A 144,179-nucleotide genomic window follows, 5' to 3' on the forward strand; every position below is an offset into this window, starting at 1 on the left:
CTGTGTCTTGCCGTCACTTCCCACCAGACGCACTTGTGCTGAAACCTATCTCGGCTGAGGGGAGCATGAGCTCCTAGGGAAGGTCCTGAGACAAATTATCCATGGGGGCAAAGCAGGATGATTGGCCAGAGGGAAGATAAAGACCTGGGAGACTGCCCCCTTATAAGTGATTTAAACTTCCTGAAGGTGCAACTCGTGCTGAGTTTGCCCATTTGTCTTTCTGCATTTACTCTGCTTTTCTAATAAATGCTTTACTTTCCTCTACACTTCCTGCCCATCTTTCTTTTCAAGACAGATAAGGATTGGCGGTTAGACTCTAGCTGCTGGCTCCCCGCAGTCTAGTGGTTAGGATTTCTGGTTTTCACCCTGGTGACCAGGGTTTGATTCCCAGTCAGGGAACTGACATCTCAATTCTAGCTGCTGCTCACTGCAAGCTATCACTCACTACTGCATGAGTCCAAAATCATAACTACAAACCTAAGAGGCATCCCATAAGATCCAGAAAGCTTATTCCCCAAAATACTTTAAGAATGCAAAGACCTTCGCAGCATAGTGCCAGCACTAGTTAAGCAAGAAGGCTGAGAGGACAAAGACCCCTTGTGGACTGGGACCCGTGTGACAAACTCCCCTGACAGCTGGCATGGTCAAACAAAGAATGCTCAGGTGCCGGTCACACATCCAGATTATTACCTGTACTCTTGGCCAGTTGCCTGTTCTCAGTTCCATGCGCTTGCCCGGTGACTCAGTGGTAAATAATCTGCCTACAATGTGGGAGTTGCAGGAGACATTGGTCAGAAAGATCCCGCGGAGGAGGTCACAGCAACCCAATCCAGTATTCTTGCCTGGAGAATTCCATGGACACAGGAGCCTGACAGGCTACAGTCCATGGGGTCAAGTCCACGGGGTCATAAAGAATTGGACATGACTGAGCATGCACATACACCTATAGACTGATTGTCTAGTAATACCGTCTCTTTGTGCTCTTTGCAGTCTCAATGAGAACCCACAATGATAGCTAAAACATAAAATTTAAACACTTTGTGGAAAAGTGAGACAAACCTTTCAGAAAATTATATATAAAAAATAACAGCAATAGCAGCAATATAGCACACCCTCTATGTAGAAAGGACCATGTTAGGTAGCCTGTATGTACCTTGTATGAATCTCAGTGCAGCTGTATCAGATGTAACACATATCCTTGGAGGGCTGCTGTGAAGTGCAGCCCAGGTCTTCAAGGCACCTAGAACCTATAGATTCTCCATCACTCCCAGTTTAGGAAAAACCCCTTCTCAAATCATAGCCACTTTAGTGATTTAGGCTCTAGGAAAGATGTCAGAATGTGAATAATTACTCAGGATTATGAATGTTGAGGCTGAAACAGTTGGCTAGTGACTTGAGTGGTGCTTTAAGGGAAGCAGATAAATAAAGGAAAAAAACAATTTAGTGATTTAAAAATTCTGTTGCCTCACTCTTGAAAAGAGCTGTGTGTATCCTCTCTGATTTTTTCTCATCTTTCTGGCCATTGGTCTGTTTTCTCTGTGAGTTGATCTAACCCATAAATGCATTGGGTCAATCGTTTGTGAGAATGTCACTACTTTTCACTGACACCAAGTTCAGCAGGCTTACCTTTATAGTCTAATGAGTTCTGTTTCCTAAAGAGTGCCTCTGAAATCCAGATCTCTTCGCTTTATGGATATCTTCCAGGAGATGGTATTTCTTGTCAACCATCTGGTGAGATGCCAAGTCATACCAGGCAGAACTGGTGTCATGAGTCATTTGTTGACCCGGCTAAGTAGAATATACACCACCAGAGGACATATATGCTCAGTGGCATGATATCAATCCCGAGTGGGTGGAAATTGGTCACTGGGGACAAAAAACATCTTGTTTTTCAATGTATAAAATATACATATGTATATGGTCAGTTCAGTTCAGTTCAGTTGCTCAGTCGTGTTCAACTCTTTGCGACCCCACGAATTGCAGCACGCCAGGCCTCCCTGTCCATCACCAACTCCCAGAGTTCACTCAAACTCACGTCCATTGAGTCCATGATGCCATCCAGCCATCTCATCCTCGGTCGTCCCCTTCTCTTCCTGCCCCTAATCCCTCTCAGCATCAGAGTCTTTTCCAATGAGTCAGCTCTTTGCATGAGGTGGCCAAAGTACTGGAGTTTCAGCTTTAGCATCATTCCTTCCAAAGAACACCCAGGGTTGATCTCCTTCAGAAGGGACTGGTTGGATCTCCTTGCAGTCCAAAGGACTCTCAAGAGTCTTCTCCAACACCACAGTTCAAAAGCATCAATTCTTCGGCACTCAGCCTTCTTCACAGTCCAACTCTCACATCCATACATGACCGCAGGAAAAACCATAGCCGTGACTAGACGGACCTTAGTCGGCAAAGTAATGTCTCTGCTTTTGAATATACTATCTAGGTTGGTCATAACTTTTCTTCCAAGGAGGAAGCGTCTTTTAATTTCATGGCTGCAATCACCATCTGCAGTGATTTTGGAGCCCCAAAAAATAAAGTCTGACACTGTTTCTACTGTTTCCCCATCTATTTCCCATGAAGTCATGGGACTGGATGCCATGATCTTCGTTTTCTGAATGTTGAGGTTTAAGCCAACTTTTTCACTCTTCTCTTTCACTTTCATCAAGAGGCTTTTTAGCTCCTCTTCACTTTCTGCCATAAGGGTGGTGTCATCTGCATATCTGAGGTTATTGATATTTCTCCTGGCAATCTTGATTCCAGCTTGTGTTTCTTCCAGTCCAGCGTTTCTCATGATGTACTCTGCATAGGAGTTAAATAAGCAGGGTGACAGTATACAGCCTTGACATACTCCTTTTCCTATTTGGAACCAGTCTGTTGTTCCATGTCCAGTTCTAACTGTTGCTTCCTGACCTGCATACAGATTTCTCAAGAGGCAGGTTAGGTGGTCTGGTATTCCCATCTCTTTCAGAATTTTCCACAGTTTATTATGATCCACTCAGTCAAAGGCTTTGGCATAGTCAATAAAGCAGAAATAGATATTTTTCTGGAACTCACTTGCTTTTTCCATGATCCAGAGGATGTTGGCAATTTTATCTCTGGTTCCTCTGTCTTTTCTAAAACCAGCTTGAACATCAGGGAGTTCATGGTTCACGTATTGCTGAAGCCTGGCTTGGAGAATTTTGAGCATTACTTTACTAGCATGTGAGATGAGTGCAATTGTGTGGTAGTTTGAGCATTCTTTGGCATTGCCTTTCTTTGGAATTGGAATGAAAACTGACCTTTTCCAGTCCTGTGGCCACTGCTGTGTTTTCCAAATTTGCTGGCATATTGAGTGCAGCACTCTCATGGCATCATCTTTCAGGATTTGAAGCAGCTCCACTGGAATTCCATCACCTCCACTATTGTTCTTAGTGATGCTTTCAAGGCCCACTTGACTTCACTTTCCATGATGTCTAGCTCTAGATTAGTGATCACATCATCATGATTATCTGGGTCGTGAAGATCTTTTTTGTACAGTTCTTCTGTGTATTCTTGCCACCTCTTCTTAATATCTTCTGCTTCTCTTAGGTCCATACCATTTCTATCCTTTATCAAGCCCATCTTTGCATGAAATGTTCCCTTGGTATCTCTAATTTTTTTGAAGGTATCTCTAGCCTTTCCCATTCTGTTGTTTTCCTCTATTTCTTTGCATTGATTGCTGAGGAAGGCTTTCTGATCTCTTCTTGCTATTCTTTGGAACTCTGCATTCAGCTGCCTATATCTTTCCTTTTCTCCTTTGCTTTTTGCCTCTCTTCTTTTCACAGCTATTTGTAAGGCCTTCCAGACAGCCATTTTGCTTTTTTGCATTTCTTTTCCATGGGGATGATCTTGATCCCTGTCTCCTGTACAATGTCACGAACCTCATTCCATAGTTCATCAGGCACTCTATCTATCAGATCTAGTCTCTTAAATCTATTTCTCACTTCCACTGTATAATCATAAGGGATTTAACTTAGGTCATACCTGAATGGTCTAGCGGTTTTCCCTACTTTCTTCAATTTAAGTCTGAATTTGGTAATAAGGATTTCATGATCTGAGCCACAGTCAGCTCCTGGTCTTGTTTTTGTTGACTGTATAGAGCTTTTCCATCTTTGGCTGCAAAGAATATAATCAATCTGATTTTGGTGTTGACCATCTGGGGATGTCCATGTGTAGAGTCTTCTCTTGTGTTGTTGGAAGAGGGTGTGTGCTATGACCAGTGCATTTTCTTGGCAAAACTCTATTAGTCTTTGCCCTGCTTCATTCTGCATTCCTAGGCCAAATTTGCCTGTTACTCCAGGTGTTTCTTGAATTCCTACTTTTGCATTCCAGTCCCCTATAATGAAAAGGACATCTTTTTTGTGTTAGTTCTAAAAGGTCTTGTAGGTCTTCATAAAACCGTTCAACTTCAGCTTCTTCAGCCTTACTGGTTGGGGCATAGACTTGGATAACTGTGGACTGCAAAGTCCATCCTAAAGGAAATCAGTGCTGAATATTCATTGGAAGGACTGATGGTGAAGCTGAAACTCCAATACTTTGGCCACGTGATGTGAAGAGCTGACTCATTGGAAATGCCCCTGATGCTGGGAAAGATTGAAGGTGGGAGGAGAAGAGGATGACAGAGGATGAAATGGTTGGATGGTATCACTGACTCAATGGACATGAGTTTGAGTAAACTCCAGGAGTTGGTAATGGAAAAGGAGGTTCATGTGCTGTGGTTCATGGAGTTGCAGAGTCAGACACGACTGAGAGACTGAACTGAACTGAGGTGATTTTATGTTGGAAAGCACAGAAAATAAACTATGTATCATACATACATATGTGTCCATCATCACATATCTACCTCGGGATGAACACATAGGACCTCTGCTTCCTGCTGCACTTTTGTCTTAGATTATAGCTATTTGCTGGAGGAAGGAAAGGGACAGGGAAAGAAACCACTGTCCTCTTTACCTGCCCTATTTCTTGCGTCTACTTCTCTGGGTGTATCCAGGGCAATCGGCGTCACCCCCTACACATACCATGTTCTTCACCAGTGTTCTGTCCTTTCCCCCTGGGGAGGAATGTCGTGGGCTCAGGAACCCACTGACACAGTTTGGGGCTGAGAACTAGTTTGAAAGGCAGTGGGTTTTCTAACCAGTTACTCTGACACTCTCTGCCTTATGAACAGTCAAGTCATAGTTCCACGTGAGGTTGAGTTCCAATTGATTCTGGAAATTGAGAGAAGACTCTGTGAGCCATCTACACCATCAATATGAGCTCTTCACTGCCTTGTTTACGTTTCCTTGCTGGATGTAGATGCACTTGTAATTGAACACTATTATTTAGATTCACTTTTCTAAAAAGTGGAAAAAGTTAGCTGGTCTAACCCAAACATGGCACGACGAACAAAGAGACAGTGGTAAAAGAAGAAGGCAAGGAATGAGGATTTATGGAGGTCTTTTCATGGAAAAGTGGGTGTTTAACAGAGTATGTCATTTATTCTTTATAAAACATCAATACTATTCCCATTTTACATATAAAGAAAATGAAGCAAGGAAAAGTTAACTTGTCTAAGTCCACACAACTGAGTAGGGTGACTCTAAACATTATGCTTTTGAGAGATGCTCTGGGCCAATTCCTGGGAGTCTTGGCAGCAAAGGCAGCTTAGCAACAGGACAATGCCAGGCCCAGGCAGGAAGAAGTGTGCAGAAAGGAGTCTCCAGAGAGCAAAGCAGAGATTCCACTGCCCCGGGATCAAGGTTCACCTGTAACATGCCCGGGACTGTTTGCGGGCTTCTCGCCTCTCCGATGGCAAAGGGGACAACCTGAATTTAACTGAAAAAACTGAGGGTATATAGGGGACTGCCCTGGTGGTCCAGTGGCCAAAACTCTGTGTTCCCAATCCAGGGGGCCCAAGTTTGATCTCTGGTCAGGGAACTAGGTCCTACATGTCCCAGTGAAGATCAAAGGTCCTGAGTGCTGCAACTGAGCCACGGCACAGTCAAATATATATATTTAAATTGAGGTGTTATTATTTCATTGTTATAGTGTTGGCAGTAGCAAGTTACCCATAAGGAGATTTCTTGTATATTTGTTGAGATTTCTTGTATATTTTGGGAGCATTTCTCTGCCTTGGTCCCTTGCTGATGACCAGGCTTTTATTTGCCTCTGTATCCTCAGGGATGACAACTAGCTGAAGGTGTTTGAATCAGGAATGTACCTTGAAATGTCCTGGAGTATGTCAAGAAGGAAACAGTGTAATAAAGCTTTGGATACTTTTGGAAGTTTTGTGCAGCTCTTAGTGCAAGTCATCCCTTGTGAGGACCTCTGACCTTGGCCACTTTCTGCGTTTTCATGGATATGTGCTTTTTCACATGAAGCATTGCCAAAGACTCCTTGATTGTCTCTCATTCAGTGTGTCCTCTGGAAGCCATGTCTCTGTTGGTTCTCTCTGCTTTCAGCCTGTGCCTCGATCATAATCTTATGTGTGTATGTGCTGTGTCCAGCTCTCTGTACTCCACGGTCTGTTTGTCTGTGGAATTTTCCAGCAAGAATACTGGAGTGGGTTGCCATTTCCTCCTCCAGGGGATCTTCCAGACCCAGGGATCAAATTTGAGTCTCTTGCATCTCCTGCATTGGCAGACAGATTCTTTACCACTGTGCCACCAGGGAAGCTCAATCTTACTGTAGCTCCTTCTAAATACCGCAGAAGATTAGTCAGGGTATGTAGCTGATCTCCGTTTCATTACCAGTCTCTTTTAAATGTCTTACATAAGAGTACAGTAAAACAAGGAAGGCGTCAAATTACTGAGTCTTCTGTATCTGGCATTAAGCTAAAAAATTTCCCCTATAATTTGAAGTAATTCTTACAACAACTCTTGAGATAGATAATATTATTGTTCCAATTTTATAGAAGAAGTTAAATCTTAAAGAGACTGAAGTGGTTGCACAAGGTCATAAAATGATGGAGCCAAGATTCTAAAGCAGATCAACTTGACCTCAGACTCTCAGTTAATGACACTGGCAGCAACATTCTCTGGCTGCCCAAGGGGTACAGATTACCCGTCTGTGACATTTGATGAGCAAAGATCCAGAGACCATTAAAATTGGGGTGCGAGTTTCTGTTTTTAGCAACCTTTTAGTGAGGACATTCTTTCAGTTCCTTTGTACCTTGGGTCATTTTAACCATACATCTTACCTCCTACATTTCTTGACTTCTCAAAAGTCTTCCAAGAACTGGATTACTTCTTGCTGTGGTTGAGACCAGTTTGTGCTTTCAGAGAAGTTTAGGAGCATATCCTTTATGTAATGATTGCTCCCATGAAGGAAATTTACTACTCAAATCTTCAGACACTCTTCTCCAGCTCGATTCCCTCACACATGTTTATTGAGCACCTACTAACTTCCAGGTCAGTTTGGGCACCAGGAAGACAATCATGGACACACTGTCCCTGCCCATGCTGGGCAATGTTCTGCTGGTGGAGAAATAAATGCTCCCATATTTTCTAAAAATCCCATTGTTCTTGATTTATAGCCAAACAGTCAGGTTCCTCTTATAATCCTCTAGTTAAATTCAATATCAGAAAAGATTACCCTACAATTCTTCTGTGTTATCTTCCTCTTCATGAATCCTAGAGCCATGTCTGGCTGCAAACTTACAATGAATGATGTCCTTTGAGACCAAGGGGAAAACAATGAATATTAATGAGTGCCTGTAATATGCATTGTATTTATTAAACATCATCTCATTTAATCATCACAAAAGCATAAGGAAGCACAAGTTATCATCCTCACTTTCTTTTTTTTAAATTTTACTTTACAATACTGTATTGGTTTTGCCATACATCAACATGTATCCACCATGGGTGTACATGAGTTCCCAATCTTGAACCCCCCTCCCTCCTCCCTCCCCATACCATCTCTCTGGGTCATCCTCACTTTCAAATGAAATGCCTGAGGGAATTCCCTGGTGGCATAGTGGTTAGAAATCTTCCCTTATACTGCTGGGTGCTGGGTTTTATCCCTAAGTGGGAAATTAGGATTCCCCTAGTCACATGGCATGACCAAAAAACAAAAAACAAAACAAAACAGGAAGTCCCAGAGGTTAGATCACAGAGCTTGAGAAAGTCAGAGTTTGAAAGTAGATACAAGATACAGTGTAGAGGACCCCCTTTGCTTCCCATTTAAGAAGGAAATCATTCACCTGGAGCCATAGCCTCAGGGAATTCTTAGGGAGCAGCCAGCATCTCCCTAGGCCTTGAAGGTGGATCAGAGCGGTGACTGAATCATAGCACACAATTTTGTGCTGTCAACTTAAAAAGTAGTCACAACCTAAGAGTTGAGAGTTACGTTTCATTTGGCGGGAATTTTTAAGAGTTCAAGCCTGGGAGACAGCATCTCAGGTGATCCTGATAGAACTGGCCCAAGGAGGTAAGGGAAGGAGCCAGATTACATAGAAGATTTGCAACAAAGGACAGGTAGTCTGAGCATCAGAAGATCATTGCTAATTAAAGAAAATCAGATATACCAAGCTATGGAACTCAGTGCTTGTCTGTGTGTGGAAAGATGCAAGAGTCTGTGTTCACTAAAATCATTCCTCTCATAGGTGTCTCATCTTTCTGAGCCAGGATCCTGTGTTTTTCACATCCTGAGCCCCTTGGGGCTCCCTGTAGGGAATGGCTGCAGTCTGATGGCTGCTAGATCATAGCTATTCTTCCTCTTCCTGAGTGACCTTAGAGCTCACTAGCTCACAAAGTAGGGCTGCAACCACTGATGACTGTGACACCCTTGTCTACTGATAAGGCAGGAAATATTCCATTCCTCAGTGCACTCTCCACTCCCCCCAGACTCTTCATATAGAATCAGGAGGCAACCCTATTACTTGCACTTCTACCTTTGGAATTTATCCCTTGAGTCATAAATGCTTTCAGTCTTCAAACATTTCCTATTGACTGAGAGGCAGATTCTGTGTTAACGGGACAATTAAGTCATGGAAGGAGGAGGCTGAGTTGATGGGGAGATAGAGAGATTCCAGAGGCAAACTTTTGCTACCTCCCAAAGTTGAAGTGTTGATCTTCATGCTAGCAACATGAAGGATGTGAGGAAATTTGCCCCTGGCATCTCTCTCCTCAGTTATGGAGCTGGGATTAGGAGCCTGAAGATCTCAAGTTATAGAAGCAGGATCTAAATCTGTACGATACAGAGAACAAACATCAAAACATCATGATGTTATAAACTTTTTCTTTCTAAATGTGGAATCTCTATACCAGGTCTCTAGGGAGCTAGATTCAGCTTACAGAGTATTCTATTCTAGCAAAAGAATTTTATTTATCTAACTTCTTAAATTTAGTTTTTTTTAAAAAGATTATTTCACCTCTAAAGAATATGAGGAAAGTACTATAGTGAAAGTTCAGAACTCCCTAAAAATGCATTTTTAAGTTATTTTAATATTTTAGATGCTTATTATTTCTCATATAATGGCTTATTTTATAAGCTGGATGGAAGTTGGAGCTTATTTATTTTGAAGAAATGTACTCTGAATTGTCTGAGTGAGGGATGACTCCAATGTCAATCCACCCATTGATGGGTTAGATATTAATTGACCCATTGTTGGTCCTAGAATAAGGTCATATTTATTTTTGAGGTAAATCAAAGGATGATATCAACTGTGAGTCACACAAAGAATTTCGTATTCACAGGGCATGGCTTAAGGGCTATATAAAGAGACACATTTAAGGAACTTGTACTGGAAAGGAACAGGGTAAATCGGGTTAAGCTGTTCAGAAGAAGTATACAATGAAGTTTCTTTTGTTGATACTAGCTCTGCAGGTCACTGCTTCTGGAACTGCTCCACTGACTAACTATCCAAGCCCTGAAGAAAATGACGTGGCATTTGCTCAAGTAAGAATTGGCACTATAGAATTTATCTAGCCTGATTTTTGTCTTTAAGATTTATTTCACTGACCTGTTTTATTCTGAAAGTACTAGTTGAAAACTGTTTTAGGGAGCTATTGGACTTTAGCATTGTTTTGTTGTTGTCTTATTTGTATTTACTGCTGAAGAGGAAGAAAAAAGTGTCTGGGAAGAAAAAACTTTCCTCTACTTTTCTAGATTCTTCTGGCTGGTATAAAAATTAAATTGATATGAGACAAATTAACAAGAGAAAATCAAACAAAAGTTTCATAACATCCATATTGTGAGAGATTCAGGAAAACTGAGTAACTCTCCAAAATGGCCAAAACCCTTGCCTTAAAAAGGCATCAGTGTGCAGCTGAGTTATAAATATAGAGCTCCAACAGAAACCTTTCCACATAAAATGATGTATCAATACATGTATTTTTTTCCCAGAGATATTTGGCAAACTTTTATGGCCTCGAGATGGAAACAACTCCAATGACAAAAATGAAAGTCAACAGGAACATCATGGAGAATAAAATTCAGGAAATGCAGAAGTTCTTTGGGCTAAAAGTGACTGGGCAACTGGACACATCTACTCTGGACATGATGCACAGACCTCGATGTGGAGTGCCAGATGTTGAAAATTATCAACTATTTCCAGGGCGGCCGGTCTGGAAGAAACGTCTTGTCACCTACAGGTAACATTATAGCCAAGTATTTTTCTACTTTCCCCTAGGTCTGTGTTCTAGAAACTTGAGCCACTTAGAGACAGCTCTAAGTCTGGAAGTAGATGGGAAGCATCCCTCAATTATTAACACTATTCCTGTGTTGAAATAGTGTTTCTAAAAGGCAAAACCATTCCCTCAATAAAATTGTTGGGCTTACAAGTCCAGAACAGAGTAGGAAAGCCATAAATAAAAGAAGAATGAAGTTGGATCTAAAAAGAAGCAAGAGAAAGCTTTATAGACTATTTAGATGGATAAATGAAAAAGTCTGGGAGCAGGGGTAAAAGGCATAAGCCTCTACAAATGTAAATCTTTCATAATGGTGGCCTGTAAATCATAAATGAGTAGAAATCAAGTTAGATTCTGTTTAAGGAGTAAGGTGCCAAGGATAAATATTTCTGTAGATGAAGTGGGTTTTTCACATCTGGACTACCGATTTTTGTAATGATTCATTCCTGAATGATGCTAGCAGAAATGAAGTATTGCAATAAAACAAAATTAACACATGGTTTCTATGTATTTTCCTCTTTTGTTCTGCTGGTAAAGAATCAACAATTACACCCCGGACTTGAAGCCTGAGGATGTTGATGATGCCTTCCAGAAAGCTTTTCAAGTATGGAGTGATGTGACCCCCCTGAAATTCAGACAGATTCATGAAAACGAGGCTGACATCATGATACAATTTGCATTTCGAGGTAGAGAAATTGGACTTACATCATCTGTCTCATTTGGCGTGACCCAGGTGGCACAGTAGTAAAGAATATTCTTGCCAATGCAGGAGATGTGAGAAATGCAAGTTCAATCCCTGGGTCAGGAAGATCACCTGGAGTAGGAAATGGCAGCCCTCTCCAGTCTTCTTGCCTGGAAAACTCCATAGACAGAGGAGCCTGGCAGGCTACAGTCCATGGGGCCACAAAGAGTCAGACATGACTGAGCATACACTCACACACACACACAACATGTGTAGATAGACTAATTTTCTTTTTCTTTTTTTTTTTTTTAAACAAGAACATAGAGACGCCTATCCTTTTGATGGCCCATGGGGAATCCTAGCCCATGCTTTTGCACCTGGAGCTGGTCTTGGAGGAGATGCACATTTTGATGAGGCTGAAACCTGGACTAAAGGACGCAAAGGTAGGCTCCCCAAACCCCCAAAGAGTTAGAAAATCCTAACAAATTCTAAGTTATATCCTGTTTTTCAAAGGCCACATTCTGAGAAAGGATTATAAGGACAGGAAAACTTTTTCTGATTAAAATTTTGACACTGAATAAAATTGTAACACTGTTTCTACTTCACTTCTATAAATGGAGTATATTGAACTAGATTATTTTAAAGTTCATTTCCAAGAATCTACAAAGATAAACTAGTTTATTAGTATACAGTCAGGAACCTTAAGAACCATAGTATGGAAAGAAAAAAGCCATTATTTCGGGGATCAGTTTTTGGCAGTGCAATCCATAAACTTGGAAAAATACAGATACTAATGCTGTGTATCCCAACAGTCTTAGAACAGGGTGATCACGTGCATGATTCATTATATGCTGACAATTTCCTAAATTCGTAGTGGCATAGAAAGATGAAATTATGTTATAGAGGATTTAGAGATCTCTATAAAGAAACACAAGGTTATGTGGCCAGGTAGTCTCCTGTGGTTCTGGGTTAAAAATTCCAAAATGCCCCATTGATCATTTAATACCTTGTGTGTACTTACAGAGGGGATAAAACTCATCGTCCATCCCGGACACTGGCGGGGGAGGGTAACGAGCATCCCCTGTTATTTGGAGAAGTCACTATCCACTGGGAAATCCAAGGCGTCACATCAGAAGCCTTCCTAATATTCCTATTGGAGATTCTAGACTCTATGACTGACTATATGTGGAAAGGAAGGAAAGAGGCTATATGTGGAAAGGAAGGAAAGAGAAATTCATCAAGAGTATGCTCTACTCAGCACCATCATCTCCACCCCCAGCTGATATTGCTTGCATTGATGGCAATGTTTTTATAGACCAGAAAGGCTATTGGTTTTAGCTTACACATGGCCTAAGGCTTATGAAACCTTTGATTGAGAAGACAACTTTTTTTTAATTGTCAAAAGACAAATGATTAGGTTCTGGCTGAGCCTCAGATCTTCAGTAGACATGTTAAATTTGTGCAGATTTTATCCAAAGGTATTTGGGGTTTGTAATCTTTTCATCTGACAGGAGAAACATGCTGATTAGCCTGAAGAATTTTTAAAATTCTAAAGAAACTTAAGAAAGTAAATTAAATGAACAATTCCCACAGTCTTTACTGAGTTTCTATTAGGGTGTTAGGTGATGGGGGTGCTTAGATTCAGAAATGAAAAGGGCACAGTCTTGCCATTGAGAAATACACAATCTAAAAGGAAACAGAACATAAACAAAAATCCATTATTTTGAGATGAGAACCAATAGTGATCTTTTGTACAAAGTAGTACAGGAATTGAGAATAAAATAAATTCAGGTTTAGACCAAATTGTAAAAGGTTTTGTTTACTCTTCCCAGTCTTATGCAGAGTGGAGAGAATTAGTCTTTGTGTCTTCTTTTTCATTGTTTGGTAGAAGTGAAAGCATCTCTGCATTAGTTACTGGACCCATGTGTTACAGGGAGTGCTTAGAGGATCCGTATTCCTTGAGATCCCTCAGAGAGGTGTGAACTCTTTGCTCATCTTGGGTTCTAGAGAGTATTTCAAGATCAGGCTCTGTAGCAAAATGGTGTGTGACTCTAGGAAGTCAGTTCTGAGCTTCCTTTTGCCATAGAGAAAGAAAGAACAAAATGAAGGCATTAGACTATAACGAAGATTTAAAAAAATCAGGAATTTTCAAATCTTCTGAGAATTAGGAAATCTGAGAGAAAGGGCACACCCTTGTCTCTTACTTACAAAGGTACAGCCTCTGGGACATACAGCAAAAAAAAAAAAAAAAAAAAAACAGTTATAACTATAATGTGGTAGTGTAAATATGTCTAAAATGTAAATATAGTCTCTTTGATTTCATTGGGAATCATGTTTAGGAAAAGGGTGATCCAAGAAATTTTTAGAGCCAAGAACTTTGGATGTGAATCTTGGCTCAGGCACTTAATTTGTCATTTAATCTTGCTGATACTGTATCCTCATCTGAAAATAGAGAACAAAATGATTTCCTTTTGGTTGTATAAGGATTAGACATAACGTGGCGCTTTTCCCAGTGACTCACAAAACCGTACCTAAATATGGACTTAAGATTTGAGTTTCGTAAAGGAAGGTTACCAAAGACTTTTCTATATCCAGTGAAGCCTGATTAGGGGAAAAGCAGAACAAGGTCATGTGAGTTGAGAATTATTTAGGAGCAATGAACACAGCTGTGAGATATTCCGGAAGTTTTGACAATGGAACATATTTCATTTTTCTGAGAGTGCAGTGGCCCTTAACCAGAGGCAAACACTACCATGTGTAAAGTACATAGTTAGTGGGAACCTGCTGTATGGAACAGGCAGCTCAGCTTGGTGCTCTATCGTGACCGAGATGGCTGTGATGAGGGGGTGGGAAGGAGGTCCCAGAGGGAGGGGACATATGTATGCATATAGCTGGTTCACTTCGTTGTACTGTGGAAACTAACACAATATTTTAAAGCAACTATTTCCCTGGTGGCTCAGACAGTAAAGAGTCCGCCTGCAGTGCAGGAGACCTGGGTTCAATCCCTGGGTGGGGAAGATCCCCTGGAGGAGGAAATGGCAACCCTCTCCAGTACTCTGGCCTGGAGAATCCCATGGATGGAGGAGCCTGGCAGGCTACAGTCCATGGGGTCGCAAAGAGTCGGACATGACTGAGCAATTTCACTTTCACTTTATATCCCAATAAAAAGAAAAGAAAAAAAATATGTGGAAACATTTTTTTGGTTGTCAGAACTAGAGGGGAGTGGTGCTACTTGAATTGAATGGTAAAATGAGAGCCTTATAAAGATCTGTAATGCACAGGACAGCCCTGCCAACAAAGAGAGCTCTGTCTTGTAATATCGACAGCACCAAGGCAGAAAAAGCTTGCTCATGAAGGAGGAGGTATTTCTAAGTTTCCCTTTTCACAGTGTCAGATGTTGTGTCATTGTTCTATAGATGCCAATAGATTTCACTGGTTCTCTCTTAGGCCCAAACTTGTTCCTAGTTGCTGTTCATGAGATTGGCCATTCCTTGGGTCTTGGCCATTCCAGCGATACGAGTGCCATAATGTTTCCCAGCTACAGAAATATTGACTACAAGATATTTCACCTCTCTGCTGATGACATACACGGCATTCAGTCTCTCTATGGTGAGTTGAATTTCTTCACCATTTTGCCAAATAAAGATACTCATGAATAATTTCATACTATCTGCATTTGTATAAACATTAAGATTTATCTTCTCTTTGAACCCCATGAAAATTCTGTGAGGTATAGGCAACAGAGATATTATCTTCATTTTATGTATGAGTACCAGGGGACCTAGTGTGTTAATGCCTGAGCCAGAGGCAAAACCTGAGTCTTCTGGTCTGATATCTGTTCTTCCTATCCAGCATACCATTGTCTTTTGAAGAAGGCACATGGAGAAATAATCTAACCAGAACAGGAGAACAGAGTGATCAGATTTTTATTCTCCACAATGTTGCAACCACATGGAAGGGGAAAAATATTTGTTGTAGGAAATGTATGTTATAGAAATATAACATAAATTGCTTTTTAAGTATTTTTCATCAAGAACATTGAATGTTTTAAAGAGTGTTTCTTCATCTTAGAAACTAAAAGACATTTTTTTTTTTTTCTAACGCTTCTTGAAATGTACTTTCAGGACGTCCAGAAAAACACCAAGTTCCATCAAATCCTAGCAGTACAAACCCAGCTGCTTGTGACCCCAATATGAGTTTTGATGCTGTTACTACAGTGGGAGATAAAATTTTTTTCTTTAAAGACAGGTAAGATCATTTTCATATCTAACAAATATTAAAGGCTGATCCCTTAGATATTTGTGTGTGTGAGAGAGAATGGTGAAAAAATGATTTTAAACATGAAGTAGATAAACTCTGTGAGTTGGAACTTGGACTTGATTCTGAAGGCAATGGAGAGATCTTGAGGATCTTGAAGCAGGAGAGCAGTGTGATTATATTTGTTTTAACTAGAAAATTGAGCTGTAAAAAAAAAAAATGGATCTGAGGCAAGAATCTGGGTTGGGGACAGATAAGACAGGTAGCAAGGATGTCAGACTATTTTAATCATACTGATAGATTTAAATTAAGATGGGCAAATCTGAACTTAAAGCTGTGACAGAGTACCAGACTCAATTTTTGATTATAAAAAAGAGAATTCCAGGATGACGTATGGTTTTTGTCTTAGAACATATATTCAACCAGATATTGGATGGGTGGGGCAGTGGAGAAAATTAGTATTTGATAGATAGAACAAATATTCCCCATTATTGAGATTATGGAACTGAGAAGCTTGAGGTTGAGTTGACTTCCTTTAGGTTACAGAACTGGCACCTGGCTTGTGAGCTCAGACTAGAACCTAGATACCTTGGTTCCAAGCTCCATATATTTCCATATGCCAGTCTGCCTGTTAAGATCATTGCTAGTATCGGAGGTTATTAAAATCCTCTGCATGTGATTCTCCTACACAAATGCCCATAGAATAGAATGTGAAGCTACTGGAAAGAAACACGAAGTTCTCTCACAGGTCCTTCCCTCTTCATGGTTCTTCAGTCTACAGAGATTTTTTTAATGTGTTAAATGTTTCTTGTCAGGTTCTTCTGGTGGAAGGTTGCTGAGAGTCCAAAAAGCAGCATTAGTTTAATTTCTTCTTTAGGTCCAAACCTACCATCCCACATTCAAGCTGCTTATGAAATTGCAGACAGAAGTCACGTTTTTCTTTTTAAAGGTAATTCCAATATTTTGCTATTGAGTCTACTTCTAAGGAAGAGAACAAATTAAGGAAATAGTACTACATTTAAAGAACTTTATAAAAGGCACTACAGATTTTTATTAATGGGGGCCCTGAAATATAGCCCCAAATAGGGTAAATATACTTAGGTAATATGTAAAGCTTCTTGCAAAATTTTATAAAATATAAGATGATAATACTTTGGAAAAAAATACAGAGCTATAGAAGGTAAACCATGTTTAAGAATAGGAGTAATATATTTTGAATCTATGAAATAAGAATGATGACTTGTGCTGAGTCAGTATTTCTATTACTCTTTCTGTATGAGTCCAATGTACCCATTCTCTTTGTCTTTACAGATGACAAGTACTGGTTAATGAACAATTTGAAACCACAGTTAAACTGTCCCAAGAGCATACATTCTTTGGGCTTCCCCTCCTCAGTGGAAAAAATTGATGCAGCTGTTTTTAACCCACTTTTCTATAAGACCTACTTCTTTGTAGGTAACAAGTTTTGGAGGTGAGCTTTAATGGTTGATGATTTGACCCCTAAGATTTGTGAAACAGTCAATGAATGGGATTTTTCAGAAGACACCTTTTCTATCTAAATTTTAAAAAGCTCTTGATTTTCCTGGAAGAGGGATCAAGATAATATAGCACTGAAACAGTTGTTTTCAACCTAATTCTTTTCTCTGTACTGTTGGTTTATGATAGGAGATGAAAATACCTGTTTTAAAAGGAGCACTTTAAATAAAATGTCATGTTACTAATCACAGTGGAAATGAAAAAGAGTGGTGTAGATGTATGAGACCTAGTGTTTGCAGTTAGTTTGTAGGGCATATGCATTTTCAGATTCCTTTCTGGGACTGTTGGACCCCAAGGAGACAGAATGAGGGAACCATGCTGTGAGTGACAGCAGGTTGTTCCAGGTCTTCACTAACTGGAAGTTAGAGAGTCAGGCTCTAGCATGGGTGGAAGCATTCTGGCAGAGTGGGGAGAGTGCTTGATTGGAAGTCAAGAAGCCTAGGGTTTGAGTCCTAATCTGTGAAGGATTTAGGCCCTTGGTTTTCCTATGGGTACAGTTTAAACTCTTTCAGAAGAGAATAAGGCAGATTTTGTGATTCATAACCATGAAATATCAAGCTTAATGTCATGAAATCCATATTTTCATGTAGTTTCTGCTGGTTATTTCTTTGCTCAGGTATGACGAGAGGAGACAATTCATGGACCCTGGTTATCCCAAGTTGATTACTACATACTTCCCAGGAATTGGCCCGAAAATTGATGCAGTCTTCTATTACAACAGTAAGTGGGTTGGGAAACCATGAAAAGAGTGGAAATCCTTTATTAAAATACTGGATTATAGCATCTTCAAGATCAGAGAAAAGGGCTCCAAACTGGAAGAGAAAGAACTCTGCAGTTCTCCAAAGGGCCACAGAGAGAAAATCTGCAATTTTTTTGGCTAAGAATAGGTGGGCTAGAAGAAAGAGTGAGGTGGCATCAATGATAGTTTTATACTAGGGTGGTCTGTCAGACAGGGAGCAGATAATTCTTGCCACTTTTATATGTCTGAGTCTCTGGGATTTCCATCACGTCAAGCTGCACAGTATACGTAAGCGAGTGGATAGCAGTCAAGGCAAGCAGGAATCTTTTATACATTTTTATGTCCTGAGTTCTTTAACTTCCTTTCAGTCCCTTCCACCCTTCATGGGTTTTCATGGACTGAGTCTCAGGGTGGGATGAAAGAAGCTTGAATTTATTTGAATTTGTGTTTATGAATGTCTTCCAGCAAGGTCAGGCTAAGCAAGATATCTTTGGGTCAAGATATTTTGGGTTGTATTTCTATCCCCATGTTTTATTTACTTTCCCCATCAACACTTCTATGTACCCTACCTGAGTTCACTCTCCTCTCTTCCACTCTGAATTCTCCACCTGGAGCGTGAATTTTCAAAAACATTTGCATTTTTAAGAGTCAGTCTTAAAAGACCAAACAACCTTCTCATTAAAGATAATGAAGATATTTATGGTGAAAAGACTAGTAATAGGTAGATATCTGGGGGCAGGATATCTAACTAAGAAATCCAACTTTATAATCTTGAATCTGACCTTATTTAATCTAGGTTATCTTTTTTTATTAAAGAATGCAATCAGAAAATTAAAACATTTCTTTTTTTTTTTTTCATTTTTAGGGCACTACTATTTCTTCCAAGGATCTAAACTACGTAAATATCATGTCCTAGCCCAACGTGTCATTGAAAGTCTGAAAAGCAGTGCTGTGCTAGGTTGTTAGTAGTGATATAATTATTCGTGTTTGCCAGTTCACTTCAGTTTAAAAAGTATTTATTACATACTTGCTATGTGCCCAGTACCATGATATGGAGATATGTTATCATAAGGTAAAATCTATGGGCCATAGATAAATGACTATATAAGTAAGTGATTATATAATATATATAAGATTTTTTGATTTTGAAAATGCTCATTGTCAGAGATGCCTTCAAAGGCCAAAAGAATATCTTGGTTCCTAATATCCTTGAACTGACCAATTTTAATTATTTCTTTGGCTTAACTAAGTCAAGAAATGATTAGTCTCTGTAACCACTGTATGTTTCAGCAAGGGTATTATTTTAATTATTTGGGGCTAAAGGCAGAAGGAGAAGAGGGCAACAGAGGATGAGATAGTTGGATGGCCTCAGTGATTCAATAGACACGTATTGGGCAAACTCTGGGTGATGGTGAATGACAGGGAAGCCTGGTGTGCTGCAGTCCATGGTGTTGCAAAGAGTTGGATACAGCTTGGTGACTGAACAGCAACCACAAAAGCAGACTATACTTAGAACTTTTTAAATGACAATTCATGAAAGTAATATATAAATAAATCATATAATTATGGTGATAATATAATTTTGTTCCATTGTCTGTGTTGATTTTTCTGTTATCTTTTATAATATATGTATTACTCAAATAAAAACTTGAAAGAAAGTATTTGGTTTTTAAAAATTTTTTTCTTGAAAAACAGGATATGTGTTTTGAAAATAATTTTGGACCTACTATTAAATAATAGTTGGACTTCCCTAGTGGCTCAGACAGTAAAACCTCTGCCTACAATGTGGGAGACCTGGGTTCGATCCCTGGATCGGGAAGATCCCCTGGAGAAGGAAATGGCAACCCACTCCAGTACTCTTGCCTGAAGAATCCCATGGACAAAGGAGCTGGTGGGCTACAGTCCACAGGGTGGCAAAGAGTCGGACACGACTGAGCAATTTCACTTTCGCTTTCTTTCTTTTCACTTTCACTATTGAATAAAAAAGGCAACCAGAAACGGGAAAAAGTTATATTCGTTTTGGTCACTTGCCTAAAGCCATCTGAATCCTTGGTCTCAAATCTAGACAGCATTCTCCAGACCACAAACAACGCCAAGGAGCACCTGCAGTGCAAGCCTGGAGAGAAAAAGGAATGAAATGGGAACTTCCCACTTCAGTAAACTTTTCATCACAGTCATGTTGGGTTTCTCTTAACACACATTCTCTCTCTCTCTCTCTCTCTCTCTCTCTCTCTGGATTGCATATTTATTAAAATTCTCACTAACAACTTTTGGGTTTGTGGAATGCTCGTAGTTTTCTATGTATTTTCACACCATTGCTCATTGATATACTCAAGATCTAAGAAATGATCAAGCCTATTACAACTCAGGAGGTCTTACAAATAGCTGAGAAAAGAAGAGAAGCTAAAGGCAAAGGAGAAAAGGAGAGATATACCTATTTGAAAGCAGAGTTCCAAAGAATAGCAAGGAGAGATAAGAAAGCCTTCTTTCAATGCAAAGAAATAGAGGAAAACAATAGAATGGGAAAGACTAGAGATTTCTTCAAGAAAATTAGAGATACCAAGGGAACATTTCATGCAAAGATGGGCTCAATAAAGGACAGAAATGGTATGGATCTAACAGAAGCAGAAGATATTAAGAAGAGGTGGCAAGAATACACAGAACTATACAAAAAGGATTATCATGACCCAGAGAACCATGATGGTGTGATCACTCATCTAGAGCCAGATACCTTGGAGTGTGAAGTCTGGTGGGCCTTAGGAAGCATCACTATGAACAAAGCTAGAGGAGGTAATGGAATTCTAGCTGAGCTATTTCAAATCCTAAAAATATGATGCTGTGAAAGTGCTGCACTCAATACACCAGCCCATTTGGAAAAGTCAGCAGTGGCCATAGGACTGGAAAGTATCTTTTTTCATTCCAGTCCCAAAGAAGGGAAAGGCCAAAGAATGTTCAAACCACTGCAAAATGGTACTTATTTCACACCCTAGCAAAGTAATGCCCCAAATTCTCCAAGCTAGGCTTCAACAGAATGTGAATCGTGAACTTCCAAATATTCAAGCTGGATTTAGAAAAGGCAGAGGAATCAGAGATCAAATTGCCAACATCCACTGGATCATCAAAAAACAAGAGAGTTCCAGAAAAACATCTACTTCTGCTTTATTGAGTATGCCAAAGCCTTTGACTGTGTGGATCACAACAAACTGTGGAAAATTCTTAAGGAGATGGGAATACCAGACCACCATACCTGCCTCCTGAGAAATCTGTATTTAGGTCAAGAAGCAACAGGTAGAACTGGACATGCAATAACAGACTGATTACAAGTTGGGAAAGAAAGGACAAGGCTGTATATTGTCACCCTGATTATTTAATTCTATGCAGAATACATCATGCAAAATTCCCGGCTGGATGAAGCACAAGTTGGAATCAAGATTGCCGGGAGAAATATCAGTAACCTCAGATATGCAGATTACACCACCCTTATGGAAGAAAGAGAATTAAAGAGCCTCTTGATGAAAGTGAAAAAGGAGAGTGGAAAAGTTGGCTTAAAACTTAACATTCAGAAAACTAAGATCATGGCATCTGGTCCCATTATTTCATGGGAAATAGATGGGGAAACAGTGGAAACAGTGAAAGACTTTTATTTGGGGGGGGGGGGGGGGGCCTCCAAAATCACTGCAGATGGTGACTGCAGCCATGCAGTTAAAAGACGCTTGCTCCTTGGAAGGAAAGTTATAACCAACCTAGCCAGCACATTAAAAAGCAAAGACATTACTTTGCCAACAAAGGTCCGCCTGGTTAAAGCTATGGTTTTTCTCAGTAGTCATGTATGAATATGAGAGTTGGATTATAAAGAAAGCTGATTCTTTTGAACTGTGGTGTTGGAGAAGACTCTTGAGAGTCCCTTGGACTGCAAGGAGATCCAACCAGTCTATCCTAAAGGAGATCAGTCCTGAGTGTTCATTGGAAGGACTGATGCTAAAGCTGAAACTTCAATTCTTTGGCCACCTGATGAGAAGAACTGACTCATTGGGAAATACCCTGATGCTGGGAAAATTTGAAGGCAGGAAGAGAAGGGGACAACAGAGGATGAGATGGATGGATGGCATCACTGACTTGATGGACATGAGTTTGAGTAAACTCCAGGAGCTGGTGAAGGACAGGGAAGACTGGCATGTTATTGTCCATGGGGTTGGAAAGAGTTGGACACGACTGAGCAACTGAACTGAACTGAATCTTTATACCCACATTACAAGCTAGGTACCAGTACCTTGATCTCACAGATGAAAAAATGAAGTTCAGAAAAGTTAAAACGTTTGTTCAAATTCACATTAGGTAGCAGAAATGTTGCAACTGTGTTCAATCAAACCTATAAAACAAATAGAGACAAGAGTTTGTCGTGCCTTCAAATTAAATTCAATCTCTGCATTTCATTTGTTTTTAACATCATCTTAGCCTGGACTTAACCCTTTCCAAAATTTTTCTTTCTCAAATGTTCATATTCTTGAAAAGTGAAACCTGGATATGTCTCTTGTCCCAGCATATGTCTGGTGGTCTTCAATTTGGAGGTGCCTTTCATGAATTTCTGACCTTCTGACTGCCCTCTCCTCTTTCTAAGTCCAGGCTTTCCTGTCAATTATCTTCCACTTCTGCTGCCCACTTAGGACAAATGTCTGCAAGCAGTGAATATATTTTGCTGAGATTCCAAAATCCTAAGTCTTCTTACTCACCAAAGGTGGTCAATATTCCAATTCCAGAAAATTACCATTGAAAATCTTGCTAGCCATGAATTCGTAAGTGCTCATCAAAAAAACCATCTCTAAAGTTCTGAGCATAAACACACAATTCAGTACCTTTGTGGCTCAAAACATATTTCACAATCTTTCCTTTCTTTGAAATAATACTTTATGCATTTATAAAATGGGAACATTTTGTTCCAGGTCATGAATTTAGAGAAAAAGTGGAAAAACTTCTCAAACCTCAAACTTCATTTATATTCACATCTCCCTCAAGATATTTTCTTGTCAACTTGACTGTTCCAAAAAATAACAGAACCTGGGAGTAAGATTTTTGTTGCTATTAATAATTTCTTAACTATTTTATCTTGCCCCTAATTATTGAGCCAACTAGTATCAGATCATGCTCCTTCTTAGTTGAAAGATTATCAGTCAATAGAATCAAAGTGGCAAAGCAGAAAGAGCTTAAGTTTGGGTGAAACAATTCTCAGAATTGCAATATGCACTTACTGGCTCTGTGACACCAACTTGTTTACTTTCTCTCTGCCCTTTTTTCTTCATTCTTAAAATAGAAATAAAAATGTCTATTCTACCCCTCCCTACCAGTGAGCTGACACCAGCCCAGAGGGCCCGCAGACCCAGCCTGTGCAGCTAGCCCCGAAGAGACATGACCCCACCTTCCAGCAGGCCCACACTCACTGAACGAGACAAGACCTAGCAGCCATCTGTGCCAGCCCTGCCTTCCAGTGTGCCCGCAGTAGCTGGCCAAACCACAAGAGAAAGGGGTACTTCTATAGCTCGTAGCTTTGGTATCCAGAGTGGAGCATGTTGTTGAGCCTTATGATGCCACTTTTCCAAGATCTGGAAATGCAACTGACATACTTAATACAAACACAACACAAAAAATTAGGCAAAATGAGAGGGCAGAGGAAAATCTTCCAATCAAAGGAACAAGATCATATCTTTTTTTTAAAACAGAAGACTGTATTACACACTCCAAGAAAAGTAAAAGGCTTTAATTACCTAAAAGCATATAAAATAATGAAAGTTCAGAATCTTTATTTCTTTCTTCTAATGGTATAATTTTAATGGAGAGTAAGCGGGTACCCTACCACTAGCTCTGTAGGTTTATGTGAGTTAGCCATGCTTTGGTACATAGCCAACTCTACTTTAGCTATTACCACAATACAGTTTCATTCTGTCCTTCTTACATAATGTGACCTATCCAAAAATGTGTCAACATTTACAAATCATGACTCATAAGAAGATGACTTGTCTTAACCATGGCAAAGCATTGCCCAGGATCATTACATGGCTTTGTCAGGGCAATGAGTGTTACTGGTTACAGATAGCTGACCTAAGCCCTGGAATATAACACTTATAAATTCCAGAATTTAAGTAAATAATATATGGATAACTAAAGAAGTAATTCAGCCGAGTGTAAATACTCCAAACTTCTTCTTTTACAGAGGTGCCTACGGCACAGAGCAGAGACAACTTTTTCAGTGAGAGACTGAACAGAGAGACAGACAGACAATGATTAAACTATACACGAAAACAGAACTTTGACCCATTATCTGTAGCAGTCTGCCCAGGAAACCAATCCCTTTATGTGCAATAAACAAACGAGGAAAGCAGCTTGTAAATGCAGGAAGCTAGACTGATATCTCCAGTGACGATCTAGGAGGCTAAAAGGTAGCTTTTGTGACAATCCAAAATGTCCAACATTTGCCAAGAAACTGACAGGCTCTCTCATTTTTGTCTTATTTCCAACTTGGATCAATCAGAAAAATTCAAATACGTACCTCCTAACCAATAGCACAGCATGCCCACTTCTAGTTAGCCCAGCTACAGTGTCCCCATATCAACAGTTTCCAATCAGGATACATGTGAAAACTTCCTTTCTCCCACCATAATGTTTTCCATGTGTCTGTCTGCTTTGAGTTTGTCTGCCAAAACATGAATTTCAGTGGCTGACTTTCCTCTATAGCAAGCGCTGAATAAATAGACAATGCTTGGTCTCATTTAATCCTTGCTTTTTTCCATACTAGGCACAGACCTGTCAAGTCAAAAAGAAAGGAACTATGAATCAATCTTAACTGTGAAAAGTGACAGTGATAGTCATTCAATTCTGTCCGACTCTTTGCAACCCCATGGACTGTAGCCTGCCAGACTCCTCCATCCATGGAATTCTCCAAGCAAGAGTACTGGAGTGAGTTGCCATTTTCCTTTCCAGGGGAATCTCCTCAATCCAGGGATCAAACCTGAGTCTCCCGCATTGCAGGCAGATTCTTTAGCATCTGAGCCACCAGGGAAGCCCTTAACTATAGACTAGTTAGTCTCAGTTCTTCCCATTTTACAAGATTAATGGCATGCCATACCTTCTTCAATAATGGGACATTCTTCAAGAGATGGGGATACTGGACCACCTTACCTGCCTCCTGAGAATTCTATATGCAGGTCAAGACACAACAGTTAGAACTGGACATGGAACAATGGACTGGTTCCAAATTGGGAAAGAAAGGAATATGTCAAGGCTGTATATTGTCACCCTGCTTATTTAACTTATAGGCAGAGTACATTATGCAAAATGCTGGGCTGGATGAAGCACAAGCTGGAATCAAGATTGCCAGGAGAAATATCAATGATCTCAGATACACAGATGACACCACCCTTATGGCAGAAAGTGAAGAACTAAAGAGCCTCTTAATGAAAGTGAAAAAGGAGAGTGAAAAAGTTGGCTTAAAACTCAACATTCAAAAAACAAAGATCGTGACATCTGGTCCCATCACTTCATGGCAAATAGATGGGGAAACAATAGAAACAGTTAGAGATTTTATTTTCTTGGGCTCCAAAATCACTGCAGATGATGACTGCAGCCTTGAAATTAAAAGACACTTGCTCCTTGGAAGAAAAGTTATGACCAAACTGGACAGTATATTAAAAAGCAGAAACATTACTTTGCCAACAAAGGTCCATCTAATCAAAGCTATGGTTCTTCCAGTAGTCATGTATGGATGTGAGAGCTGGACTATAAAGAAAGCTGAGCACCAAAGAAACGGTGCTTTTGAACTGTGGTGTTGGAGAAGACTCCTGAGTGTCCTTTGGACTGCAAGGAGATCCAACGAGTCCATCCTAAAGGAAATCAGTCCTGAATGTTCACTGGAAGGACTGATTCTGAAACTGAAACTCCAATACTTTGGCCACCTGATGCGAAGAACTGACTCATTTGAAAAGACCCTGATGCTGGGAAAGATTGAAGGTGGGAAGAGAAAGGGACGACAGAGGATGAGATGGTTGGATGGCATCAACGACTTGATGGAAGTAAGTTTGAGTAAACTCTGGGAGTTGGTGATGGACAGGGAGGCCTAGAGTGCTGCAGTCCATGGGGTCGCAAAGGGTCGAACACGATAGAGTGACTGAATGGAACTGATGCCTTCTTATTATTATTTTTATCCTTCCTGTCCCTTTTCTATCTGTATCATCTCTTTCCTTATATGGGACTTATATCTGCAGTCCTCTGGTTCTCCTTATGGCTCACTTAGATTGTAATAGCCCCCATAAGCCAGTCAGCTTTACCTTCTTCTCCTGCTAGTCCAGCTCGTCACTACTACCAGATAAATCTAGAAGCAGTGTTCTCATTTATCTGGCAGAAACATTACATTGGAAAATTTTCAGTCTAAGAAGACAAGTGGCCTCAGTCAAAATACCACCAAGTTGCTTTGTGGATCTCAACAAACTAAGATCTTCCTTGATAGCTCAGTTGGTACAGAATCTGCCTGCAATGCAGGAGACCCATATTCGATCCCTGGGTGGGAAGATCCCCTGGAGGAGGGAAAGGCTACCCACTCCAGTATTCTGGCCTGGAGAATTCCATGGATGGAGGAGCCTGGCAGGGGGCTCTCAAAGATTTAGACATGACTCAACAACTATCACTTCACTTCACTTCATAATTGCTTTACAATGTTGTGTTACTTTCTGCTGTACAGTGAAGTGAATCAACTACATATTTACGTACATTCCCTCCCTCTGAGACCTCCCAACTACCACCCTATCACATCACAGAGTACTGGGCTGAGCTTCCTGTGTTTTACAGCAGGTTCCCACTAGCTGTCTATTTCACACATGGTAGTGTATATACGTCAATCCTAATCTCCCAGGTTGCCCCACACTCCCCAGGCCCCCACTCCCACACGTCCATTTTCTATGTCTATGTCTCTATTCCTGCCCTGGACATAGGTTCATCTGAGCCATCTTTCTAGACTTCATATATATACATTAATATGTAATATTTACTTTTCTCTTTCTGACTTACATCACTCTGTATGACAGACTAGGTCCATCGATATCTCTACAAATGACTCAACTTCATTGCTCTTTAAGGCTAAGTAATATTCCATTGTATGTGCGTGCCACATCTTTATCTGTTCATCTGTCATTGGACAATTAGATTGTTCCCATGTCATGGCTACTGTGAACAGTGCTGCAATGAGCACGTACTATGTATGGCACATAAAATGAAAGGGGAAAAGTTATAACATTGAAAACAAAATTGCTTTAAAACATACTTTTCCACTATTTATAGGGTCAGAGAAGCTATATTAGAAAAAAGATTTGGAGGCTTATCTATGCTTATCTTATAAAACTTCAGGAACTTGCAGTCATTTTAAAGAACTGGAAAGATATTTCTTCTCCTCAAATGTCTGATCAGGGACCAGAACATTTATTTTTCAATGAACTAGAAAACACTGAAACCACATCTCTATTGGAGGCATGTTGATTTTGGATGAGAGACAAGAAATTGTGACCTTAGATTTTCATACCCATCCAAGATACCTCCCATAGGACAAGTTACCAAAAGAGATGCTCAAACTTGCTGGAATTATTAAATTTCTCCTGAACCACCTTGGAAAATTACATAAAGACATACAATTGCCAATTGACCCCAAACGGACAATTTCAGAATGCATAGGTCCAGCTTTAAAACATTTAACAGAGTTCTTGTTTCTCAGTTTGTTTTCAGTTTTCTAGTTGAAAGGTGACTTGTCAGGTAGATTTGGCAGTATGGGGTTATGCTTGGACCATGCACCTTTTCACACCTATCAACCTTCTGCTTCTACTCTAATCATCATAGGAGAAAAAGTGCTTCACAAGCAATATTTTGTATCCTATAATCAGATTAAATACACGTCCTATTGGAGTACCCCCCCCAAATTGTGTGTGTGTGTGTGTGTGTGTGTGTGTACACAGTCAAATTATTACACCAAGCATATTACAAAATGCTGTCCTTCCTTCTCTAAAATCAAGTTGCCTGGAGCCACATAAAAGTCATTGTCATTGCCAAGGAATTTGAATCATGGATTTCAACACATTTACTACTCTTGTTGAGTGATCTGAGTCATTAGGCTTTTATAAATGAAAAAGATAGTCACCCCACTTGCAGATATTATCTGTTCCCAACTTCCTTTTTTCCTCTAGTTCACCTTTCAACCAATATGTTTGAATGATTCTATGGAAATTAGACATGAAAAATAATATATATGATCTGATTTCAACTATGGAAAATGTACATTTTAAAAAACCTGAAAGCAACATGTTTTATTTTTACATGGTGAAGAAGAAATGCTTCGCCTTACTAGTACTTCCTTTTGGCTGATGACATTCAAATTCATAGAAAAAATAGATAAAATTTTATAAATTGTCCATGAATGAGCATGATATAAAATGGAATACACAACTATCAAAAATCAGAAGAAAGTACTGCAAAGTGCTAATCGTATTTTTTCTCCTAGTAGCTTGACCATAAATAATTTAATTTCCTCTACATTATTATGAATTTTAAATTTTCTATAGTAAAAATACAAAATTTTATTGAAATATAAAAAATTTAATTGAAAATATTTTGTAGAACATGGATTTCCATTAATAACAAAATCAAGTAAATACCTGAAATAAACTAAATAAAACAAACATCTTAGTCACTAATGGCATTCCACAAAGAAGCTCCAACCTATCTTCCCACAACTTTATTTTTCATTTTTCACTACTCATGTTCATACACTTTTTACTTCAATAAAAAGTCAAACCTTTGCCATTTTTTCATAGAGACACTAAACTTTCTTGAGTTTGTACGGTTGTTTATCCTGTTCCTGGATGTTCCTCTATATCCAAACTATTTCAGTCTTCACTTATTTGTGACTTTATCCTAGGCTTTCTCTCAAGAAAATATCTTTCCTTCTTCACAATTCCCATACAATTTCTTTACTTCTTATAAAATTAGTTGTGCAGCAATCATCTCCTCTAGTAAATTATACTGTTTATTTCCTTCTTTCATCCTTCCCAGCTACTTTGGTCACTTTTTTCTATATTTCTCCTTTAAATGTTATCTTCAAATTTGCAATCTTAATTTGTTTATTCTGAAACATTTAAAACTGTGGCACTTGAGAAACAAGTGAATAGCTAGAAGAATGACTATATAAGTTGGAGGTAGCAAGGATCATGTGCTATCCTGTCTAATTAGTCATGGAGAAGCATGATAAATAGGAAGGCAAAAGTGGAAAGTTATCAGATAGAGTCCTACCCGGACTAACCGCCTGCTTTTAAATCAATTTTGCATCAGATTTAGGTATTTCAGATCAAAATCTCAAAAAGTGAATTTCCCTTTCAATTTTATTCTAGAGTATATTTCTTCTGTTTTTACAGAATTTAACAGTATAGACTGTGGCTATATATATTCAGCTTCGCATTCACTTAGCTCTTATCACATTTGATTTTAAATACATTTTTCTTAAAACTGCATTTAAAAGTTCTACAGAATTCTGACTTTTTACCAGGTCAACTTACTTCTTCTCTCAATCCCACAAATGTAAACTGTCTAGTAAATTCCAGTCATTTTTTCCAGAATTTAAAAAAAAAAATGCCCCAGTTTTCTTCTTACCAAGACAGGAAGCATTTCCTGGAGATTAATCACTCTTTTGACTTGCAAAATTGGAAACGTTGGGAGAAATTAGTAAAGTAGGTTGTATCATCTTACTTTGGATTCAGAATTTTTGGAAATGGTCCTGTTGCCATTTGAAAGAAAGCAATCATGAGTCAAGCTGCGTGTGATCTAAACAAACAGTCACCTTATAAAAATCGGACTGTAGACCGTGGACATAGTAGAAGATAGACATAGAGCAAGCCATTAAGACCACATCAAGCTGAGAAAAGTCAGTGGAAATGAGAAACCTTCCAATTCTGCTGTCGCTATGTGTGGCCGTGTGCTCAGCCTATCCACTGGACAGGGCTGCAAGGGACAAGGAAGACAGCATGGAGTTTGTTCAGGTAATTAAGGGGGGGTGGTCCTCACATCCCTGATGGCCCGGTGGGGAAACTAGCTCTGCTTTCTGTTTATAAAGCTTGCACAGAATTGTTGGAACTGACAATGTATGAAGTGCAAACGCAGAGTTATACAGTGTTGCACATGGAAAGGGTCTCAGTATCACTCATCTGGGCTTCTCCTTTTATACTGGAAGGAACAAAAGCCAGAGATATTAGGTACTAAGATCAAAACCACCTTAGTAGCAGCAGTGTTTAAGATACGTGAATAACAAGCAGAGAGTGTATGAAATGTGTCTTATCTTGAAACTTCTGTAGGTATTTTAATCCAATATAATGTTAGCTGGATATTTTTATTGCTGCTGTCATGTTTAGACACAGAGATTTTTCTAAGTTTTTTTCTTAAGCCAACTCCTTATGAGCAGTATAAAGTGGAAAATTGAATAAATGTAGCTGAAATAGACAAATACACACAAGGAAGTTCGATTGTTTAGTTTATCTCCTTTAAGTTCCCTAGGTACTTACCTTGATTTTTCAGCTCATGGCGATTTTCATTCCTCTGGTAGTAAAATAAGCTGCAGAGATTATTCTGTTACAAAGATAAAGCAAAAGTGAAGAAGAGTCTGTAACTGAAGAATTAAACATGACATTGACTTTTATTTCAGTAGGCTAGAAGACTATTTCAAATAGATTAAGTGAGCAACTGCACAAATTTACTGTAAACCACTAAAAATCATAAGATGACCTGAAACTATACTTATTTTCCATTAGCAATATCTAGAAAACTACTACAACCTTGCAAAGGATACGAAACAGTTTGTTAGAAGAAAGGACAGTAGTCCGGTAGTCAAAAAGATTCAAGAGATGCAGAAGTTTCTGGGGTTGGAGGTGACAGGAAAGTTGGACTCTGACACTCTGGAGGTGATACGCAAGCCCCGATGTGGGATTCCTGATGTCGGTTCCTTCAGAACCTTTCCTGGTATGCCCAAGTGGAGGAAAACTCACCTTACCTACAGGTAATGGGTCCAAAGAGATTTTGACATGCTATTGAGATTTTATAAATTACTATCACAGGAGAAAATAGTACCTTTATTATTACTTTTTTTCATACAGAATTGTGAATTACACAAAGGATTTACCCAGAGATGCTGTTGATTCTGCCATTGAAAAAGCTCTGATGGTCTGGGAGGAGGTGACTCCACTTACATTCTCCAGGATCTATGAAGGAGAAGCTGACATAATGATCATATTTGCAGTTAGAGGTAAAAAAAAAAAAAAAAGAAAAAAAGACCAAGGGTGGGGGGAAACCCACACAAAATTTTATGTAATGTTGTTTCATTAGAAAAGATTCCAAAAAGATCTAAATTATTGATCATCCAATATATATATTTTTTTCTTCTCTTAGAACATGGGGACTTTTTGCCTTTTGATGGACCTGGAAAAGTTTTGGCTCACGCCTATCCACCTGGATCAGGGTTTTATGGAGATGCTCACTTTGATGATGATGAACAATGGACAAAGGATACATCAGGTCAGTGACACATCCCTCAGAATGATTTTGGTGTTGATTTTTATTTTAACTTGGAGAAGTCTAAATAACTAAGAATATTGGAGAAATGGAGTGTAACAGATTTCCCAGTGGGACAAGAATCAGCAGAGGCAGACTGGAGATGGGAATAATTGGATATGGCTGGATACTTTGTCTCAAAGACTGATTCCAAGAATGAGCCTTGAAAAACACTTGACTTTCCATTAAGTGTAATCAGTCAGTTGATCAATTAACAACAACAACAACAACAAAGGTGGAGAGGGGGCAAGAAAGGTACTGCGTGCTTCCAGGAAATAAGCGACTATAATAGCTGATCAAATGAACATAATGCACAGCTGACCTGTATAATGTACGTGTATTTAAGGAAAAAGTGACTGTTATCTATGATTTCTTAAATAGGAATCAATTTATTCCTTGTTGCTGCCCATGAATTTGGCCATTCCCTGGGTCTCCAACACTCAACCGAACGTGAAGCTTTGATGTACCCAGTCTACGACCCTCTCACAGACCTCACTCGGTTCCGCCTTTCTCAGGATGATATCAACGGCATTCAGTTCCTGTACGGTGAGTGATGCTGGAAAAATTAGACGTGGGAGCTTTGCAACGATGGTCTTTAGGAAAGCTTCCAAATGCGGCATAAAACATTTATAATTTTACTCGAGGCACTTTGAGAACGTGTGGGAAGCATATACAGTGACAGAAGCATCATTTCCTGCTGATGTTTGCATCCTCACCTCTGTCCCCTTTAGGGTCTCCCCTAGTTTCCCCTAATGACCCCGTGGTGCCCACGGAATCTGTGCCTCCCGAACCCGGGACCCCAGCTGCGTGTGATCCTGCCTTGTCCTTCGATGCAGTCAGCACACTGAGGGGAGAAATCCTGTTTTTTAAAGGCAGGTCAGTCCAGAAAACTTTATATTCCTATCTATTCTTTTGATGTATCAACACAATGCTTAGAGAGGAAAACAAATAGGAACTTGATAGAGATTTTTAAGTATTTAAAACAAAACAATTTTGCTCTGAGACTTGAAATTATTCTGACGCTCCACTTTCCATATTTTCCTAAAACTGTCAAGTTCATTTTCAAAGACTTAAGATGATTTTATTTTTATCCTGTAACTATCACTCCCAAATATTATTGAGTCATGGTTACTTTTGAAAAGTCACAAGTAAAACTTTAGAATCTGAATTTTATCTTTACTTCCTTTAAAAAAGATACCAGGAGACTATTACATTTAATCAATTAATTTACTCACTGCTGGATAAATATGCACATGATAAAACCACACAAGTGGAAAGAAAGTTAAAAGAAGTCATCATCACATCACTGATTCAGTTTCTCAGTTCTCCCTATCTCCATCCATAGTGATGAATGCTTTAATATCCTTCCAGAATTATTCTGTGACTGTATAAAAATATACTTACATGTACATATACACATCTGTCTTTCTTTTTGAAAATATAAATGATGGTGTAATATATATACTGTTTTGCATGAATCGTGGGTGTTTAAAACTTACAGTCAGTTGATTAATTTGCATTATAGGATAACTTCCCTTTCACAGAGATATTATTCTGGAATCCTATGCCAACAGGTCCAGTGCAGTCTTCTGGGGGGGGGGGGGGGAGGAAAGATTTTTCCTTAATGGCAACATACCTGATTTCTGTCTGTCATTGATCCTAGAGGATGTGGGAATGGCGGAAAATGGGTGAGGAAGGAGAGTGAGGAAAATATGCTAAAAGGTGGAAGACTTTTTTCAATTTTCATTTCTTTTTGCATGTATTTCAGACATTTTTGGCGGAAATCTTTCAGGACACTCGAACCTGAATTTCATTTGATCTCTTCATTCTGGCCATCTCTTCCTTCAGGCATAGATGCCGCGTATGAAGTTACTAGCAAAGACACGGTTTTCATTTTTAAAGGTAATTATTATGTAATAATTTCTTCAATTTGCTGAAATAAAGCCTCTCACCAAAAAATTGATTAAGACTTTAATATTTTTCCACAACAAATTTTGCCTGGTTTATTGCTTAAATGTAACAAAGCTATAATGGAGACTGGCATTATTTTATTTATATTTTATAGATGATGAACACAAGAATAGAAATAGCCCAGTTGTAAATTCCCTTATTTGGAATTTACAGCTGTGTTCATTCCATCTGTGTTCATTCATTCAACCTACAAGTTTTTGTTTAATGTCTATTTGGGGCTGCTAAATCTAAAATTCTGGCTTCTTTTTTTACTATGAAAATCAAAGGTGCTAAGAAGTATTTCCAAAACCAAAGACTCAGTTGTTTTAGATACAGTGTGATTGTGGTTTTTTCTCATAAATACAGGAAATCAGTTCTGGGCCATCAGAGGCAATGAGATGCAAGCAGGTTACCCAAGAGGCATCCATACCCTGGGCCTTCCTTCAACAGTAAGGAAAATAGATGCAGCCTTTTCTGACAAGGAAAAGAAGAAAACGTACTTCTTTGCAGAGGACAAATACTGGAGGTAATATTTATTTGTAATAACTTTATATGATCCTAGTTAGGGAAATTATCTTCTTCCTCTAAGGAAGTTGCCTATCTTCCTCTTAGACCTTCGTCCCCCACAGGAAGAACGGTGGGGCTCTAGACAGCTGTGGGGGAGTCCTTGTGTCTGTGCTCAGTCCCCCAACCATGCTCAACCCTTTGCGACCCCATGGACTGTAACCCGCCAGGCCCCTCTGTCCATGATTTCCCAGGCAGGAATACTGGAGTGGGTTGCCATTTCCTCCTCCAAGGGATCTTCCTGACCCAGGGATCGAATATGTGTCTCGTATGTTGGCAGGAGGATTCTTCACTGCTGAGCCATCTGGGAAGCCCCAGTGGCAACATATATGAACCAAATATGATAGAAAACTTGAAATTTGTATTTAAAATGAATGATTGGATCCACTCTGTGTTCATATCTTTGTGATAGAAGGATGATTAAGATTCTTTCTCTCCAGACCTAAGAAATATGGTAGCAAACAGCATCTGCTAGATCAAGATGTTGCCTCTCTTTCTGGTAGAGATACAATTTTTAGAGCCTAGTTTGCAGTACCATTAAAATCACGCATTTCTGTAGCATTAAACATGCCTGACATTTATTTGCAAATCTTGGAAAATTAATTAGAATTCCACATTTTTTGCCGATTTTGATAACACGGCCTCTGTGCAATGCTGAGCTTTGTTTCTCTTACTTGGTGCAGATTTGATGAGAAGAGACAATCCATGGAGCCAGGTTTTCCCAAGCAAATAGTGGAAGATTTTCCAGGGGTTGAACCAGAGGTGGATGCTGTTTTTGAAGTATTTGGTAAGAGGGCACTCCTTTTGTTGGCAGTGGGGCACTTGAAACATTCTATAGTACCAGAAGAAAGAGGAAAGCTGAAGAATTTGATAACAGTTTTCTTTAACCAGTTCCTCCTCCCAACCCTAAATTTCAGCTTACAAATTTCCTATCAATTGTATGACTACTTCATATAATAAGCTGTATAAAAAACCCCTCAAGTGGTGTGGCCAAGTTCAACACTGGCCAGCTGTCTTCTCCATCCCACCGCTAATTCCCATGGAGAATTTCTCTGTCTTTCCTGAGTAGTCAGTCAGCTGCCAATATTTAACTTTCCATGAGCCCAAAGTTAAAAAAAAAAAAAGGATTTTCTCCCCCACTTAGTTATAGGTGGGTGGAGGAATAGATGATCTTTATTGAAAGGTAACCTGAGCACCAGGATGGCAGAGTCAAAAAGGACCATCTGGTTCTGAAAGAGTCCCTGAGATTCTCTGAGGCCAAAGAATCAGGCTTCTTTGTCAGCAACGGGGAGGAGGAGTATTCAGAAGGAAAAGTGTAAAGATACAGTTTCTGAAGATGCAGAGAATTTTATCTGATTTCAAGCGGAATAACCTAATAACCCAGAGCCTGGTTCTGCTGTCAGACAGAGCTGGAGTGGGGTGCTGTTCACATCTTTTCCTTGTTAAGTGACCTTGGGCAGGCATTTAAATTTGTCTGAATCTCAACTTCCTCATCTGTAAAATGGAGTTAGATATATGTGCCTCATAGGACTTTTACTGAAAGAAATGAAAATAAAAGTCATGCAAAATGCTTACCATAGTTCCTGGCACATAGTAAATCTCTACAAACACTTTCTACTTTTAAGTATTTGTTATTCTGAGTTCTCTGTGTTGCCAAATTTATTTACTTGAAGAAAAACATCTCATTATTTCCCTTGTCTGCATTTGCAGGGTTTTACTATTTCTTCAATGGATCTTCGCAGTTTGAATTTGACCCAAATGCAAAGAAAGTGACACATGTGTTGAAGAGTAACAGCTGGTTGAATTGTTAGGAGAGATATTTAGAAGGCATAACATGGGCATTTTAAGTTAAGCTGATAACTCTTCACCTAAGTCTCCATGAACTGAAATGGTTCGTGTTCTCCTGGGTGTGCAGTGACGGAGACCGAGAGTGTGAGCTGTGTGTCTTGCCCACTAGCCTTACATATCACAGAGCATTCAAATGGGCTGTGCATTTGTACTCTGGTCACGTGCATTAGCCTCCCATGGGAACAGGGTTAGCACTCGTGGAACAAGCAAGTGACTGTATATAGACTATTTACTTATTATTTAATAAAGAGAATCTGTCAGTTACTTTATCGTGTTGTTTGTTTCAATGAATGCACTTTCCTCACAATCTTGGGTGTGTTGTGGACCAATCAGTCAACAATGGAGGTACAGGATCAGGGTCTCCATGGCTGGGACCTCAAAATGGGCTCAATCAGAACTGGAAACAATCTGCTATTTCCCCTCCCCAGGTGCCCTACCAAAGGGATGCTATTTCTGCCAACCAGGCATCATATGTGTTCCTGACACACCTAAGGAGAAAGATCAACGGAGTTGTCACCATACAGGGCAGGCTCTGCAAAAAGTTGTGAAGCAGAATCCTATAATTAAAACAAATCACCTGGTTCACACACCTCATTTTTTTCTGGTGGGAAAATAAACCTGTTCTTTATCTTCTCCTTTTACTTATATATTCCATAAATGGAGTTCCTTTCCCTGCCCAAGTAAATAACTGTGCTCAGATTGCCTCTATTCACAGATGAAAATGCCCTCCTTTACTCATTTTGTATCTGTCCATGCCCATGTAAGCCCCCATGGGCAAATGCTTGTCCTAAAACAGGTTTGCCACTCCTAAGTAATACGTGTAGCACAGTATTGGCTACACAGTAAGAGCTCATTCATGCTATAACTTATTAACTTAATGAATAATTTATTAGTAGTATTCCATGTTTCAGGTATTGTGCTAGGTTGTGCGGAGAAGGCAATGGCACCTCACTCCAGTACTTTTGCCTGGCAAATCCCATGGACGGAGGAGCCTGGTGGGCTGCAGTCCATGGGGTCGTTACGAGTTGGACACGACTGAGCGACTTCACTTTCATTTTTCCTTTCATGCATTGGAGAAGGAAATGGCAACCCACTCCAGTGTTCTTGCCTGGAGAATCCCAGGGACAGGGGAGCCTGGTGGGGTGCCGTCTATGGGGTCGCACAGAGTCGGACACGACTGAAGCGACTTAGCAGCAGCAGCAGCAGCAGCTAGGCTGTGGGCATGGGAGCCTGAGGAAATGGACACTGTTCCTGCCTCACTGATATTATAATCCAGCAAGAAAGACTATATGCAAAGAGTGACAAACACGGATACGCAACTGTAATTTTAGTAAGAGTTATAAATGAAAAATTAGCCTTCTTTGACAGAATAACAGGAGGAACTCCTTTGAGCTGGGTGGTTTTAGAAGTTTTGGAAGAATGGCATTGGAGAAGGTTTTGAAGGAAGACAATGAAAGCTAGCTGAGAAGATGGTTTGGACTAAAGTGGTCACAGGGGCAAATCAGACGGGCATATATATATGATTGGCAACAGAACTCTATGATGGCTTAGATATGGAGTTTATTTAACAGACGTAAGTGGCCAGAATAACTCCTGGGTAGCTTTGTTGAGCTTACCGGAAAGAGGCAGTTTTGTGAGGAAAGGGCAATAGGAAGAATTGATCAGTTTTGCTAATTTTTGAAATGTCTGAGAGATTCACAAGTGATAACATGAAATAAATCAGCTTAGAACTCAGAAAAGAAGATACAGTGATTATGTTTGGTGATAAATGTTAACTAAACTTACTGTGGTAAACATTTTGCATTGTAGTCACATACCAAATCATTATGTTGTACACCTAAAACTAATACAATGCTGTATGTCAATTATACCTAAATTTTCTTTTTAAAAAAGAGAAGATATAAATATGTGGGATTTTTCAGCATTTGACTAGTCTTATAGTGCAAGAGATATCAAATGAAAGATTTTTATGATGTAATCTTAATAAATGACAATATTTTGCCAAGAATTGAACATGTCTTTATTTTAAAAATTAACTAAATTTATTTGGTTTATTTTTTGATAGATATTATGCATCCACAGCATGAATTTGAAAGGTAAAAAACATGCAATGAAAAATTAATTTTCCTCGCACATTTATCATCACTATCTAGTTCCTTTTTTCAGAAGTAACAAACTAGAATTTTAGGAATCCTTTCAGAACTATTTTATACATATACAAGCAATAATATTATCTTTATAAGTTAAAGTGTGTGCGTGTGTTAGCCGCCCAGTTGTATCCGACTCTTTGCTAACCCATGGACCATAGTCTGCCAGGCTCCTCTGCCCATGGGCTTCTCCAGGCAAGAATACCGTATTGGGGAACAATTCCCTTCTCCAGGGGATCATCCCAACCTAGGTCTCCTGTATTGCAGGCAGATTCTTTACCATTTGAGCCACCAGAGAAACCCTAAGTTAAAATGGTAGCATATAAACTCACACTGCTCTGCCATTTGCTGTTTTCACTTACTATAGCCTGGCAACCATTCCACATCAGTATATGCAGAATTTGCTTCACTTTTTCATAACTACATTCTGTGAGAGAAATATGTGATTTATTTATTCAGTTTCCTATTGGTCATTAAATTAGTGATTAAATAAATGTATGCATCAAAGAAATAAAATTTAAATATAAAATAAAAAAAATAAAAATATATTTTAAGTAAATAAAACCATTACATTAAATAACAATTCAGTAATGTGTAATTTGTGGTTTTCATGAGTATCCAAATGGCTCACATGGTGGAGAACCTAAACAATAGTTTCCCTACCCCTCCATCTCTGCTTAGACTTTGAAGGTTAAGCTTTTCATCAGATATGCAAGTGTATTCAAGGATATTCATTGTAGCATTGGGAAAAAATAGTAAATAAATCAAATAAAATTGTGGGCATCAATATACTGTTTTCAGTATTCAGTGTATCCATAGGTGATTTTAAATATTTTACTATTATTCCTATTATTTGATTGGCATGCAAAAAAAAAAAAAAAAGCTGCTCTCAGACATTAACTAGTCCAACCGAAAGTCTGACATATATTATTTGTCCTGTTTTAATGCAGAAACAAATACTTTACATACATCACCTCACTTAACTCTTATTTGGGAGGTAGAGATTATTACATCAGTTTTACAAATCTAAAGATTGCTGCTCAGAGACGATAGGCCATATCCTCAAGGTCATGCTGAGAATAAATGGCTGAACTAGAGATGTAACCCATCTTGGCTGACACCAGACTCACATATGATCCACTCTGCTGCTTCCTATTCTTTGTATTGACATGAACTGACTATGCTGCTGCTGCTGCTAAGTCGCGTCAGTCATGTCGGACTCTGTGCGACCCCATAGACAGCAGCCCACCAGATTCCCCCATCCCTGGGACTCTCCAGGCAAGAACACTGGAGTGGGTTGCCATTTCCTTCTCCAATGCATGAAAGTGAAAAGTCAAAGTGAAGTCGCTCAGTCGTGTCCGACTCTTAGCGACCCCATGGACTGTAGCCTACCAGGCTCCTCCATCCATGGGGTTCTCCAGGCAAGAGTACTGGAGTGGGGTGCCATTGCCTACATGTGATGAAAAACAAAAGAGATGAAGCAAAGGAAAGACTGACAGAGGTAATAAGTCAAGAGCTGGAAAAGAGATAAAGAAAGGAACTGGCTCTTTATAACTAGCTGAATCAAAAGGGGAGGTTGGAGTGATCTAGGCATGGATGTGTAATACAGACTTTCAAAAGTCAAAGGTTTGTAACTCAAGTAATTTCTACAAGTGCTGCTTCATATACTTTTCCATTTAAATACAGAGTATTAACTCAGGTAATAGAATATTTTACGTGCATCTAAGTGTACAGGAATACGGCTTTTTAAAATAAATAGTTCATTCATAATTCAAGAATATTTAATGACTTGTCAATTAGGATTTTGCTGGATAGTAAAAAGGGACAGTGGGAATCTCACTCATCCATACACACATGTCACTAATTAGATGATGAGGCATTTGGCTACCTTAAGAGAGTCATAGATTAATCTTAATTATAGATTAGTGGTTTTAAAAAATCACTGCAAAATCTGATACTAAAGGAAAGGACATGGGTGATTCATAAAAGAGCATTGTAGAGGACTCTCACACTCCTGGGACAAGCCGTGTGACACATGAGACCACAGATACATTTTCAAAGGCATGAAAATATTTTATATAGATCTGTTACAGAACATCAAATTAATTTCCCTGACACATTCTGAAAATGACAATTTAATTTTTAAATGTTTCTGCACATTAATTATTAACATAATTGTTTTGAATTTCATTTTCCATGAAGTCCTAACATGTTACCATTTGACTCTGTAGCAAATGAAAACGTCTTTTTCTCAATGCTTTCAGTCCATGTCAGTTTTGTGATTAATCAGATTCAAATTACATCCTCATGAGCAAGTAAAAACTTGGGAGGAGAGTCAGAACCGCAAGACTACAGTTGGCAGAAATCTAGGTCAAAATTCTGCGAAGAAAGGAGAGAAGTGCTTCCAAAACTTTCGGAGGTCACAATTTGGGGATGATACCGCTGATATGGAAATAAACATAAAGGGCAGACAGGATAGGAGACATTCATTTCTTCTTTTTCTTATTCATTCCTTCTTTGGGCAATAGTTACTAAATGCTCACCGTATACTAAGCACAGTGTTAAAAGCTTGGATACATTTGAATAAATCAGTGAACAAAAGAAGTGAAGATTTTGTCTTCTTAAAACTTACATTCATGAGAGAGGTGGACAAGAAACTACAATTAAGAACTATAAATACACTACATCATATGTTGGAAGGAGATACAGGCCCGAGTCCCCCATGCTCAGTGTTCAAGGAACAGCAAGGGGGCTGCTGACGGCAGTGAAGTTGGAGGGGGTGTGAGTCCTAGAAGAGAAAGGCAGAGAGATGTGGGCTGAGGCAGGAGCAAGTCCTGTGGGGTCAGATGGGTCAGTTTAAAACTTTGGTTTTTGGGTGAAATGGAAGAACCATAGGAGAGAATAGGTCAGAAGAGTCTCTGGATACTCTGTTAGATTATTAATAGATCAAACGGGAAAATAGTTAGAAGCATAGAGACCTGTTAGGAGGCAATTGTACTATTTTAATCAAGCGAGGATGGTGATTCCAACCAGGTGGGAACCGTAGTAGTGGGTAGAAGTTATTTGAGATGTATTTGCAAATAGAATCAACAGGATTTAGGATGTGAACATGTGAGGCTGTAAAGTGTAGGAAAAAGAGAAGAGTTTGGAGGACCTTGAGTCTTTTAGGACAAAGCTGTTGAGCGGCCCTCAGTTGAGGCGTGAGCAGGCTGTGGTGGAAAGACCATAAGTTTAGTTTAGGGCTTGTTGTGTATTTGTGATGTTTATCTTACATTCATACAGTGATGCTGGATTTATGAGTCTGGAGTTTAAGGAAAAGCTATGGATTGGAAATGCAAATTTGGGAGTCATCAGCACATAGATGGTTTCATTTTTTTATTAAAATTTCTCTGTTTTACTTATTTTTAAATTAAAGTTTTTAATTAAAAAAATCAATTAATGTTTTTGCAGTGCTGGGTCTTTGGTGCTGCACATGGGCTTTCTCTAGTTGAGGCGGGTGAGGGCTATTCCCCAGTTGTGGTGTGTGGCCTTCTCTTTGTGGAGGCACCTCTTGTGATGGTGCGTGGACTCTCAAGTGTGTGGGCTTCAGTGGTTGTAGCACAGGGGCTTAGATGCCCTGCAGCTCATGGAATCTTCCCAGGCCAGTGATTGAGCTTGTATCTTTGCACTGGCAGGCAGATTCTTAACCACTGGACCGCCAGGGAAGTCCCACATAGATGGTTTTAAAGTCCTGTAATTGGTTGAGCTTAACAGTGGAGTAAGAATATAGAAGAGAAGTGGCCTCAAAAAAAAAAAAAAAAAAAAAAAGAAAGAAAGAAAGAAAAAAAATCCCTGGGGCATCCCAATATTGAGCTAAAGAACACATGAACAATAAATTTATATTCCACCACTCTTCGATGGTACTGACTTGAAGCATCAGAGTCATTTATGAAACAAAGCAGGGTAGCAAGTTTATCATAATCTACCATTACATATTGCCTCTTTTTTGCTACTTGTGAGAGTCCAGGTGTGAATTGTTATTTTTATATAAGCTTGTCTGACAGAGAGAGGAGGGTAGGATATGCTGTTGGCATGGACAGTTTGGGGCAAGAATGTGTGAATCCTCCTGGGTGATCCAAGGATGAGCAGATGATGAGTGAGGAGGGGTGTTTCAGCAGGTCAAGGAAGGAAATCAGGGAGGAGCGAGTGGAGAGGGCAAAGGATTAAGGTGATGAAATATGGAATCACACAAGGAAAGGAATATAGATTGGTCACGTAGGAAGTGGATAGCAAACAAGGAGGCATCTGGAGAGAATTTTCATCCAGAGCCCCAGGGCTGAGCCCAGGGAACCTGTAGGAGAGCCTTCATTCTTCCTAGTCTAGGGACCAAGGAAGGGCCAGTTAGTCTACCTGAGAAGCAAAACCAAGCTTCCCCTTCAAGCAGGAAATGGGTGCTGCTGTGGTCTGACTTATCTCTATCCCATTCATGCCCTGATGAATTCATTCCTTAAACAGACTGCGTGTCTGAGATTGCCAGGCCCTGTGCCAGGAATGAAGATACACTGAGATAAGATTCCTGTTCATATTCTAGTGGAAGAGACAGAATGGGCAACCAGGAAACAGATTGGAATATTAGCACTGCTCAGGCCAAGCCCAAAGAGCTGGGGACACACACAGCAACTAACCCAGTTTGGGGACATCAGGGAAGAATTTCAGAGGAGACGCATTTAAGCTGAAACCCACAGGGCAAACACTTAGTGAATGAAGGGAAGGAAGGAGGATATCCCCACCAGACAGAAGGCATAACATGTGTCAAGATCTGAAGGGGAGGGATCTTGGCTCTTTTTCTCCTTCAACCCCTTAGCATAGTATCAAAGTACTTCATAATTTCAGCCCTGTTTGCGTCTTTATGACAGCTCCCATTATGGCCCACCCTAATGCTACACTCCAGCCACTGAACTACTTGAGGTTTCCTCTCCATGCCAAACTCTCTGTCCCCTCCCGTCTTTAACTTCAGCTCTTATGTTTGCTTTACCCACTGTCTGGCATATTGTGGATATCTTCCCAGTTCATTTCCTTTCTCTGGACATATCCTCCTAAGGTCCCAGTAGGTGTGGTTGGGCTAAACAGCCATGCTTGTACCTGCAGTCTCACAGTCATGCAAAAATCTGATTGGATTACAGAAGGAATAAGAGCCAATGAGGTGCTCTCTCCCAGAGTTAGAAATGACCCATAATACACAGTCAGATCATACTGCGGACAGAATCTATAAGATCACCTAGGGTTGGAACCCGAATCAGGACCATGGTGTGTCAAAGTCCTGCACAGAATTTTCTCATGGGGGAGCATCCTCCTTGAAGCAAAACTGATCTACAGAAAGAGAAAAGAACAGCAAACCTGCAGGCTAAAGCTGAGAACACAAGGGAGAGAGAGACTGAGAGAGGGAGATGGAGACAGAGCCTGTAACTGTCCCATTTCTCAGGAAGGCTGTCCTGAGATTGGACTCCATGAGATTCTTCCATTTCCTTATTATAAATCGACTGTAATCATCCTCCAATGAAATGATTCCTGGCTTAGACATAAGTTGGGAGTGGATTGGCGAGCCACAGGCTTTCAAAGCATATGTGAGATTTGCTGTGGGGTCCCAGCAGGGCAGAGGAAAATGCCATGTCGAGGCACAACCAGCAGTTTATGAAAAGCGAACAAAGGGCAGCCGGTTCATCTGCTATCTGTGTTGAATTGTCTCCTGAAAACTCAAGCCAGGGCCTCCCTGACAGCAAAGTTTTAGGGGCTTGGGTTGAAAAGTAAGGTGTCTGAAGCTGTCGGTTAATCCTTGTCATCTAAATTCTACAAGGAGAGGGATATATTACAGTCTAGGTTTCCTTACTGAAAATAAAATTTTAAAAAAAGTAAATAGCTGTTGCCAGAAGCCCTTATAGTCTGAATTCATATTCAGATTATGAAAATGTGTCTGGAAATTAATCATCCACTTGGCTGAACTGTATCCATTCCTTGCTCTGCCCTACTGAGTGCTAACAGTAATGGCAGGGTTCTGAGTGATGGGAAGTGGGATAGAGACTGTTGAGAAATCCGGTGGAGGAGCTGGAGGGATGCAACTCCCTGCCCAACACATCCCTTCAAACCACTTCTTGCTATTGGCTTCTATATGATTCCTTTGAGTCTTTAAAATTCACGTCATTTGAATTCAGTTTCTTTCTTTCTTTCTTTCTTTTTTTTGAAAACTGGGATAAACATATTTGAATTTAGACCTAAAAAATAACAATACAAGAAGGAATAACATGCCCAGCACTATGAAACCTCCATCTGTACTCCAGACCCATCTGACTTGCCTTAGGAGTCAAACTGGGATTGTGTGTTTGTGTGTGTGTATGTGTGTTTTAAGAAGAACCAAGGTTAAGACATACTAAGAATGTTTTACACAAAGTTTACATTGAATGGTTCTGACTAAATTCACTCTTTCACTCAGCAACCATGTTCACAAGTATCCATCCCAATAGGTGGAAGCTTGGGGTATTCCAAAACAGAGTTTGATCCAAAATCTAATCATATTTAATTCTGGAGAACACTATGTGAAAAACATTTTTCAAATTACATTTTGCAGACTATCTAGACAAAGAATGAGTCTCTTAGATGTAGTTTATATCACATTAGAAATGTCATGAGTAATGATAAACAGAGGATTGAGGGTTTTTAAACCCTACATTTCACAACAATAAAAATATATCTACTTAAAGAAACTAAAGACCTATATATAGAAAACTATAAAACACCGGTGAAAGAAATCAAAAGAGGACACTAATAGATGGAGAAATATACCATGTTCATGGATTGGAAGAATCAATATAGTGAAAATGAGTATACTACCCAAAGCAATCTACAGATTCAATGCAATCCCTATCAAGCTACCAGTGGTATTTTTCACAGAGCTAGAACAAATAATTTCACAATTTGTATGGAAATACAAAAAACCTCGAATAGCCAAAGCAACCTTGAGAAGGAAGAATGGAACTGGAGGAATCAACCTGCCTGACTTCAGGCTCTACTACAAAGCCACAGTCAAGACAGTATGGTACTGGTACAAAGACAGAAATATAGATCAATGGAACAAAATAGAAAGCCTAGAGATAAATCCACACACCTATGGACACCTTATCTCCAACAAAGGAGGCAAGAATATACAATGGATTAAAGACAATCTCTTTAACAAGTGGTGCTGGGAAAACTGGTCAACCACTTGTAAAACAATGAAACTAGAACACTTTCTAACACCATTCACAAAAATAAACTCAAAATGGATTACAGATCTAAATGTAAGACCAGAAACTATAAAACTCATAGAGGATAACATAGGCAAAATACTCTCTGACATAAATCACAGCAGGATCCTCTATGATCCACCTCCCAGAATACTGGAAATAAAAGCAAAAATAAACAAATTGGATCTAATTAAAATTAAAAGCTTCTGCACAACAAAGGAAACTATAAGCAAGGTGAAAAGACAGCCTTCGGAATGGGAGAAAATAATAGCAAATGAAGCAACTGACAAACAACTAATCTCAAAAATATACAAGCAACTTATGCAGCTCAATTCCAGAAAAATAAACTACCCAATCAAAAAATGGGCCAAAGAACTAAACAGACATTTCTCCAAAGAAGACATACGGATGGCTAACAAACACACGAAAAGATGCTCAACATCTCTCATTATCGGAGAAATGCAAATCAAGACAACAATGAGGTACCATTTCACACCAGTCAGAATGGCTGCCATCCAAAATTCTACAAGCAATAAATGCTGGAGAGGATGTGGAGAAAAGGGAACCCTCCTACACTGTTGGTGGGAATGCAAACTAGTACAGCCACTATGGAGAACAGTGTGGAGATTCTTTAAAAAACTGGAAATAGAACTGCCTTATGACCCAGCAATCCCACTGCTGGGCATACACACCGAGGAAACCAGAATTGAAAAAGACACGTGTACCCCAATGTTCATCGCAGCACTGTTTATAATAGCCAGGACATGGAAGCAACCTAGATGTCCATCAGTTTCTTTTTTTAAATATAAATTTATTTATTTTAATTGGAGGTTAATTACTTTACAATATTGTATTGGTTTTGCCATACATCAACATGTATCCGCCACAGGTATGATTCCCGAGGAAAACACACATAACGTTCTCTCAGCTGAGTTGCTCTTGAAAAGCAATTCTTACTTCTGGATGTGAAGAGCCAGCAGGAGCCTGTCAGGTCAAGTGTGAAAAGGAAGGGATCTGGATCAGAACCATGTGGAAGGGTGATGATATGAGGGGACATGTCATAGCTGGGGACTAAAGAGAAGAATTTTTTTTTCTGAACTAAATTATAGAGAGATGAGTATTAAGTACTCAACAGCTGAGCCACCAGGGAAGCCCAATTATATAATTAAGAACATTAAATTTTTTAAAAAATCCACTACATGTTATTTAATAAATGTGACAACCGAGGAAGTGCTCTCCAAAGTATATGAATTAACTCAGTCAGTGAATAATTCAGCAATGAATCTATTTCAGAAATAGTCAGCATGGTGGATTCATGTCAATGTATGGCAAAACCAATACAGTATTGTAAAGTAAAATAAAGTAAAAATAAAAATTAAAAAAAAAGAAATAGGCTATAAACAATAAATTAAACTACTAATTTACTCAGCTAATGAGCATTACTTCTTGCACACAAAGAAAATTTCTTAAGCATATCTGAATTTGATTAAAAGTTCTTCAGAAAAAAGCAAAGAATGTTGTTACTGTTTAGTTGCTAAGTCGTGTCTGAGTCTTTGCAACCCCATGGACTGTAGCATGCCTGGCCCCTCTCTCCTCCACTGTTTCCTGGAGTTTGCTTAAATTCATGTCCATTGAGTCAGTGATGCTATTCAACCATGCCATCCTCGCTTCCCTCTTTTCCTTTTACCCTCAATCCTTTCCAGTATCAAGGTCTCTTCCAGTGAGTTGTCTCTTCTTATCAGGTGGCCAAAGTATTCCAACTGTGGTGCTGGAGATGACTTTTGAGAGTCCCTTGGACTGCAAGAAGATCAAACCAGTCAATTCTAAAGGAAATCAGTCCTGAATATTCATGAAAGGACTGAGCTGAAGCTCCAATATTTTGGCCACCTGATGCAAAGAAGCAAAGAATATAGAGAAATTTAAAAAACAAACAAACCTGGCCTTCTCAGCTTTTACTGAAAGAGAGGTACTTGAAGATTCACTTAAGTCATTTAATCCTTGAAAGTGTTAGTTGCTTAGTTGTGTCCGACTCTTTGTGCCCCCATGGACTGTAGCCTGCTAGGCTCCTCAGCCCATGGACTTCTCCAGACAAGAATACTGGGGTCGGTTGCCATGCCCTTCTCCAGGGGATCTTCCCAACCCAGGGATCAAACCTGGCTCACCCGTATTGCAGGCAGATTCTTTACTGTCTGAGCCACCAAGGAGGCCCTTAATCCGATGGTCATTAGCAAGAAAAGGATGGTTTTGGGGAAAATTCCACTCCGGGGTTTGGTCCTGGTAAGGTCAGGCCACAGAGTAACAGCTGATTCTTAGTATAACCACCTCTATCAGCAAGAGCTCCTCAGCACGATTAAGAGGAACCTGTTTCACTGTCCTAAGACAAAACTAAAGATGAGTATTTACGATACCTGACTTCCTGGCCATGATTTAAACCACTAAGAAATTTTCCACCTTGACATTTACTCTTCGAATCACAATTAGCTTATGGCACTGAAGGTGATGATGATGATGTGATCACTTATAACACGGCTGCTTCCTGAGCAAGTTTCCAAAAATAATAAAAGAGGTAACTCACTGTTCTGGCTTACATGGTGCATTTAACCAAAAGTTAAATTCCCTCATTGCATAATAAGACTTCCTTCAATACTTGTATTTAATTTATGTTATAGGTAATTATTTACTATCAATATTTATCTATAGATACATTGTCGGGACTCATAGTTCTAATAGTTCTGATAGCTTTGCTTCCAATGAATTAAAGCAAATGAAATTTGGGGGCATGATTTCATCATCTCAATGTAACAGGATTAAGGTAAGTGATTTGGAGTGTCTTTCTAGTCTAAGAGGAATTAATACTTATTGAGCAGCTATTATGACAGCATGGTACATCCTGCCTTTGAGGACTTCACTATCCTACACATTGCTGTGGCATATCTTAATATCACTATTTTCATTTTATATGTGAGAAAATGAAATACCATAGAGGTTAACATCCCTAAGCTTAGTGGTCTAAATTGTTGCAAAACTCTAATTGAGTTTTTAATCCAAATCTTCCTTACACAAAAGTCTGAACGCTGTTTTGGTTCGATATTGTTTCCGGGTACATCTCGTAACTCTACATTTGCAATCAAGCTTTCTAGAGTATCAAGCAGTAAAAGTGCATCAAATTTTTAGGGACATATATAATTTTGGTTAATAATCTAGGGACAAGTTTACCTTTTTATTTCAAGAAAATACTTGTCCAGAAAATGAATCTGGATTTATTTCTGAATCCAGAAAATGAGTTTCATGTCTATGAGCCCCTAGTATTTATCTTGTATTATTACGTAATACCCAATCACAGGGACAGTCTTCAAGGGCAGGAAGTGAAAATTTTAATATGTAATCCTTCAATTTAAAAGGTACATATCAGTTCAATTATACGGTAAACAAATGGGCTAGGCATTATTATTTCCTTTTTGCAGCTGACAACATCAAAGATTGCTCAGCTGTGATTCAAACCTATGTCATTTGGTTCAAAATTCTGAGCTTTTCCTGCCACACCCTTTGCAAGATACTTGAAAGAAAATTTCCTCCCCATATGTAAGGTAACTATCCTCACTCACTACAATTAGAAAACCACTGTCTAGTGCATAAATCTCATATATTTCTAACAGAATATGCATTGGCTTCTAGACAGCTCTGGGCTAAATCTCCACTCTGCCACCTCCTGGTGCCTTGGAGAAGATAATGGCTGAGTTTCAATTTTTGCTCCCCTACACCATGGAAGTCTCCAGCTCTAAAGGATCCAGACTCAGGAGGTCCACCTCCTGGCCACCCCAGCAGCTTCCAAGGAGTGGGAAATGGAGTGTGGATCTTTATTCCTGATGGGAACTGCCCAAATGTCCCATTTTCCAGTTTAAAGAAATTGCTCCTTTCTCTTATGCTTCCCTCAAACCTTTTCCCTCTCCCTCTTAGTTGAAGACGACTGACATAGCCTTCTCAAATGATCTTCGGTTTTCCCAAGTTTAGAAAGAGGTACTGCCTTCAATCAAGTAGTGTTTGATTGTAGTCCTGAAGGCACATCTAAGGTCAGGGAACGCAGAATCCTTGGCAAGATCAGGGGAAACTATAGAATAGAAAATGCAATTTTACATCTGAATATACTATCTCATGACATATACTGTCTATAGAAATATATGTTCATATTCTTTTGTAGGGACTGTGTTAAGTATATTTGTTTATGTATGTATTGGACTATAGAAGCTTCCCAGGTGGTGCTAGTGGTAAAGATCCCGCCTGCCAATGCAGGTGATGTAACAGATGAGGGTTCAATCCCTGGGTCAGGAAGATCCTCTGGAAGAGGAAATGGTAACCCACTCTAGTGGGCTGTGCCAGGCCCAGGCCTCCCACAGAATCTGATTGGAATTGACAGGCTATGGCTGTGTCTATCTCTATACTTTACACATGTACCCCAATGTTCATTGAAGCACTATTTACAATAGCTAGGACATGGAAGCAACCTAGATGTCCATCAACAGATGAATGGATAAGGAAGTTATGGAACATATACACAATGGAATATTACTCAGCTAGAGAAAGGGATGCATTTGAATCAGTTCCAAAAAGGTGGATGAAACTGGAGCCTATTATACAAGTAAGTCAGAAAAAGGAACACAAATACTTTATGTTGAATTTAATTGGTAGAGACAAATAATAATAAAGACAATAAAGCTAACTCTTCCTTAGCACTTTCTGTGCCAGAAAATATTCTAATTGTATATGATTTATTTAGTAGATGAAGGAAGAGAGAAAGAAAAAAAAAAGCAGGAAGAAAGAGAGAAAGAAAGAAAAAGAATAATAACTAATACATATGTGAATTTTGGTGTATAAATGGTTTGAGAGCCCTTCACTTCCATCAGCTCCCAGGGCCCAGCAGAAGACCCTCCAAGAAGGGCTTATTGAAAGATACTCCAGCCAACTATCCAACCACACAGCTCCCTTATTTCCCTCTCCACTTCCTTTCCGACAAGGCCAATGGAAGTTCCTAATGCCAACACGACCACATCCGTTGCCAGTACTAAAAAGTACTGAAGCTAAAAGAGGCACGCTTATATGAGAAGCAAAAGGAGACTTTGATATAATTTGTTTCAGCCATTAATAGATTTCTGGATAAATGGACTGGAAAGTACACACTTGTATTTTGATTCTTATTTTTTCTATCTTCCATAAAAAAATTTTGAAGACATGTGCCTACATAAATGTTCATTGGTATATTGTAAATTACACCTAAGATTTTAACAGCTTCTTGAAAAAAATAGTAATGTATACAATATCACATTGCATCTAATTCATGAGAGAATTAACCCCCAGAGCAAAATTGATGTCTGACTGTTTTTTGCAATTCCAAGCATGTAGCCCAGTGCCTTGTGTCAGGTCAGTTCAGTCTCCCCAGTCGTATCCGACTTTTTGTGACCCCATGAACTGCAGCACACCAGTCTTTCCTGTCCATCACCAACTCTGGAGTTTCAAAAGTCATGTACATTGAGCCGGTGATGCCATCCAACCATCGCATCCTCTCTTGTCCCCTTCTCTTCCTCCCTTCAATCTTTCCCAGCATCAGGGTCTTTTCCAATGAGTCAGTTCTTTGCATCACATGGCCAGAGTATTGGAGTTTCAGCTTTAGCATCAGTCCTTCCAAGGAATATTCAGGACTGATTACCTTTAGGAATAACTAGTTTGATCTCCTTGCAGTTCAAGGGACTCTCAAGCGTCTTCTCCAACACCACAATTCAAAAGCATCAATTCTTTGGTGCTCAGCTTTCTTTATGGTCCAACTCTCACATCCATACATATCTACTAGAAAAACAATAGCTTTGACTAGATGGACCTTTGTTGGCAAAATTAATGTCTCTGCTGTTTAATATGCTGTCGAGGTTGGTCATAGCTTTTATTCCAAGGAGTAAGAGTCTTCTAATTTCATGGCTGCAGTCATCATCTGCAGTGATTTTGGAGCCCCAAAAATAGACTCTGTCACTGTTTCCATTGTTTCCCCATCTACTTGCCATGAAGTGATGGGACTGGATGCCATGATTTTAGCTTTTTTCCTATGATGACCTCCAAGATCTTCTAGAACTAACACCTCCCCAAAAGATGTCCTTTTCATCACAGGGGACTGAAATGCAAAAATAAGAAGTCAAGAGATACCTGGGGTAACAGGAAAATTTGGCCTTGGAGTACAAAACGAAGCAGGGCAAAGGCTAACAGAGTTTTGCCAAGAGAACACACTGTTCATAGCAAACACCCTCTACCAACAACACAAGAGATGACTCTACACATGGACATCACCAAAGGGTCAATACCAAAATCAGATTGATTATATTCTTTATACCTGAAGATGGAGAAGCTCTACAGAGTTAGCAAAAACAAGACCGGGAGCTGACTGTGGCTCAGATCATGAACTCCTTATTGCCAAATTCATACTTAAATTGAAAAGTAGGGAAAACCACTAGACCATTCGGATATGACCTAAATCAAATCCCTATGATTATACAGTGGAGGTACAACAGATTCAAGGGATTAGATCTGATAGACAGAGTTCCTGAAGAACTATGGATGGAGGTTTATGACATTGTAGAGGAGACAGTGGTCAAGACCAACCCAAGAAAAAGAAATGCAACAAGGCATAATGGTTGCCTGAGGGGGTGTTACAAATAGCTGAGAAAAGAAGAGAAGCTGAAGGAAAAGGAGAAAAAGAAAGATATACCCATTTGAATGCAGAGTTCCAAAGAACAGCAACGAGAGATAAGAAAGTCTTCCTCCGTGATTAATACAAAGAAATAGAGGAAAACAATACAATGGGAGAGACTGGAGACCTCTTCAGGAAAATTAGAGATACCAAGGGAATATTTCATGCAAAAATGGGCTCAATAAAAGACAGAAATGGTATGGACCTAACAGAAGCAGAAGATATTAAGAAAAGGTAGCAAGAATACACAGAAGAGCTATACAAAAAAGATCTTAATGACCCAGATAACCATGATGGTGAGATTACTCACCTAGACATTACTCCAGACATCCTGGAGTGCAAAGTCAAGAGGGCGTTAGTTAAGCGGGCATCACTACAAACAAAGCTACTGGAGGTGATGGAATTCCAGTTGAACTATTTCAAATCCTAAAAGATGATGCTGCTAAATTGCTGCACTCAATATGCCAGCAAATTTGGAAAACTCAGCAGTGGCCAGAGGACTGGAAAAGGTCAGTTTTCATTCCAATCCCAAAGAAAGGCAATGCCAAAGAATGCTCAAACTACCACAAAATTGAACTCATCTCACATGCTAGCAAAGTAATGCTCAAAATTCTCCAAGTGAGGCCTCAACAGTACATGAACCAAAGACTTCCAGAGGTTCAAGCTGGATTTAGGAAAGGCAGAGGAACCAGAGATCAAATTGCCAATATCCACTGGATCATCGAAAAAGCAAGAGAATTCCAGAAAAACATCTACTTCTGCTTTACTGACTATGCCAAAGCCTTTGACTGTGTGAATCACAACAAACTGTGGGAAATTCTTAAAGAGATGGGAATACCAGACCACCTTACCTACCTTCTGGGAAATCTGTACGCAAGTCTAGAAGTAACAGAATCAGACATGGAACAACAGACTGGTTCCAGCTGGGAAAGGAGTATGTCAAGGCTGTATAGTATCACCCTGCTTATATAGCTTATAAACGGAGTATATCATGCAAAATTCCAGGCTGGATGAAGCACAAACTGGAATCAGGATTGCTGGGAGAAATAGCAGTAACTTCAGATATGCAGATGACACCACCCTTACTGCAGAAAGCAAAGAGGAACTGAAGAGCCTCTTGAAGAAAGCAAAAGAGGAGAATGAAAAATCCAGGTTAAAACTCATAATTCAAAAAACTAAAATCATGCCTTGTATATCATACCTATTAAGTAAATGGAGTATGTTTTCCATATGCATTCAATTTTTTATACAAAGTTCAGGGAAATAGTTAACTAATGTGTATTTGTCCACATATACAACAGTGACATGATAATTATATTGATAATTTTGGGGAGTTCACTATGATTCCTTGGATTTAAGTAATTTAATTCTTAGTGACTCTGATTCCTTTTAGGATCGCCAATTGAAAGAATTCCTTCTGAAAGAAGAAACACTTTAAAAAGTGTTCACATGCAACATTTTCTAATCTTAAGAATTTTAAGAAAATCTGAAGATTTTCTATATCAAGCCAATTTGTACAAATCCAGTATTCCTGGAAAACGATCAGGGACATAAACACAGGTAAAACACCAGCCCTTCACCAGAGTGAAGTCAAGGTGAGGCAAACGTGAAAAGTGATTTAAGCAAGTGTAATGTTTTATGGAACTTCAGAGTAGACCTATCTCCCAGAGGAAGGGAAGAGAAAACTGTGAATAAAATAACATTTAGACTGGACTTTGAAGAATAGATAGAATATTAAGTAGAAAGAGAGGGGAATAAAAAGTATGACAAGGTAGGGAACAAAGTGCAAGGTACATTTGGGAAATGATGTAATTTGTTTGGAAGAGTGGGACGTGAAGCTTGGAAGTCATTTTTAAACAGGGGAGGTCTTCAGTACTACAGTTGGTTTGTATTTGCTTTGGTAGATTATGTCAGTCGCTGAAGGCTTTTATTCATAAAATTAATTATACACCATTTGCATGCTATGTTCCAGTTATTTTACCATAACAATCTAGTATTTGTACCTAAGTTTTGTAACCAAAGACCTAATATCAAGATTCCATCTCCAGAACTGCCAAGGAAATCCTGAGGAAAAAGAGCAAAGCTGGAGACATACCTCCCAGACTTCTGACAATTTTTACAAAGCTATAGTAATCAAAAAAGCATGGTACTGACACAAAAACAGACATATGGATCAATGGAACAGAATAGAGAGCCTAGGAATAAACCCACATACCTATGGTCAATTCATCTTGAACAAAGGAACCAAAAATGGAGAAAAGACAGTCTCTTCGGCAAGTGGTGTTAGGAAAGTTGGACAGCCACATGTAAATCAATGAAGCTAAAATGCTCCTTCACATTATACACAAAAATAAACTCAAAATAACGCTAATCTTTAAGATAAGACATGATAAAATTCCTAGAAGAGAACATAGGTGAAACATTCGCTGACAAAAATCATAGCAATGTTTTATGTGAGTCTCCCAAGACAGTAGAAAAATTGATAATAGCAAAAGTAAACAAGTGAGACTTGCAAGCTTTTGCACAGCAAAAGGAAGCATAAAACAAAATGAAAAGACAACTGATGGACTGGGAGAAATATTTGAAAATGACGCAGTTGACAAGGACTTCATTTCCAAATTATACAAACAGCTCATATAACTCAATAACAAAAAAACCAAACAACTCAATAAAAAAATGTGCAGCTCTAAATAGACATTTCCCAAAGAAGACATATAAATGGCCAATAGACACATGAAAAGATGTTCAATGTGCTGATTATTAGAGAAATGCAAATTAAAACTACAATGAGGTGTCACCTCACACTGGTCAGAATAGCCATCATTAAAACATCTACAATATACACTATATTAAACACTGGAGAGGGTATACAGAAAAGGGAACTTTCTTACACTGTTGGTGGGAATGTAAACTAGCGCAGCCTCTGTGGAAAACAGTATGGAGGTTCCTTAAAAAACTAGAAATAGAATTGCCAGATGATCTAGCAATCCTGCTCCTGGGCATAAATTCAGAGAAGACACTAAATTCAAAAGACACATGCACCTAAATGTTCATAGCAACATTATTTACAACAGCCAGGACATGGAAGCAGCTTAAATGTTCATCAGCAGATGAATGCATTAAGACATGGCATATACACACAATGGAGTATTACTCAGCTATAAAAAGAACAAAATAATGCTCTTTGCAACACGGATGGACCTAGAGATGATCATACTGAGTGAAGTACATCTGAAACAGAAAAGACAAATACCATGTGATATCATTTATATGTGGAATTTAAAATATGAGACAAGTGAACATTTTTAAAAAACAGAAACAAACCCACAGGCATAGAGAACAAACTTATGGTTATGAGAGGGGAAAGAGTCAGGGAGGATAAATCAGGAGCTTGGAATTAGCAGATACAAACTATTATATATAAATAGATAAACAACAAGGACCAACAGTATAGCACAGGGAACTATATTCAATACACTATAATAACTTAGAAAAGACTGTGAAAAAGAATTCACATATATATATGTATGACTGAATCACTTTGTTGTATGCCAGAAACTAACACATTGTAAATTAGCTATACTTAAAAAAAAAAAAAAGACACAAAGATTCTGTCTCTACCACTTGCTAATGGGACAACCTGAGCTAGAGACTTAGTCATGAAAGTTGCCACAGTTTCTTAATCTATGTGGTAGAAATAATAATATCTGTCCTAATTATTCCACAGGATTATTGTAAAGATAAAATAGCCGTGTATGTTAAAGCTACTGAAGGCTCACTGAACATTAAATGCTGTTTCTCTTGCTCAATGCTTGTAAGTGTTGACTGACTCTGAAAACCAGCTGTCATTGCAATGAATTATAGTGGGGGCCTGAGTAGTTGAGAGAAATGAAAAAGAGCTGGATAAAAGCTAGTGGGTTTAGTGAACACTGTACTTCAAAAAAAAAAAAGGAAAAAAGTTCTGAAGGCAGCAGAATACATTCCTCAGAGACTCCCAAACAAGCAAGCAAGTCACAGTCTGGGCATTGCCTCTTCATCAAAATCTCCTAGGGGTGTCCTGACCTCCCTCACATGTCCCACATATCACAGACCAGAGGGCTGGGCGAGAATGGTGCCAACGCATCTGGGCTGAGCCATGGTACAAGCAGCACGTATTCCCTGCAGGGCCCTTGATTTGAACTTCCTTAGAGGAGAACTACAGCTGCAAAAATCTGTAGGCCACTCTCAAGGATATGCTCATGATAGGCATTTTCCAGAGTTCCTAACAAAATATTTAGATGGAGAACTATTACTGGCAAACAAACTAAAATGCTCAAAATAATCAGTGAATAAATTATCATAGCATGACATTCAAGTCACCAAAACTTAATGTGCAGTGGTTTATTCAAAATCTCCACTCAATGGATATGTCCAGGTTTGCCTATGATGCCTTAAATAATTTTAATCTTAGGAGAGTGAAATAAATAAAAATCTAACCATGGATATGAGACTTTTAGCAGACAACTGAGCCACAAACCACCTAACACAGAACAAGCCCTTTTATTTGTGTCATTTAGTATTTATTTGGGCTTCCCCAGTGGCACAGTGGTAAAGAATCCACGTAACAATTATGGAGATTCAAGAGACCTGGGTCAGATCCTGGGTCAGAAAGATCCTCTGGAGAAGGAAATAGCAACCCACTCGAGTATTCTTGCCTGGAAAATCCCAGAGACAGAGGAACCTGACGCGGCTACAATCCATGAGGTGATAAAGAGTCAGACACAGCTGAGCAACTGAACACACACACAGTATTTATTCATTCTTTTATTCATTTACTAGGTTATTTGATAATCATTTTTAAACACCAACTGAGTTGAGGTACGAACTATGAACAAATTAAGAACTATGTAGTATCAATACAAACAAAGCTAGTGGAGGTGACAGAATTCCAGATGAATATTTCAAATATTAAAAGATGATGCTTCAGACATAGACTAGCGATTCAATTCCTCCATGATAGTATACATGATAGAATGGATGACCCACAGAGATGCTATGGGGAGGGAGGTGGGAGGGGGGTTCATGTTTGGGAACACATGTAAGAATTAAAGATTTTAAAATTTAAAAAAAATAAATAAATAAAAGATGATGCTGTGAAAGTGCTGCACTCAATATGCCAGCAAATTTGGAAAACTCAGCAGTGGCCACAGAACTGGAAAAAATCAGTTTTCATTCCAATCCCAAAGAAAGGCAATGCCAAAGAATGCTCAAACTATCACACAATTACACTCATCTCACACGCTAGTAAAGTAATGCTCAAAATTCTCCAGGCCAGGCTTCAACAGTATGTAAACCATGAACTTCCAGATGTTCAAGCTGGGTTTAGAAAAGGCAGAGGAACCAGAGATCAAGTTGCCGACATCTGTTGGATCATCGAAAAGGCAAGAGAAATCCAGAAAAACATCTACTTCTGCTTTATTGACTATGCCAAAGCCTTTGACTGTGTGGATCACAATAAACTGTGGGAAATTCTTAAAGAGATGGGAATACCAGACCACCTGATCTGCCTCCTGAGAAATCTGTATGTAGGTCAGGAAGCAACAGTTAAAACTGGACATGGAACAACAGACTGGTTTCAAATAGGAAAAGGAATACATCAAGGCTGTATATTGTCACCCTGCTTATTTAACTTATATGCAGAGTACATTATGAGAAATGTTGGGCTGGAGGAAGCACAAGCTGGAATCAAGATTGCCGGGAGAAATATCAATAACCTCAGATATTCAGATGACACCACCCTTATGGCAGAAAGTGAAGAACTAAACAGCCTCTTGATGAAAGTGAAGGAAGACAGTGAAAAAGTTGGCTTAAAACTCAACATTCAGAAAACAAAGATCATGGCATCTGGTCCCATCACTTCATGGCAAATAGATGGGGAAACACTGGAAATAGTGACAGACTTTATTTTGGGGGGCTCCAAAATCACTGCAGGTAGTGACTGCAGCCATGAAATTAAAAGACACTTGCCCCTTGGAAGAAAAGTTATGACCAACCTAGACAGCATATTAAAAAGCAGAGACATTACTTTGCCAACAAAGGTCCGTCTAGTCAGAGCTATGATTTTTCCAGTAGTCATGTATGGATGTGAGAGTTGGACTATAAAGAAAGCTGACTGCTGAAGAATTAATGCTTTTGAATTGTGGTGTTGGAGAAGACTCTTGAGAGCCCCTTGGACTGCAAGGAGATCCAACCAGTCCATCCTAAAGGAAATCAGTCCTGAATATTCAGTGGAAGGACTGATGTTAAAGCTGAAACTCCAATACCTTGGGCACCTGATGCAAAGAACTGACTCATTTGAAAAGACCCTGATGCTGGGAAAGATTGAAGGCAGGCAGAGAAGGGGACGACAGAGGATGAGATGGTTGGACGTTATCACTGACTCAATGGATATGAGTTTGGGTGAACTCCAGGAGTTGGTGATGGACAGGGAGGCCTGGCGTGCTGCAGTGCATGGGGTCGGAAAGAGTCGGACATAACTGAGTGACTGAACTGAACTGAACTGAGATTAGGTAGTAATTATAAGCTGCAATTTTATTACTTTTGTTAAAGGAAATAAAGGTTTTTGAGTGGCAGCTTTAAGGGGAATATTGTTTCAGCCCTGAGGGACAATGGTGGCATGGAGACATTATTGCAGACATGACATTACATTAGACAGCCCAGCATCTCAGAATATTATCTCTCTTTAGGGAGGCAAAGTTTCTCCATCCAGAGGGTGTGTATCATGTAGGTTGACAAGAGCACCATGTAGACTGCTAGGAAGTGGACTGGAGTTCCACAGACACGTGTCAGTAAGTGGCTTAGGGCTGTTGTGTCAATTATTTCTACCTGGAGGGTTACCACGAGGCCTGAAGGACCAGAGATGCAAGTGTCTGACACACAGCGGTTATCCATAAAGCCACACAGCGGTTATCCATAAAGCCACTACAAGTGCTTAAAGGGAGAATATATAGGGTGGGAGAAATCTTTCCCTCATGTTACTCCCGAAACAAAACAGCATTACATATTTAAGGTTTCAGGCTAAAGGCCATTTCAAGACTTGCAGGACCAAAAAAAGAAAAGAAAAAAACAGCTGACACTCAATTTGAATTATAAAATTAAAAAGGCTGAATTTTCCAAGCGTAAGTAATGTGAAGCACAATTGAAATTCCAAGATTGACTTTGCTATGGAAAAATACAAACACATTTGAGTCTTTCCACAGAGCAGCCAGAGTGGACATAATTGGCCTGTTTTGAAACTGGAGTCATTTGACACAGCCACACCTCTGCAAGCCCTCTTGTGGCTGTCATTCTCCCTGGGGAAAAAGGATAGCAGGATAATTTTCACAAATTTTTACACCCAAAAAGGGATTATGGGGGAAGAAGAAGCTCCCAGAGAAAAAAAATACTTGGATGTGAAGAGCAATACAATTTTAACACGTTTTGAGTTTCTTAGAAACTATGCTGAGTTTCTCAGAAACATTGTTAGGGTTTTGGTAGCATTTAATCACCAGATCTTTGTTCTCGATTTTTGTGTTCTAGTTTTCACTCACAGATAACTCACTAGCATGAGCCCGGAAGTTACGTGTTCTGGTACAAATACCTAACTGGCAATTTCAAAATTCAAGACCATGTGAATCTTGGAGGTTTGTTGCTTAAGCAAAACTTACATAAAATTCTTTGCTAATCTAACAAGAAACATAACAAAAAGCTGTTTTAGGTATCCAGTTTTCAATCCACTTCAACAAGCCTGAAATTAAAACACTTAGAGCCTTTAAGTCATGACTCTGGACTCAAACCAAGAAAAAAAGGTGTAAGTGCAGGATTTGTCTTTTCTTTCCCCTCACCTGTGTCCTTCTGCAGAGGTGTGACCTCAGGCCTGTAGGCAACTACTCAGCCCTTCAGTTTGCAATTGAAAAACCAGAGTCCTGGACTAGATGGATGGTTTTTGAGCTTCACTGCACTGGATACTCATTGATTCCTAGAAACTGGGGGCTTTGCTAAAGAAAGGGGGTATGGGGGCAAAGTGGAAGTGATGCAGGTGGGACTTCGGGCCCGTTTTGCCTTTCATTAGAGCACTTCTGCTAACATCCAGTTCACAAATTAGTCTTCCCAAAAATATTTCTTTTGGAACTTCTCTGGAGGTCCAGTGGTTAAGAATGTGCCTTGCAACTCAAGGGACGTTGATTCGATTCCTTTCAGGGATCTAAGATCTCAGATGCCACAGGCAACTAAACCCACACACCACAACTAGAGAGAAACCCACGTGCCTCAGTGAAGACCCGACACAGCCAAATGAATATATTTTAAAAAGAAAGAGATTTTGTTTAAGTGAAGTGAAAGTCACTCAGTCATGTCCGACTCTGTGACCCCATAGACTGTACAGTCCATAGGATTCTCCAGGCCAGAATACTGAAGTGGGCAGCCTTTCCCTTCTCCAGGGAATCTTCCCAACCCGGGGATTGAACCCAGGTCTCCCACATTGCAGGCAGAGTCTTTACCAGCTGAGCAGTCAGGGAAGCCTGATTTTGTTTAAAGCGATTTACAAAGTTTGACAACTTCTAGATCATAGGATGGAGACTGTTGCCGGATTGAACAGCTTATGAGACTCTTCCAGTGTGATGCTTCTATAATTCCTTGCCCCGTCCCAGATGGTTACAACGCTGCTCTCTTGAGTCAACCTAGTGACCCCAGTTCCCCAGGCCCTGGCAGAGTCACACTGACCAGACTCCCTAACGGCCAAGGTGTGTGCCTGCTCTCTGCTGCCTGGACACGCAGCCTGTGCCCAGCCTCTCACAGGAAGGGCCCCTTCCAGCACGTCTTTGCCTGCGCCGGAGCGCCTCTGTTGAAGCTGTCCTCACCCTCCGTACCGTGCTGTGAAGAGGAGAGGAGTTCATCTCCTGGAGGGTGCCTTCCAATCCCTCTCACCGCTGCTCATTCACACGTTCCTTCACTTGGCTGAGGGACTTGTGGTTAAATGATTAGAGAGGAAACAAGCTCTTTCAAATCAGTTCAACAAATACTGAAGCAAGATTTGCGCATGAGATGTGTTTCTTAGCATGACAAGGAAAGCAAATTGGTACAGTGAGAAAAGTCCTGAGAAAGCAAACCTGATGTGGAGGGGAAGGCGGGCGACCCCATCAAGCTCTCACGTGGAACACACGCCTGTGTTTCTCAACTTTACACTGTACTTCTTTCAAGGAAGAGGGGTGGGGCTCTGAGGAAAGGAAGCTGCAGATTCAGGCCAGCTTGCCTCACCAAGGGTGTAACGGATAGTACTACGGCCCCAAGACACTTCTGTGGAACATGAATAATGAATATATGTTTTTCATTATATAGTCAGTTATTTATTTTAATTTGCACACAGAAATAACAACCCATTAAGCTATGATTTTATGGATTTGACAGACTATACTGAGGCAAAACTTTTAGAGGAAATTTAAAGAAAAGTACAAAAATAATATAAGAAGTATCACTAATATTTGGCAAAACTCATGATGGAGGTGGAAGGATTAATGGAGATCAGAAAACTTAGGGCTAGACCAGGTACAGATACTCTCCTATCCCAGTATTTCTGGTAAAGCTAATCTGTGAAACTGTGTACAGACTTCTCTTAAAGTCATGTTAAGGTGTCCCATGTTTGCTTGTTTTTTTGTATTTTTTGAAATGTGTTTCTTTTAAAAATGTTTATGTACTTTTTAATTTTGTTGCATCAGGTCTTAGTTATGGCATGCAGGTGAAATCTTTTGTTGTCATTTGGGAAGGTTCCCTGGAGAAGAGCATGGCAACCCAGTCCAGTATTCTTGCCTGGAGAATCCCAAGGACAGAGGAGGCTGGTGGGCTACAGCACATGGTCCCATAGCATCAGACGTGACTGAATGACGAATCCTTTCACTTTAGGGACTCTAGAGTGGCACGCGGACTTAGTTGTTCCGAGGCCTGTGGGATCTTGCCCCCACCCCCCTCACCAAAAACTGAGCCTCTGTCCCTGCATTGTAAGGAAGATTCCTAACCACTGGGCCACTAGGGAAGGCTCTGTTCCTTTATTAATTACCCTCATCCCACCATAATTGGTGCACAGAAGATGCTAAATAAGGTCTTTGAAGTGGATGAATACATGAATACTTGAATGAGTAAATAAAGAAGAAATAATTGCTTTCTATCCCCAAGGAACAAACATGTGCTCACACTGAGGAGAATGAGGATGATTAAAAATAAGATTTCAGACTCACACTTGATCATCTGCTAGCTTCTGGCTCACCTGATGGGCCTGACAGTTTTCAGAGAAGGATTCCACTCGTCCCGTGATCCTGCTGGGCAGTGTCTACACCCGGTAGGGAGTTACCACATACCCCACCTGTGGATGGGGGTCTTCTCATGCCAGATTCTCAAATTCTGGGCCTGAATGAAGATTAAGGGAAACTATGGTGCTATGAAATAGTGTACAAGGCAGTTTAGCAAAGATGGAAAGAAACTCCTCTGAACCCAGAAAAAAATGTGAGTGTTAATTCATGTCCGATTCTTTGTAACCCCATGGACTGTAGCCTGCCCAGCTCATTTGTACATGGGATTCTCCAAGCAGGAATACTGGAGTGGGTAGCCATTCTCTTCTCCAAGGAATCTTCCTGACCCAGAGATGGAATCTGGGTCTCCTGCATCACAGGCAGATTCTTTACCATCTAGGCCACTAGGGAACCCAGGAGAGCCACCCACAAATGAGTGCCTGTCTGTGCATGTGCTGAGCAGCTGTAGGACATACATGTCAGCAGTTTTGCCCTTTGCTTGGAAACCAAGGTGTGTGTGTGTGTGTACCCAGAGCACTTTATAACCAGCAGAATCAAGTAGCAAAGCCTGCTATTTTTTTTTTTTAAGTCCGTGGAGTACTCTGTGATCTGTGTATATAAGAAGGTCTCTCTCAAACAGGATAGAAATGAAATGGAGAAAACAATTGTTTACGTGGTGGATATGTCTCCTTTGCCCACGTCCTGTTTGATAGTAATGAAGATTGCAACACCAAACGACCCCAGATATTCTGCTTGGAGTCACCGTTTGTGATGATTGCTCATAGCTAATCAAAGGATGTTATGAAATATGAGTCAGACAGCCGCTGGCTTCCTGGAAGTTCCAGAACCTGTATATAAAGAGGGAGCTTCCTAGTTGAGACACTGGAGCAGCAGAGAGGTAGGAGCTATCAGATTCCTTAAGCTGAGAAGGAAGGCAGAGACCAGCATGCCCAGACTGCCTCTGCTGCTGCTGCTACTCTGGGGTGCAGGGTCCCACGGCTTCCCAGCAGCGACTTCAGAACAAGATGTGGAGACGGTGCAGGTAAATGCTGAACTTCACATGCCTAAGACGCAAAAGACTTATTTGTGGTTTTCCACAATATAACAGAATAGTATCAGTATGCAGTTCTGGTGGTGATTTAGTAACTAATTCGTGTCCAACTCTTCGTGACCCCATGAACTGGAGACCACCAGGCTCCTCTGTCCATGGGCTTCCCCCAGTGAGCATACTGACATGGGTTGCCATTCTCTTCCCCAGGGGATATTCCTGACCCAGGAATCGAACCCAGGTCTCCTGCACTGCAGGTGGACTCCTGCATTGTGGGCAGATTCCTGCATTGCAGCTGGATTCTTTGCTGTCTGAGCTATGAGTGAAGCCCCCAGTAATGGTATAATAGAGTTTATTTAAGGATGGATTTCCTACAAAGAGAGATTTTTGCCAGAAAGGGTATTCTCCCCCCAGATGTATCTAGCTGTGCATAGACTCTCATTTTCCAGTTAAAAGTGATAGGGAACTAAAGAAATAATATACAAATATGTCTCTATAAAATTGTAATTCTGACTTCATAGTAAATAGTGGTAGGAAGAATTCTACTCCAAAATGAGTTTCCACCAACAATAAGGATAATAAGGACCATGCAACCTAAGTGGAACCTTTAAACGTAGTTCTTTGTGTCAGGTATGACAGTATAAACCATCAGTATTAATAAAACTGGAGGATTTCCCATTCAGTGTTTTGATAATTTTATCTTTCATCAGAAATACCTGGAAAACTACTACAACCTGAACAGTGATGGGAAGAAAGTTGAAAGGCAGAGAAACGGTGGCCTCATAACTGAAAAGCTGAAGCAAATGCAAAAATTCTTCGGGCTGAGAGTGACTGGGAAACCAGATGCTGAAACTCTGAATGTGATGAAGCAGCCCAGATGTGGGGTGCCCGACGTGACTCAGTTTGTTCTTACTCCAGGAAATCCTCGTTGGGAGAACACAAACTTGACCTACAGGTAATCAGATTGAGCACCGGAGTGGGAACGCTCTTTCCCATCAGAGCCATGAGAAATGAAATCTGATGGGTCTGTGTTTTATTTCACTTGAAGGATTGAGAATTACACCCCAGACCTGTCAAGAGCAGATGTGGACCAAGCCATTGAGAAAGCCTTTCAACTCTGGAGCAATGTCACACCCTTGACCTTCACCAAGGTCTCTGAGGGTCAAGCGGACATAATGATATCCTTTGTCAGGGGAGGTAAGCTCTTTTTGTAGCACGAAAGTATTCTTACCTTAACTTCCCCTTGCCCTTGAATCTCTTCAGCTTTGTAGATAGATTTCCTTGTTTAAAAAAGAGTGTTGATTTTACAGACTTAAGAAGGAAACAAGATCTCATTTGCTACAAATCTGTTGGCCTCTTAGCAAAGTTAATGCTTACTCTCCTGGGTTAAACTAAGTAAGAATCTAGAGAAACAGCTGATGAATTCTGTTTCTTGCAGATCATCGTGACAATTCTCCCTTTGACGGACCTGGTGGAAACCTTGCTCATGCTTTTCAACCAGGTGCAAATATCGGAGGAGACACTCATTTTGATGAGGATGAAAGGTGGACCAACGATTTCCAAAGTAAGTCAGCTTGTTTTGCCTCTCTCAACCCTCCCCGCTCCTCCCACCTTCTCAGTTCATTGTAATATTGGTTGATTTAACTGAAAGAATGCGTTAATAGAAATAGGTACTTTGCTGCTACCACTTAGAAAATTAACAACACATTTAGAAAATATAAGAGAATTACTTCTGTTAGTAAAGCTATCTTACTGGTTACAAATGGGCTACTCTGAAATTTCTATTGAGAAAGTGTTGAAAATATTAATGTTTTCCTTGTGGGCATCTACACAGAAGCTTTTTTTACTGGAAACACAGCAAAGTGTAACAATGTTATTAAGATATCTAGAAATTAAGGGAGGAGATACTATATATTTTTTCTAAAATTTCCAGCATTGAGCATCTATCAGTCAATAAGTAGGAAAAAAATTGTTTATAGAAGAATATTGCTTCTCAGTGAAATAATATATGCCATATAACCACTGACAAGATTGACTAATCTGTGCTAGAGCCCTGGTTGGCTGAATTTGCTCTGTAATTGTAATAATAGAATTCAAGTTTTAACTAATCTCTTCACTGGTTTCCTAGATAGCTCAGTGGTAAAGAACCCACCTGCCAAATACAGGAGACTTGGGTTCGATCCTTGGGTCACAGAGATCCCTGGAGAAGGAAATGGCAACCCACTCCAGTATTCTTGCCTGGGAAATCCCATGGACAGGGGAGCCTAGCAAGCTGCAGTCCATAGGGACGCAAAGAGTCAGACATGCCTGAGCATGTAATCTCTTCACTATTAATGAATGTATCCTTCTCACCTTTCAGAAAAAAACAATTTATATATTTCCAAAAGCTACAGATAAAATAAGAACGTTAATCCTTGTACAGTTGTAGATTACTTCTTGATTAAATGTCTCAAAACTGAAAACATTTCAAATAATTGCAAATGGGTTTATTGTCCCTTTTAGATTATAACTTGTATCGGGTGGCAGCTCATGAATTTGGACATTCCCTTGGACTTTCTCATTCTACTGACATTGGGGCTCTGATGTACCCCAGTTACATCTTCAGTGGTGATGTTCAGCTTTCTCAGGATGACATTGATGGAATCCAGGCCATCTATGGTGGGTATAAAGAAAAACAGTATGGACAAGGGGTCCTTAAAACATCCATTGCCTTAACTTTTAAGAAGCTTTCATTGGTTATGTAGTTTTCCAAAGCCAGGCAGAACTAACTTCAGATCTCTTGTTTCTTTAGGACCTTCCCAAAATCCTACTCAGCCAGTCGGCCCACAAACCCCAGAAGTGTGTGATAGCAAGCTAACTTTTGATGCTATAACTACAATTCGGGGAGAAGTGATGTTCTTCAAAGACCGGTAAGACAACAGTTCTTTTTTGCATTTTGTATTTGTGATAATAATAGGACTCACTACTGTGGGGCTATATGGGCTACTACTATGTTTCGCATATTACTTATTACATTTGTTTATATAAATAATTATAGTTATAATTAAGTATAAACAATAGCTTGCTCTTGCACAACATAATGAATTTTTAACAACTTTTTTCCCAGTATGTATTCTGTCACTTGATTCTCAGAAAAATTACCACTGAAGTAGCACTCAGTAAATATAATTCCATTTTACAGATCGGTAAAGTAAAGCAGAGAGAAAGAAAGAGATCCTCAGGATACCGAGTTCACTGGCAGCAGAGCAGTAATCAGTCTTCTGACCTCTGCTTCAGGCCTCTTCCCATTTTTGTCACTCTTTGGGATGGTTAATTACATCAGAATTTTGTTAGAAGAAATTGGTCCTTTTCACAGCACCATCATGCTGATGAGGGTTGTGTAGACCCCTTTTAAGTATCATCTTGGAAGAGATAGCCGTTCCAAAGCCTGTGGTCAGAACAAGTCTCTGTGCCCCCAACCCTGGGAGGGGGCAAAGAGGGATAGGCGCAGGGAGAACCCCCAGAAGCATGAGGTCCTGGCCCCCGGGGGTGGGGAATGGATGGTCACAGTGAGTTTCCATCCTCAGAGGAGGGTCCCAGAGCTCCCCAGGCAGCATGAGACCTCGAGAAGTCTAGGGTCCCCTTGCGTGCAAGGAGTAGGGCTGCTCTGCATACAGTTCTGACTCCTAAAGGACCAGGAAAATAGTAACAGTCTTCTTCTGAACTGCACAGCCCAGCACGCATAGAAAGTAGGGGTGCTTTAAAAGGCTTCTCCTTCCTCGCTCTCCTCTTGGAGTGCTGTTCTACTGAGTCACAGTCATAGCTACCCCAGAAGGCAGGAGAGTCAGCTCCTTCTGCTTCCCAGCCTGTGCTTTACTGTCTCGAGTTTAAGAGATAAGGACGGATATTCGCAGGGGGTGGCTCAGTGCTGGCGAGTGCTAGGAAAGATACAGCTTTCAAGGAAAGCTCTCAGTACAGCAGGACATCTCATCAAAGCAAGTACTTGAGGGATGACCCCAAAGAACAAGGATGAGTCTAGTCCGCAAGACCTGAGAGGACACTGAGGTCATTTAGATGTCACCAAGTTGTGGAGACATGGACGGCAAGAAACAGTGACGGCGACTGGCCTGCCCCAGGTCTCACAGGCAGGCAGAGGCCACTGAATCAAGAAGGCCAGAGTCAGCCCTGCGGATCCACATGGCAGTTGATGCTTTGTCTTTACCCCAGTCCCTGTGGACCATAGAGTCAACTTTGTCATTAACAAATAATAGGCAGAGTCGGACATGACTGAAATGACTTAGCACACGTGGGACTGCAGAACCAACTTTGTGAACTGCCGGTCACAGGAGCACACAGGGAATGGCTGAGGTCTAAACTACCCTTTGCCTCTTATCAGTTGCATGGCCTTGGACACCTCCCTCTGCCCCCCTGACCTCAATTTCTAATCTGTGAGATGGAAGTAATCTCTTACAGGATTTCTGTGAGGTAGGGCATTAAGTAGGCGGAGTGTGTACGAAATGCAGAATGCTAGTGTTGTGTTCTAGTTGGTTCCATTGGAGAATTTTGCAAGCTGGTTGTTAAACAGCATTGTTAAAAGTTTAATTATATTAATTTAAAATTATATTTAAACCAAAGGTACTAAAAATAATTATAACTCATCCCTTTGGGTGTATGCATGTGTGTGTGTGTGTGTGCATGAGTGTTAGTCACTCAGTCATGTCCAACTCTGTGACCCTGTGGACTGTAGCCCTAGCCTGCCAGGCTCCTCTGTCCATGGAATTCTCCAGGCAAGAATACTGGAGTGGGTAGCCATTCCTTTCTCCAGGGGATCTTTCCAGCCTAGGGATCAAACTCAGGTCTCCTCTGTTGCAGGTAGATTCTTTAGCTTCTGAGCCACCAGGAAAGGCCCCATCCCTTTGTATCCCTTTGCAATTATTTTGCTATATTTTTCTGTTTATTTATATTCCTGAGATGGCTTATGCCTGTATGGGGGAAATACTATACAGTGAGGTACCACTTCAAATCTGTTGAAATCTGCAGTGGTTGGAGTATTTCTGCCAAGAAAGTAAGCAAAGGCTACAGACCAGAACTTCTCTCCACCTCCACTTTGGAGAGCTACATGTTAAACACTAACCCACAAGCCACCAGTGCCAGCCATAGAAGGGCCTGGATGACACCAGAACTTGCTATGTATTTGATCAAAATCTTTTTTTTTTTTTTCAAATTAGGTTCTACATGCGTACAAATCCCTTCTACGCAGAAGCTGAGCTCAATTTCATTTCTGTTTTCTGGCCGCGTCTCCCAAATGGACTTCATGCTGCTTATGAGGTTGCCACCAGGGATGAGGTCCGGTTTTTCAAAGGTAATACGTTCAATTTTTGTTGTTCTTTAGTCACTAAGTCACGTCTGACTCTTTTGCGGCCCCATGGATTGTAGTCTGCCAGGCTCCTCTGTCCAGTTAGCTTTCAGTTTTTACCAGTTGGGGCTTCCCTGGTGGCTCAGAGGGTAAAGCGTTTGCCTGCAATGCGGGAGACCCAGGTTCAATCCCTGGGTGGGAAGATCCCCTGGAGAAGCGAATGGCAGCCCACTCCAGTATTCTTGCCTGGAAAATCCCATGGACAGAGGAGCTTGGTGGGCTACAGTCCATGAGGTCACAGAGTTGGACACGACTGAGCGACTTCACTTTCACTTTTACCAATTAAGTTTTCTTCTGCTTTGGGGCTCATGTATGAGATTACTACCAACTTTCTTTCCATGGACTTTGACAAACTGAGCAGTCATACCATATCAGTGGGAGTCCATCACCTTAGCTAAGAATTGCAGAGTACATTTCTAAGGGAAAAGATTTGAGACACAGATTTCCTGGCTTGTTTGTGAATCTGGACTTACGAAAGGATTTTCTGTGCAAACTATGTATTTTAAATCCTCTCCCCCTCCCTGGGGTATCCAGGAACAAAACTGAGAGGAACATTGGAGTCGCTTGGTTTCCTAGAGCCTGTTTTCCGCAAATTGCTTTCCTGAAAGGAGAAGCTGCCTCACGACAGCCAGATAGGGGTGCTGCAGCCTTGCCATCAGAGTATGCCTCGCAGACCAGCTGTGCTGACGCTGTCCCAGGTCTGTGAGCATCACAGAATCACAGAATAAGGCCCCACAGCATAAGGCCCCAAAGTCCATCTATGTCGTCAGATCTTACTCCAGACCTTCTTGAATGTTACCAAGATTCCCAGGCAATTCATATGCACATTAAAGTGTGAAAAGTCCTTAATTACCACAAACTGAATGAGGCAAACTTTTTGATTCTATCAGAATAAAACCCCAATCCAATGATCAAGCTCCTTACTTTGACAACACTATGCCAAATAACAGTTTTTCTGCAAATATGTTTGGCATAGTATAGACAAACATTAAGACACCTGACTCAGTAATACTCTCAAGGCAAAGAACTGAAAACAATTCAGATGGGCAATAAACTTTGAAATGCGCTTTCTAGCTCTTTTAGAATGAAAATAAATAGGATTTTAGATACACAAAGTTTCAAACTGCCCCCCCCCCAACATCGAGGGATAAATAAGATTTGTGCAATAAGAACAATGCTGGCTTCAAGATGTAAGACCAGTTTTATTTGACTTGGGGTTTACTAAGTATTGGAGCAGGAAAAGGCTACCCTTTCCAGTATTCTGACGTGGAGAATTCCATGGACTCTATAGTTCAAGGGGTCACAAAAAGTGAGACACGACTGAGCAACTTTTACTTCACTTCCTGAGTGAAACGTGCAGAATCTGGACACAGCCTAAATATAAGGATTTGGAACCATCTTCTAGTTAGATGTACTGATTTCTAACCAGGGTCGCAAGTCATTACAGACTGTGAGTCATTACAACCCTCTGCCCTTTAGGATACCTTGGGGTGAACTTCTGCAGCCTGTGGGCAACCTGGAGAAGCAAAGATTTCTATCCCTGTGGTGGCATGATGAACTCTTTAGTTGTTTGAACTTTGGAAAGAGGTCCCCAGCTCCATAAACTAGTCATTCCCAAAGCTCGCTACAAATTAGAATCATCCAGGAAAAAAAAAAAAAAAAAAACTTAAATATACTAATTTAATTGGTCTGGAGTAGGATATCAGCATCAGTATTTAGGAAAAACACAAAAATCTCCCTAAATGTTTCTGATGTGCAGCAGGGACACTGCCCTCGCACATGAGAGCAAGCATTTAGCTGGAGATCTGCTTCCTGTCTGCTGGTGCCCTTGGCAAGGGTTTTCATCCCGATTTCTTGATTGGCAGGTAACAAGTACTGGGCTGTTAGGGGGCAGGATGTGCTGCGCGGATACCCTAGGGACATCTACAGATCCTTTGGCTTTCCAAGAACGGTGAAGAGAATCGATGCTGCTGTTTCTGAGGAAGATACTGGGAAAACATACTTCTTTGTTGCCAACAAATGCTGGAGGTAAAGACTGGGTGCAGAACATGGGAGGATACCTGTTGTTTCTATGTAGAAGTTACTAGATTCAATCATTTAAGAGATGAGTCTCATATTGTCTTGGCTGGCTGCCTTTGCTGTGAATGGCAGTAGTTTGTCTAGTTGCAAAGTCTGTTGACCAGTAATGATCATATCTGTCCTAGAAATCCAGGAAGAATGTGAGCCTGAATTGAGAAAGATAATGTGAAGAGAAGGGCATTCATCTTCATAGAACTGCTGCAGCCACCAGGAACTTATCTTCCACTGCATTCAACATTAATTTGGCACCCACTGGAGAAATTAGAATTAGGTGTTATAATTCAGAGCGATCTTTTAAATTTTCTAGTCCACCCAGCATCCTACTCACCTCATCTCACCTCCCATTTTATACATAATCTGTGAAAAAGTTTTTATTACGTTCTTGCTGATGAATTCCTCATATCTTTAACAAATAGTTCTGACATTCCAATTATTTTTTGACCAGGTATGATGAATATAAACAGTCCATGGATGCAGGCTATCCCAAAATGATAGAAGAAGACTTTCCTGGGATTGGCAACAAAGTTGATGCTGTTTTCCAGAAAGGCGGTAAGTGAGTTTATATACTCCTCTATTTTGTTGCCACAGAATGTCATCAGTATTGTTATTTAGAACAGAAAATACAAAAAATATTTATTCTTACAAATGAATTGGATTTTTTTAATAGTTCAGGTTAAACCTAGAAATCATTTGTATAATATAATGTCTCCTTTGTTTGACTTCTAGGATTTTTCTACTTCTTCCATGGAAAAAGGCAATACAAATTTGATCCCAAAACTAAGAGAATTTTGACTCTTCTAAAAGCTAATAGCTGGTTCAACTGCAGAAAAAATTGACCAATGTTTACAAGGTTAAACAGAAAAATATGTTTCACAAGGGAAAGTGTTTCCTAAAGAGCCATGTGTTGTGTTAGTCGCTCAGTCGTGTCCGACTCTTTGTGACCCCATGGACTGTAGCCCACCAGGCTCCTTTGTCCATGGGATTCTCCAGGCAAGAATACTGGAGTGGGTTGCCATTTCCTTCTCCATGAAGAGCCATGTATCTAAAAAAAAAAAAAGTTATTAAGTATAATCTTATTTTAAAGTATAATCTCATTTATACCTCATTCAGCACTTTTTTATGCTTTAGAATGTAATTTTTATATACTACTGTAATTTAGTTCCACAAATGAGGCCTAACTAAGGTCAGATTTATAACTTATGGATTCATATGGGCCAGATTTACAATGAGAGAAACTCTTCTGGAAAATATAAGACTCTGACATTGATAGTGGAAAACACTCTCAGTGATGTCTTCTCTCAAGAGAGAAAGAGACGAGATATGAGCCTTCACCAGAAGAAAAACAATTCAAGAACTATGAGCAACCACTACTACCATCCTGGTATGCAAGGGACACCTTTGTTATAAAGTGTTTTACGTTTGAAATAAAGCCATCCTTGTCTCTACTATTTCTTAAACTTTCTATTATGTTTGTTATGTTATTATTTCTGATTTTAAAGTCACACAGAGATTTTCAAATTTGAAATAATTTCAAATTTGAAATATTGCAAATATGCAATATACTCATGTGTGAAATGAGAATAGATGAAAAGTTCAGATATTCCCCCATTCTCATGGAATTTACATCATACAGAAGGGGGGAGAATCAACTTTCCATGCCCTTATAAGGGTTCCAAAATTGGTTTTAGGTAAGCTAAGTGACAGCATGGCGGCGCTTTCTAAGAACCTGTCCTCTTCTCTCCTTCTGAGTACATGGAAGGATTATATTTTCCACAGTTCAGTTCCCCGCAGATGTGGAAGGGAGGGGTGGGAAGTGGCACCTGGATAGTCCTGGCCAGTGGAGTGTGCCCAGAAGTGACCACTGTCACTTCCGGATGGAAACCCTGGATGCTGGTGCAAACTTCTCCAGCGCTGTGGGGATTGCAGAAGCATGCGTGCCCAGTCGTCAGTGTCCGACTCTTTGCGACCATCTCCTCCAGGGATCTTCCCAACCCAGACATCAAGCCTGTGTCTCCTGCATCTCCTGCATTGCAGGAGGGTTCTTTATTGCCAAGCCACTGGGGAAGCTGCTGTAGAAGCACAGTTTGAGAGAATTTTCACAAGGTGGAAGCCTGAATTCTTGGGCCAACGCTCTGAACAGTCACCCAAAACCTCAGTAGATTTTGCGTAAAATAAACATTCATTGTGCTAAGCTATCAAGATGTTAGATTTTGTTAAAGCTGTACAACTAGCTCTCCCAGAGGAACACTGTCTAGTTTCTCATGCCTGAGCTGGGAGGGTGTTAATGGAGACAGGAGTCCTGTAGGCAGCCTCTGAGCCCTGTGAGCTTCAGGCACACCTCAGAGGGTGCTCAGGGTTTGCATGATCACTCCCTCAGTCATGTCCCACCCATTGCAACCCTGCAGACTGTAATCCACCAGACTTCTCTGTCCAGGGGATTTTCCGGACAAGAATTCTGGAGTGGGTTGTCATTTTCGCCTTCAGGGGATCTTCCCAACCCAGGGATTGAACCCATGCCTCCTGCATCTCTGCACTGCAGGCGGATTCTTTAGTGCTGAGACATAGGGGAATTCCAGAATGTTCACAGCCTTCCAAGTACGCAGAGAATCTTGGGAATATTTTGAGGTATCCATGATTCTGAGGCAGGCAGCTAAGTCAACAATTTGGACAGCAGTATAACCTTCCCTTTGGCTAAGTCCCTCTCATATTGAAATACAGCCTAATTGCAGAAAAGTGCACATGTAAATATTCCCATCAATGTGTTATCACAAAGTTAATAACTCCATGGAACCCTCACCCAACTCAAGAAACAAAACATGACCAGTGTCAAGGAGGGGGAAATGTCTCCCTTACCCTTCTTGGGCCCTTGTGGCAGCACTAATAATAAACTTGACATGAGGGAGATTAACAGAAGAAAAAGACATTTAATACATGCACAAGGAGGTGTCATAGAAATGAGACCTCAGCAGGCAGCTTTTTAAGATAAAGAAACAATAAATTTGTGAGCGATTGAGAAGGCAAAGAAATTTAGTGAAGAATCTAAGGAGAGTTTGGTTTGGAGCAGTGAACTGAAGTCGCGAGTTTGTGTATACAGGCTTCTAAGTCCTGCGAGTCCTGTCTGGTGATAAGGATATCTCTCCATCTCCAGCTACAGGGGTGCCACCTGCTTTCAATTTGATCCTCCCTAAGTGCTGTTATGACAGCTGTTTATGATGAGGACACTCAAAACAATCTCCCTTTCAAATAGTGTCAATTTAAAGGATTCATCATTTGGCCACTGATGAGTAAGATCTTATATTAATTTCAAATAGTGAGTCAAACCAATAAGTGTTTTTATGTCTTAACCAAAGATGCAGGAGGCATCTCACAAGACAGTATGTATCCCTCACACAGTCCTATCACGGCTCAACTCTCTTAGCTCCTTGCCTGGAATAAGAGCCTGAAACAGGGATTCTAGGTGCCTTCAGTGGGGGAGGAGTGCTCTCAGGAGGAGGGGAAAAAACAGTTTAGAGCAGGAAAAAGCGAAAGAATGCTGAAGAATGCAGTCTCAGACAGAGCTTGCTTTGGTCTCATGGGCAAGGAAATCTGGAGCAAAAACTGAATGACAGGTAGTCCTACCTTGAGGCAAAGGAACGAAGCCTTTTGCATCCCTGTGTCAACTGTTTCAGTTGCAGCCTGGTTTGGGGAGACAGGCATAGCTCCCAGGAAGGACACTGTCATTCGGCAAAGTAACAGGGGACAACTGGGGGCTGTAGCAGCTGACCCTTGCAGTTTCCACCAGGGCGCCAACGGGGAGCAAAGCCAGTGCCAAGAGCACTCTCATATACTCTCTGTCCCCCAAAGACACCACTACGCCCCCACCTGCTAAGACCTTAGGGTAAACTCCTCCATGTTTAACTAGACTGATTCAGATCAGCTCAGTCCAGTTCAGTTGCCCAGTCGTGTCTGACTCTTTGCGACCCCATGCACGCCAGGCCTCCCTGTCCATCACCAACTCCCGGAGTTCACTCAGACTCACGTCCATCGAGTCCGTGATGCCATCCAGCCATCTCATCCTCGGTCGTCCCCTTCTCCTCCTGCCCCCAATCCCTCCCAGCACCAGAGTCTTTTCCAATGAGTCAACTCTTCACATGAGGTGGCCAAAGGACTGGAGTTTCAGCTTTAGCATCATTTCTTCCAAAGAAATCCCAGGGCTGATCTCCTTCAGAATGCACTGGTTGGATCTCCTTGCAGTCCAAGGGACTCTCAAGAGTCTTCTCCAACACCACAGTTCAAAAGCATCAATTCTTCGGCGCTCAGCTTTCTTCACAGTCCGACTCTCACATCCATACATGACCACAGGAAAAACCACAGCCTTGACTAGACGGACCTTTGTTGGCAAAGTAATTGATTCAAGCGTATGTTATTTTCTATCTGCCTTATTGTGTTGAACATTATCGCTCTGCACTTTATCCACTGACTTTGGGTTGTTACCATTTGTTGTTGCTGTTGTTCAGTCACTAAGTCATGTCCGACTCTTTGCGACCCCGTGGACTGTAGCTCACCAGGCTCCTCTGTCCGTGAGATTTCCCAGGTGAAAATGCCGGAGTGTGTTGTCATTCCTTCTTCAGGGGATCTGCCCGACCCATGTCGCCTGCATTGGCAGGTGGATTCGTTACCTCTGAACCACCAGGGAAGCCCTGTTACCATTTGGGGGCTTTTATAAATAATGTGGCACACATGTAGGTGTTTCTGGTGACTGGATACCAAAGAGTACAGCTGCTGAGTCACAGAGATTGTCAGAAACTCTTCAGATTCTTCCCTGGCTTCATCTTTGTTATTCCACCACAACAGTGGTGGCTGGCTCTGTACAGGTGCTAAACCAGCTCCTAACAGCGGTTCTTGTTGGGTCTGTGCAGGGTGTTCCTAGCTTCCTTCTCTAGAGTTTTTCCCTCTTTTCTGTTGCTGTCCCATCCATCTCTGCTATGGAACTCACTTGGAATTCATGCACATACAACCTGGAATTGAGAAGATTAATTATTTGTGGGGCAAATATTTTACCAATGTGGGAGGAATGGATGAATCAACACACCTCCCTTTCTTTCTTCAGAAGGATATTTCTAAGAAATATTTCCTGTAGCCCCTCAGACAGTCTCATATTAAGCAACACTTATCTTTGTCCAGTTGAAAATTCATCTGTGTGTTGTCCCTCCTGATTTCCTTGATTGGGTCTCCTTGCCTCTCAATCCAGCCTCCCTGGGTTACCCTTAAACTTTTGTCCCAGGCTCTGCTTTCTAGGAATACTAAATTAAGATAACTTGTGCATGGTATGTAGTGGTATTACAGTTACTGAGACTTTCATCTGGGGCTGATTATGAAAAGATGGAGATGAATGGTGAGGTGTTGGATTATCACGTGCCTAAGACATTTCAACAGTATGAGAAGGAAGGTAAGAAATGTAGAGTGGGTTGATTAACTGCCCTAGGTATTTATTAAAGTAAGCAATAGGCTCAGAGAAGCCAAATATCTCAAGACACTTCGTGAAAGCTAACAGATATTAATGGCAACATTTTTAAAAACTCCTCATCTATTGTAGACAATGCTGAAAATAAGTTCCAGGCCTAATCACAAAACTGGACATTTTCTAGCTGGAAATAATGGGCAGACAAACCTGAAAACCTTGAACACCTAAATTTCTCTGTAAGTCCACATGTGTAGAAGTAGTATCCCCCTCCTTACAGAGGAGGACGATCTACCCTTGTGTAGAGAATACACGAAGGCTGTATCTGACTCCGTATCTCACAAGATAATTCCTGTCCTCCTCCCAAATTGTCTCCTTCACCCCTCATTGTTTTCAGGCAAAGGACTAAATTCAGGTCTCAGTGTAGCTCAAATCCTACCTAAAGCAGGAAGTTACTTACACACCAGACTTGTGTAGGAGTGATTGAGAGTTTGGAGATGTCCCTCGCTTTCTATAGATTCCCTGGTGGCTCAGATGGTAAAGCGTCTGCCCATGATGTGGGAGATCTGGGTTCAATCCCTGGGTCAGAAAGATCCCCTGGAAAAGGAAATGGCAACCCACTCCAATACTCTTGCCTAGAAAATCCCATGGATGGAGGAGCCTGGTGGGCTACAGTCCATGGGGTCACAAAGAGTTGGACACGGCTGAGTGACTTCACTCACTCACTCAGATACACTGAAAATTGTTTGTTTGTTTTTACTAAATATAGTTGATGTACAATATTATGTTAGTTTCAAATGTGCTATACAGTGATTTCACATTTACATTCATTTTGAAGTGATCATCATAAGTCTAGCCATCTGTCTCCTTGTAAAGTTATTACGATATTACTGACCCTATTCTTTCTGCTGCATAGTACATCCCTGTAGCTTATTTATTTTACACCTGAGAATTTGTACCTCTTAATCTCCTTAACCTATTTCACCCCTTCCCACCTCCCTCCCCTCTGACAACCACCCTATATCTCTCAGTCTGTTATGCTTGCTTGGTTTTTTTCACCTTTTCAAGATTCCACATACAGTAAGATGAAGTGGTATTTATCTGTCTGTGTCTGACTTATTCCATTAAGCCATAATGTCCTTTAGATGCATCCATGTCATGGCAAATTTTAAGTCTTTTCTTTATGACTAAATAATACATTTCATTATGTGTATATATGCCTCATCTTCTTTATCAATTTATCTATCAGTGGACACCTAGGTTACTTGCCTATCGTACATAATGCTGCAATAAACATTGGTGTGCATACATCTTTTTGAATTAGTGTGTCTTTTTTCTTCAGGAAAACACCTAGAAGTGAAGTTGCTGTTCTACCTCACTGTCACAGATGGCAGTTCACTGTTTAGTTTTCAAGGAAACTCCATTCTGTTTTCCATAATGGCTACATCAAATTACAATTCAATCAACAGGGCACAAGAGTTGCTTTCTCTCCATGTCCTTGCTGTTTGTTGTCTTCTGGTTGATAGCCACTGTGACAGGTGTCAGGCAGTGCCTAAGCGTGGATTCAGTTTACATTACCATAATGATTAGTGATTTTGAGCATCTTTTCATGTGTCTGTGGGCCATCTGCCTGTCTTCCCTGGAAAAATGTCTATTCAGGTCCTCCACCAATTTTTAAATCAGGTTGTTTGTTTAACGTTGAGTTGTAAGAATTCTTTGTAGTTTGGGGATATTAATTCATTATTGGATATATCATTTGCAAATACCTTCTCACATTCAATAGGCTGTCTTTCATTTCATTTCAGTAGGCTGTCTTTTCATTTCATAGTCTCTTCCCTATTCAAAAGATTTTTATTTTGATTTAGTCCCACTTGCTTATTTTTGCTGTTATTTTCTTTGCTGAGAAGACAGAATCAAAAAAGTATTGCTAAGACCACTGTCAAAGAGCATACTGTGTATGTTTTATTCTATAAGTTTTATGGTCTTAAAATCATTTATGATTTTAACCCGTTTTGAGCTTATTTTTGTATATGATGTGATTCTTTTGCATGTAGCTGACCAGTTTTTCCAGTACCAGTTTATTGAAAAGGCTCTGTTTTCTTCATTGAATATCCTTGCCTCTTTTGCTGTAGATTAATTGAATATATAAGTGTCAGTTTACTTCTGGGCTTTCTGCTCTGTTCCATTGATGTATGATCTGTTTTTGTGCTAGTACTATATTGTTTGATGACTGTAGTTTCGTAGTACAGCTTGAAATCAGGGGAATATTATACCTCCAGCTTTGTTTTACTTTCTTCAGGTTGCTTTGACTATTTAGAGTCTTGTGGTTCCACAAAAGTTTTATTTTTTTTTAATTTTTATTTTTACTTTATTTTACTTTACAATACTGTATTGGTTTCGACATACATTGACATGAATCCACCATGGGTGTACATGCGATCCCAAACATGAACCCCCCTCCCACCTCCCTCCCTACAACATCCCTCTGGGTAATCCCCATGCACCAGCCCCAAGCATGCTGTATCCTGCTTCAGACATAGACTGATGATTCAATTCTTACATGATAGTATACATGTTTCAATGCCATTCTCCCAAATCATCCCACCCTCTCCCTCTCCCTCTGAGTCCCAAAGTCCGCTATACACATCTGTGTCTTTTTTGCTGTCTTGCATACAGGGTCATGATTGCCATCTTTCTAAATTCCATATATATGTGTTAGTATACTGTATTGATGTTTTTCTTTCTGGCTTACTTCACTCTGTATAATCGGCTCCAGTTTCATCCATCTCAACAGAACTGATTCAAATGTATTCTTTTTAATGGCAGAGTAATACTCCATTGTGTATATGTACCACAGCTTTCTTATTCATTCATCTGCTGATGGACATCTAGGTTGTTTCCATGTCCTGGCTATTATAAACAGTGCTGCGATGAACATTGGGGTACATGTGTCTCTTTCAATTCTGGTTTCCTCAGTGTGTATGCCCAGCAGTGGGATTGCTGGGTCATAAGGCAGTTCTATTTGCAATTTTTTAAGGAATCTCCACACTGTTCTCCATAGTGGTTGCACTAGTTTGCATTCCCACTAACAGTGTAGGAGGGTTCCCTTTTCTTCACACCCTCTCCAGCATTTATTGCTTGCAGATTTTTGGATCGCAGACATTCTGACTGGTGTGAAGTGGTACCTCATTGTGGTTTTGATTTGCATTTCTCTAATAATGAGTGATGTTGAGCATCTTTTCATGTGTTTGTTAGCCATCCATATGTCTTCTTTGGAGAAATGTCTATTTAGTTCTTTGGCCCATTTTTTGATTGGGTCGTTTATTTTTCTGGAATTGAGTTGCATAAGTTGCTTGTATATTTTTGAGATTAGTTGTTTGTCAGTTGTTTCATTTGCTATTATTTTCTCCCATTCAGAAGGCTGTCTTTTCACCTTGCTTATATTTTCCTTTGTTGTGCAGAAGCTTTTAATTTTAATTAGATCCCATTTGTTTAGTTTTGCTTTGATTTCCAGAATTCTGGGAGGTGGATCATAGAGGATCCTGCTGTGATTTATGTCGGAGAGTGTTTTGCCTATGTTCTCCTCTAGGAGTTTTATAGTTTCTGGTCTTACATTTAGATCTTTAACCCATTTTGAGTTTATTTTCGTGTGCGGAGTTAGAAAGTGATCTAATTTCATTCTTTTACAAGTGGTTGACCAGTTTTCCCAGCACCACTTGTTAAAGAGATTGTCTTTACTCCATTGTATATTCTTGCCTCCTTTGTCAAAGATAAGCTGTCCATAGGTGTGTGGATTTATCTCTAGGCTTTCTATTTTGTTCCATTGATCTATATGTCTGTCTTTGTGCCAGTACCATACTGTCTTGATGACTGTTGCTTTGTAGTAGAACCTGAAGTCAGGCAAGTTGATTCCTCCAGTTCCATTCTTCTTTCTCAAGATTGCTTTGGCTATTCGAGGTTTTTTGTATTTCCATACAAATCTTGAAATGATTTGTTCTAGTTCTGTGAAAAATATCACTGGTAGCTTGATAGGGAGTGCATTGAATTTGTAAATTGCTTTGGGTAGTATACTCATTTTCACTATATTAACCAACAAATCACAGAAGAAATCAAAAAAGAAATCAAAATATGCATAGAAACCAATGAAAATGAAAACACAACAACCCAAAACCTGTGGGACACTATAAAAGCAGTGCTAAGAGGAAAGTTCATAGCACTACAGGCATACCTCAAGAAATAAGAAAAAAGTCAAATAAATAAACTAACTCTACACCTAAAGCTACTAGAAAAGGAAGAACTGGAGAACCCCAGAGTTAGTAGAAGGAAAGAAATCTTAAAAATTAGGGCAGAAATAAATGCAAAAGAAACAAAAGAGACCATAGCAAAAATCAACAAAGCTAAAAGCTGGTTCTTTGAAAGGATAAATAAAATTGACAAACCATTAGCCAGACTCATCAAGAAGCAGAGAGAGAAAAATCAAATCAATAAAATTAGAAATGAAAATGGAGAGATCACAACAGACAACACAGAAATACAAAGGATCATAAGAGACTACTATCAGCAATTATATGCCAATAAAATGGGCAACGTGGAAGAAATGGACAAATTCTTAGAAAAGTACAATATTCCAAAACTGAACCAGGAAGAAATAGAAAATCTTAACAGACCCATCACAAGCACGGAAATTGAAACTGTAATCAGAAATCTTCCAGCAAACAAAAGCCCACAAAAGTTTTAAAAGATTTTGTTCAGTTCTGTGAAAAATGCCTTTAACAGTTTGATAGAGATTGCACTGAAACTGCAGACTGCCTTGGGTAGTATGGTCATCTTAACAACAGTGACCCTTTCAATTCATGAACATAGTATATTTTCTCATTTGTTTGTGTCATTTTCAGCTTCTTTTATCAGTGTCTTATAGCTTGCTAAGTCACTTCAGTCGTGTCCAACTCTGTGCGAACCCATAGACGGCAGCCCACCAAGCTCTTATAGCTTGCAGAGTACTAGTTATTTACCTTTTTTGCTTATGTTTATTCATAGGAATTTTATTCTTTTTGATGCAATTGTAAATGGGATTATGTTCTTAATTTCTCTTTCTGATAGTTCATTATTGGTGTATAAGAATACAATAGATTTCTAATGTGTTAATTTTGTGTCCTAAAATTTACTGAATTCATTTAGTAGCTTATTTAAGATATTCTACATATAATATTATGTAGTCTGTAAACAATGATAGTTTTATTTCATCCTTTCTAATTCGGATTCTTTTTATTTCTTTTTTTGTCTGATTATAGTGGCTAGGACTTTGTACTAAATATAAGTGGAAAGAGTAGGCATTTTTTACTTATTCTTGATCTTAAAAGGAAATGCTTCCAGCATTTCACCATTGAGGATTATGTTGGCTATGGGCTTGTCATATATAGCCTTTATTATGTTGAGGTGTGTTCCAGCTATATTGATTTTGTGGAGAGGTTTTTTTTTTTTTTTCAATTGTAAATGAGTTTTAAATTTTGTCAAAAGCATTTTCTGAATATATTGAGATGATCATGTAGTTTTTATTCTTCAACTGTTAATATGGTGAAAGTGAAAGTCCCTCAGTCATGTCTGACTCATTGCCACCCCACGGACTATACTGTAGTCCATGGAATTCTCTAGGCCAGAATACTGGAGTGGGTAGCCTTTCCCGTCTCCAGGGGATCTTCCCAACCCAGGGATCAAACCCAGGTCTCCTGCATTGCAGACAGATTCTTAACCAGCTGAGTCACAAGGGAAGCTCAGAAATACTGGAGTGGGTAGGGTAATCCTTCTCCAGCAGATCTTCCCAACCCAGGAATCAAACCAGGGTCTCATGCATTGCAGTATTCTTTACCAAACTGAACTATCAAGGAAGCCCCAATATGGTATTGAGAGTTAATTTTTAGGTAGGTTGATAGGGAGTCCTGGGCCCTCAAGGAGGAGAAGGAGGCAAACTTTTTTTTACATTCCTTCACCTTAGTCATGTAGGACTTTTTTCCCTCAGCTCTGAGTTTCTGGGTCAACAATCTATTTCGCTTGACACTCACTTTCTTTAAGCCCAAAGCTAATGATTATACAACAAAACAATATATCTTATGTGGGAACCTGTTTTTCTTCAAAAGTCTATGCTCTTGATTATATGGATATAATATATCCTGCCCAGAGACATCTTGTCCAGAGACCATTCCCCTTGGTTAATCTTATTTTGATGTTGTCTCAAGATGTACACTGTGGGAGAAGAGACTGGTAAAACTTTCACAGCCTTGAGGTATTTCTTTTATTTATGTTTAGCAGTCCACTAAAAAGTACATAATGTCCCACCTAAAGTAGTGAGAGTTGGCACTCTTCTACCCCCTTCCAAGTGTCTTTTGCTGGAAGATTTTCTCTATCCTTTCACTTTAATAAAATCTTTTCTACACAAAGCTCTGAATGACTGAGGCTGCATCTTTGGTCCCAGAGTGAATTCTTCTCCTTTGGAGACAATGAATCTGACACCATTCACTGTAAGCTACCAGCACAATACATTGATGGTTTGTGGATAACGAGCCATCCTAGCATCCCTGGGATAAATCCTACTTGATCACTGTATATGAGACTTTTAATGTATTTTTGGACTTGGTTTGCTAATATATTTTTTTTAAAGAATTTTTCCTTCCATGTTCATTAGTGATATTGCCCTAAAGTCTTTCTGTGGGTTTTTTGTGTGGTTTTAGTATCAGGATGATGCTGGCCTAGTAGAATGAGTTTGAAAGTGTTCCATTCTTTTTGATTTTTTGGAAGAGTTTTAAAAGGATGGGTATTTCCTCTTTAAATATTCACCCGTGAAGCCATCTGGCCCAAGACTTTTGCTTTTTGTGAATTTTCTTTGTACTACTGACTCGATTTCATTACTGGTAATTGGTCTCTTCATATTTTCCTTTTCTTCGTGATTCAGTCTTAGAAGAGAGTATATTTTTTGAATTTGTTCACTTTTTTAGATCATCCATTTCATCAGTGTATTTTTATTCATTTTAACCTCTTATGAATCTTTGTATTTCTGTAGTGTCGTTGTACATTCTCCTCTTTCATGTCTGATTTTACTTGTTGAACTCTCTCTATTTTTCTTGATTGAGAGTCCCTTGGAGAGCAAGATCAAATCAATCAATCTTAAAAGAAATCAACCCTGAGTACTCTTTGGAAGGACTGATTCTGACGCTTCAACACTTTGGCCCCCTGACATGAACAGCTGACTCATTGGAAAACATCCTGATGCTGGGAAAGATTGAAGGCAGAAGGAGAAAAAGCCGACAGAGGATGAGATGGTTGGATGGCATCACCGATTCAATGGACATTGACTTGGGCAAACTCTGGGAGATGGTGAGGGACAGGGAAGCCTGGAGTCCCAAGGGGTCACAAAGAGTTGGACACAACTTGGTGACTGAACAAAAAAAAATTTTGATGAGTCTAGCTAAAGTTTCATTTTTATCAATTTTATCTTTTCAAAGACCCAGCTCTTGGTTTCATTGATCTTTCTTCTTCTTCTTCCTTTTTTTTTTTTTTTTAGTCTCTCATTTGTTTATGCTCTGCTCTTTTTATCTCCTACTAACTTGGGATTTTGTTTTTTCTTTTTGGAGTTACTTACAGTGTAAGAGTAAATTGTTTATTTGAGATTTTTCTTGTTTCTTCATGTAGGCTTGCATCATTCTTTTTTTTAAACCTTTTAACTTAAAAAAAGCATTTATTTATTTGGCTGCTTCACATCTTACTTGCAGCACACAGGATCTTTGGGATCTTTTCATTGTGGTGCATAGATTCTCTAGTTGTGGCATGCAAGCTCAGTAGTTGCAGTGCACAGGCTCCAGAGTGCATGGGCATTAGTAGTTGCAACAAATGGGCTCTCTGGTTGTGGCACAGAATCTCCAGAGCAGGTGGCTCAGTAGTTGTGGTGTGTAGGCTTAGTTGCACTGCCATATGTAGGATCTTAGTTTCCCAACCAGGATCAAATCCTCTGCATTTCAAGGCAGATTCTTAACCACTGGACCACTGGGAAATTTTCTAGGCATGTATCATTCTAAACTTCCCTCTTAGACCTGCTTTATCTGCAACTCTTATATTTTGAATCATTACATTTTCATTTTCATTTGTCTCTAAGTATTTCTTGATTCTTTCAATAACTCATTGGTTATTTAGTAGCAGGTTGTTTATGCATATGTTTTTTTTTTTTAATTACAGTTTTTTCTCTATGGGTTGATTTCTAGTTTCATACCACTATGGTTGGAAAAGATGGTTTATCAAAGCAATAGTCTTTGTAAACTTATTGAGACTTGTTTTGTGCCCTAGCATGTGATCCATCCTGGAAAACACTCCATGTACACCTGAAAAGAATATGTATTTTGCTTTTGAAGGAAAGTGAAGTGAAAGTTTTCAGTTCAGTTCAGTTCAGTCACTCAGTCGTGTCCAACTCTTTGTGACCCCATGACTGCAGCATGCCAGGCCTCCCTGTTTGACACCAACTCCCAGAGTTCACCCAAACCCATGTCCATTGAGTCAGTGATGCCTTCCAACCATCTTTTCCTCTGTCATCCCCTTCTCCTTCTGCCCCAAATCTTTCCCAGCATCAGGGTCTTTTCCAATGAGTCAGCTCTTTGCTTCACATGGCCAAATATTGGAGTTTCAGCTTCAACATCAGACCTTCCAATGAACACACAGGACTGATTTCCTTTAGAATGGACTGGTTGGATCTCCTTGCAGTCCAAAGGACTCTCAAGAGTCTTCTCCAACACCACAGTTCAAAAGCATCAATTCTTCAGTGCTCAGTTTTCTTTATAGTCCAACTCTCATATCCATACACGACCACTGGAAAAATCATAGCCTTGACTAGACAGACTTTTGTTGACAAAGTAATGTCTCTGCTTTTTAATATGCTGTCTAGGTTGGTCACAACTTTCCTTCCAAGGAGTAAGCATCTTTTAATTTCATGGCTGCAATCACCATCTGCAGTGATCTTGGAACCCAAAAAAATTAAGTCAGGAATTGTTTCCACTGTTTCCCCATCTATCTGCCTTGAAGTGATGGGACCAGATGCCGTGGTCTTCGTTTTCTGAATGTTAAGCTTTAAGCCAACTTTTTCACTCTCTTCTTTCACTTTCACCAAGAGACTCTTTAGTTCCTTTTCACTTTCTGCCATAAGGGTGGTGTCATCTGAATATCTGAGGTTATTGATATTTCTCCCGGCAATCTAGATTCCAGCTTGTGCTTCTTCCAGCCAAGCATTTCTTATGATGTACTCTACATATAAGTTAAATAAGCATGGTGACAATATGCAGCCTTGACGTACTCCTTTTCCTATTTGAAATCAATCTGTTGTTCCATGTCCAGTTCTAACTGTTGCTTCTAGACCTGCAAACAGGTTTTTCAAGAGGCAGGTCAGGTGGTCAGGTATTCCCATCTCTTGAAGAATTTTCCACAGTTTGTTGTGATCCACAGTCAAAGGCTTTGGCATAGTCAATAAAGCAGAAGTAGATGTTTTTCTGGAACTCTCTTGCTTTTTCGATGATCCAGCAGATGTTGGCAATTTGATCTCTGGTTCCTTTGCCTTTTCTAAAACCAGCTTGACCATCTGGAAGTTCACAGTTCACATATTGCTGAAGCCTGACTTGGAGAATTTTGACCATTACTTTACTAGCATGTGGAATGAGTGCAATTGTGTGGTAGTTTGAGCATTCTTTGGCATTGCCTTTCTTTGGGATGGGAATGAAAACTGACCTTTTCCAGTCCTGTGGCCACTGCTGAGTTTTCCAAATGCTGGCATATTGAGTGCAGCACTTTCACAGCATCATCTTTCAGGATTTGAAATAGCTCAACTGGAATTGCATCACCTCCACTAGCTTTGTTTGTAGTGATGCTTCCTAAGGCCCACTTCCTAAGGCCCACTTGACCTCACATTCCAGGATGTCTGGCTCTAGGTGATCACACCATCGTGATTATCTTGGTCGTGAAGATCTTTTTCGTACAGTTCTTTTGTGTATTCTTGCCACCTCTTCTTAGTATGTTCTGCTTCTGTTAGGTCCATACCATTTCTGTCCTTTATCGAGCCCATCTTTGCATGAAATATTCCCTTGGTATCTCTAATTTTCTTGAAGAGATCTCTAGTCTCTCCCATTCTGTTGTTTTCCTCTATTTCTTTGCACTGATGGCTGAGAAAGGCTTTCTTATCTCTCCTTGCTATTCTTTGGAACTCTGCACTCAAATAGGTATATCTTTCCTTTTCTCCTGTGCTCTTTGCTTCCCTTCTTTTCACAGCTATTTGTTTGGCCTCCTCAGGCAGCCATTTTGCTTTTTTGCATTTCTTTTTCCTGGGGATGGCCTTGATCCCTGTCTCCTGTACAATGTCACGAACTTCTGTCCATAGTTCATCAGGCACTCTATCTATCAGATCTAGGCCCTTAAATCTATTTCTCACTCCACTGTATAATCATGGGGGATTTGATTTGGGTCTTGAAGAAGGCTGAGTGCCAAAGAATTGATGCTTTTGAACTGTGGTGTTGGAGAAGACTCTTGAGAGTCCCTTGGACTGCAAGGAGATCCAACCAGTCCATTCTCAAGGAGATCGATGCTGGGATTACTTTGGAAGAAATGATACTAAAGCTGAAGCTCCAGTACTTTGGCCACCTCATGCAATGAGTTGACTCATTGGAAAAGACTTTGATGCTGGGAGGGATTGGGAGCAGGAGGAGAATGGGACAACAGAGGATGAGATGGCGGGATGGCATCACTGACTCGATGGACGCAAGTTTGAATGAACTCTGGGAGTTGGTGATGGACAGGGAGGCCTGGTGTGCTGCGATTCATGGGGTTGCAAAGAGTCGGACACGACTGAGCGACTGAACTGAACTGAACTGAACTGATATCTGAATGGTTTAGTGGTTTTCCCCATTTTCTTCATATTCAGTCTGAATTTAGCAATAAGGAGTTCATGATCTGAGCCACAGTCAGCTCCTGGTCTTGTTTTTGCTGACTGTATAGAGCTTCTCCATCTTTGGCTGCCAATATAATCAATCTGATTTTGGTGTTGACCATCTGGTGATGTCCATGTGTAAAGTCTTCTCCTGTGTTGTTGGAAGAGGGTGTTTGCTATGACCAGTGCGTTTTCTTGGCAAAACCCTATTAGCCTTTGCCGTGCTTCATTTTGTACTCCAAGGCCTCATTTGCCTGTTACTCCAGGTGTTTCCTGACTTCCTACTTTTGCATTCCAGTCCCCTGTGATGAAAAAGACATCTTTTTTGGAAGTTAGTTCTAAAAGGTCTTGTGGGTCTTCATAGAACCATTCAACTTCAGCTTCTTCAGTGTTACTGGTCGGGGTATAGACTTGGATTACCGTGATATTGAATGGTTTGCTTTGGAAACAAACAGAGATCATTCTGTCATTTTTGAGATTGCATCCAAGTACTGCATTTTGGACTCTTTTGTTGACCATGATGGCTACTCCATTTCTTCTAAGGGATTCCTACCCAGAGTAGTAGATGAAATCGTCCTCTTAGTTAAATTCACCCATTCCAGTCCATTTTAGTTCACTGATTCCTAGAATGTTGACATTCACTCTTCCCATCTCCTGTTTGACCACTTCCAATTTGCATTGATTCATGGACCTAACTTTCCAGGTTCCTATGCAATATTGCTCTTTACAGCATCGGACCTTGCTTCTATCACCAGTCACATCCACAACTGGGTGTTGTTTTTGCTTTGGCACCATCCCTTCATTCTTTCTTATTTCTCCACTGATCTCCAGTATCATAATGGGCACCTACTGACCTAGGAGTTCATCTTGCAGTGTGCTATCTTTTTGCCTTTCCATACTGTTCATGGGGTTCTCAAGACAAGAATACTGAAGTGGTTTGCCATTCCCTTCTCCAGTGGACCACATTCTGTCAGACCTCTCCACCATGACCCGTCCGTCTTGGGTGACCTCACATGGCATGGCCTAGTTGCTTAGTCATGTCCAATTCCCTGCTACCCCATGGACTATACAGTCCATGGAATTCTCCTGGCCAGAATTTTGGAGTGAGTAGCCTTTCCCTTCTCCAGAGGATCTTCCCAACCCAGGGATCAAACCCAGGTCTCCTGCATTGCAAGTGGGTTCTTTACCAGCTGAGCCACAAGGGAATACCAAGAATACTGGAGAGGTAGCCCTCGCTCTCCAGTGATCTTCCCAACCCAGGAATTGAACCGGGGTCTCCTGCACTGCAGGTGGATTCAAAGCCCAAAAGTGAAAGCGAAAGTCATTCAGTCACATCCAATTCTTTGTAACTCCATGGACCGTTGAATACTCCAGGCCAGAATACTGGAGTGGATAGCTGTTCCCTTCTCCAAGGGCTTCCCAACCCAGGGATCAAACCCAGGTCTCCTGCATTGCACGCAGATTCTTTGCCATCTGAGCCACCTAGAAAGAAGTTTTGGAGGAAACTTCTTTATATATTTGTTAAGTCAATGTAGTATATTATGCTGTTTAAGGCAAGTGTTTCTTTATTGATTTTCTGTAAGTGTGGTGTTAAAATCTCCTACTATTTCTCCCTTTATGTTTGTTAAAATTTCCTTTATGTATTTAGGTGTTTCTTTATGGGTTGCATATATATTCACTGCTGGAGTCCAGCCCCAGCAGCCAGGGATTCAATCTGAAGAGATGAACGGTGCTGGCGAGTAATGAGACAGCCTCTCATTTTTCTTGGACTGCCTATTTATTTCAAGTTTAAGATTCTCTTTTATACTTTTACAAAAACATTAGGTCAGAGGTTTGACATTTTCAGTTCCCCCTCTCCCAGATTTCTTATCTCATAAATCATGTTGCTCTTCAAACAGAGTTCCTGCTTCAGTGATTCTCTCAGAATCAGCCTTATCATCTATTATCTACCTCCTCTAATGTGTCCTAGTGATAACTTGTGATTACATTGTAACTCATGCTACATTCCTCAGTTTACTAGTATCTTCCTAAATCCTGTTTGCCAGTAACATCCTGAGCTCACTATCTCTTAAAAAGGCTTCTAGCTATAGTGTCTCTAAAAATTCCTAACTTCTATAAGCTATAGTAAAATATGCTAACTTTATAACATTCCTTAAATCTTTAACTTCTAACTATTTCAATTATTTCTAAGCTTTAAATTCAGTAAACTCCTTTGTTATAAACATTTCCCTCACAAATAGGCTTCAGATAGCAATCCCTCCCAAGGCCTCAAGCTATGGCCTATGTGCTCATCCTGGAACACTCTTTTGTAAAAGTCCTTGAACAAATGTCAATGATTAACTTTATGAATTATTTTCTGAGCACAGCTGCAGAAGGCTTTGTGCCTTCTCATGCTCCTCTCAAGAACAATAAACACCTTAATATTCCTTTTCAGTCAACTCAGCTGAGGAAAGGAAAAGACAAGTCAGAATTACAAAGCCTAACTCCTTCATCCTGGGACCATGCCTGTGGAATGAGGAGAGGGGTCTGGGGCCATGCCTCCATTTTGACAGTAATGCCTAACGTGGCTCCCAACAATTTACAATTGTTCTTTTTCTTGGATTGATCCCTTGACTGTTATATAATGTCATTCTCTCTTGTTACAGTCTTTATTTTGAAATCTATTTTGTCTGATATAAGGTGGAGAAGGCAATGGCACCCCACTCCAGTACTCTTGCCTGGAAAATCCCATGGATGGAGGAGCCTGGTAAGCTTCAGTCCATGGGGTCGCTAAGAGTTGGACACGACTCAGTGACTTCACTTTCACTTTCATGCATTGGAGAAGGAAATGGCAACCCACTCCAGTGTTCTTGCCTGGAGAATCCCAGGGATGGTGGAGCCTGGTGGGCTGCCATCTATGGGGTCGCACAGAGTCGGACACGACTGAAGCGACTTAGCAGCAGCAGCAGCAGCAGCATTGGTCCCTTAGCTTTCTTTTTGTTTCTGTTTGCATGTAATACCTTTTTTCATTCTCTCACATTTAGGCTGTCTGTGTTTTCATATCTGAAATGAGTCTCTTGCAGACAGCATATGTGTGGGTTTTGTTTTTGTATTCATTCAGCCATTCTTTGTCTTTTGCCTGGGGCATTCCTTTCATTTACATTTAAAGTCATTATTGATATATATGTATCTATTGTTATTTTGTTAATTGTTTTAAGGTTGTTTATTCTTTTTTTATCTTTCTTCCCTGTGATTTAATAACTATATTTGGTATTATACTGGGATTTTTTTCCCTCTTTTATGTGTGTATCTATTATAGTTCATCAGGTTGTGGTTACCATGAGGCTCTTACTATATACTATATATATATACTCATACTATATATATATATATAGTGTACTCATATATACTCATACTATATATATATATAAAGTTGGTGATTTTACAAGATGAAATGCCAATGAATTCTAACCATCCTACATTCTTACCCCCAAACTCATGTTTAATGTTTTTGTCATTATATTTTATATATTTTTGGTGTCCTTTAACTACTGTTTGTGGATATAAATCATTTTACTATTTTTGTCTTTTAACCTTCATACTGGTTTTTAAATGATTAATCTACCACATTTACTGTATGTTTGACTTTACCAGTGAGATTTTTCCTTTTATAATTTCTATATTTCTAGCTGTTGCCTTTACTTTTCTACTTAGAGAAGTTCTTTTAATATTTCTTGTAAAGTCAGTTTAGTAGTGTTGAACTCTTTTAACTTATTCTTGTCTATAATGATATTTATCTTTTTTCCAAATCTAAACGATAACTTTACTGGGTAGAGTGTTCTTAGTTGTAGGCTTTTTCCCCCATCACTTAGTGAATCTTATTTGGGAATCTTTGTGCTTCCTTACCTTGAATGTCTATATTCTTCCCCTGGTTAGGGATGCTTTCAGCTATTTTTTTCTTCAAATAAGTTCTCTACCCCTTTCTCTTTTTCTTCTTCTGGAATCTCTTTAAAACAAATTGAGTATGCTTGCTGTCCCAGGGGTCTATTAAACTATCTTAATTTTTCAAAATTCTGTCATTCCCTTTTTCTATTCAATTTAGGTGATTTCTACTGCTATGTCTTTCAAATTGCTGATTTGTTCCTCTATACCATCTAAACTACTGTTGATTTTTTTCCAGAGTATTTTTTATTTCAGTTATTGGAATCTTCACTTCTGTTTGGCTCTTCTTAGTATTTTCTAACATTGCTGATTTCATCCGTTTTCTTCCAAGTTTGAGGAGCCTCTTTACAGTCACTACCTTGAACTGTTTATCAGGTACGTTACTTATTTCCACTTCCTTTAGTTCTTTTCTCTGAGGTTTTTTCCTGTCCTATCATTTACAACATTTAATGTCTCCTCACTTTGCCCAATTAGCTGTGCTTATTTCTGTGAATGAGGTAGGTCAGTGACACATCTGGACCTTGGAGACTTGGCTTATATGGGAGAAGTCCTATCCATCCTAGGAGCATATTCCCCTCTGGTTATAGAGCTATATATTCTACGGATACCTCCCACGTGGACTCTGTGTGCATTTCTGTAGTGGTAGGGTCAACCATGGTGGTCATCCTGGTAGGCTGGGCTGCCCCAGGCCTGGTTGGCTTTGAAGTGATGCCTCCTGAAGTGCCTATGGGTAACTAGAAGGTTAAGTCAGCTTCCTCTGGGGCCCAGCCCATGGTAGGAAGGAATGGTTCCCTAGTGCTAATGGACAGGAGGGAGTATCCCAAAACTGCACTTGCTGGTGACAGTGCTTCAGAGTAGAATGAGCCCTCCGAAATGAGTGCTTCTAGCATCTCTATTTCCAGCAGGATCCCTGTTGCCTCTTACTTCTCCAGGAGACTCTCCAAGGTCAGCAAGTTGATCTGACTCAGGCTCCTTTCAAACTGAACTGGGACTTGGAGTATGTGACGTTTTGCACATGCCCTTTAAAAGCAGAGTCTCTGCTTTCCATAGTCCTTGGTTCTCCCAAACATAAACCCCACTAGTGTTCAAAGCCAGGTGTTTTGGAGGCTTGTCTGCTCAGTGTGGGGCTTCTGGGCTGAGAAGTCCAATTTGGGTCCTGGACCCTTCATTCTTCGAGGAGGAACTCTACAATTTAGACATTCCCTCTGTTACAAGCCCAGAGGTGTGGGTCCTGACTATACTCCATCTCTCCTCTCCCACCCATCCCATTTTCATTCCTTCCTTATGTCTTTAGTTGTGGAAAATCTTCTGCTAGTTTTCTGGCCATTCCTACAGAGTTGCTCTGTAAATACGGTTGATTTTGACTTTCTGGATTTTAGCTTTCTATCTATGATAAAGGGAAAATAATACTAACTCTTAAGAGTTTCATGAAGATGGGCAAAGCTAAATCACTTAGCTTAGAGCTTCTCATGTATACAAAATGTTGAATATTAATAACTGGCTTTTCTTTGCCACATTCTCCTCAGGCCATATTTCTTTATCAGTATCACTCTCCTCCCTAACAAACTTCTCCCTAGCAAAAAAGTCAACCACAACAATGAACCATTCTCAAATGAACTCTAATTCAAATAGAAAACATAGTAACATTACTTATGTATCCACCTACTACTAATAATAGTGAATGATTTAGGTTACAATATATAATCATAATTTCTTGTATTTAAAATGAGCACTGAAGCCATAATTCTGAGATATGTCTAACCCCTACATTGACATGTTTGCCTGCTTCAGCTGATAGTCTTTTTTATGGTAAGGACTGGTAACCTAAACATTTAGTTAATTAGGAGAGAAATAAAATAGGTAAAAATTCAGCAATAAACTGCTTCCATTCTAAGCAGTTAAATTGGTATTAAAGTCATGGAAAAGGAAGTGAGCTTCTCATCTGTTTTCATTCTGTGACTTAGCCCAATTACCCAACCTAAAATAAAACCAAGAGTTTCCAATGAAAGAAGTTGCAAAATATTGTAATCATGCCATACCCAGGGTCAAGTGTTTATATCTATAATCTTAGGTTGTCGGATGTTGAAATTGATAGCTTACCCAATAACTGGGCACCTGTAAGTAAGAATTTGTTATACATTTCTCAGTCTTAGTTACAGGATGTGATGGACTATATTTCTGTCTGTATGGCTTTACATCTGTGCAGCACAGGCCACGAGCTTCAGGTGACAAAGCAAATAGGCACAGATCAGAAGAGGCTGAATGAGCTGTAATGGCCAGATGAAGTTAAGTGAAGAGAAAGTTGTCCAGTCGTGTCCAACTCTTTGAGACCCGTTTAGTCCATGGTTTTCTCCAGGCCAGAGTACTGGAGTGGGTAGGCTTTCCCTTCTCCAGGGGATCTTCCCAACCCAGGAATCAAACCCAGGTCTCTCACATTGCAGGTGGATTCTTTGCCAGCTGAGCCACAACGGAAGCCCATATGATCAGACAGTCAGGGGAAAAAGAACAAAACTAAAGAAGTAAATCAAAGGTAAAATTGGGGTCAGTTTCAAAAACGAGAAAAATAAACAGTGTCAAAATATGAGAGAAAAAAGTTGGGGGAGAGCCAAGTTTCAAACCAAGAAGCTTTTGGTAAACATCTGAGTTGCAATAGTTAGAATTTGGGGTAATCACTTAACCATTTAATTTTGCATAATCACTTACCCCTGAGCTTGAGTTTATTACTTAATTTTTTGATCCTAGTCTCTACTCTGTAAGGTTGTTCTACAGATTAGAAATAACATATATTTAGGGCCTGGCATACAGTAATAGCTCTAGACTTAGAAAGGTTTCACCGTTTTTTGAGAAATAATTGCATACTTGGCTGAATGTATACACACACTCCAGTAAGTTTAGTAAGTAATGAATAACTTAAACGCAGGATTCTTCTCGTCCCAAGTCATTAGTTTCTTCCAGATGTGATGTTTTAAATTTACACACTAACATTACGCCCAAGATATGTACCGGTTATAATAATAGCTCTTAATATAACTAACTTTCATTGCATCATTACTATGTAATAAGATCCACCAACAGGATATGTAAACACCAATAAAATTATGACTCAAATAGAGATGAAGCACCTCAGAGCTTGCCAATAAGTACCTGAGAACATTGTCAGATATATTTCAGGCCAGCAAGCTTCTTCTAGTAAATATATTGGAGTGAATAATATACACCAGCATAAAACACATATGATAGCCAGGTGAATGATGTCATATTCACTGCCTTTTATACAGACGGCAAAACAATGGCCCACAGAAGTGATATACTTGTTCATAGTCCATTTGACTTTCTCTAAGTCTGGGTGTCAGCTCCGCCTACCTCTGATTTTCAGCTAGTGTCCATTTTACTTCATTGTGTAGAGCAAACTCCTTGGCTGCATTAAGACACAGGTTGACTTCACTGGTTCAGTGAGTACCCAAGCTTCTCTCCAGCTCTCGCATGGGGCTCTCAGAGCCTCCAGTTTCTAGAAATCACATCTTGTCCAATCTACTTCAAATAGGGTAGAAGTGGCATGTGGTACTCAGAGGATCATTCCTGCACACTCATTAATTTAGTCTGCTGTCACTTTGAAGTTACATACTTCAGATAGAGTAGAGTTAATTCATCTTTAGTGAGAGAAAAGTATAATTCTATACTATTTTGTATTAATAAGTTAGTTTGATAAGACAGTTATATGGACTTGGTATGTGAAAAACATTATGATTGGTTGAGGAAAAAGAGAGAGAAATGCAAAAGTGAGAGGTTAGGTGGATAATATTTTAAATAGTTTCCCATTACAAATCTAAATCCAATTTCCCCTTTTGTACTTGGGGAGAAGGAAAAGATGAAAAGATTTTTAAAAAGCAAGAGGATGGTTTCTTTTTCTTCAAGCAGGCTGGATCTGAATATTTAAATTCAAGTTTCCAGGCTCTTTACTTCATGGAAAATAGATGGGGAAACAATGGAAACAGTGACAGACTATTTTCTTGGGCTCCAAAATCAGTACAGATGGTGACTGCAGCCATGAAATTATAAGACACTTGCTCCTTGGATGAAAAACTATGACCAACTTGACAGCATATTAAAAAGCAGAGACATTACTTTACCGACAGAGGTCCATCTAGTCAAAGCTATGGTTTTTCCAGTAGTCATGTATGGATGTGAGAGTTGGACTGTAAAGAAAGCTGAGCATTGAAGAACTGATGCTTTTGAACTGTGGTGTTGGAGAAGACTCTTGAGAGTCCCTTGGACTGCAAGGAGGTCCAACCAGTCCATCCTAAAGGAGATCAGTCCTGAATATTCATTGGAAGGTCTGATGCTGAAGCTAAAACTCCAATACTTTGGGCATCTGATGCAAAGAACTGACTCATTGGAAAAGACCCTGATTCTGAGAAAGATTGAGGGTAGGAGAAGGGGATGACAGAGGATGAGATGGTTGGATGAGTCAATGGACATGAGTCTGTGGAAATTCCAGGAGATGGTGATGGACAGGGAAGCCTGCCTTGCTGCCGTCCATGGGATCGCAAAGAGTCGAACATGACTGAGTGACTGAACTGAACTGAACTGAACAAACTAAATTGCAATAAAATGTAAAAGTAGCAGAAAAATAAAATATTAATTAGGGGTCTTCATCAAAAACAACATTGTTTCATACTAACTTGTTTCAATAAACTAAAGACTAAAATAAATTGTGAAATTTGGGGAAATGACTAAAAATCATAAAAATTACCTTAAAACTATACTTGTTCCATTAACAATATCTGGAAAGATACTACAATCCTGAAAACTATGTGAAAGAATTTATTAGAGGAAAAGACAGTGTTCTTGTGGTTTTAAAAAAATACAAGAAATCCAGAGGTTCCTGGGGTGGGAAGTGACAGAGAAGCTGGACTCTGACACCCTGGAAGTGACACACAAGCCCAGAGCTGGGATTCCTGGCATCGGTCACTTCTGCGTCTTTCCTGGTAAGCCCAAAGAGATGGAGGAAAACTCGTCGGAGGAAAACTCATCTCACAAGCAATGGGTCCAAAGAGATTTTAGACATAATACTGAGATTTTATAAATTACTGTCACAGGAGAAATAGTACACTCAACTTTTTTTTCATATGGAATTGTGAATTATACACTGAATTTGCCTAGAGATGTATTGATTCTGCCACTGAGAAAGCTCTGACGGTTCTGGGAGGAGGTGACGCCACTTAGGTTCTTCAGGATTTATGAAGGAGAGGCTGACATAATGACTTTGCACTCAAAGGTAATAAATAAAATAAAATGTTTTCATTGATCTGGTGTTGTCTTATTGAAAAAGGGCATAAAGAAATTCTGATTGCCTATATTTCCATCAGTATTTTTCCTCTCCTAGAACTTGGAGACTGATCATTTTGATGTACCTGGAGAAGTTTCGGGTCACACCTCTCCGCCAGGGCCTTGTTTGTATGGAGATGTGCGCTTTGATGATGATGAACCATGGGCTGAAGACGCAGCAGGCGAGTCATAAACATCTCTGGATGATTTCAGGAATAATGTCCGACACAATCCAAGAGTGACCTGATTATCTAGAATGAGCACTAAATGGAACATCCTAAGAACTGGAATTTCTGATTATTTGATGGTAACCACTGGAAGCACTCTTTGTTTCAATCATTGTTGAAGAACTTTATGAATAAAGTTGTTTGCTGTCAGCATTTCTGACAGCATTTCAGAAATGCTGAAAGGAAAGAAGCTGTATTTTCTTCTTTGCTGTCAGCAAGCACAATGTTGAAGCATCATTTAATCTTATTTTCACAGCTTAGGAATTTGTGGAGGTTTTAGAATGAGCATGTCAACAGTGTTTCTCTTTCCTTTTACTACAGATGATTAAGGAAAAATCAATTACACTGAATCAGGTTTGACCCTAAAATGTGCCCTGGGATTTCTTTTCTTACCATCTGGCTTCTTTTCTTTTAAAAATAAAGATCAGAAAAAAAGGCCAGAAAATAAATTTCTAGTTCACCTGTTCAAATAAACATGCCAGTGTCTCTAGTTTAGGAGCTTCCCCTCATTCCAAATTGTTTCTAAACAACTTTACTAAATTTTAACACAATGACCAAGATTAACTGTGATTACAATGCTCCCTGGGCATCTGCACAGAATTTGTTGCAGGAGCAGCAATGTGTACTGTAAGTGACTGACTTACTGATGTGAAGCTTGGGAGAGACTTCTAGGTTGGAAATTTAGATTAAGAAGTCATCAGCAATTAGACAAAATAACTAGTACTGGTCACTGTAATTTATTGGTAATAAATGTTAAGACCCAGAAAGGGAGTGAACCAGAGTTATCTACTCATTTATTTTTTCACTCATTCATTCATACCTTCATTCAGGGACTAAATACCACCTATGAATTGATTGAAATAAAACCAAGACTTCTGTTTTCCACAACAGTGCTCTAAAAGCATTTCTAAAACCAAAAAACTTCACTCAAATTTTCTTGGGCTTCTCTTTTCAATAGGCAATGAGTTCTGGGCTGTCAGAAGAGTTGAGATGCAAGCAGGTTATCTAAGAGGCATCCACACCCTGGGTTTTCCTCCAACCATAAAGAAAACTGACGTAGCTATTTCTGATAAGGAAAAGAAGAAAAGACGCTTCTTTGTAGAGGACAAACACTAGAGGTAAGTAGCAATAGGAATGACTTCATATGAAGCCTAATTGGGAAATTTTTTTTTTTTTTTCTTTAAGGATATCTCCTACTCCCACAATCTAATTTCAAATTTTCTGATTATCAAGAAGACAGCTTATAATCATTCAACTTCCCAGATATAACCAAAGAATCTCAGAATGGCTGATCCTTGGATCATATATCCAGACACCAAAAGGCATCAGCAGAGACCAGCTGAGGCCCAGACAATGCGCCATTATAGGAAGCCCAGGTGTATCAGGCTGAAGAGCAAGCGTGATACAGAACTGAAAGTTTACTTTAGCCAATGATTTAATTCACTTTGCATCATTTGTATATACAGTCCTCAAGCATCTGAAGCAAAAAGACACTTAGGCTCCGTGTGTCTAGACTTAGAAAATTGACCTCAGACATAGTGTGTGGTCCCTCTATAGAAGAGCATGATGTCCTCGTATCTGGGCAAAGTATTGTTTTATGTACTAAACTTTTAAGCCCAAGAAAGTCACATATTTTTATAGTCAAAAAAATATTTAACACTTCCTTACACCATTTTAGAATTTTATCCAGGATTTCACACTGGGACATTAATATGACATCATACTTTTGCAATGGGGCCTCTGCATAATGTTGAACTGTGTTTCTTTCATTTGGTACGGATTTGATGAAAATAGCTAGTCCATGGAGCAAAGTTTTCCCAGACTAATAGCTGATGACTTTCCTGGAGTTGAGCTGAAGATTAATGCTGTGTAACAGGCATTTGGTAAGAGGACACTCATTTCATTGCCAGTGGGGACACTTTAGGGAATTTTATGGTGTCAAACTGAAGAGGAAACACAAAACACTTTTCAATTAACTCAAGCTTGCATCTTTTTATTCTAAACTCTTGAAAAATTCCACTTTCCAACTTATGCAAATTGAGCTTAAACTTTTTTCTTGAATAATTTCCAAGTCACTGTTTCATCCTGAGCCCTGCATGCATGCTCAATCATGTCTGACTCTTTGGGACCTCATGACTATAGCCCACCAGTCTCCTCTGTCCATGGAGTTTTCCAGGCAAGAATACTAGAGTGGGTTACCATTTCCTACTCCAGGGGATCTTTCTGACACAGTGATCAAACTGGTGTCTCTTGCATCTCCTGCACTGGCAAGTGAATTCTTTACTGCTGTGCCACCTGGGAAGCCTCCACTGTTTCACACTTGCACATAAAATCAAAGGATACTTCCTCATGTCATAGCCATTTCAAGTCACTGTTTTGGAATAAAAATGCAACTGAGCGTGAACCAGGTCTGCTAGTATCTGCTTTTCTTTCTCCTCCAGCACCTCCTTGTTGGCCATGCTCTGCTATTCCAAGGAGAGATGAGAAGAGTCTGTCTGGCTTTCTGCTGCAGGCTGCCATTGCCTATATTAAATATTATTTGTAAATAAATTATAGCCCTTCCATACACTCAAAAAAGACAAAATTTGATTGCTGGTAATGAACAGATGAGAAAGCAAAAAGCGTGCTTGCTTCTAAGGAATCTGGAGGGAGCTGCCAAGGCTTGACATCATAAGGCTCAGCCCATAGGGCTATTGATCTTGCCACAGGATAACTTGGCCTGAACATATGCAAAGCAGTAAATGGACCTCCGGCGCATTTTATTGATGGCCTGTTTCTCTTGGGTCCAATTGCTTCCCAAACTGCGATTTAGTACCACATGGGGGGAAATGGGATTGGATAGAAAGAGGGAAATGAGACAGGCAGTTCCTAAAAAGCAGATTGATAAGAAGTCTGGGGTCCCCAAGGAGGTGGAGGGGAGGAGGAGGAGGAGGAAACTGTAGTCAAGGACTATTGGAGACTTGGACTCCCATGGGAGGACAAGACCAGCACTATGGTGAATTGAGAAGAATGCTCAAAGGTGCAGAAGAGGTTTCAGTGATTCCTACGTCTGGTCAATACTGGTCCTGGAAATTAGAAAAGGTGATCCTTCAGGAAGGGATCAAATAGTTTTAGTGTTGGGGAGATGGAGGGAAGTTGGGGTTGTGAATAGATTGGCAGTTGTCAATAGGATGGTGATAATGAGGCAGAAAAGAAAGTGAATACAACCTGAGTGAGCTCAGAAGTATGCGGGGAACCCAGATAAGTTCTTGAAGGTAAAAGGAGAAGAAGGCAGCAGAGGATGAAATGGTTCGATAGCATCACTCACTGGTCACAAGCATGACCAATGGTCGGGAATCTGAGCAAACTCTGGGAGATCGTGAAGGACAGGGAGGGAGGGAGACCTGTGTGCTGCAGTCCATGGGATCATAAAGAGTCAGACACCACTTAGCAACTGACCAACAACAGCAAAGACCCCCATCCCACAGAAACTGAAATAGTAAGGTGTGTTGTTTTAACCCACTAAGTTTGTAGTAACTTTAAAATCAGTAATACATATCTAATACAGTAAATGATCTTATGTACAGTCATAGACACACAACAATTATCCAGATAATTCAGGTCAAAATCATGCTCAAGAAGCTCTGAAGGCAGCAATATCTCACCACTTTCTGGAGTTCCAAATCTGGCAATGATACCCATGACATAGAGAGATGTGTGACTGTGTCAAGGGGGAGGTCAAAGGCAAAATTTTATAGTAGAAAAAAATTGGCCATTGATGACCTCACTTTATTTGGGGTATCTTTCTCTTTCTTTTTCTGTATCTTACCTTTTTATCCAGTCATAAAGTAGCATTATTACACAGCATTTGTAGCCATTAATGAAATAATAAATGATAGCAAATCTGATGTGTTTGAATTATAAAAAAATTTTTTCTTGTTATCGGTAATTGTTAGGGTTCAAATGTTAAATACACTGGAAAGAGACAGAGAAATTGTAGAATCAGAGCAAAAGACATGCAGAGAAAAGAAAGCAGAGAGACAGAGGGACAAAGACAAAAGTGGAGACGGAGAGAAGGTAACAGGTGACACGGTGGCAGTAAGCACAGGTGTGGGCAGGAAGGTGGAAACCACGCTGAAATGCAGGAAGATGACCCGGGTACAAGCAGACCTAAGGTGGAGAAGGGTGTGCACTGATGAAAGGCAAAGGGAAGAAGGAAAAAGCCAAGAAGACATAATTAGGACTACATTAGGCAGTCATAGCTTCCCTGGTGGCTCAGAGGATAAAGCGTCTGCCTGCAATGCAGGAGACCTGGGTTCAATCCCTGAGTTTGGAAGATCCCCTGGAGAAGGAAATGGCAACCCACTCCAGTATTCTTGCCTGGAAAATCCCATGGACAGAGGAGCCTGGCAGGCTACAGTCCACAGGGTCACAAAGAGTCGGACACGACTGAGCGACTTCACTTCACTAGGAAGTCACACTGGGGCAGGCCACCCATGAAGCAACCTGGAAATCAGGGAGAGTGGCCTGGAAAGCAATATTATCCCATACCCTGACGTGAGACCGAGAACCTGTTGGGAGCAACTTTGTGCCTCAAGGATCACAAGCAGAGAGTTCGAGTTGGTGACCTAAGAAGCAAGCATTGACTGCTCTCTTAGCGTGAAAAGAGGTGCTTGCATGAAACAGTCCCCTGGAGACTGGCTGCACCGCGTCTGCTCCTTCGTTCACTGGCTAATCCACTCATGTACAGGTGAGTGTAAGGGCTACGGGGTAAAGGACACAGGCACAGAGCTTTACAGACATGGCTCCGCTCTTCCGGAGCTTACGTTCTCCAGAGGGAGGCGGAGAAGTAAAAAGTCTGTGATACTATCCCAAGTGCTTTGGCCATAGCAGGGAAGCACACGGGGCTGTCAGATCACCTAGAAGAAGCTCCATCCCAACCATAACACTGACAAGTCATGGGAAGCCACAAGTCATGAGAAGCCTCCTAGGGTTTCACCCAGGAGCAACCCCCTAAATGAAAAATCAAAGAGCAGGAATTTAGCAAGAATGTGGGCAGGAGGTGGCCAAGGTAGAGAGGGAGGGCAGTATCGGAAGGTGTTTAGACCTTGTGGCCTAAGGCACTGTTTCTCAAACCACTGGTAGTGAAGGACCAGTTTCTTAAATTGCCAATAAATTATGGACTGATAACTTTGTAAAATACGATAGAAAGGAATTACTAGCAAAATGGAATGACAAAGATTTTGAGTGCCTGATTTTCAGACCTGACAGACATAAATCTCTCTGTCAAACTGCTAGAAAAGAGGCTCAAAGCACTTATTCCCTATTTTTATACTTATTTGGCATACTTCAGGTAAGTACATGGGGTCCATGGGGTCTCAAAGAGTCAGACATGACTTAGCAACAGAACAACAATATTGTAGAATAATAGCAAATCATCCCTGGGCCAGCAGGGAGGACACTCTGACTAGCACTGGCATATAATATACTATATAAGCAAAGACTTGCATTAGAGAGAGGGGTAAACATCAAGGAACTGTGCTGCCTAAAGCACTTTCTGGGTGGTGCTGGCATTCAGACTACTGAAAGTCAGGTCTAAAATGCACCTGACTGTACTGTAACAGTTGAATTCTCAACACTCCTAATTGTTAACACCAAGGCTAATATTCTGGTGTAGATTCCAGCAACCAGAACAGGGGTAATAGGGAAAACCTGGGAGAGGAGATGGGGAAAATTCCCTTTCTGTCTGTTCTTCAAAGCAACTTATTTGCTGCCATGAAAGTCTTCCTATAATAAACTTTAGTTCAATTTGATTGACTTGGTTAAAAACACAAACAAGAAATGAAACAAACCACAAAACTCTTCCCACACTTTCCCCCTCATTTCACAGCTACCTCCTTGCACTCAGGACTCAGCTCAGAGCTGCGTCTCTGAGATGCTCCCTTTCTTCCCCCAGATGTGCTGCGTCATCACGGCTGCTCCCAGAACACTTTCGCTCTCTGTTACAAGTAACGCCTCAGATTTGTCCGGCAGCAGGCTACAACCTTGAATTATTTTCCACTCTAAATTGCTCAAGGGGCTTCCCAGGTGGCTAAGTGGTAAAGAATATGCCTGCCAATGCAAGAGACACAAGAGAAGCGGGTTCGATCCCCGAGTGGGGAACATCCCCTAGAGTAGGAAATGTCAACAGAGGAGCCTGGCAGGCTATATAGTTCACAGACTCGCAAAGAGTTGGGCACTATGGAAGCGACTGAACACACAGTCACGCTAAACTGTTCAAGGGCACAATAGTTGACGTGAAATAGGTGCTCAGTAAATGACTGATGAATGAATAAATAAACGGGTCACTATGTCTTAGAAGGAAGTCGTGTTTGATGTTAGAATAAAGAAACAGAAAGAGTTGTCAGGCCACCAGTTTGGAGAGCAAGGGTGTTCTAAATGCAGAGAAGCATGCGGAGCAATGGTGTAGAGATATTGGGTGACATGTCATGACTGGGGACTCCCAAATTGTTTGGTTAGAGTCAAGAAAATGTTAGGCATGTTTAATGTATATTTTGGAGAGAGGACTATGAAGCATTCAACTTACAGTTAGAATCTTGAGATTTTAGTTAATATATAGGACAACTGAGTGAAATACCTCCACAGAGTTCATGTCTAACTTTAACTTGTTTTCATGGTAAACTAATTAACCATATTTTCATAATTCACTTACACATTTATTAATTCAATAATCATTCGATCATGACATCAAATCTAGTTTTGAAGCAAGCAGGATATAAATGTTTTAAAAATGTCAGCTAAAAACACCAAATTACCCTGTACTACACGATACATTTCTTCAGCAACTCAGCAGACAAACACTATTTCAGGAAGTGAGCAGGGGAAGGAATGACTTAGCCCCCCAAAGATTTAATCAAGGAAGATTTTCTGGTTATTTATTGCTACATAACAAAAAAAATTCCCAAATTTAGTGGCTTAAACTGACACGCTCGTGTGACTCTTCAGGTTGACTGTTTCCAGCTGTGCAGTTCTTGCTCAGGCTTCTGTGTGGTTGTAGACAGATGATTTCTGGGGCTGAAGTCATTACAGGCTTCTTCACTCATGTGTCTGGTGCCTGGCTGGAAGGGAGAAACAGGCTGACCCTGCTCCATGCAGCCTCTGCACCTGGCTGACTTGGTCTTCCTAACAGCATGTAGCCTCCGCAAAGGTTAAATTTTCCCCATGGCTGCCCAGGGCTCCAAAAGCAAGTGTTTTGAGACAGAAAGTGAAGGTGCCAATCTCCTAAGGCACTATGTCACTTTTGCTTTATTCTTATTATCAAAGCCATCACAGAATTCACCCAGATTCAAAAGGAAAGGACACAGACCCAAACATTCTGGGGGAACAGAATGCCAAAAAATTGAGGCTACTTAAAAAAAAAAAAATCTGTCACAGAGATATTTAAGGATCTGTACAAACTTAATCCTCTCAACTGAGAGGTTGGAAACACAGCTCTTCAGGAAGAGTCTTTCCTGGACCTTCAATATGGCACTGGTGAATCAGCTGGTACCCAGAAGTTGACTTCTAAGTGATTGTATCAGTAAAGCTTTCCCAACAAGATTAATAGGGTGGTATTGCACCACCATTAGCTAAATCGAACGTTTGGGTATACAAGATACTTGAATTTAGGGCACAGCTTATCTCTCTTGGAAACATGCCATTTTATCAATTATTCTTATCAACAGAATCACATTTAACTCACAGCGATGATGACTATGCAGGAACATCTGAGCACATGGTTGTCTCTTAGGCAAGACTCCTATGTTTATAAAAAACATGCATCACTGTATAGTTTATAATGTGAATTCAGCCGAAGATAGTTTTCCCTTTATTCCTCATTGCCCAGAAACAGCTTCCTCAAGTGTTACATCCCTTCAGGAAGCTGAAATCCACTTTGAATGTTCTTACTCTATTCCTTGGATCATTTCCCAGTTGTTTCATTTTTAAGAAATAAAACAACTTAGCATTTCTCAATTTTCCCATCTTTCATGTGGGAGGGTTTAATTAGATGAGTTATTTTAAAAGCTCTCTTGCAACTCTAGAGCATTCGTTGACTAATGTGTTTCTATGTGGCAAGCCTTGAACTACAGATACATCACACAGATTATTCCATTTAATTCTCCTGAAAACCATTTTTGGAAGATATTATCATATTATTAGGGCTTCCGTGGTGGCTCAGATGGTAAAGATCTGGGTTTGATCCCTGGGTTGGGAAGATCCCCTGGAGGAGGGCATGGCAACCCACTCCAGTATTCTCGCCTGGAGAATCCCATGGACAGAGGAGCCTGGCGGGCCTGCAGTCCATGGGGTTGCAGACTTGGACACAACTGAGCGACTAAGAACAGCACGCAGCACTTTATTCTTCCTATTCTCCAGGCAAGGAGGCAAATCTCTAGATATTAAATGGCCAAGTTCTACATACCTAGTCATAAAAAGACTTAGGATTCAAAATTTTATCTTCTTTTCACCAAAATCTTCTAAGTGTTGCCTTCCATTCAACATCCTATGAGCCTATGATTTGAAATTATTCAGGGACTTTGAATTATTTTCAATGAAGCTACTTAGGGTGTCAATTACTTAGGGAGTTCTATTATACATGTTCTATGTTCTTAGTGCTCTGGTTTATGTTCTCTCATTTTATGCCAGAAAGATAGCCTGTGTATGGCACTTCCTCTTCATATACCGGATCATAGAAAAAAGTCTGTTAAGGAAATGATCATTATTACTGCTCTTATTAAAACAACTTACAAAGGATTCATCAATACAATTATGCTTTAAATAGTTTGGTGGATGAAGCATTATAATTTCCTTTTTTCAGTTGAGCACAGATAGATTAAGAAACTTCTCCAGGTTTGCAAAGTTTATCAAGGGCAGAGCTGGAACTCAAACCCAGACCTTGGACTCTAATCCTGTGCCTTCTCACGGCTGCTGCTTGGAAGGGATAGAAGAACCACCTCCATCCTCACACGTGTACAACCCTCCTCAGACCCAAAGTCATTAATTTTGGAAACAAAGCACAAAAACCGAAAGAACATTGACTTTGAAACACAGTCTGGCTGTGTCTCTCCCACTCTATCTGAGGTGGATAATCTAAGCCTCAGGTTTTCCTCAGCTGCCGAAATGAGCAAATGGTATCTTTCCTCCAGGTGTCTAGTGAGGGACAGGCTTCTCTCATCATGCCACGATGTCCTCTGGATCTTGGCTTCCCACAGAGAGGTGCCACTAAGCTGGAAAGTGGGGCAGGATTCTTCAGACTGAAGGGGAGCGCCTCCTCTGCTGATGCTTCTCCAGAGCTTTACCTCAGCCCTCCCACTGCAGGACACCAAGGATTAGACATGCAGGCAGTCTTGAGAGGTCCAAAGGCAGAGACATGCTGCCTGGAATGAATTTTACTTTCCATCCCAGAAACTACTCTCAGTCTAGAGCTGACAAAGCATCTAGCTTCCTTCTAGACAAATTTAGAAAAAATTAGAAGGCAAAGGAATCCAAGCTAACATCTCAATAAATTATCTTGCTATTATTCTAAATTTCACATTTATTATGTTATTATGTTAAATTCACATATCCCCCCAAACAAAAATATATATGCATGAATCAGTTCAGTTCAGTCCCTCAGTCGTATCCCACTCTTTGCGACCCCATGAATCACAGCGTGCCAGACCTCCCTGTCCATCACCAACTCCCGGAGTTCACTCAAACTCATGTCCATCGAGTCGGTGATGCCATCCAGCCATCTCATCCTCTGTTGCCCCTTCTCCTCCTGCCCCCAATCCCTCCCAGCATCAGGGTCTTTTCCAATGAGTCAACTCGTCACGTGAGGTGGCCAAAGTATTGGAGTTTCAGCTTCAGCATCAGTCCTTCCAATGAACACCCAGGGCTGATCTCCTTTACTTGTATATATGTATATATACATGCATGCACACACACAGAGTGCCCACCTATATATTCATATATTTAAATATGAAAATATAAAAGTAAATATGCAGATATATAAATATGTAGTCATTAATATACATATATGCAGAAGCTGAAAGTAACTGTGATCTCAGATGGGGCTTACAAAGCCAGGGAGAGTAATAACCCATCTGGTTGTGCAGTTTCACAGAAGGAGACATTTGTGAGATCTCAGCCATGGTCCAGGAGAGGTTTTCTCTGAAAAAGATTATGTCCTATTCACTCTTTCTATTCATCTTCAGCTCCACAACAGACTTCTCTCCCTTTGAGAACAGTGTGGGCTGAGATCAGCTCTTCCTCAGGTACCAGGATTGGCCTGAGGTGGACGGCACTGATCTTTCTAGAGGTTCAATTTTATCTACTACACCACCTGATATTTTAAGATACAACTGTAGGTTTTAGCACTATGTGAATTCTCTGTCCCTTAGCTTACATTATGATTACTTGGCAAATTAAAAGTCATAATGACTGTAAAACAAATAAAATAGATGCAGATAAATAAAAATAATTTTAAAATATTAGCATGAATTTGTGACCATCATCATCTTGAATTCTTTGTGTAGAAAATAATCATATCATAAAGACAATAATAAGAAATTGGTAATCATTAGAAGTTAGTTCCCTTTCAGTTGAACTTGGAGATAAAAATCACTCCAAGGAAACCACAAAAACCATACTTAGCCTGCTTCCTGAGATTGCATGAACCTCGAAAAACTTTGCACAATGTGGTTGTACAACAAAGTTGTCTCTTAATGTCCCTTACCTTCTATCTCTAATCCTAAACCGTACTTATATTTAGTCAAGTTTCAATGTTTGAAAATGTTTGGAGATTATTCAGTTGTATCCCACAGAAGAATGTCAGGTAGATTATAGGAACTACCAGACAGCAAGTGGTATTTTCCAAAATTTAGCAAACTATGTAAACATGTAACTCCTTTAAGTTTTCCTTAGTTAAATCGCCAAAGAATGCCCAGTGGAAAACTCAGGTTCACTTTGCCAAGACCTGTTATTGTTATTTAAAAAACTAGATAATGGATGTATGTAAATTCACACTGTAAAGGCTGAACATGGAGTTGCCATTACTGTCATTGTTCAGTTGCTAAGCCATGGCCAACTCTTTGAGACCCCACAGACTGCAGCGTGCCAGGCTCCTCTGTCCTCTATGATCTTGCAGAGGTTTCTCAAACTCATGTTTATGGAGTCAGTGATGCCAGCCAACCATCTCATTCTCTGCTGCTCCCTTCTTTTGCCTTCAATCTTTCCCAGCATCAAAGTCTTTTCCAATGAGTTGGCTCTTCATATCAGGTGGCCAAGGTATTGGAGCTTCAGCTTCAGCATCAGTTCTTTCAATGAATATTCAGGGTTGATTTTCTTTAGGATGGACTGGTTTTATATCTTCATAGTCCCAGGGACTCTTTAGAGTTTTCTCCAGCACCACAATTTGAAAGCATCAGTTCTTTGGCTCTCAGCCTTCTATAACTCTTGAGAAAGTCTCCTGGAAAACATATACTTGTCTTATCAGTCAGGGGCCAAACAGGAGACAGTAGCTATATAGTAATTAATTTGAGCAGGGAACATTTAATATAAAGAATATTAACTAAAAAAGAGAGCTGAAGTGATGAAAGATGGGCCAGTAAGAAGTAAGAGAACTCTAGAAAATGCATAACACACATATACAACCTATGCCAACAACTGAGAAAGTGCTCGAAAGGACTTCTCTCACTTGAAGACTTCAACCCATACCTCACTGTAGAGGTCATGGCAGCACATACTGGATGGTAGTGAAGTTGCTGAGGTGGTGCACCAGCAACTTTCTAGAATTTTCCAGGGACTTTCAAGAAAGTCCCCTGAAAGTGTGTCATGGGATGCTGTTTACAGGGAGGAGCCTTGGGAGGCATTCAAAACTACCAGCTACTGGGTGCTGTCAGCTGTCATATCGGCAGGAATCTGATTGGAGAATGCACGCACTGTAGGAGCTGGACACTGCGGAGGACACACAGTCTGCAGAACCTGGAGAGAGAAGCACACGAGAAGCAAGAAAGGAAGCCTCTTCCACTTCCAGCATCCCTGCAGAGCCCACCACTGGAACAACTGAACATGATGGTAGCCAACAAAAGAGAACTGTTTACTGAGACCATCTGCATTCTTGCATAACAAGCAATGACGGGTAAATATGTACCATCAAGCAATGAATTGATAGATGACTCACCCATTTCATTGGCTACTCAGGTTCCATGTGTATTCTTTTACACATAGTTGGACTCTCATATGACAATAAAGCAACTTTTAAAAAAAAATTTCCACCTAATAAGATGGAGCTATCCTTCCTGCAAGTGAAGAAGTACTGACCCTCTTCCCCAAAATGAGGAATTACAGTTCCAATAGTAATTATACCCATTTCTGGCTGTATTAACCCTTCACAGAATATCTCTTACCTAAAACTTATATGGTAAAGGTGGCTTCCAACAACTCATGTTTAAGGTAAAAATGGAAAGGAGAGATAAGAAAAAATGGTTACCATATACAAATAAACACAGAAACAATTAAAAAAAAGAGAAAAAAGATGAAGCTTCTATGATATCTATTATCCCTTAACAATTCATTCGAAAGTCAATATATCTGAATTTTTCCAGATATGTACTCAGACCTTGCTTTCCTGTTTTGTCCTCCAAAGACCTGAATGTCTCTCCTTCCTCCACTGCTTCCTGGCTGTGACTCACAGGACAGTCCCTTAATTACTGTGAGGAGCTACCGCTTCTATGTCTATTAAATGACACTAATAGTATCTGCTTTAATTGCTCTACAAGATTGCTGCAAATTAAGACTTAAGATCATTTTTGTAAAAGGTGTAAAGCCCTACAGATGTTAAATATTTTTCCTTTCCTCTAGTGCACATTTGATCAAGGGCTGAGTAATTGAAGAACAACACTCGATCAAGCCAGTTGGCATTATAATAAATTAGAACTGAGAAATGAAGAGCAGAGAAAAATCAAAATAGAGTGCAGATGAATCTTGTAGGCTTTTGCATCGTGTAATATTTCTCTTTATCAAAAAACAGATGCAAATTTAACAAAACATAACATAATCTGATTCATAATCTGAACATAAGAGAGAAAATAGATCTGAAGGCAGGAGATAAACACACAATCAAAGACACACAAATGTGTAAGTCATAGTCTGGTTACTGCAGCATGACTAAGATCTCAGTGGTATCCTGATCATCCTCACACATCTCAAACCCCTGTGCAGTGGGGTGGGGCTCAGAGAAGCTGGTTCTGACTAGCCTTAGCTGAGCCATACTATAAGCCATTTGGTTTGAACTTAGAGCTACACTTGAGAGATATTTTGGCTTGTACGAGAGCTGTGCTTTGTCTGTTTTTAATATACCATAAATCTTCACATCATCCAGACTGTTTGATAAATTACACAAAGCAGGCAATATTATTGCCAGGTAACTGATCAAAGTGTGTAGTCAAAGCTGACATGAATGACTTTAGGAAGACATCTCAGTCTTTACCTACAATGTCTCACTCGAACTATTCACTCAACGTATACTCATGTTCCTGAAGAGGATAAAGTTAATCTAGTCATACAGTAAGGTATTTTTGCAAGTAACAACCATCCCTTCATCTGTTCCTTCACTCAGTCAACAGTTATGGATCATCTTCTAAGTATCTGATGGGGAAATGGAGGGAGGGAGTAAAGATTCTTCTTGCCAAAAAAAGTGTATCATTTTGAGGGAAAAAAGAGAGACAGAGAAGTAGCTTGAAGGGGAAGTATGATACCAGAAAATTTCTTTCAGGATTAAAGAGGACAAGGATAAGAAGGGGGAGAAAGAGAAAACAATTTCATTGAAAAGATACTGATGAATGATGTAGTGAAAATAGAAAGTTACTAACAGATCGGGTAAAGTAGCAGAACAAATGGAATAGCAAGAGCAAGGTCTTCTAAAAGACTGCTGATTCCAGGCACAGACAAGCAACATGTTTCTTATCCTCATGTGACCTCCCTGAGGAGCAAATGTGAATCCTAGGAACACAAGCATTTCTGATCTCAGGCAAATTTGAATAGAAATCTCAGACAGCAGGAGACAGCAGAAGGAAGAAGGAGGTCCAGAGGAGTCACACTATGTGAGATAGCAAGGGGGACTCAATGGAAGCTGCAATGCGTTGAGTCTCTCGAGTCTGGGATATTGGAGAAGGCACTGGCACACCCCTCCAGTACTCTTGCCTGGAAAATCCCATGGATGGAGGAGCCTGGTAGGCTGCAGTCCATGGGGTCGCTAAGAGTTGGACACGATTGAGTGACTTCACTTTCACTTTTCACTTTCATGCAGTGGAGAAGGAAATGGCAACCCACTCCAGTGTTCTTGCCTGGAGAATCCCAGGGACGCGGGAGCCTCTATCATTTCTCAAGGCTGGCTGGTAATGGGGCTTCCATTCCGTTTCTAGTTCTGGGGACATGTGTGTCAGCCCACGTGCACATCTCTGCTGCGCTGTTTCCTTGTCTCTGTTGACTGTGAAATGAACATGGCAAAATTCTCAACTGAAAGATAATAAAAGAAAAGAGCTTAGTCTGAGCAACCTTACAAATCTGGTTTAAAAATTAGACTTTACCTCTCATGAACTGTGTGGCTTCAATTTCTCATCTATAAAATAGGAGCAGTAAGCGCTTCCATGTAAGATGTTTATAAGATAAGTCATAGTGTAATTCGTAAATGCTTACCACATTGGATGATTATCTTGTGTTCCAGGGAGAGAAAGAATTGAGAGGCAGCAGAGAGTGCCAGTAATTATCTTTTTCTTTTTTTTTAATTGGTTTCTTTTCAAATCAGGTTCGCCATTAGCGCTCATCTGTACTACCCACGGGTCGAAGTCATATTCATCTCTGTTTTCTGGCCAGATCTGTCAAGTGGGGTTGAGACAGCTTATGATGTTCCTCAAAAAGATGAAGCCCATTTTTTTCAAAGGTAATACCACTGAATTTCCCCTTTTTTATGAAACAATTTACTATTGATTTGGATTGAGACGCAACAATTCAGTTCAGTCACTCAGTCGTGCCTGACTCTTTGTGACCCCATGGACTGCACCGCACCAGGCTTCCCTGTCCATCACCAACTCCCAGAGTTCACTCACACTCATGTCCATTGTGTTGTGATGCCATCCAACTGATGCTTCACCAAAGTAACTGGCTGCACACTTTCTCCTCGTGGATTTTTTTCTTAAAACCTCAAAGTCCTAACTACTGAATCAAGGAGGATTCGTTATTGTGATTTAAAATGACATGCTGAGTAATTAGAATAAAAATCAAATAGCTAGCAATTTAACTTTTCCTTTTTTTTTTTTTGATTATGAAACTGGAAGTAGGAAATGCTATATTTGGGCATTCTACATATTTTAAAAATACATATTTCCCAGGATTCTCAGAAAAAAAATATAGAGACTCATATCAGTTTGTCCTTGTTTTTTTTTTTTTTTTTAAGAAATCCTCCTAATAGACATTATATTGATAGTTCGAGGGAGGTTGAGAGCTTACCTTTCTCATAAACTGCACGTTTTATAGATGGGCCACTGTCCATAAATTCTAGGTGTAGACTGCTTTGATTCTCTTAGATCCAATTATGCTCCAACATTCAGCCGTGCTTTGTGTATATACTGCCAAACGTCTGGTCCTTAGAAAATAATTCAGATGTTTGGTTTTGTATGCACAAAAGAGTAAGACAATTAACCCTGATAGCATGAAGGTAAATAATTGAAACCAGTTGTAATAAGCAAAGAATTTTGCTAAATAATGTGCATTTATGTAGCATCCCCCTGACTCATAAAGAATACTCTGCCAGGAACAGGCAAGCCAGGAGTTCAGGGGTGCCGTCCAGTGGGATGTGGAAATGTGCATTACACTTCTGGCCTGTAGGACCACTTGCGCCCACCCACACTCTCTGTGCAGCTGGAGAAGTGAGCCACTAGAGAAAACTAAACCACGCTGGAGAAATGCCCAACTCAGGGGCACCTCACTTTGGAATAAAGCCCCCATCCACTTCTTGTAAAGTGAATGTCTGGAGGAAACCCTGCCTACTGACCTCCAGAGTCTCAGGCAAACCATTTCATGGTCGCTTGTTTTTGGTTGACAGGCAGTAAATACTGGGTTGCTAAGGCAGATGTGATGCTGCCCAGTTATCCCAAGGACATCTACAGCTCCTTTTGCTTCCCTAGAAAGGTGAGGAATGTCGATGCTGCCATCCATGAGGAGGAAACCGGAAAGACGTACTTCTTTGTTGACAATGAGTACTGGAGGTAAAGACAGACCCTTGGAGATCTTACACATCAGATCTCTCCTTGGTGGAAGAAGAAAAGTGCCCTTTGGAGTTATGTTCATATTCTGCTGAGATATCCTTCTTCTGTGAGTGGGTACAGCCTGGCTGAGTGTCGTTTAGTCTGTGCTTGCTGCCATCACACCACGTCTGTCCTTGGAAGGCAAGGGACTCGCAGGATTGAGTTCCAGAGGAGATTTTTTAAAGGGCTGGAGCCTGAGGTGAACTTTGAATCAGATTTGTTAGAGCTGATGCCTCTTTAGGTATACTCTAGGCTGTCTCAGTCTCCCACAACCCTATTGAACCAGGAAATTTTCCAGTTAAAAGTTTCTATTATTTTAAACCAATGATGCACCCACCCACAGTTGTTTTAAGCAGCCATTGGATTTCCGTACAGTGGACGTAAGGGTAGCACCTACCTCTCGGATTTGTTGTGAAGATTAAATGAATCAGTATGCTCAAAGCACTTAGAACAGTGACTGAAACATGAAAAGCTGTTTGGGAATGCTAAGTGTTATTTGTTGTCATTATATTAATCACACTTTCTAATCCATTTTTTTACCAGGTGTGATGAAAACAGGCAGTCCATGGATGCAGGTTACCCCAAAGAGATAGCTCAAGACTTCCCTGGGATTAGCAGAAAAGTTGATGCTGTTTTCAAACATGAAGGTTAAGACTATTCAGTTTCTTCATTTTGCTACCCTAAAAATCAACAACAAAACATAGGCTTTGTTATTTTGATAAGAAACTTTTAAATACATAATTTGGGCATGGAAATTACTGACTTTTCAGGAAAGCTCATGTGAAAAAACCTAATATCTCTCTCTCACTTTTTTTTTTTAGGAAATTTCTATTTCTTTTAAGGATCGAGGCAGTACAAATTTGATCCTAAAATGAAGAGAATTTTAGCTTTCCTGAATGCTAACAGCTGGTTCAAGTGCTGAAATAACTGATCATTGATGATCGCAAAGGAGGTGGAAAAATATTCTCTATGCACCTAAAAATAGTCTTTATTTTCTGAGCAGCCACATTTTCAATATTTTGTATATCCTCCTGAGGTCACTGAGTTAGAGACATATAAGTATGACCTTACTGTAACCCCAATCTGGATACACATTCTGTGTTAACTAAAGTATACTGCTTCATGAACTTATACAATTTAGCTTCAAGCCAGCACTAAGGAAGTTGAGGTCATGACTTATCGTTAGGTTTATATAGAATCTCTTTCTGGATTTTCAGATCCTGGCTGTTATAGGGATTCTTATCGTATCCTCCCTGAAAGAGTCTCCAGTCTCAGCAAAAGAAAAATAGCACAAAAGTATATGCCTCTGAATGATAATGTCATCCTGATACATAGAGAGCTGTACTATCTCATATTAAAGAAAGTCATGTATTTACTAATTTGTAAGAGAACATAAAATTAGTTGTTGTTTAGATACACACAGAAAAAGCACATAAGTATAAATTTCAGTTTTTCCAAAGTAAATGTAATAGGTAATCAGTACTCAGATCAAGAAAAAATTATTTTACAAGCATCCCTTATGCATTTATGGTGTTCCCTTACAGAAACCCTGATAGCTCAGTTGGTAAAGAATCTGCCTGCAATGCGGGAGACCTGGTTTCAATCCCTGGGTTGGGAAGATCCCCTGGAGAAGGGAAAGGCTACCCACTCTAGTATTCTGGCCTGGAGAATTCCATGGACTGTATAGTCCATGGGGTTGCAAAATGTTGGACACGATTGAATGATTTTCACTTTCCCTTACAGAAATCATACCCCCTTGACTTCTAACAGTGTAGCTTACTTTAGCTTGCTTTTGCACTTCATATAAAAGGAATTATGCAATATAAACATATTTGTTCGTGCCTTTTTTCACTCAGTGCTAATAGCTGTGAGTTTTATCTCTATTTTTGTATGTACTTTTTTGTTTATTTTCATTGTGTATAGTTCACCATACAGTGAATATACAGAAATTTATTTATTCAGTCCCTTCTTGAAGGAAATGTGGGTAGTTCCCAATTGGAATCCATTAGGTACCATCCTACTCTTAGCATTCTAATGTATGAGTTGTGAGTGCTTTTATGCTTTTCAGTGGAGGAAGTGCTAGATCTTAGGATATACATATGTGCAAATTTAATAGATAATATATTTTCCAAAGTGTTTGTATCAATTCCTATGCTATTTTAAAGAAACCATTTTCTTAATATAGTAGCCATAGTTTCCAAGATTATATCCCTATTTTAAAATGGGACTTAGGCAAATTCACAAAGAAATTATGTAAGAAGATACAAAACTATACAAGAAGCGCAAATCCTCTTCCTTCTTGTAGAATATATGTCACATGGAGTGAAGGGGAACCCTGGCCATTGACCTTTCTCATTTATTTTGATTTCAAACTATGCCTTAGATTCTGCAGGGAGCCATCAGACCTGGTGGTTTTATGAGCATCTACCAAGGTTCCTATGGGTGTTTCACATCACTTCAGATGCACAGAGTCCATCTCTAAGCACCCTCAAAGGTGGTCCTGACCATCAGTCCTGCATTTGAGGTGCTGAGTGGGCTTTTAATTTTCAACTCAAGAGGCAAGAGCAGTGGAAGCCCATGGAGGGCTTCCTGGGCTGGGACAGCCACACTAGGAGGCACTGCCTCATTTCCAGGGACTCATCTCACACACACACTGGGAGAGCCAATGGCAGGAGAGCATCCCAGCCTGGTCCTTCTAAAGGGAAGAAGCCTGAGAACACCCCCAAGAAACCCTGAACTCACCAGGGTCCTCACTTCCTTCTGAGAGTGTTCTGCCTTCACCAATTCCCTTCACTTTCCAAGCATTCTCAGGATCACCACATTTGCTGCTTTAGCAAGTTTAAATTTATTCTCAATCGAGCATAAATGGAAGACTGATATATCTTTCAATTTCAAATTTTGTGTTGGAGAAGTTATTATTCAATTCAGTCCAGTCACTCAGTCATGTCCGACTCTTTGCAACCCCATGGACTGCGGCACTTCAGGCTTCCCTGTCCATTACCAGCTCCTGGAGCTTGATCAAACTCATATCCATTGAGTCGGTGATGCCATCCAACCATCTCATCCTCTCTTGTCCCCTTCTCCCCCTGCCTTCAATCTTTCCCAGCAACAGGGTCTTTTCTAATGAATCAGTACTTCCCATCAGGTGGCCAAAATTTTGGAGCTTCAGCTTCAGCATCAGTCCTTCCAATGAATATTCAGGACTGATTTCCTTTAGGATGGACTGGTTGGATCTCCTTGCAGTCCAAGGGGCTCTCAAGAGTCTTCTCCAACACCACAGTTCGAAAGCATCAATTCTTCAGCACTCAGCTTTCTTTATAGTCCAAGTCTCACATCCATACATGACTACTGGGAAAACTATAGCTTTGACTAAATGGACCTTTGTCAGCAAAGTAACGTCTCCACTTTTTAACATGCTGTCTAGGTTGGTCACAGATTTTCTTCCAAGGAGCAAGTGTCTTTTAATTTCACAGCAGCAGTCACCATCTGCAGTGACTGGAGCCCAAGAAAATAAAGTCTCTCACTGTTGCCTTTGTTTCCCCATCTGCCATGAAGTGATGGGACCAGATGCCATGATCTTCGTTTTTTGAGTGTTGAATTTTAAGCCAACTTTTCACTCTCCTCTTTCACTTTCATCAAGAGGCTCTTTAGTTCCTCTTCACTTTCTGCCATAAGGGTGATGTCATTTGTGTATCTGAGGTTATTGATATTTCTCCTGGCAATCTTGACTCTGGCTTGTGCTTCAGCCAGCCTGTCATTTCTCATGATGTCCTCTGCAGAGAAGTTAAATAAGCAGGGTGACAAAATACAGCCTTGACATGCTCCTTTCCCAATTTTGAGCCAGTCCATTGTTGAACCATGTCCGGTTCTAACTGTTGCTTCTTGACCTGCATGCAGATTTATCAGGAGGCAGGTTAGGTGGTCTGGTATTTCCATCTCTTTAAGAATTTTCCACAGTTTGTTGTGATCCACACAGTCAAAGGCTTTAGCATAGTCAATAAAGCAGAAGTAGATATATCTCTGCAATTCTCTGGCTTTTCCTATAATCCAGCAGATGTTGGCAATTTGACCTCTGGTTCCTCTGCATATTCTAAATCCAGCTTGAACACTGGAAATTTTTTGGTTCACATATTGTTGAAGCCTCACTTAGAGAATTTTGAGCATTACTTTGCTAGCATGTGAGATGAATGCAATTGTGTGGTAGTCTGAATATTCTTTGGCATTGTCTTTCTTTAGGATTGGAATAAAAACTGACCTATTCCAGTCCTGTGGCCACTGCTGAGTTTTCCAAATTTGCTGGCATATTGAGTGCAGCACTTTCACAGCATCACCTTTTAGGATTTGAAATGGCTCAACTGGAATTCCATCACTTCCATTAGCTTTGTCTGTAGTGATGCTTCCTAAGGCCCACTTAACTTCTCATCCCAGGATATCTGGTTCTAGGTGAGTGATCACACCGTCTTGCTTATCTGGGTCATTAAGATCATTTTTTGTATCGTTTTTGTATAAAAATGTATTGACATTTTATATAAATGTATCAACATTTTAGGAATTGGTGAACTAAAATGGACTGGAATAGACAAATTTAATTCAGATGACCATTATATCTACTACTCTGGGCAAGAATCCCTTAGAATAAATGGAGTAGCCCTCATAGTCAACAAAAGAGTCCAAAATGCAGTACTAGGTTGCAATCTCAAAAATGACAGAATGATCTCTGCTCATTTCCAAGGAAACAATTCAATATCAGAGTAATCCAAGTCTATGCCCCAACCACCAATGCCAAAGAAGCTGAAGCTGAATGGCTTTCTGAAGACCTACAAGACCTTCTAGAACTAATGCCCCCAAAATATGTCCTTTTCATCATAGGGGACTGGAATCTAAAATAGGAAGAGATATCTGGAGTATCAGGCAAATTTGGCCTTAGAGTACAAAATGAAGCACAGCAAAGGCTAACAGAGTTTTGCCAAGAGAACACACTGGTCATAGCAAACACCCTCTTCCAACAACACAAGAGAAGGCTCTACACATGGACATCACCAGATGGTCAATACTGAAATCAGATTGATTCTATTCCTTGCAGCTGAAGATGGAGAAGCTCTATACAAACAGTAAAAACAAGACTGAGAGCTGACTGTGGCTCAGATCATGAACTCCCTATTGCAAAATTCAGACTTAAATTAAAGAAAGTAGGGAAAACCACTAGACCATTCAGGTATGACCTAAATCAAATCCCGAATGATTATACAGTGGAAGTGACAAATAGATTTAAGGGATTCTATCTGATAGAGTGTCTGAAGTACTATGGACGGAAGTTCATGACATTGTAAAGGAGGCAGTGATCAACACTATCCCCAAGAAAAATAAATGCAAAAAAGCAAAATGGTTGTCCAAGGAGGCCTTACAAATAGATGAGAAAAGAAGAGAAGCTAAAGGCAAAGGGAAAGGAAAGATATACCCACCCAAATGCAGAGTTCCAAAGAATAGAGAGGAGAGATAAGGAAGCCTTCCTCAGTGATCAGTGCAAAGAAATAGAGAAAAACAATAGAATGGGAAAGACTAGAGATCTTTCCAAGAAAATTAGACATACCAGGGGAAACATTTCATGCAAAAATGGGCACAATAAAGGAGAGAAGTGGTCTGGACCTAATAGAAGCAGAAGATATTAAGAAGAGGTGGCAAGAATACACAGAAGAACTATTCAAAAAGAAAAAAGTTATTATTGAAAAGGTAGAGATCCAAGCAGCAATAAAGGGGATAATGAAGTGAGTTGGGTTTTTTTTAAATAAACATTCAGAGCATGAATCTCCCTAAAGTCTTCCCCAATATACCAAAAAGCAACCTCCTCTTCTATTGAGGCACGCATTGGCTCTGAGAGCATCCAAGTGGACTTCCCTTGTCTGACGGACCAGCACATTATCCTGCTGGAAAAGTATCTGCCTTGTTCTGGGAAACCTTTTCTCACCCTACTGCAGCCACTTCATTCTATTGCAGGCTGCCTGTTGTGGTCCTGGGGCATTCAATCACTGATACTGGTTTGGGGTTACATGACAAAGACAGGCCAAAGAGAACCCTCCCTGAGATCTTTGAGCTGAAAATTGGAAAAGAAGAAGGATTGATTTGGAGAAAGGGCTCTATGTTGGAGTAATAAGCCTAGAAGTTCCCCATAGTACCTTTATTTGGATTATATATGAAAGGTATAAAATGATACCAAGAATCCTTTGTAAGAATCCTTACAAAAATCAAGGTTCTGGCAGGAAACACATGGCACACTCATATGGGTAATTGAGACAGATTTTAGGAAAAGATGACCTATAAAACCATGGGCTGGATTAAAGGAAACCAACAAATCATAGTGAAGCAGACCTAGGTTAAATGCTTGGAGGAACCACCCCCATAAGGTCTGAAGCAGCAAGGATGAAGAATTGTCAAAGACAGAGAGTTTTAAGCTACTGCAGTAGCTAGGGCTGTGGCTGCAAAAGACAGTCCAACAAAGGCTTTGAGATTTGGTAGAGAAACGCAGCAGCTGGTAACCCATAGACTTCTGAACAAAAATGGGGGAATAAATCCCTTAATGTCTCTCTGGTACTCTGTAATCTCTTGTGGTGACTCCAACTGGCCAAAAATATCTAAAAGTCAGAAGTGAGCCTAGTTGATATAGCCCATGGAGGTCAATTTTCGAACTCTCCGAACAAATGGGAAATAATCAGAATATTTGCTGTTATTGTTGTTGTTCAGTCATTAAGACATGTTTCACTCTTTGTGACCCTATGAACCACAAACATTCCCACCAGATTCCTCTGGCCATGGGATTCTCCAGACAAGAATACTGGAGTGGGTAGCCATGCCCTTCTCCATGGCATCTTCCCAACCCAGGGATTGAACCTGTACCTCCTACATTGGCAGGCAGATTCTTTACCACTGAGCCACCAGGGAAGCCCAATCAGAATATGGCCTCTTATTATGAACTCATAAATCATGCAAAAATAAGTGGAACAGTCAACTTTATGTATTTCAAATTGAGGTTTTCCTCACCTATTTTTCATCCAGTTCTTCTTAAAATGAAAGGCTCCCACACTTTTCACAAATTCCATTGCAACAAATTTAGAGAACAACCGGCTCTGGTGGAGTAATGAATATTATTCTCCTTATAGTTGTTGTTATTACTGTGCTCAAGTTCTCTGCTCAATGTGAACAATATCAACTGTGATTTCATCCAGTAATAAGGAGTTTAGTGGGGAGAGCAATCAGGAAATCAGATCATTTCAACAGTGGGTTGATATCACTAATTACAATGGCAGTAAGTGGACAGAGAATGGATGCAGCTTTGGGGATGGGTGGGGAGTGTTTTGAGGAAAGAGAATCAAAGATAGCTTCCTGAAGATGGTGGTTGCTTTTGCTGTTAGCTGCTAAGTCATGTCCAGCTCTGCAACCCCCTGGACTGCAGCATACCAGGCTTCCCTGTCCTTCACTGTTTCTTGGAGTTTGCTCAGATTCATGTCCACTGAGCTGCGGATGCCATCCAACTATCTCATTCTTTGTCATCCCCTTCTCTTCCTGACCTCAATATTTCCCATCCTCAAGGTCTTTTGCAATGAGTTGGCTCTTCACCTCAGGTGGCCAAAGTACTGGAGCTTCAGCATCAGTCCTTCCAATGAATATTCTGGATTGATTTCCTGTAAGATTGATCTCCTTGCTGTCCAAGGGGCTTTCAAGATTCTTCTCCAGCCACACAGTTCGAAAGCACCAATTGCTCAGCACTCAGCCTTCTTTGTGATCCAAGGAAGTAAAATACTGCATTCAAATGGCAGACTTTTTTCACTTGCTACTCCTGTCCCTTGGCAAAGTCAGTTTATCTCTGATATGGTCAAGTGAGATGATTCACATACACTGCATAGTTTTGTGGGAAAACACATGAACTTGGCTCTCAATATGTGATCAAAGCATATTGTTGAGGTGGTGACTATGTCTAGGTTGTTCAAGGTCTCATGGGACATCAAGGGCATATCCGTTTTCAACAGAAGTCTACTCTTCCTGCCAGGAGACTGTTAGTGCTCTTTTCCTGAAGATTTAGGACTCAGAAAAGTATTGATCCCACAGGACACCTTGGCCAGAGAGTAGACACACTGATAAGAGAACTAGAAATCACTAAACCCACTCTAGGTTTTAGAAAGCAGACTGGGAAAATCTGCTTTTGATAATAAGGACTTTGAATAAAAAGATGACATTTCAACACAAACCAGGTGGTAGGGGGTAGAAACTAAGGTGGATATGTGGCTCAGAATGTAGGGAGGAGAGCATAGAGACTCTTTTCTCAGTCCCTTTAGAGAAAGGGTGTCTCCACTCCCTTAGTGAGGAAAACCAGAGACTGCTTATCATCACCTACTCTGCATCCTCGTAATTTGTGGAATAAATGTTTTTTTCTTTCAGTAAATTGTTTGGTCTTACAACTATTCCCAACACTGTTTAGCTATTTTCATGCAGTTCTGGACCTATGCCTGATTTAAAGTTGTGAGTCTTGTACCCCAGGCATTCTTCTTAAAAAAACATTCTGGGTAAATTTCAAGCTATATTATGCAAACATAGGTTTATGCCACTGTCCTCTGCAAACTTTAATGTTTATTTCTGCTCAACACCACTTGCAAGTTCAGCTTTCTTTCTGCTGGGTTTGTGAATAGGAGCCTCAGGATTTCTAGATGAGAAACACAATTTTATTATTAATAAAATCTCAATATCCTTGTCAGTCAGCGAGTTGCTTGCTTATTGGTAGGGTGCATGACAGATAATATCACAGTTCTGAGATTGGGATCTATCTCTGGTTTTTCAAACCCACTTAATCCTAAAGAATTATACATTAAGAGAAGCATTGAATTTTTGTTATGTTTGTCAGTCAACCTCTGTTTGTCATATTGCTGAACATATTGTGGTTAACTCCTTTTGAGTTTTTTCCTCTAAGGTGTCTATGATATCACTGTGATATCAAAGATATAATGATATCATTCCTGGGCCAGGAAGATTTGCTGGAGAAAGGATAGGCTACCCACTCCAGTGTTCTTGGGCTTCCCTTGTGGCTCAGCTGGTAAAGAATCTGCCTGCACTGCGGGAGACCTGGGTTTGATCCTTGGGTTGGAAAAATCTCCTGGAGAAGGGGAAGGTTACCCACTCTAGTATTCTGACCTGAGAATTCCATGAGCTGTATAGTCCATGGGGTCACAAAGAGTCAAACACAACTGAGAGACTTTCACTTTCACTTTTTCAGGTATCATATCATCAGTCCTAGTCCCATCTCACTAGATTATGATAATTATGCTGGCAAATTCAAATATTCCAAGAGCACAAAAGTTCCTACCTGGTAGTATTCTGACAATGGATTAAAAAAAGAAGAGTTTAGTCAAATATATAACAGTATCTTCCCATGGGTGGGCATACCAACCACAATGAAGTAACTCCCATGCATATTGTGACCTCTGCAACCAGAATGTGCATGTAATTGGGAGGAGGCAAAATGTTTAGGCAAACACCGCAATGAATGTTGAATGCACTGTGAGGCAATACCCCTAAATCTAAAAAGGAGATGGCTAAGTTAGTTGGTTTATTATGGAGATTCAGAGGAAAACGTTTGGTTTTTCTTGGCTTTATTTCATTGTGCAGCAATAATTTTCTCAAGACTCATCCCTTGGATAAATTCAAGTCCTCTTAAAATGATCTAACTCTGTCTATTGAATCATAGTCACAATTATTTTGCTTTCCAAGAACTGAAACAACTGAGAATTTCGAAGTCTCGGTTTCCTCATTTCTGATGTGAAGAGGGTTTAATTAGGTATTTCAAGGTACCTTTAAAATCTTAGAAGAACCAGTATTCTTGAAACACTATGGAACAAACATTGAAGTAGACGTACAGAGTATACATTATTTTACTTAGTTTTCCCAAAAGCCATTTTAGAGGAATTTTGAAACTGAGCAGGATGCCATGGGTCCCTTCTGGGTACATGTCCTTTCTCTGAACCACCACACACCAACACACACATTTTTTTGTTTGTAGGAAATAGGTTTCATTCAACTTCCTTGACCTTCCCTGGATTTCAAAGGATGGGTTCAAACAGTTCCTAAGTCAGGCAAGGGGATCTGATCCCATCACTTCAAGGCAAATAGAAGAGGGAAGAGCAGAAGCAGTGATAAATTTTATTTTGGGGCTCCAAAATCACTGTGGACAGTAACTGCAACCATGAAATTAAATGATCCTTACTCCTTAGAAAGAAAGTTATGACAAACCTAGACAGCATATTAAAAAGTAAAGGCATCAGTTTGCCAACAAAAGTTTATAGAGTCAAAGCTGTGGTTTTTCCAGTAGTCATGTACAGATGTGACAGTTGGATCAGAAAGAAGGCTGAGTGCTGAAGAACTGATGCTTTTGAATTGCGGTGCTGAAGAAGACTCTTGAGAGTCTCTTGGACAGCGAGGAGATCATACCAGTCAATCCTAAAGGAAATCAACCCTGAGTATTCATTGGAAGGACTGATGCTAAGCTAAAGCTCCAAAACTTTGGCCACTTCAAGCGAAGAGTTGCCTCATTAGAAAAAACCCCGATGGAAAGACTGAGGACAGGAGGAGATGTCCTCAGATAGAGGATGAGATGGTTGAATGGTATCACCCACTCAATGGACTTGAGTTTGAGCAAACTCTGGGAGACAACCAAGAAGAGGGAAGCTTAGTATGCTGCAGCCCATGGGGTTACAAGGAGCTGAACAGGACTTAGAGACTAAACAACAATAATAAAAATCAGGGAAGGGAGAGGGTGCAGGAACAAGGGAGGAGCAGTCAAGAAACAATAGTGCAGTGATGGGCAGGGTCCCGGTTCCTCTCCAAGGAATACACGTAACAATACCTTTGAAACTCCTGCAGAAACTACAGTTCCCACCCAGATGGAGGATGGTGACTTCGGGCTGAGCACAACATTCCTGGAACCCACAGTGGAAGATACTGAAGACTCTGACCCAGTCCCCAAATGATTCTTCCTTTAAAAACTTTCATGGTCAACAGAATTTTTAGCGTTGGCTTTCAGACCCAAGTTCACCTTTGCCTGGTTGCCAGCCTCCTGAATAAAGCAATCTTTCCCTTCCAACAAATACTTGTCTCTCAGACATTGACTTTCAAGTGGCAAATAGCTGAACCTGAGTTCAGTTATAATATTATTATTATTATTCCAATTCTCTAGTCAAGAAACTGAACTACACACCTAATATTAGGGTCAAATTTCAAATCTCTGTCTGCCTCATATTGCTGTTGTTATTCAGAGCTGCCAACAGCCCATGATTTTGAAATTATACAGCATTTGTTAGGTCTTATATTTTTAGTAGCTTCATTTTATCAGGAGAGTGCATAATTTCCTCAGTTCAGTCTCGTGCAACAAAGATTTAAAACAGTAGGCCAGTGTAACAGTTCATCTCAGAGCTTTATTTGGCAAAACCCCGGAAGGCATGAGAGTGGGCCTACCCCAAAGGACAGGCCTCAGCCCCTCCTGGGTCTCTTTTTATACTTTTTGTCTCCTCTCCACTTCCCAGAGCCTGCCTTGTGCAAATTAGGGCTAGCACCCTGTCATCAATCAGGAAGAGGATGTATTTGTTTCACCTGAGGTTCTCACTTTGTGAATTTCTCCTTTGTTCCTTTTTCACAGGCCTTCCCCCTTTCTTTGTCAGTCATTTAACCACCACCATTTTGGACTCCTTTTTCTAGTCTAACTACCTGACAATTTATATTCACTACTTTAGAGCAAGAAGAAGAGAAAAAGGAATTTTATTTGAAGCAAACTGAGGATTATAACCCAGAAAGCAGACTCTCTGAGAACTGTTCTGCCTGTTAGAAGTTAAAGGGAGAGTCATGTACATTTTTGAGACAAAGAATCATCCATCAAAATGACATACTGATAATTTTACATAAAGTTCACCAAGGATACACAGGCAAGGTAAGCACATGCAAAGTGAACAGCGAGTCACTTTGATCCCTTATAGGGTTGGGAAAGAAAGCTGTCCTTTTAAGAAGTTACATTGCTAGTGCTGCAGAGAAGAAGCCAGTGCTGACTCTATGTTGGAAACTGTTTGACTTGCTTTTATTTGATTTTGTTATTATAATCATACATAATAGCCTGCCTCAGAGAACCCTGCCCCTGTGCCCTGTGCCTGACTGTAAACTAAAGTACCTTTGTTCAGCTCATAGAGAGATAATCTGACTCTGCCTACCTGTGAATAGCTACAACAAAAAGAAGAGATGAACACACCCTTTCCAAAGGCTTGCCATTCCTGGAGATGTTTTGCAAGATGGAGGACACTTTCATTTTGTTTCCCCACTGCCTCTCCCTCTCTATTCTGCCTTCTGACTCAGTTCCTCCTTGCTTCTCTCTCTCACTGTATAAAAGAACCTGACATCCAGATCCTGACAAGATGGTTACCCTGAAACATTAGTTTGCCATCTTTTTGGTCACCCGGCTTTCAGAATAAAATCATATTCCTTGCCTCAACACCTCGTCTCTTGGATTCATTGGCCTGTCATGTGGTAAGCAGGATGAGCTTGGGCTCGGTAACACTAGTTGCATCAGAAGGAAGGGAACAAAATGGTTTTTATGGTCAAACAGGCACTCCCATCTTTAAGAAATTCTGGCTAATGTGAAATGCCAATGTACACTGCACATTAGTGTGAAAGAGAAAAGGCCCAAATGGACACACAGAAATTTATGTTTAAACTTTCTTGATGTGCCTTAAAATATAGATTTTATTTGATCAGCTTGGTTTATATTCCTTACTTTAGCACAAGAAGATATTAACCATGAACCAAGGAAATGGTTTACATTTCCCTAAGTATCTTTTTAAAATTTTTTAATTTTTAATCAGAGGATAATTGTTTTACTTGTTTACCTTTTATTACCATATAACACCTGATTACAGGGAACTTTTTAAATGTCAAGTAAATAATAAAATGCTGTTGTATAGTACAAATTGCAATTTTTAAAAAATGTCTGTAATGGTACATTTATAATAATTATGTCTTTTTTACAATTGAACATCAGATAGGTTAAGGAACTTCCCTATGTTTGCAGAGTTTACAAGTGATGGAGCTGTAACTCAGTCTAGGCCCTTTGACTCTAATCTTGTGCTTTTCAAAACTCGTTGCTTAGATCATGTGAAATAAAAGTAAATCTAGTGTCTCCACCTCCAGTTCCTAACACAGAGTTCCTAAAACTCTTCTAGTTTCCTAAGTGATAAGAGCATTAGAAGTGTCTTTTGACCTAGTGTTTGTTCTTTGACCCCAGAGTTCCTTCCTTGGTGATAGCCTTACCTTTGTTCTAATGAGGCAAGTTTTGATGGACTCTAGCACTGATCACCAAAAAGATGAAGCTGTAACTAGAAAGCCTGGAGTTTCAGCCCCACCCTCATTCTCCAAAGAGGGGAGAAAAGCTAGAAATGAAGTCAATGATTGATCATGCCTACATGATGAAGCCTACATAAAGCTCCCCAATGTGTGGGGTGAGACGAGCTTCCAGAATGGTGAACACACACACTTATGGAGATGATGACACACTCCAATTCCAGGGAACAGAGCTCCTGCACCTGGGAATCTCTCAGACCTGGCCCTATGTATTTCTTCATCTGGTGGCTCACCTGTATCCTTTCTCAAGTTCTTCATTTTGTAGTGCACTGGTAAACGTAAAGCTTCCCTGAATTCTGTGACCTCTTCTAGTAAAAAGTCAAATTTAAGAGTGAGAGGTCAGTGGGAACTTCTGACTTGAGGCCAAGCCAGACTGACGTCATGAGCAACACGAGGGCCTACTCCTTGCAAGCTGGCATTGGAAACAGGGGGCAGTCTCAAGGAGCTGAACTCTTGACCTGTGGAATCTGGTGCTCTCTCCAGGTGGACAGTCACAACTGAGCTACTTTATAGGACACCCAGCTGGAGCGACAGAGAATTGCTTAGCGCAGAGCCCTGCCCTGCCCCCACACCTGGTGTCTGAAGGGCTGTGAATGTGAAACTGTGTAACTCAGATTGAGACTCAAACCCAACCAAAACCTAGATTGAGACTTGAACCCATGATCTTTTGAAAGCACAGAACTGGACTCAGGGGCTTCCCAGGTCATGCTAGTGGTAAAGAACCCGCCTGCCAATGCAGAAAATGCAAGAGAGCCAGGTTCTATCCCTGGGTCAGAAAGATCCCCTGGAGTAGGAAACAGCAACCCACTCCAATATTCATGCCTGGAAAGTTCCATGGACAGCAGAGCCTGGTGCGCTATTGTCCACGAGGTCGCAGAGAGTCAGACAAGGCTGAGCAACTGAACACACACACACACACACACACACACACCTGGTCTCAAGACTTAATGAAGCTCAGGTTCTTGATGTTTCATTGCAAAAGGAATTCAGTAAGAGACAAAGTGATAGGTAAGAAGTGGATTTATTTGGAGAAAAAGCACACTCTAAAGACAAAGTGTAGGCCATCTCAGAAGGCAAGAGCAGCACCAGGGTGTGAGGTTGTCAGTTTCTGTGGGGGTGGGTAACTTCACAGGCTCAAGAGTAGGAGGATTATTCTAGCTATTTTGGGGAAGGGGGAGATGTTCAAGAACTGGGCCACCTGCCACTTTGGGGACTTTATGGTCAGCCTTGGAATTGTCACGGCACTTGTGGGTGTGTCATTTAGCTGCAGATGTGCTACGATGAGCGTGTACTGAGGCTCAAGATCTAGAGGAAGTTAACTCGTCCACCATCCTGGATCTATTTGGTTCTAATCTGTTTGCCACATCCTTGAGCTACATGGGTGTTGTGCCCTGACCCATCTCTCCTGTTTCCATAGCAATATTGCCTGGGAAATCCCATGGACAGAGGAGCCTGGCAGGCTACAGTCCATGGCATCAAAAAAGAGTTGGACACGACTTAGTTACTAAACAACAAAACAACAATAAGAATAAAGCAGAAACAGGGGAAAGGCAGTTTTCCTAAAAGGAATGTATAAGAGAACCATCCGCAAACATGTCAACTGGAAAAAAAAACATATAACTTAAAGGTTGCAAGTTATGTTTTGTTCTGGGACCTTACTGAGGACTCAGGCCCAGAAGGTGGCCTCTCAGGTAGCTCTGAAGAACTGTTGCAATGAAGTAAGGGAGTAGCCGGGATACACCGGAGTTTTTGCTGGGGAAAAAAAATGTAGTTAAACATCAAAAGCCTACTGTGAATCACAAGAAACAGAGTTCCCAAGTTAATAATCTTAGACTTTTCTATATATGGAAAGATGCAAGTGTGTGGACTCATTGAACTTGTTCATTCGCTGCACATCTTCATTACCTGGGCCAATATCCTGTGTTTCCCCATCCTGAACCTCCCTCAGGCTGTACCACCAAGAGTGGCTGCAGTGGTTGATGGCTTGATGGCTGGTAACATTTGTTGCTTGCTGAAATGACAGGCAACATATTTTTTTTTTGGTCCACTCAAATGTTCCAAAGTCATTACTTTGGGGGAATAAAGCATGCATACCAGAAAGAATATTGATTTTTAGAGAATTGATCCTGAGCTTAAAACAACCTGTGTCATCCTGCCCTACCACTGGGAGGATAATGTAACTTCCCATTTTTCCTCACCTGTCACAGAGCTCAAATGGTGCCTACTTGCAGAGGTTTTGTGAGGCCTGGCCTCCCCTATCACACAGCAGATGTTCTCCAGGACCTTGACTCCCACATGGTATGGCCAGCGAACTAAGAAGGGGAGCGGGACTCCTGATCCCCAACGCTGTCCTTTCTCTAGGCCAAAGGATGCTCTTCCTCCTCTGATGCTCCCTCCAAAGTGTTGCCTAAACCCTCCCCTGCCGGACTAGAGCGCTAGAACCTCCAATGGTGCTGGTTTAAGCCACTAAGCTTGTGACAACTTGTTATGCAGCAGCAGCTAGCTAACAAGCCTGGAGAAACTGCCCAAAAAGCACTGACTTGCATATTCATTATTATTTGTTTCTGTTATGTCTTATAAATATTTTTGGTGATGTATGCCCACCTAAAAAACAATTTCTCTATAATAAGTAGAGTGACTTCTGGCTTCTTAAAAGATATGTGCCTTATAACATATAAAATCAATCTTTCTAAGGAACTTAGAGGCCCATAGTAACACATTCCTGATTGCAATCATTCTGTGAGATACTAAATTTCCCGCAACTACAGTCAGAGTCCGATTATTTTTGGAACCCCAACACACAACATAGTGCTTCCCATATAACATATTCTTACAAATATGGTTTACTAAATCAGTCAGGAAAGTCTATGTTTGTTTATTTTATCTATACAAACAAAAATTCAGAGGCTCTATTAACCAACTTGATCTTGTCCCTATATTTTATAGCACCTAGATATTTACAACATCACTGAGAGCTCACCATGATTCCTTGAGATTAAACATTTCTGCACTGATATTGACTAGGTCTTTCCCCCAGTTATTTCAAACAATTCTACTTTAATGATCACCAGTGTAAACTAATTGTTGTCAAGCCTATACCAAATATCTCCTAGCTTTCTTATTGTGTGAATCTTTATTAAACCACAATCATGGTTTCCTGAATTCACAAGAGTCCCCTTTCCTATCACTGTGGCTACTGAATGAGGCAGGAAATCCTGTCTGGACGCACCAGAAGAACTGAGGGGACAGCTCCTCCACTCACAGCACACATATTCTCTCACCTTGGCTGGGAAAATGGCCTGGATGCCACCTGTTCTAGAAAATACCTCTCTTGCTATCTGTTGCCTCTGCAAACACCACGCATACTCCATAGGAGAGAAAAAAAAAGACCTGATTTTTCCTAAGAAATTCATTCACTTCCCCTTTTATGCTTCCTTTCATATAATCTTCTGTAGAGATGAGGACGTTGTGGTTAAACACTGAATTGACAGGAAGCATAATGAATTCTTACCTATGACACATTGGAAGTCCACATGAGCACAAGTCATGCTGGGGTCACCGGTTTGAGAGCAGAGATTTGTAAAACCCATGGAATTCTGTGAAATCAAATGGACTTAAAGGAAAGAGAAAAGATATCTACTAAAGAGGAGGGACCACCAGAATATAGCATGAAGGCTCCCTCCACCTTGCCTGTCAAGTTCACTGCCTCAGAGAAGGACATTGGATCGCTGAGAAGGGAGGAGAAACACTCAGGCTTTGCTCAAAGGGTGGAAAGCAAACCACTGTGGCCACTAATGCTTGTATGTAATACAGGGATAACACTGAATGTGAAACAAAATACTAATCATGTTTCCATGGATATTGTTGGTTAGAATGAGGCTGTGCTTTCAAGCAATTGTATTTAAAAAAAAAAAAGAAGAAGAAGATTAAAAAAGGGTATGCAGATCTGACAAACCTCCAAGAGGAGGAAATGAATGTTAACTCAGGTAAAAACCACTGAGCCAAGCTAACTCTACCATCTCCCCTTCCCCTAGTCTTCCAGGGGAACCAGTGTCTGTCTTCTGTGTAATTGTAGCACTTTATACAAGTCTCTTCTAGCATAAACTCAAAGTACCATGGAGAATTTACTGACGCATTTTCCTCTCTCCACCATAAGTGACTGGAATACTCAAGATATTAAGTAGATATCTGTTGAATAGATGAATGTGTATGCGAATGGATAATTAAATGCAGTCTATCCCCGTGGATCAAATGTGTTCAAGCATCTATAGGGAAAGTGCAGTTAAAAGTAGTAACACAGGAAAATCTGACAACACTGCCATGCATGACCTGGGCTGTTCCCGTGGATTGCTTCACTCTGACAACACTGGCTCTTTGTGTACCCCAGGCACTTCCACCCTGGTGACACCCAGCCAGAAGGACCTCAATACCACCCAGACCATCTATGGTGAGCACAGAGAAAAACGCCGGGCACAGTGACTGCTGTTTATATGCTTTTCAAATAAATAGCTATTCACTGTGTTTTCCTAAGACAGAGCCTTCAGGCAAAGTGTTTTTTATCAACATAATATACCAGTTTAACCTTACTTCAGAACTTTTATTTATTTCTTAGGGATCTTCCAAAAATCCCATCCAGCCACAAGAACCACTAGTACCACAGGTCTGGGATAGCAAGTTAACACCTGACGCTGTAACCAAAATTCTTGGAGAATTCTCCTTCTTTAAAAACAGGTATAGGGTCTTCCCTGGTGGCTCAATGGTAAAGAAGCTGCCTCGCAATGCAGGAGACATGGGTTTGATCCTCGACCCAGGAAGATCCCACATGCCGTAGAGCAGCTAAGCCCGTGAGCCACACTATTGAGCCTGCGCTCTAGAGCCCAGGAGCTGCAACAGCCCGTGTGCCCCAGGGCCCCGGCTCTGTGACAAGAGAAACCCCCTTAAAGAGAAGACCAAGCACCATGGGAGAGGATCCCCACTCGCTGCAACCAGAGAAAAGCCCACAGCACAGCCAGAAAAACACAAACAAAATTATCTAAAAAATGAAAACAGGTATAAAGAAGTCAACACTAATACTGACATATTTTTAAGTTGTTCCGACATTTCATTAAATGGTTTTTGTCACTCTAGTAATATAGTTTTTATATTTAATTTTCATAATAGTGCATTTACCTTAAACGCTCTGTTCTTCAAAAAATTTTTGTCACAGATAAGCCATTAAATCCTTTAAAAAAATGCATGAAGTAAAAGATATAATAAGAGCATAACTCAACTATTACCACACATACAAATATTAATATGTAGAGTTAGGCAGACAGGATTTATGTCATTAAAGACCACAGGCTTGTTAGTAAAGGAGCCAGAAATGATTTTCCAATTCCTTTCACTACTTCCCTGTCTAGGATGATAAACATGTTACTGAGTTAGAGTAAATAGGTTGTTCTGCATAGCTGCTTAAATCAGATCTCTACACTGTGCGAAGGGCAATGTAACCTGGAACCCTGACAGGGAGGGCATCATTTATGTATCTCCCCTTCCAACCTGGAGAGGACACCTATCCCAAAGCCTATGATCCTGACAGGCTTCTGTTTTCCCATACAGAAGGGAAGGAGAATTCCCCTGAGTTCACGAGGACACCCCTTCAGGCAGGTAAGGGCAGGTACACATCATGCATTCCTCCAGAGAGGAGCAGACATGTCAGAGCTCCTGAAGTGTGTGGGCTCAAAAATGCTGAGGTTTGCTTCACACCTGTGGGTCTGGCCTCCTCTCCAGACCAAACTGATGCCTTGAAGGATAGGGAAGCAGATTATGCTTTCTCATAGTTTTGGTCCTCCAAAAGATGAGAAATGCTAGGAATTTAAAGGGAGTCAGAAAGACTCCCTGATCCTATAAAATGTTTGGTTATTTTTACTATCACGTATCAGTACCTACACAAGAAAGAAATGCAAAACAATGATGGATATGGCTACAGTATATTTTCATTTGTCTTGGTAAATATAGATATGCATGGATCAATACAAGAAGATGTTTTTCTTTCCTCCTTCCCGTTTTTCTCCCTTTCCCCCAATCTCCATCCCTTTCTTATTTCCTTTCTTCCTCACCTTCTGTTTCAATGGAAAGCTCTTAGGATGTCAGGAAAATCCTCTCTAAAACAATTCTGTGAAGGAAAATTTCCATTTGGCAGGAAGAGTTCAGGTAGAGTTGGAATCTGGCAGTAAAGGAATCACTCAGGATTCCCTGTGACTTTGACATTTATCCTTGAGGGAACTGAAACCTGGATGTGATCACAGATTTGCACAAGGTCCTTAGCCCCTTGGGAGGAGGTTGAAGCAGGGACTGACATGAGAATTAGGAAGCACGTAGTTGGTCTGGAGGAAATCCCATGAGGCATGGCCAAGGAGTAAGGAACTGAAATAAGTGAGCAGAGACAACAGGGCTGTGCCTGTGAGCGATTACCGCTCTGGCCAGCAGGGGCCCAGTCCCACTGCAGACCCTTGAAGTCCTCACAGAGTGCCCTTCAGAGCTGTCCCACCGAAGGGCAGGGGACCTGGGGTACCTCCCACCCACATTTCCCCTCGTTTGAGGAGGTCCTGAAGCTGTCACTAGACAGCGCCTTGACAGACACCGCCCTGGCCCAGCCTGCCCCTGGGCTGCAGAGAGCTCGAGGCTGAGGCGGGTGATGGGGACCACCTGTCAAAGCTGCACTTCTGGTGGTGGGCCCAGCAATGTGGGCTTCAGGAGGGTCTGCTCCAGAGACTGACAAGGAGAGTGCTTTCCATGCATCAGCCTTTGTAGGATCCTTTTTTACTTCCCAAGGCTGGCTGGCTATGGGGCTTCCATTCTGTTTCTGTAGTTTTGGGAACACATGTGTCAGCCCACATGGAAGTCTCTGCTGTGCTTTTACTCCAGTATCCATGACTATGAAATGAACACAACCAAACTCCCAGCTGAAAGATCATAATAAAGAGTTTAGTCTGAGCAGCTGTTGCCTCTTACTAGCTTTGGACATCTCTAGCCTCCAGGGGTCAACCTGCCCTGGATTCTCATCCACTTCCATGTAGAACTTTTGTAGACAGGATATAAGGCAGGTAAAGGACTTATGTTTGAAGTGGTTACTTTTGTGAACGTTAAGCTTGTGTTCCAGAGATAAGAACATCTGTAAATCAGCCAGATTAAGGGAAGCTAGATACAATCTGTTATTTTCTTTTAATATACACACAGATAGATGTCTTCCACAAAATAGTTGACCTAAAATTTATTCCTGACTTCTAGACAGTACTATTAAATGGAGTTGAGATTGCTTACAAAGTTGTTAAAAGAGATACATCTTATTTTTTAAAGGTAAAGCTTCTGAGTTTTTTGTCAATATTTTTGTGACTTAGATTTTTCATTAGTTTTTTAGTTGAAAATTAAGGGGGTACTGGATACTTTTTAAGCTGTGGATTTCTCTTGAAAGCTAAGAGTTTCACCTACCAAGTCGGTGACTCCATGATGGTGATTAAAATTCATGGAGTCTGTTTCTCAAAAATTTTGGTTACATATTATATGACTGCAATCATAACTTTTCTTACGGACTGATTGTAATACTAGAATGAAGAGGCTTTGCTCTCAGTGCAAACTGCAAATGTATTTTAAACACATTCCACATTACTGGATGTGTTCAATTATATATGTTGTATATGTAATACATAAGTAAACTTGGTCTGGGTCAGTATATACAAATATATCAATATAAATATTGATTATGTTAATAATATATAAAATGAAAACTTGGCTGGGTCAGTATCTATATATCATATGTATAGATAGATAAAGATCTCTAAATCAATATATAGACATACAGACATAGATATAGATACTGACTCAGATAAAATTTATATATATTTATAATTTATTATACATATGTGTATTCCATTTCTTGCAAATGTGGCCTGAGTCAATATATATCTTTATATATAAGTATGGAGACTTGTCTTGGGTAAGTATACGTATTTAGGTATTTTTATCTATTTGTGTAAAAAAAACAAACAATAAAAATATAGTGAGCATGAGAGAAGAAAAGAAAGTGAGAGAGAGTGAAACCAACTCAGGACACATTTACAAAAAATATTAATAGAACACATACCTAGATTATATGTATCAATATTTCTAATTCTATATTTATCTACCAACCTATGTCAAGTTTCCATATCTATAGGAATATCTATATACTACTAAATCTATTAATATATTAACTCAGGCCACACTTACAGGAAGTGGTGTATATATATATGTATATATATATATATATGGAAACTTGGTCTGCCAGTCTACATATCTGTATCAATAGATCTGTATGCAGATATCTCTATATAGATATAGATGTCAGATTTATAAGAAATGGAACACAAATACTTGTTCTTTGGTGTTCTGAGCCAGTCCATAAATATGCATCACCATCTTAAGGGAAGTGTAGAGTGACTCCCCCACCTGCTGCCCACGTGATAGATGAGCTACAGTGAAATGATGGATGAAATGCTTGGATTTTGCCATATCGGTCATTCTAATGACCAACTCTGTGTTCATTATGATAATGTTAAGCTCTTCAAAAACATTCAGGAATTTGGCTTTTACATGCACAAAATATAAAAACACTTTAACATGAATGATTTAATTAGTTTAAGGAAAGAATCTTGGAAAATATCAATTTAAAGTATATATCTTGAAAATAAGGATGTATATAGATGAAGTTTTGTGAGGTAGTAATGTGTATTTGTGCAGGGATACTCTGCCTCCATGATGTAAGATAAATTACTATTCTGGGGTAACTAAATGAACAAATAATGAGTTTTTCGCCTGGACCCAGCTGAGTCAAGAGCTGAGCTGCCTTCCAATCAGATGTAGAAGTGTACATTACCTGCCCACATTTGCAAGACCGCTTGTGCCAACCCACACTGCCTGTGCAGCTGGAGAAGTAAGCCAGTCACACTAGGGATGAATGTTCCACTCAAGTGCACCTCACTTTGGATAAAGCCCTCCATCGATTTCTCATCTGGGGGAAACCCTGGCTACTGTCTTCTAGCTTGCATGCTCAGTTGTGTCCAACTCTGCAACCCCATGGACTACAGCCCACCAGGCTCCTCTGTCATTTAATTTTCCAGGCAAGAATATTGGAGTGGGTTGTTATTTCCTACCCCAGGGGATCTTCCCAACCTAGGGATTGAACCCGCATCTCTTGCACTTGCAGGCGGATTCTTTACCACTGAGCCTAATCTGTCTTCCAGAATCCCAGGCAAATTGCTTTCATAGCCAAGTTTTTAACTGACAGGCAGTAAATTCTGACTCTTTAAGGGAGATCAGGTGCTGCCCAGTTACCCTAAGGACATCTACAGCTCCTTTGGCTTCTCTGGAAGGGTGATGAGGTAAATCAATGCTCTCGTCCATGAGGAGGAAATTGGAAAGATGTACTTCTTTGTTGACAATGAGTATTGGAGGTAAAGAGAGACCCTTGGAGATCTTAGCACATCAAATCCCTCCTTAGTGGAAAGAAAGTTGCCTTTTAAAATAAACCACCACAATATTGTAAAGTAATTAGCCTCCAATTAAAATTTAAAAAATAAATAAAATTACTCTAAAATTGGGATAAAGCTCCATCCTCTTCTGTGAATGGACACGGCCAAGCTGAGTGTCATTTAGTCCCCTAAATGAACCTATGCCTCTTTAGGTATGGTCTAGGCTGTCTCAGTCTCCTATAATCCTGTTAAACCAGGACACTTTCCAGTAAAAATTCCCTATTATTTATACCAGTGATGAACCCACGCACAGTTGTTTTAAGCAGCCATTGGATTTCAGTACAGTGGACATAAAGGTAGCACCTACCTCTCAGATTTGTTGAGAAGATGAAATGAATCAAGTGTGCAAAGCACTTAGAACAGTGATTGGCACCTGGAAAGTTCTTTCTGAAGGCTAAGTGTTATTCGTTATTATATTAATCAAACACTCTGATATTTTTAATCTATTTTTTACCAGTTCATGGATGCAGATTATCCCAAAGAGATAACTCAAGATAACTCATATCCCTGGGATTGGCAAAAAAGTTCATACTGTATTCTCCATTTTTTACTGTAGAAATAGCATATATGCTATTACTTAGATATGAAAGCAAATTGCATTCATGAAAACTTGTAGTTTTTTAAGATTTCATGTGGAAAATCATTATTCGTCTAATATGATCATTATCTTTCATTTTATTTCCAAGATTTTTCTACTTCTTTTATGGAAAAGAGAAGTACAAACCTGATCCTAAAACTAAGCAAGTTTCTGTCTTCCTGAATACTAACAGCTGGTTCAACTGCAGAAGTAACTGACTGATGTCTCAGTTGATTGATTGATTCTCACAAAGGAGATAGAAAAACTATTTCTAACTCACCCAAGGAAGGTGAGTTCCCTGAGAAACCAGATATTTCAGTATTTTATTTGAATCTCTAGGTAATAACGAGGCTGCTGTTGCTAAGTCACTTCAGGCGTCCAACTCTGTGCGACCCCATAGACGGCAGCCCACCAGGCTCCCGCATCCCTGGGATCCTCCAGGCAAGAACACTGGAGTGGGTTGCCATTTCTTTCTCCAATGCATGAAAGTGAAAAGTTAAAGTGAAGTCGCTCAGTTGTATCCGACCCTCAGCGACCCTATTCACTGCAGCCTTCCAGGCTCCTCTGTCCATGGGATCCTCTAGGCAAGAGCACATATAAACACATCCTTGTTTAACCTCTTTGGAATTGGAATGAAAACTGACCTTTTCCAGTCCTAAAGAAAGGCAATGCCAAAGAATGCTCAAACTACTGCACAATTGCACTCATCTCACATGCTAGTAAAATAATGCTCAAAATTCTCCAAGCCAGGCTTCAGCAATATGTGAACCGTGAACTCCCTGATGTTCAGGCTGGTTTTAGAAAAGGCAGAGGAACCAGAGATCAAATTGCCAATATCCACTGGATCATGGAAAAAGCAAGAGAGTTCCAGAAAAATATCTATTTCTGCTTTCTTGACTATGACAAAGCCTTTGACTGTGTGGATCACAATAAACTGTGGAAAATTCTGAGAGAGATGGGAATACCAGACCACCTAACCTGCCTCTTGAGAAATCTGTATGCAGATTAGGAAGCAACAGTTAGAACTGGACATGGAACAACAGACTGGTTCCAAATAGGAAAAGGAGTACGTCAAGGCTGTATATTGTCACCCTGTTCATTTAACTTATATGCAGAGTACATCATGAGAAACGCTGGAAGAAACACAAGCTGGAATCAAGATTGCCGGGAGAAATATCAATAACCTCAGATATGCAGATGACACCACCCTTATGGCAGAAAGTGAAGAGGAGCTAAAAAGCCTCTTGATGAAAGTGAAAGAGGAGCTTGAAAAAGTTGGCTTAAAGCTCAACATTCAGAAAATGAAGATCATGGCTTCTCATCCCATCAATTCATGGGAAATATATGGGGAAACAGTAGAAACAGTGTCAGACTTTATCTTTTTGGGCTCCAAAATCACTGCAAATGGTGACTGAAGCCATGAAATTAAAAGATGCTTACTCCTTGGAAGAAAAGTTATGACCAACCGAGATAGTATTTTCAAAAGCAGAGACATTACTTTGCCGACTAAGGTCCGTCTAGTCAAGGCTATGGTTTTTCCAGTGGTCATGTATGGATGTGAGAGTTGGACTGTGAAGAAAGCTGAGCACCGAAGAATTGATGCTTTTGAACTGTGGTGTTGGAGAAGACTCTTGAGAGTCCCTTGGTCTTCAAGGAGATCCAACCAGTCCATTCTGAAGGAGATAAACCCTGAGATTTCTCTGGAAGGAATGATGCTAAAGCTGAAGCTCCAGTACTTTGGCCACCTCATGAGAAGAGTGGACTCATTGGAAAAGACTCTGATGCTGGGAGGGATTGGGGGCAGGAGGAGAAGGGGACGACAGAGGATGAGATGGCTGGATGGCATCACGGACTCAATGGACATGAGTCTGAGTGAACCCTGGGAGATGGTGATGGACAGGGAGGCCTGGCGTGCTTCAATTCATGGGGTTGCAAAGAGTCGGACACGACTGAGCGACTGAACTGAACTGAACTGTTTAACCTGTCTGGACATATTCCATGTTGACTAGATTGCACTGTTTTGTGAACTTATACAACCTAGTTTTAATTAAGTGCTGAACACATCAAGGTCATAGTTTATCTTTAGGTTTTCACAGAGCAAAACTCTTTACCAATAATCTATGATAGTTCAGTAATTACATTTCTCATAGTAATCACATTCTCAAATATTATGTCTCTGCGCCTGCATCCTCGGTCACTTCAGTCATGTCCAACTCTTTTCAACCCCATGGACTACAGACTGCCAGGCTCCTCTTCCATGGAATTCTCCAGGCAAGAATACTGGAGTGGGTTGCCATGCCCTCCTCCAAGGGATCTTTCTGACATAAGGATTGAACCCGCATCTCCTGTGTCTCCTGTTACAGGAGGATTCTTTACTGCCAAGCTACTGGGAAGCCCAAGAACCAAGTAGGTGCTCAATAAAACATTTTAATAAATGTATGCAGAATTGATGCTGGATGCCAGAAAAACTGGGAAGTCAATAACAAAGTGTGTAGTCAGTTTGACCAACTATGAAAGGACTCCTCTGTCCTTCCTGCCAAGATACTAGAAAATTACAGACATGACAGCAACCCCAGAAATGCTTAGAAGGTGAGAAAAAATTTCTGAGTGGTCCAACATGGGAGGATCCACTGATGAGAATGAGAAACAAGAGCCGCTGGGTGCAGACTTTATCACCAAACACCATGTTCCAAGCTGCTTCAATTCCATCCCAGTCCCTAAACTGGCAAAGAGAATGAGCCAGGACCCAGGTTTAACTCATCTGAAGAGGCTGGGGAAACTACAGTTCATGGAAACATGAAATCACAGGAGAAATATGTACTTGGAATGCATATATATGACAAAGGACTTTCATCTAGAATATGTTAAAGGGCCCTACCAACTGTTAACAAAATGACAAATAATCCACTTAAAAACATACAGGTCTTAAATTAGAATTTTTTGCAAAGAAAGACATATAAATGATCAACAAACAGATGAAAAATGTACTTATCATCAGTTATCAAGAAAAAAAATTCTCATAAGGTGCTATATAAAGCCACCAAGTGAAAGTCACTAAGTTGTGCCTGACTCTTTGCGAACACATGGACTGTAGCCTGCCAGGCTCCTCTGTCCATGGAATTTTTCAGGCCAGAATACTGGAGTGGGAAGCCATTCCCTTCTCCAGAGGATCTTCCCAACCCAGGGATCGAACCCGGGTCTCCCACATCGCAGGCAGATTCTTTACATTCTGAGCCACCAGGGAAGCCCAAGAATACTGGATTGGGTAGCCAACTGTAACCTGCTCACTAGCCTGTAGGCTCCTCTGTCCATGGGATTCTCCAAGGCAAGAATACTGGAGTGGGTTGCCATGCCCTCCTCCAGGAGAAAGCCACTAAACAACTAATATCAGTAAGACTGACAACACCAAATGTTGATGAAAAGCCAAAATATCTACAACTCTCATACAACATAGAAATTGCTCACAAATTTACTGAACCTATGATCTTTTGCACATATTTTCCCAAGCTCAATGAACACATAATATGCAAAAAGCTCTTTCAAGAATGGCCATAGAATTTTTATTCATGATAGCCCAAGTCTGAGTCATACAATAGAATATGAAATGAAAGTGAATGACCCACTGCTACTACTGGCAAACCTTGTTTTACTACACTTTGCAGATCCTGTGGTGTTTTCTCCTTTTTTCTTTCTTTTTTTTTTACCAAGTAAAGATTCATTAAAATCCTGAATCAAACAAGTCTATTTTCCAACAGGATTTGCTTACTTTGTGCTGCCATGTAACATTTTGTAACATTTTGGTAACTCTCAAAATATTTCAAACTTTTAAAGTATTGTTATATGTGTTACAGTGGTCTGTGATCTTTGATAATACTATTATAATTGTTTGGGGATACCATGAACCGTACCTGTATAAGATGGCAAGTTTCATTGATAAATGTTGTATGTGTTCTGACTGTTCCAATAACCAGCTGTTCCCCACCTCCTCCTCTACACAGGCCTCTCTATTTCCTGAGAACAACAATATTGAAACTAGGCCAGTTAATAATCCTACAATGGCCCCTAAGTGTTCAACATGCAAGCCCCTCCCTCACTTCAAATAAAAAGCTAGAAATGATTCAGCTTAGTGAGGAAAGCACATCAAAAGCTGACTTAGATCAAAAGGCAGGCCTCTTGTACCAAACAGCCAACCTGTGAATGCAAAAGAAGAGCTCTCGAAGGCAAATAAAAGTGCTACTCCATGAACACACAAATGATAAGGAGGCAAACCAGCTTTATTCTACTATCACCATACAGCACATGTGGGGACAGTGTGGTCACTTTCCTATTAATTCTGGGAGTAACAGAAGGATGCCTACTATCATTGATATTTGTTCAACATAGTCCTGGGACTCTGTCCAAAAATTAAGACAAGAAAAGCAATGATGGATGTAAAGATTAAAAGGGAAGAGTCCAAGTTACCGTTATTTTCAGATAATTAGATCATTTGCATAGAAAAGTCCAAAGGACCAAAACTTTTTAGGCAGAAATTTCAACATTTTCAAATATAACACAAACATACCAAAATTATTTATATTCCTATATACTCACAATAAAAAGCTAGGTAAAATGTAGAAAGTAAAAGACTAATGGTTACAGTAAAATCTACAATCTATATAGGAAATAATCTAGCAAAAACAGACCTTAAACTTTTAAATAAAATTTTAAGAGTTGTTACACAAGAAGTCCAAACACCATATTCATGAATGAATGGCCTGATATGCTAAAGATAATCCTTTTCCCCAAATTAACTTATAAATGCAATGAAACTTCAATTAAATCCAAACCATATTATTTGGAAAACAAAAACTGATTTTGAAGTTTTTGTGAAGGAATAAATACAAACAAAGAGCTACAGATTTTAACAAAGCATAAAGATAGAGTTGCACCAGACATTAAGACATCTCACAAAACCATGATAAAACTAACATAGGAGCAGGGATAGGAGCTTATGGAGCCAGATATGAGTCAAGAAACATATCCTTGATATGATAGAGGAAGCATCACAATTTAGGAAAACAAAGAGTAGTAAATAATGCTTGGAGAAAGCTGGGATACTATATGGAGAAGATAAAGGTGGGTTCTCTCTACCATTCAGTGTTCATGAGTAATGTTCTTTATCATGTATTGGCTTGGCCAAAAAGTTCATTCTGGTTTTTGTAAAATGTTACAAAAAACCCAGACACACTTTTCGGCCAACGAAAAGGTCAGTTTTCACTCCAATCCCAAAGAATGCTCAAACTACTGCACAATTGCACTCATCTCACATGCTAGTAAAGTAATGCTTAAAATTCTCCAAACCTGGCTTCAGCAATATGTGAACCATGAACTTCCAGATGTTCAAGCTGGTTTTAGAAAAGGCAAAGGAACCAGAGATCAAATTGCCAACATCTGCTGGATCATCAAACAAGCAAGAGAGTTTCAGAAAAACATCTATTTCTGCTTTATTGACTATGCCAAAGCCTTTGACTGTGTGGATCACAAGAAACTGTGGAAAATTCTGAGAGAGATGGGAATACCAGACCACCTGATCTGCCTCTTGAGAAACCTGTTTGCAGATCAGGAAGCAACAGTTAGAACTGGACATGGAACAACAGACTGGTTCCAAATAGGAAAAGGAGTATGTCAAGGCTGTATATTGCCACCCTGCTTATTTAACTTATATGCAGAGTACATCATGAGAAACGCTGGGCTAGAGGAAGCACAAGCTGGAATCAAGATTGCTGGGAGAAATATCAATAACCTCAGATATGCAGATGATACCACCCTTATGGCAGAAAGTGAAGAGGAGCTAAAAAGCCTCTTGATGAAAGTGAAAGGGAAGAGTGAAAAAGTTAACTTAAAGCTCAACATTCAGAAAACAAAGATCATGGCATCTCGTCCCATCACTTCATGGCAAATAGATGGGGAAACAGTAGAAACAGTGGTAGACTTTATTTTCTTGGTCTCCAAAATCACTGCAGATGGTGATTGCAGCCATGAAATTAAAAGACACTTACACTTTGGAAGGAAAGTTATGACCAACCAAGACAGCATATTAAAAAGCAGGGACATTACTTTGTCAGTAAAGGTCTATCTAGTCAAGGCTATGGTTTTTCCAGTGGTCATGTATGGATGCAAGAGTTGGACTATAAAGAAAGCTGAGTGCTGAAGAATTGATGCTTTAGAACTGTGATGTTGGAGAAGACTCTTGAGAGTCCCTTGGACTGCAAGGAGATCTAACCAGTCCATCCTAAAGGAGATCAGTCCTGGGTGTTCATTGGAAGGAATGATGTTGAAGCTGAAACTTCAATACTTTGGCCATCTCATGGGAAGAGCTGACTCATTGGAAAATACCCTGATGCTGGGAAAGACTGAGGGAGGCAGGAGAAGGGGATGACAGAGGATGAGATGGCTGGATGGCGTCACCGACTCGATGGACATGGGTTTGGGTGGACTCTGGGAGTTGGTAATGGACTGGGAGGCCTGGTGTGCTGCGGTTCATGGAGTTGGACACAACTGAGCGACTGAACTGAACTGAACTGAACCTGCTGGCCACGAAGAAGGATTATGTTGATACTTCTTATCCTACTTGTAGTAGGTGGAGCCACATCACTAGCTCCAGGCAATGAACTATAAGTGGTGGTGACATGTGGGTCTTCTGGGCTGGAACATTTAATTGCCTGCACAAAACCCTTCAGGTGTCTTTTTTCCATCCAACATAGCAACTGATAGAACTCAAAACTATGGCTCCTCTGGAAATCTGGGAAACGGGGTTACTGCCACAAGCAGAGTCCCTCTGTCCAACCATGATGGTTGCATAGCATGAGCAAGAAGTAAACCTTTGTTGCTTTAAGAGACATTAAAGGATTCCGGGCTTACAATCACAGAATAATTTAACCCATCTTCTCTGGTATAAACCATGTATAAAATTAAACTTTGAATGGATTTGGGAATCTCAGTCTTCTTGCAGGTTCTACTGAACCTCATTTCTGTTGATGGTAAGTAGTCATCAAGTATTCAACTGTTACTTAGCAGACTTAAAAGTTTTCCTTTTACCAGCAAATTGTGCAAACTGTCCAAAGCAAATTGTGATGTGTGTGACAACCAGTGTGTCCATAGATGACCCTATAGTGGCCTTCTAAAGCTGCTCCCCACAACATCACATTAAAATGTTCCTCTGTTAATGGAGGCTAAAACTCTGTGCTTAGGAAGTCTGTGGGCTGTCGCATTCTCTGTTCTCACCTACAGGAAATTACACTGTATTGAGCCTGGGTGAGTCTCTGAGTGCCTTGTTCAAACCTTCACTAAAGGAGATAATGGCCATCTATGTTCACATTTGTTTCAGACTACTGACCTGGTAGTTCAGTTGGTAAAGAATCCGCCTGCAATGCAGGAGACCCCAGTTCAGTTGCTGGGTCAGGAGGATCCCCTGGAGAATGGATAGGCTACCCACTCCAGTATTCTTGGGCTTCCCTTGTGGCTCAGCTGGTAAAGAACCCACCTGAAATGCAGGAGACCTGGGTTCAATCCCTGGTTTGGGAAGATCCCCTGGAGAAGGGAAAGGCTCCCCACGCCAGTGTTTTGGCCTGGAGAATCCAATGGACTGTATAGTCCATGGGGTCACAAAATGTCGGGGAGGACTGAGCAACTTTCACTTTCACTTACACTTTTCACTGACCTG

General features: G+C 40.2%; 3 protein-coding genes and 1 pseudogene across 3 annotated transcripts; all 4 read left to right on the forward strand.

The window, feature by feature from the left end:
- The first annotated feature begins 9,783 nt into the window (after positions 1–9,783).
- On the forward strand, positions 9,784–18,799 carry MMP12 (matrix metallopeptidase 12). The gene is made up of 10 exons (XM_052652909.1): positions 9,784–9,888; positions 10,336–10,583; positions 11,157–11,305; positions 11,619–11,744; positions 14,749–14,910; positions 15,426–15,549; positions 16,374–16,507; positions 16,870–17,029; positions 17,711–17,814; positions 18,699–18,799. The coding sequence occupies exons 1-10, from the start codon at positions 9,784–9,786 to the stop codon at positions 18,797–18,799; spliced, it is 1,413 nt and encodes a 470-aa protein (XP_052508869.1).
- Positions 18,800–29,787: 10,988 nt separating this feature from the next.
- LOC128060536 (stromelysin-1-like) lies at positions 29,788–35,778 on the forward strand. The gene is made up of 10 exons (XM_052652939.1): positions 29,788–29,892; positions 30,658–30,902; positions 31,000–31,148; positions 31,292–31,417; positions 31,835–31,999; positions 32,185–32,329; positions 33,222–33,355; positions 33,770–33,929; positions 34,651–34,754; positions 35,678–35,778. Exons 1-10 carry the CDS (start codon positions 29,788–29,790, stop codon positions 35,776–35,778), a joined length of 1,434 nt encoding a protein of 477 aa, XP_052508899.1.
- Positions 35,779–63,189: 27,411 nt separating this feature from the next.
- Positions 63,190–71,601, forward strand: MMP1 (matrix metallopeptidase 1). The gene is made up of 10 exons (XM_052652940.1): positions 63,190–63,285; positions 64,002–64,246; positions 64,340–64,488; positions 64,730–64,855; positions 65,794–65,949; positions 66,083–66,200; positions 68,499–68,632; positions 70,552–70,714; positions 71,211–71,314; positions 71,492–71,601. Exons 1-10 carry the CDS (start codon positions 63,190–63,192, stop codon positions 71,599–71,601), a joined length of 1,401 nt encoding a protein of 466 aa, XP_052508900.1.
- A 22,570-nt stretch (positions 71,602–94,171) lies between these two features.
- LOC128060598 (stromelysin-2-like) lies at positions 94,172–97,745 on the forward strand (annotated as a pseudogene).
- The last annotated feature ends 46,434 nt before the right edge of the window (positions 97,746–144,179 follow it).

This window comes from Budorcas taxicolor, chromosome 15, assembly GCF_023091745.1.
Source record: "Budorcas taxicolor isolate Tak-1 chromosome 15, Takin1.1, whole genome shotgun sequence".
In the NCBI taxonomy this organism is placed as follows: Eukaryota; Metazoa; Chordata; class Mammalia; order Artiodactyla; family Bovidae; genus Budorcas; species Budorcas taxicolor.

Bases quoted from the DNA above. Each gene is read 5' to 3' on its own strand.
- MMP12 (XM_052652909.1), top strand. From the start codon at position 9,784: ATGAAGTTTCTTTTGTTGATACTAGCTCTGCAGGTCACTGCTTCTGGA. The intron at 11,745-14,748 runs GTAGGCTCCCCA...GTTCTCTCTTAG, and splicing joins CTGGACTAAAGGACGCAAAG to GCCCAAACTTGTTCCTAGTT. The intron at 15,550-16,373 runs GTAAGATCATTT...GTTTCTTGTCAG, and splicing joins ATTTTTTTCTTTAAAGACAG to GTTCTTCTGGTGGAAGGTTG.
- LOC128060536 (XM_052652939.1), top strand. From the start codon at position 29,788: ATGAGAAACCTTCCAATTCTGCTGTCGCTATGTGTGGCCGTGTGCTCA. The intron at 29,893-30,657 runs GTAATTAAGGGG...ATTTTCCATTAG, and splicing joins ACAGCATGGAGTTTGTTCAG to CAATATCTAGAAAACTACTA. The intron at 30,903-30,999 runs GTAATGGGTCCA...TTTTTCATACAG, and splicing joins AAAACTCACCTTACCTACAG to AATTGTGAATTACACAAAGG.
- MMP1 (XM_052652940.1), top strand. From the start codon at position 63,190: ATGCCCAGACTGCCTCTGCTGCTGCTGCTACTCTGGGGTGCAGGGTCC. The intron at 64,489-64,729 runs GTAAGCTCTTTT...TGTTTCTTGCAG, and splicing joins GATATCCTTTGTCAGGGGAG to ATCATCGTGACAATTCTCCC. The intron at 71,315-71,491 runs GTAAGTGAGTTT...TTTGACTTCTAG, and splicing joins TGCTGTTTTCCAGAAAGGCG to GATTTTTCTACTTCTTCCAT.